The following is a 144,179-nucleotide window of genomic DNA, read 5'->3' on the forward strand; positions in this document are numbered from 1 at the left end:
TATGTCTTTCCTTGGACTTGTAGTACTGTATTTTTTTTCTTTATGCCATGGTGTTGTTTGTATGTCTTTCCTTGGACTTGTAGTACTGTATTTTTTTTCTTTATGCCATGGTGTTGTTTGTATGTCTTTCCTTGGACTTGTAGTACTGTATTTTTTTTCTTTATGTCATGGTGTTGTTTGTATGTCTTTCCTTGGACTTGTAGTACTGTATTTTTTTTCTTTATGCCATGGTGTTGTTTGTATGTCTTTCCTTGGACTTGTAGTATTGTATTTTTTTTCTTTATGCCATGGTGTTGTTTGTATGTCTTTCCTTGGACTTGTAGTATTGTATTTTTTTTCTTTATGCCATGGTGTTGTCTGTATGTCTTTCCTTGGACTTGTAGTACTGTATTTTTTTCTTTATGTCATGGTGTTGTTTGTATGTCTTTCCTTGGACTTGTAGTACATGTACTGTATTTTTTTTCTTTATGCCATAGTGTTGTTTGTATGTCTTTCCTTGGACTTGTAGTACATGTACTGTATTTTTTTTCTTTATGCCATGGTGTTGTTTGTATGTCTTTCCTTGGACTTGTAGTACTGTATTTTTTTTCTTTATGCCATGGTGTTGTCTGTATGTCTTTCCTTGGACTTGTAGTACTGTATTTTTTTTTCTTTATGCCATGGTGTTGTTTGTATGTCTTTCCTTGGACTTGTAGTACTGTATTTTTTTTTCTTTATGCCATGGTGTCTGTATGTCTTTCCTTGGACTTGTAGTACTGTATTTTTTTTTCTTTATGCCATGGTGTTGTTTGTATGTCTTTCCTTGGACTTGTAGTACTGTATTTTTTTTCTTTATGCCATGGTGTCTGTATGTCTTTCCTTGGACTTGTAGTACTGTATTTTTTTTCTTTATGTCATGGTGTTGTTTGTATGTCTTTCCTTGGACTTGTAGTACTGTATTTTTTTTCTTTATGCCATGGTGTCTGTATGTCTTTCCTTGGACTTGTAGTACTGTATTTTTTTTCTTTATGTCATGGTGTTGTTTGTATGTCTTTCCTTGGACTTGTAGTACTGTATTTTTTTTCTTTATGCCATGGTGTTGTCTGTATGTCTTTCCTTGGACTTGTAGTACTGTATTTTTTTTTCTTTATGTCATGGTGTTGTTTGTTTGTCTTTCCTTGGACTTGTAGTACTGTATTTGCACCCTTAAAATATCTCCTCCACATTTTTTTTAACAAAATGAAGTGCATTTTACTGCCTATTTATTTTTTAGTGTACAACTGCACATATAAGTAACCTTTTACCCGCATATTTACAAGTGTACTGTTTAGTAACCTTGGTGATTGTTCAACTCCCTCTGTGACTCCAATTCATTCTAACTCTAAAAGTAACCTTGGTGAATATTTAACCTCCTCTGATTCTACTGTTACTTTAGGTACTAAGGTGTAAATTAAACTAACCCAACGCTGATGGCAGATACAAACAAGTTTTTGCTTCATAAATATATTTTCATGAACAATATAATAAAAACAAACATTAAATAAAAAAAGCTCAAGCACTCTGCTACACATACAAAATTAATTATGCTTATTAAAAAAGTTCAAACAATATACAGCTTTTAAGTCTTCTCTTCACCATATAAATTAAATAGTACAACAGAAATGTAAACAACATAAATCTTCACTTGAATGATTTAAATATTACAAAACATAATAAAAAGCACTAAAACCAATAATAAAAATACATAAAATTATTCATATATTTGTGATAATTACATCTGCTGAACATATGCTTAAAATGATAAGGCCATTAAAATAAAAAATGATTTTATCTTGTTTGTGAATTTGTTTAAAAGAAATGTTTCCCATTAGAAAGCATTCCAGTAGTTTTTGGAGTGTACTCTTCAAAAAAATCTTATTCAAGGCATCAAGGAGTATAAATAAAAATAAAGCAATACTATTTATAGATGTGCATGTACAAATGAAAAAAATTACCCTGCCTAACCTAACTACATGTAATTAGTGGGATTATTTCTAATGCAGTTAACTGGAAAAGTTTAACTGTTGTCCTTTGTCTTGGAAACCAATCTTCTGCACAACAGGAATTGTCTCTGAAAAAAATTACCTACATACTGAAATATGACACAATGCTAGTTGTTTTTATAAGAGACAAGTACACGTACCTGTGTTCTGCACCTTTAATTTTTCAATAACTTGCATATTTTATGAAAACTGTCTGTTGTGTACAGATTAGTGAATATTCCTAATTGAGATGAGTTTTTAACAAATTAAAAGTTGCAGAAACACTATTTGTTCTCTAGACAAAGGATTGATATTTACACTTAACATTGCCTTATGAATATGTAAACTAGGAATAATAGCATTTTTTTTCTTCAAGAAATTATAGTTTTTTAAATACAAGTACATGTACCTGTATGTTGAAGCAAAAGATCATAAGTATTCCAAATTTTACAATTATAAACCAAATATTCTGTGCAGAGGCTAAAGAGGTTCATGCTTCATTCTTCATTGCAAAATACATTTTGTAACTTGTAACTTACTTAAAGTCATTGTTTTATAGTTGAAGCAGTAAGGCTGGTATGATAATAGAGCAATGGTTTTAAGGTTTCAACATTTGATACAAATACATGAGAATTAAGCTTAAAGTCAGAAGAATGTAATTAAAACTATATCATATTCTTAACAGTTAGTACAAAAGCAAACAAAAACTACAATAAATAAATAAAAACTCTAACAACTATTGTTTTCTTGTAAAATGTTGTCATACTCCATGCAAAAATATAAAACATTAAAAACCATCATGACTAGAATAACAGCTGTCATTAGACTGTTAGACATCTGACTTATAGTAAAGAACATGTTACATCTGAAAAGGTTTAAAATCTATATAGAGTATTTCAATATCAAAACATTCTCAGTCACAGTGTGCTACTTTAACTGAACCAAAGTTTTAACAAATATTTATAATGTAATATTTATAGAGAATACCAATTGCTTTACAGTTGCATTTGACAAATGAGTATTAGAAATTTATACAAAAAAGTAGTATACAATGTACATGTACATGTATATTGAAACTTATTAAATTCACTTTTTAATTAACTACGACCTGATGCATTTCTATATTTTGGACATAAAGGTTGTGCATATAATTATAATAAATTTTAGTATGCTATACAGTTCAGCTGATAATAATTTTTCTAATAATTTTTTTAAGTTGGTTCTACTTCAATTCAATTTTTGTCTTGCAATTTAAATACATTTTGTAAGTTAACTTTTTGTTAACATGGTTAATTCACATTTTATCGTTTAAGAAGAAATGAGTCCTTAATGTTACCAGTTTTACATGTACATGTTGCAATAGAACCAACATGCTACATTGTAACACCACAAAAGGAAATAAATAAAACGGAAAATTGTGTGTATAAAACTTATGAAATGTGGTATGGTTGCTTATTAGACAACTATGCATTTGCATACATTGTACATGTTGTACCTTTGAACTTTGAAATATAATGACATTAATGTGTTGTTATAATGTACATATATTTAATACATGTCATACCCGTAGCCAGGGGGGGTTCGGGGGGTTCGGACGAACCCCCCCTTGAAAACAAATAAGCACTGTTAAAGTCAATGTTCTGTTCGAATTGTGACTGTTAAAGTCGAGTTTTTGAGTCAAACGAACCCCCCTTTTGAAATTCCTGGCTACGGGCCTGCATGTGTTATTTAATTTATTCTAAATTACTTGTTAATTTGATAAATGATATGTACAATGAGTCTACATTTGTAGTATCCATAGCAAGGCATCTATTTGATGCATTATCTATTTTAACCTGAATTTTCTTGAATCTTTTGTCATGCTTAAGAAAAAATATCTACTTGTACATGTATATTAAGCATGATATACATGTACATGTAGATGTAGATAACCACAATCATATTAAAAATTTATTTCAAACCAAAAAAAATATTTATTTTTAAATGTATGTATACATGTACATACATTGAACTAATTAATTGAAGCATTGTTTTATAGAATTTCATACTAAATTTTAGATATACTGTTCCCAGTTTTAAGACATTTTGGAATAATATCTTTATGCAATATCGCACATTCTCTCGAGCGTTCACTATACTATTGTCATTTACTAGGATCTACAAACATGACTGTCTAATATAAGTGACCATCTGTGAATGATAGTCTTTTTTAAAACATTAACACAGTTACAATACTTAATGTCAAAACAAAGGTTATAACAATATGAAATCTAACACTTTCAGGATTACATGATCAGTTTAATGTGCATATTTTTTAGTCCATTCTTCTGCATGTTTCCTGTACTTTTCTTTGTTTGTCTTGTACACATTTGCAATTTCTGGCACCAATGGATCATCAGGATTTGGATCTGTGAGTAATGAACAAATTGATAATAGTACTTTAGAAATAGTAAGTGCTGGTGACCACTGTGATCTAAGTATATCCAAACAAATGCTGCCATTACTGTTTATATTAGGGTGGTAAATTTTTGTTGTAAAGCTCAACTTAGGTGGCTTAAACGGATAGTCAGTTGGAAAGTGAATTGTCAGAAAGAATATTCCATCTTGATAAGGACTGTCCGGAGGCCCCATTATTGTAGCTTGCCAATGAAACAAATCATCTCCTACTGGACCTGCTGAACATTGTGCAGGAGGGTCTTTTCTTAGATCCTGAAGTTCTTTATTTATTCTTTTCAATGCCATTCCTAAATGTACACTTTTTGTCAATCCAATTCAGTTATAAAAGATCTAATGTTTTAACAGTGTTTCTATGCCACGTTGTTTGAATGAACAGCAGAAATGTTGACTAAGTTAAGGATTGCTGAAATCGAAAATGAAATTAATCACGAGCGGATGTGACGTCTGTTACTCGGCACTCCTCTAATGTTTATATTTTTCGATAATATTTGACGTTTTCATTGACGCCGATATGTCATCAAGATGACAAAGTTATCAATAGATATGGCACAAAATGTGCACCCGAATATAGGTATCTTGTTTTGTTACCCTCATTGAAGCAATGGTTACATTGGTTACATTGGTTACACACATGGACCTTAAGTAAATGATATATATGCAATAGTGACTTTATGTTGAAAACTGTACATGCATGGCTGTCCATGGAGAATCCAGTAAAAAATTGTAAACTGCCTGGGAAAGTCGGGTTACAATGGTTACATGCATGGGAAATCAGGTAACAATGGTTACATACATGGGAAATCAGGTTACAATGGTTACATACATGGGAAATCAGGTTACAATGTTTACACACATGGAGAAATAGGTTACAATGGTTACACGCATGGAGAATCAGGTTACAATGGTTACATGCATGGAGAATCAGGTTACAATGGTTACATACATGGGAAAGTTGGGTTACAATGGTTACATGCATGGAGAATCAGGTTACAATGGTTACATACATGGGAAATCAGGTTACAATTGGTTACACGCATGGAGAATCAGGTTACAATGGTTACATACATGGGAAAGTCGGGTTACAATGGTTACATACATGGGAAAGTCAGGTTACAATGGTTACATGCATGAAGAATCAGGTTACAATGGTTACACGCATGAAGAATCAGGTTACAATGGTTACACGCATGGAGAATCAGATTACAATGGTTACATGCATAGAGAATCAGGTTACAATGGTTACATACATGGGAAAGTCAAGTTACAATGGTTACATGCATGGAGAATCAGGTTACAATGGTTACATACATGGGAAAGTTGGGTTACAATGGTTACATGCATGGAGAATCAGGTTACAATGGTTACATACATGGGAAAGTTGGGTTACAATGGTTACATGCATGGAGAATCAGGTTACAATGGTTACACGCATGGAGAATCAGGTTACAATGGTTACATGCATGGAGAATCAGGTTACAATGGTTACATACATGGGAAAGTCGGGTAGCAATGGTTACACGCATGGAGAATCAGGTTACAATGGTTACACACATGGGGAATCAGGTTACAATGGTTACATGCATGGGAAAGTTGGGTAACAATGGTTACATGCATGGAGAATCAGGTTACAATGGTTACATACATGGGAAATCAGGTTACAATGGTTACACGCATGGAGAATCAGGTTACAATGGTTACATACATGGGAAAGTCAAGTTACAATGGTTACACGCATGGAGAATCAGGTTACAATGGTTACACGCATGGGAAAGTCAGGTTACAATGGTTACATGCATGGAGAATCAGATTACAATGGTTACATACATGGGAAAGTCGGGTAACAATGGTTACACGCATGGAGAATCAGGTTACAATGGTTACACACATGGAGAATCAGGTTACAATGGTTACATGCATGGAGAATCAGGTTACAATGGTTACATACATGGGAAAGTTGGGTTACAATGGTTACATGCATGGAGAATCAGGTTACAATGGTTACATACATGGGAAATCAGGTTACAATGGTTACACGCATTGAGAATCAGGTTACAATGGTTACACGCATGGAGAATCAGGTTACAATGGTTACATATATGGAGAATCAGGTTACAATGGTTACATACATGGGAAAGTTGGGTTACAATGGTTACATGCATGGAGAATCAGGTTACAATGGTTACATACATGGGAAATCAGGTTACAATGGTTACATACATGGGAAATCAGGTTACAATGGTTACATACATGGGAAATCAGGTTACAATGGTTACATACATGGGAAATCAGGTTACAATGGTTACATACATGGGAAAGTCAGGTTACAATGGTTACATGCATGGAGAATCAGGTAACAATGGTTACACGCATGGAGAATCAGGTTACAATGGTTACATACATGGAAAATCAGGTTACAATGGTTACATACATGGGAAATCAGGTTACAATGGTTACACGCATGGAGAATCAGGTTACAATGGTTACATGCATGGAGAATCAGGTTACAATGGTTACATACATGGGAAAGTCAGGTTACAATGGTTACATGCATGGAGAATCAGGTTACAATGGTAACACGCATGGAGAATCAGGTTACAATGGTTACATACATGGGAAAGTCGGGTTACAATGGTTACATGCATTGAGAATCAGGTTACAAGGGTTACACGCATGGAGAATCAGGTTACAATGGTTACATACATGGAGAATTTGGTGACAATGGTTACATACATGGGGATTCAGGTTACAATGGTTACATACATGGAGAATGAGGGTTACAGTGGTTACATACATGGGGATTCAGGTTACAATGGTTACATACATGGAGAATGAGGGTTACAATGGTTACATACATGGGGAATCAGGTTACAATGGTTACATACATGGAGAATTTGGTTACAATGGTTACATACATGGGGATTCAGGTTACAATGGTTACATACATGGAGAATGAGGGTTACAATGGTTACATACATGGGGATTCAGGTTACAATGGTTACATACATGGAGAATGAGGGTTACAATGGTTACATACATGGAGAATGAGGGTTACAATGGTTAATTACATGGTGATTTGTTTATCTTTTGATGTGAACTTCCTTTCATATGAAATAAATTTTAGATTTTATGTTTCTGAGTTATGGGGTTAAATTATCATTAAAAAAGAGGGATCTTCAAGTTTTCGAACAATAACTCAAGAATGCTATCATTGACTTGCAAGAACTTCTGCTGAATTGTTTATATCAGAGACATATAATATAGAATTATATGTCTCAGTTCATATCTGCATGAACTCCCTTTAGATTTTCATAAATTTTAGATTTTACGTTTATTGAGTTTCTTCTGGGTTAATTAACCGTCATAATAATTGTTCATACGCCTTGTCAAAAGTAAATCTATTAAATTTTAATCATATATTTCTTAAAATACAAACTTTTTTTTAAAACAAGTTTGTATACGACCGCAAAAAAATATTTTGCGTCCTATATCACTGTATATTGGGTGATGTTGTCGTCGTCTGCGTCGTACAAAGACACATTTGGTTTCCGGACAAAAACTTAAGTTTAATGAATGCATCTCATACCCGTAGCCAGGGGGGTTCGGGGGGTTCGGACGAACCCCCCCTTGAAAACAAATAAGCACTGTTAAAGTCAATGTTCTGTTCGAATTGTGACTGTTAAAGTCGAGTTTTTGAGTCAAACGAACCCCCCTTTTGAAATTCCTGGCTACGGGCCTGCATCTCTATGAAATTTTACAAGAAGGTTCAATACCACAAAGAAAAAGTTGGGATTGATTTCGGGGTTTATGGTACCAAAGGTTTAGAAATAAGGGGGGGGGAAGCAATTTTGTAGTGTCTGGACCATAACTTGTGTGTTATTGTATGGATCTCTCTGAAATTGTACCACAAGATTCCATATCACAATGGGAAGACTGGGTATGAGTTTGTCTCAACATACTCTAAATGTGCTTTTCAAGGTCATAACTTAAAAGTCTGTTATTGTCCCGACATATTTTATACTTTATGATAAATCTGTTTGAAAAAGTCTTATGCACGTACAATCTGAACTGACTTGGTGTCTTCTGTGAGTAAAATAAAAAAAAAAATTCTGCGACAGTATAACACAGTAGTCTCAGGACCAACTTAGTCGAGTTGTTAAACTCCCTTAGTAGAAGGACTTTGTTAATGTCCATGTCAAGACCAATTACGGAATCACATTTAGCCTGGGAACATTCTTTTGAATAATTCAGTGTTTTATCTGAATTCATAAATGTTAATTGATTATGATGGTGTTTTTTTTTTGTGTTGACAATGATCATCCAAATAAAATTAACAATATGCTGGTTGTTGATCTTGAACAGTAAAAAAACCTGAAACAACATCTTCTACTCATTATTTTAGTCTAACTTTTTTATATAATGCTATTCAATTTTTAAACTTGCCTTAAAATTAATGAATTAATAAACATCTTCCCCAATGTAACATTATACATGTATCAATATGTTTATTACTTATAATTTAAACTCTGTTTATAACCTACAGTCCAAACTCTGTTTATTACATATTATTTAAACTCTGGGTATAACTTACAATCTTAACCTTGTTTATTACTTATAATTCAAACTCAGATTAATACCTAATCTATAAATGTTTACATCTTACATATTGTCTATTCTAGAGACATATAATATATGCATTATATGTTTCTGTCATTTCATATTTCATATTTGCATGGCATATATATCTATATAATTATTTGTTTCAAATGGAAAGTTGTAAATATCTTCAACATGCATGACATGTTCAAATGTAAATCAAATAGGTTAGAAAAATAAATATAATTAATATCAAAATTATTGAATTAAAATTAGAGTGTGTCCTTGTATTCATGTACGTATTTATTGAAAAAAAAAACTTTGTATTAAAATAAACCCTAAAAAAAGGTTAGTCCTAAAATAAAACCATTCCCTTTATATTGAAAGGTTTAAAGACATTATAATGAAATTTTAAATTTGTTTAACTTATATCAAAACTATAAATATGTTATACACATGTGAAATTCAACAAGAATAAACAGATTGTTGAAGAAGTGGTTGATAAGATAATCAGTCTTTGCCTCTCTGTAATTGTTAATTTTTATAGGGATGCGGCGGCGGCGTTAGCTAAGTGCTTAAAAGCTTAATATTTTAGAAGGTGGAAGACCTGGAAGCGTCATACTTGGTATATAGATGCCTCATGTTAGGAAGTTTCCGTCAGTCACATGTCCAATGTTCTTGACCTCATTTTCCTGGTTCAGTGGTTATAGTTAAGTTGTTGTGTTTTGGTCTGTATTACTTATGCTGTATGTATTAGGTCTACTATTTGGTGTATAGAATGATTGTATGGTGTACATGTCTAGCTGACAGGTGTCATCTGACCTTGACCTCATTTTCATGGCTCAGTGGTCAAAGTTAAAGTTTTTAATTGAGTTTTGGTATTTTTTTCCTAATGCTATATGCATTAGATTAACTAGATTTGGTGTATGAAATATTTTATGATTTATATGCCAGTAGCGCAGGTTTTATTTGACCTTGACCTTATTTTCACAGTTCATTGCTCAGTGTTAAGTTTTTGTGTTTTGGTCAGTTTTTCTTTAAATATAAGCAATAGGTCAACTATATTTGTTGTATGGTAGAATTGTTAGCTGTAAGCTGAAAGTTAAGAAGACCGCATTAAATAATTTTAATTTATAGCATTATGAATGCAATCTCCTTTAAGAATGCAGGAAAGAAAGTCACAGGATTCTATTTTGGAAATTTTAGAAGAAACTGGGACTTCAGAGGCGTATTTAGAGGGGTTTTCAGGGGCCAGGGCCCCACTTTTCTGGGATAAATATGGTTGATGATATAGGGAATCACTGAAGCATGACTGGAGTGGGCCCATCTTAGGCAGTCAGTGGGCCCCACTTATGAAAATCTCTGGATCCGACACTTTTAAACATAGTTGGTTAAACATGATGGGACTTAAAATGTTTTGGTAGTAATTGGTGCTTACAAATACAGCAAAGGACTTGTCTTGTTGCACTAGAAACAAAGTTTTAAAACTAATTACCATAAATCAGTGTTTTAGAAGCACAGAATGCATATATGAAAACATTTGAGAAAGATCTGAGAGTCTTTGTTCAAATTGCTCAATTGGTGAAGTTGAAGATGAGCTTTATTTTTTGTTAGAATGCCTTCTTTTTGATATTCAGAGGGAAGATTTTTTTAAATACATTTCTCACAATTGTTATAATTTTAAAAATTTAAATAAATCTTATAAATTGTTATGGCTCTTACCCAAGAAAATTTAACTCTTATGGAAAAATTATATTTGAGACCGTTTTGAATTAAGGGGATCAGGTATACATATTGAATATAAGTCAAGTACTAGTAAACGATTTGAGAATGAATGCATATAATGTAATTTCATTCTTTTAATTATTCACAATATATATGTGGTTTTGGTTCTGCTTCTGCCCAATGCTTATATACTAAATATATATTTACATTTGACTATTATTGTTGTTGTTACCAATTATGTAAATCAATTGTATCTGATTTTATGCCCTTAATGGCCCTGTAATTTGGGAAATAAAAATATTCTATACTATTCTATTCTATTATATTCTATTCTATGATGTAAGAAAAGAAAAGCATATAAACCCATAAATAAAAAGTTTGATATTTACAGATATTATGACTTTGTAATTAAATTACTTTATAATCAGCACATTACACATGACTGATGACTTTGAGCAAATTGCAAATTATCATGTTCAATCAACCATATCAGAGACATAAATACCCACTGACCATATCCAATAAACAATTGAAAATTTAATGGTCATGATGGTAGTTATTGACTTCACTGAATGGCTTGGGGTTACAAATAAGGTATCCCCCTAAAGTAACATAAAATCCAAATTTGTTAGCATTTAATTGCAAGTTTTTTTCCGTTCTCTTACATTAGTTTGCCTCAACCAAATGTTATGAAACTTATACACAATGCTTATTACCACATAATACAGGCTTGGGCACAGGACATTTTAGCGAGAGAAAAAAAAGACTACTAGGGAATCTTTTAGCGACTACATTAGAGCCCATTTTAGCGTGTGATTACTCTGTTCTCCTGTATTTTGTATAGTCCATTTTAGTGAAAGCTGACCCTGGTTGAATAATACTAGCCTCACTATAACCATGAACAATAATTTATACTGGTTTAATGTTTAAGTTGTTTATATGTTCATCATGGAAATACAATAAGAGATGTATCGAATTCGCAGATTATCTCTTAGAAGAAACTGGGAAGAACTGAAGATTCTATATTCCCACTTAAGCTTTGGGAGTGTAATTCAAAGCAACCAATTAATGGTCCAGAGTCTTTCCATGCCCATTATAATGAGCAATTTTATAGTTGTCACCCAGCTATTTACATTTTCCTTGATACTATTATTAAATTTCAAACAACAACATATTTAAAATTACAAAGTATACAGGAATGTGCACCACATTCTAGACAAGATAAAGAGAAAGAACAGTTCCGTATGCAATTCTATGAATAGTATTGTACAGGGAGTATATTCATGCAGAGCCCATATGTACTTTCTCATAGGATATATAAATATCAGGGTAGAACAGACTTTTAACATTTGATTTAACCTTTTAGACTTTTAGTGCTGTATTTTAATGGACAAGATATGTTTTATAGTGCTGTCTTGAGTCTATTCAAGTTTTTTATTGATCATACATTATTTATTAGAATGGGTTAAAATATTTCTCTAAAATGGTCATTGACATTTTTAAATTTCACTAAAATGGGTTAAATATCTGGTGCTTAAAAGGCTTCTTCTTTGGCGCAAAAACATCAGATTCCCTGTGCTGTGGTTTCATATGTATGTTTTCAACCTGTATACATGGTATACATGTATTGGTCTTAGGACACATCTTAATTAGTCTTAAAAAAGTCTTCTAAGATAAGATATATGTTTGAATTTTGGGGTCTTAGGATAGTTGTAACAGTTACGATGTCCCAAGTCAAAATAAAAACAACAAATGAGGCATAAACTGAATAATAAAAAAACTAAAACAATATTAAACTATTATAACAAATGAATTCAATAAACAAAGTATTTCTCAATTTTTGATAAAGATTTAATTGTGTTAAATTATTTCAGTAAATTTCAGACAAATTTGATGAATAAGATATTTCTAGCTATCAACAAAGATTGTATATAAGTAATTAGTTTGAGTTTTGGGAATAATAAGGAATATTACTAGGACTTTGTCTGGGTGTTCTAGAACCAACCTAATGCACATATCTTAATATATTGATCACATGGTTATTTAAACTTTACAGATTGCACAGACTTTTTGCGATCTGGTCAAAAGATTTAGTATATATTTTGTTTTGTTAAAAAAATATTTTTACTGTTTCATTTTATGTATTCTACTCATTTCGCTATCTATGTTATTTGTAAATTTATGTGTATTTGTCTCAGTAAACGGACAGAAAGTCACAGAACAAAATGTCACAGGACATAAAGTCACAAAGATAGGACAACAAGTCACATGACAAAAGGTCACAAATAATTTGTTGCCAATTGTTTGAATATGTAAGTGATGTATTCACTGTTTAATTCATATATTCATATTAAAGTTAAGGAAATGTGTCATTATACTTGAAAAATGATTATTTATTTAATAAAAATCATGCAAAGGATATATTTATTGGCACAATGAAGCCATTAAAGTGTCAAGCCACTTTCACATTTTTTTTTTTAACAATTATCTAATCATCTTTGATATTTTTTGGATAAATTTTGTTTACAAAGTTGGTTTATATATACAATAGTTAAAAAAAAATACCAAAATATTTTTGTAGAAATAAGCGTTTTTTATTCAAAGAAAATAGCCAGAAAAAAATAATTGTGACTTTTTGTCCTGTCACTTATTGTCCGTGACTTTTTGTCTATTACTTTTTGTCCTGTGACTTTCTGTCCTACATTCTTTGTCGCTCCTGTTATGCAGGAAATCGGTGCCAGGAAATCTGCGTCCGAGTGTATTTTGAATAAACAGTTTAAACAGTACAGTAGATACTGCGGTGGAATATCAAATTTGTATAAATGCTCATTAATTTTTGTTATCGCTCATTATTTTTTTTTATCATATTTTTCTTAGCTCTCAGAATAAAGTGAATCTTAATTGCATTATGAAAAGAAACTAGTTAATGAAAAATTTTCTTGCTTTTTAAAACAATTGAAAATCAAGTATGTTATCGTCAGTTTGGCTAATATCTGTCAGTTAATAACCAAAATTTGTCTTCAGAAAAAATAAATACACTTCTACCATGTCTATAGATTGTGACATTTTTATGGTCTATTAATAAAATCATATTTTTTTTCTCTTGTGTATTATATTGTCGAAACTGCTGGACTGGCATGATACATATATATACACATTGATAATGAAAATGTATTAAATTTTAAACATGCAAAGGATATATTTATTGGCAAAATGAACCAATTTAAAGTACCAAGTCACTTTGGCATTTTTTTTTCATAAACAATTATTTGATAATTATTAATGACATTTATTAAATACATTTTAATTACAAAGTTGCTTCATATATTAAACTTCAAGGCAAATACAAAATTTTTTTTGAAGTGTTTTCTTATTCAAAGAAAAATAATCTCAAAACTGAATTGTGACTTTTTGTCCTGTGATTTTTTTGTCCGTGAAATTTTGAGCTGTGACTCTCTGTCCTACATTCATATAATCTTGTATACATTTGCCAAGAATATTTCACTTAAAACCAGACCTTTTAGATAAAGTTAATACATTGTAATAACTGCAGGGACTTGAATGAATTAGACTATTTAAAGATACTTGTCTAGTAGTCTCAGATATATGACAATACAAAATATTATGAAATTTTGCTGTAATAAATATATGTTGAATATATTTATTCAATAGAGAAATAATGAATTGCCTAAATTATATTTAAAATAAGTCCTAAAGATATTATCTTAAACATTTGTTAAACAATGTTAAATGCAGATCCGTCTCTCTTAGTATAAACAATTTTGAATTTAGAAAATTGATTTTTGAAACACCTTTCAATAGAAAAAGACAGGTATTGTGAAAGTTTGCATTATATATGAAGATGACATTCATTTAATCTTCAGTTGTCAAAAAGTACTTGTAAAAAATAACATAAATTGATAGAAGTTAAAAAAAAAAATTTAACATCAAAACAAAGTCACAAGACATTTAAAAAAAAATGTTATAAGGCTATATGTGTTTTATATGTCTCTGGTTCAACTAGTTGTATTATTTCATTTTATTTTTTCAATTTTCTGGTCATAATCACCACAGAAATTAAATTTGACAAACACATATTTTACCTGAGACACTTTACCTGTAGGTTATGTAATTTTAACACTTCAATGCAGTCATGATTTCCCTTTATCCTTGACTAGTTTTTGATTAATACCTTGTGTATTAATTAGCAACAGGGAGTATTATGATGGACACATAGGGCCATCATGGTGGACATAGTTTTGTAACCTGACTTCCCAATGAATGTAACCATTGTAACCTGATTCCCCAGGCATGTATATATGTAACCATTGTAACCTGATTCTCCATGCATGTAACCATTGTAACCCGACTTTCCCATGTATGTAACCATTGTAACCTGATTCTCCATGCATGTAACCATTGCAACCTGATTTTCCCATACATGTAACCATTGTAACCTATTTCTCCATGTATGTAACCATTGCAACCAAATTCTCCATGTATGTAACCATTGTAACCCGATTCCCCATGTATGTAACCATTGTAACCTGATTCTCCATGCATGTAACCATTGTAACCAAATTCTCCATGTATGTAACCATTGTAACCTGATTCCCCATGTATGTAACCATTGTAACCTGATTCTCCATGCATGTAACCATTGTAACCAAATTCTCCATGTATGTAACCATTGTAACCTGATTCCCCATGTATGTCATGTATGTAACCATTGTAACCTGATTCTCCATGCATGTAACCATTGTAACCTGATTTTCCCATACATGTAACCATTGTAACCTATTTCTCCATGCATGTAACCATTGTAACCTATTTCTCAATGCATGTAACCATTGTAACCAAATTCTCCATGTATGTAACCATTGTAACCCGATTCCCCATGTATGTAACCATTGTAACCTGATTCTCCATGCATGTAACCATTGTAACCTGATTTTCCCATACATGTAACCATTGTAACCTATTTCTCCATGCATGTAACCATTGTAACAATATTCTCCATGTATATAACCATTGTAACCTGACTTTCCCATGTATGTAACCATTGTAACCCGACTTCCCCATGCATGTAACCATTGTAACCTGATTCCCTATACATGTAACCTGATTCTCCATGCATGTAACCATTGTAACTCTAAATCATTGTAACCTAAATAACTTATGTAACCTCACAGCCATGAATAATGGGGTTGCCATGGTAACAAGATGGCTAAAAGGGATTCTTGCATGTCTGTAACCAGTGTAACCAATGTAACCATTAGGTCAATGGAGGTTACAAATGTACCAGGATTTGAGAATTTCTGAATATCATGATTTATGATAGTTTATATGAGTGTAACCAATGTAACCAATGTAACCATTATGTCAATGGGGGTTACAAAACAAGGTAACTGAATTATGGTGCACATTTTGTGCCTTATATGGTTATCAAAGTTCACAAACTGACTTTTACTTCGTTTTAAAATGGATAGAAATCGTCACATGTCCGTAAACAGCCCAGACGACGAAATACGAACTTTACTTTCATCATCAAATTCTGAGAATTTGCAGAACAAAGAAGAAGGACCCTCTGCCTCAAGTCAGACAAGGCAAATATGTTCCTCAAAAATTATTTGTTTACACCCCTACTCAAGATTTTCCTTTGTCAGCTTTCTTCAAAGAACACAAGATTTTTATTAGCCATTTTGAAAATTGATGGAAATAGTAAACAATAAACATAGCATGGGGCGGTTCCAGCCATTTAAAGGGGGGGGGGGGGGGGGGGGGGGGAGGGGGTTCCAACCCAGGATAAAGGGATAAATGGGGTTCCAACTTCATGTTCCCTTTCAAATGCATTGATCCTCAAAAAAAGGGGGGTTCCAGCCTTGGAACTCTCTCCTCTTGATCACCACTGAAAGTTGAAAAAGTCAGGAGATGATAACTTTGAATAGGATTAATACACCTTATCGCTATTCCCGGCTGACCCGTCCGCTTGAACTTTTGACGTCAACAACAATCACTTTTCCATTGTGGCGTCAGACATTTTGTTTTATGACGTCAAAATTTTACGGGAACCTGTGTGATTTCCAGCAATGGCGGACAAATAGCGATAAGGTGTATTCAATATTATGGTCAGATCATATGTTTTTTAAGTCATATAAAATTGAGAGTGGAAATGGGGAATGTGTCAAAGAGACAACAACCCGACCATAGAACAGACAACAGCATAAGGTCACCAACAGGTCTTTAATGCAGCGAGAAATTCCCGCACACGGAGCCCCTAAACAAATATATATACTAGTTCAGTGATAATGAACGCCATACTTAACTCCAAATTGTACACAAGAAACTAAAATTAAAAATAATACAAAACTAACAAAGACTACATGTAGATTTGTATCATGCATGCTTTTTCAATGGAAATTGTGACGCCATAATGCGTTCTAAAAGCACTAAAACCCAGAAGAGGATATATAAAAAAGAAGATGTGGTATGATTGCCAATGTCGTCAATGAGACAACTCTCCACAAGAGACCTAATGGAACAGAATTTGAGAAATTAACAGCTATAGGTTAGCGCAAGGCCTTCAACAATGAACAAAACCCATAAATTACAAATTAAAAAGAGAAAACTAACAACCTAATTGATAAAGGGCTTAATGCATCAGATGGATACAAATAGAATTACATCAAACAAAAACACAGAGTGGATGTGGCCAGGTACTTTTACATTCCAACAACAAAAAGACACTAAGTACAACAGATATAAGATTACTTGCACTTTACCGACAGCTAGTTCAAAGCCCAAAACAACTAATAAAAAATTGTTTATCAAGGACTAAATTATCAATGAGTTCACATCCAACATCGGTCATCCAATGGATTTAAGGTAAAGATTTCTGTTTCAAACTTTATTTTGCCATAACCAAATGTTATGAAACTTATACACAATGCTTACAACATACAGATCAAACTTGAATTTGGGTAGCGTCACTTTTACCTTTCTTAGCTTTACAGGGGGAAATGAGTTGAAAGATGAAAATTATTTTTATCACGTGATTGACAATGCCTGAAAGCATTGTTCGGCATGGCTATGGGGATGCCTCAACGCATTGTTCAGCCTGGCTATGGGGATGCCTCAAGGCATTGTTAGTCTTGAAAGGGTTATATAACTTATTAATTATTTAATTAAGACCCTTTATAAACATAGAAATTGCTGCATTTTGCATTTCAGTTCTCTAACTTAAATTATCCTAAACCAAAGTTACTAGACTTATACACATGTTCAGGGTTTAAGCTAGGATTTTGAGGGCTTTAGTCACTTTTGCGCGCTATTAAAATCAACCTTATTTTGTGTAAAAGCAAGGGGCCAATGATGCATATTACTAGCTTCATCTTTTGACTTTGTCAGATTTTAAGGGATTGAGGCACCAGCATGATTGGCAGTTATTGTATGATTTGACTGTATTGGCCATTATTATGAAAGATTCTGACATGGAATCCAGAAATTTAGTTCACAATTTCTCTTCAGTTTGTTCCAGGGGTCATTCCTGATCAACAAAAGTTGGATTCTATTTTTTTTAAACAAGGAATCACAGCAGAAATTAACTTGCAATGATTATTTCACTGCATAATCATTATCCATATAAAAGGTCTAAATCGATATTTGGAATCATTTCTTTCAAGTTGGAAATGTGTAAAATCCTTTTTGGAACTATAATAATGACTGAAAGTAGGTTGTAAACAAATCAACAATAGATCACGTTTACCACTTTCGGTTTTAAAATGAAACAAAAACGGGAAGTGACACGTGGATAATAAATTCAAAACGAGTCCGGATTCATCAGGAAATTATCATTTTTTTATTTAAATTCCTTTAGTAAGAGATATTTGTCTCTCTCGTTTAATTGATTCTAAATTAAATGATTTCGTATTTTACGTTTTTTTAAAGTCTATAAATAGTCAAAAGAATACTTTCACGCATGCGTAAGAATACAATACAGGAAGCACCTGTTTAACTCGTGAAAGTTTTGAATAAACACATTAAAGTTCTTTATTTCATGTATTTTAAATGGAAATTGTCGAAAGTTTTTTGATGAAAATTTAAATCAATTATGACGAAAATGCCTTCGAATGACGAATCTACGACAAATGAACTTCAGATCGTTGGAAAAATATTGAAATTCAAATGCGAACTGACCGGGTTGTTACATTTTTGATTAATTGACGAAACTAAACTCCTGATTGTTGAAATGACTTGCCGACTGGCTGATTTTCCTGGGGAAATAATTATGATGGTCATTCAATTATGGGGTTTAATAATAATTAACGGATTAGTGACCCATCCGATGGCGATAAGCGGATTAGTTGTAATCACAACTTGTAACACCTGTTAAAAATGTTAATTACCTGGAGGTCATAAACTTGTCAAAAACATGAAGACAGGTAGATTTACAGTTTTTATTGCGAATTTTTTTTTACACTTTCAAAATTAAAGTGACGAAATTGATTTGAAATACTTTCGTCAATGAGAAAACTCTTTCGTAAAATACGAAAGTGACGAGCGCTAGCAAAATCACTGCATGTTTTACCACAAAACTCAGATCAAGTACAAATTTGGATAGTGTCACTTTTATCATTCTTCTTATGTCCCTTTATAACTTCATATGATATGCAAGCTGGGGGCACCATCTGTCCCATGAAGACATTCCCCAAAAAATAAATAACAAATCAGTGTACCTTTTTAAATAGAAAATAAAAATAATTTGCATCGATATTGGGAACTGATTCCATATTCGGGGAATAGAATAAACCTTTGTAATAAATATATAAAAATGAAATGCCTACGCCACACTACAACCATTCATCTTTTTATTAAACTGAATAAACAACCCTAAGAGAAATTAGAAAAAGAGTATAATAATTAATACTGGTTAGTAACATATGTTGAACATAGAAATACTCCAGAAGCAACCATGTACAAGTGAATTTGGTGGACAAAGAATTTAATCTTTAATATCTTAATCTGTTGGTCAAAGGTTGTATTCTGTGTAATTTTATTGATAATATTTCTTAGTTGAATCTTTATTTGAAAATTTATTTTGTTTCAAAAACTCTCAAATTAAAACTTGAAATTGTTATGAAAATTTAGTGACCTCTTTCTTTCAAAAGCGTTTAGCACATTTTATTAACTGGAAAAAAGGATTATCTTTTAAAACTTATAAATATAATGGTGCATATTAAGTTTTTTGTGTCTATCACCAACCTTATTAATAGAAGAGTTAAGGGACGACATCAAAAGTTCATTGAATGATAAAAAACTTAATTCACATAGTTTTATCACTGACCCCCCTCCCCACCCCCCTCTTAACTTAATTTGGGAAAAATTGATATGGATATATATGTAAAAATTAATGTCAGATAACCAAATCTTGCAGCAGTTCAACCCCCACCCCCAAACTATTTGAATTAAGTTTTTTTTTATCTTACGTGGATCTTTTGATGTCCTCCCTAAGGAATATGATTTTAAATTATTCACATGATAATTCTTCCAATTTTTCTATGAGTAATTTCAATCTCTTTGATAGTTGGAAGTACCTCAGACGACCTACACATGTTTTTTTAGAATTTTTATTAAAAATGAAAATATCTCTGTGATAATTATTTTTTAACAGAAGCAAGTTCATACAGTTTATGATCTTAGTTCTTGTGCCATTTTGAATTTGTTGGACTGAGAATCTTTGATTGGTCCATTGGTATCTTCAGAATCTTTGATTGGTCCATTGGTATCTTCAGAATCTTTGATTGGTCCATTGGTATCTTCAGAATCTTTGATTGGTCCATTGGTATTGCAAAAAAAAAGAACTTTGTGGTTGCATGGTTTTCATTAATGAGCTCATAGATATTCTAGGATTCAATTTAAGATTGTTGACTTTTTAGTGAACATTTTTCACTGTTTATCTGTAACTTAAATATTTGATTAATTTTGTTTATATTTCAGATCAAAACCAATACCCAAAAAGAGTGCTGAAAAAGAAGCATCACAACAAAGAACAAGGTATATTTCTGAAATACATAAAGATTTTTGCATGCATTCCCTGCTAAGCTTTATCCTTCACTACTTTCAGGTCTGTAGTAACACACAAATAAGAGGCTTTTAAAATTAGTGGTCAAGATCATGTGTTATCTCCCCTTGGTATCAGTCTCTGAATTAGATAACCCATTAGTTAGTATCAATACACAAGATATAGATCATGTCAGTGTATTATATGTCATCAGATTAGTATTTCTGACATAATGCAAATAATTTGCAAAGATAAAATTATAAACAAAATTTTGAACTTGCATGATAACCAATTTTCTATATATTAGATAGTGAGAAATTGTAAAAAAAATGTTATCATAATCTGATTTATGTTGCAAGGACAATATGTAACTAAATATAAAAAGCTGATTAACAACAAAAATGGTGGATTATTTCATAGAGAGAAAATGAAACTGATATTTTATACAATGTAAATGAATGTGAAACATTACAAATATTTTTAACAAAGCAGAAATATGAGTGACAGGAGTGGTGACGTTTGTCGGTAACTACTTGTAATACTGTTTGATATCACACATAGATAATTTATCTGTTGATTTCTTTACTTTTATAGAAGTGGGTTTTCACAAATTTTGCATTAAGTTTATTAAATTTTCAATGCTGCGATTAAAAGCACTAACAATTAGATTGTGGTAGGAATTATATGTGTTTTGAATTAGAACAAAATGATAAATTGATTTAGATATTGATACTAGTATGTGTAAGCGTAGATATAAACAGTTTAGCATTTATATAATGTGAATTATAAATATGAAAAACTTATTTACTTCCAGACAACCAGTGAATTATGCATCTATCAATAATCCCAATTCAGGAAGCCATGAAGATGAAAGAGCGTCTGCTGTTATCAGTAGATATAAATACTATAACAGACTGGCACCTCATGGCAGTAGCAACTTTGTATGTATACATATATATTTTTGTTATTCTTTATAGAGCTGTAAATATATGAAGCCTTTTAATTTTTCTATTTAGTTGCCATAATTTGTTATTGTATATATTTGGGAGTGTTTATTTTGAGGCAGCCCTTTATTTTCATATTGAATGTTAATTTTGTAAACAGATGATCTGACACCTGTCTATCAATCAGTTATTTAGCCAGCCCATGTTATTTCCAACATTTACAAAACAATTTCTAAATCTTTAAAATTATTTATAGTATATAGAAATGACATATTGTCACACACGGCAACTGTGAACATATAAAAAATCGAGGAGCAAGTCAGGTGAACTTATTTTAATAAGATTGACTTTTAAGTGACTTTACAGATTCGATTTAGCATTGTTTGATTGTATAGGACATACTTCTAAGTTATTGCTTAATGTATACCGGTAATAACCTTCTGTTTATTTGTATGATTTTTTAGCTTATGCCAGACCATGTTGTTCCACAAGTATTTATCAATTATGTTTTCAAACCAATTCCTGGAGAGCAAAGTAGTATTGTTACAATGTAAGTTTTTAATATTCGATTACCTTGGTTTAATCATATTAGCCCTTTATGCCTCTGCCGAAGGCAGCAGGGGCATTAAGTGTTACCCTTATCTGTCCATCAATCTGTCCATCTGTCCAATTTTTGTTTCTGGAAATTTTAAGAAACTCATTCACAATTCTAAGAATCAAAACTTGCAGACAGAGTTCAAATTTGGTTAGTGAAACACTTACCATTCTATTCCCCTTTATTACCACGAAAAATTGCAAACTTATTTGTCTTCAACAATTTAACTTAAGTTTGTCTCATTCAAATTTTATGAAACTCATACACATTGCTGAGAAACACCCAGACAGAGTCTAAACTTGGGTTGTTAGTCATTTACTGTTCTAGAGTTATGCCCCTTTAACCAAAAATTACAAAGCTTGAGCTGAGAGCATTTGTGTCCTCATACACATTCTTCCTTTTTTTTTTATTATTTAGTTCTATGTATAATCAATTCAGAACATTTTTGGACATGTCTAAAGCTGAATTGTTAGTATGAATCATTTACAGGTTTGCAATGCTGTCATTAGTTACATTGATCATTATTAACTTAGAACACTTGAATACAAAAAATAATTTTCACTAAGACGGGTTAGTGTTTTTAAACCACAGTATTGTTGAATGATGGCATAAAGACACATTGAATAAAGACACATTGTAACAAGACATATTGTATAAAGGGACATTGAAGACAAGTAAAACATATTCTGCCTTCTTTTCTTTAATCTTTGCTGAATTATTATAGTTAGTGTTAGTTTAAACGTATTTATTTCCAGTGGATTGGAAAACAAGTTATTACAACTTATATTAATCCCTTTCCACTTTGTTGGTGCAAGTGCTACTTTGTAACGACATTAGCCTGCTCTTTTTCGAAATCTACAAGGGTGTCTGTGATTTTCAGAGGGAGGAGTTTTTGAACAGGCAGCATGAACGGTTGTCGTATCCAGGTCAAATATGTCAATTTCGGAATGCAACACATTACAGTCATAATAAATGAATTAGTAACAACATGTGCATCATTTAAGAGTTTGGAAGTGTTTTAAGTTAATAAAATATATTAAATGCATGCCAATTTGATAAAATTCATTTTTCTGCAGAATTAAATATATGCATGTGCAAAACAAATTTATTGGATTTAGAGCATGGGTTTATTCATGAAGCGAAAAGGCACGTCATATTAGAATTATCTATTTGTCATCATTTCTCAAAACCATACTTGCAAGATTAGTTGACAGTTACTGTTAGATTTTTTGGCCAGGGTGTTATATGCTTAGGAATCGGTTAGGGTTAGGATTAAAAAAAAGAAGATGTGGTATGATGTCTAATGAGACTTCTCATCACCAGACATCAAATGGTGATGCCATTAGCATATAATGAAAACAGGTTGTTAATTGAGTATATTTCTATATGAGTTGGGACCTCCAAAGGAAAATATGGCCACTTATTCTATACATAAGAATAAAAAAAGCTTAATAAAATAGTATTGATTATTAGATGAGTGATATGTTTTGACAGATTTTCTCTATGGAACACAATGATGGGAACCTCACTGCTAAGTATGCCTTGGGCTATAAGACAGGTAAGATATAAGAGGAATTGGATGAAGGCACTTAATTAAGCATGCTAAATTGGGAAATATCCATTGCCCCAAAATTGAATATGTTTTTGCCACAAGTCATTTACTCAAATAATACAATCTTGCCACATTTTTTGCAACTATTTATTATTCACATTGAATGTTTCATGTTTAATTATTGCTTCTTTTATTTTAACTTTTATATTGTACCATCAAAATTGCAAATAGAGAACCATATTTCTGTGACAACAGTTAATGTTTTTACTAGTTTGAGTTTGCTTTAGTTGAACATTGTCAACCTTGAAATTAGCCCTCAGATGATATGGAAAGGTTTCTTTTTGCTTTAGAATGGCAGAAAAGGCAAAATAGGAATAAGTTCTTTAAATTTACCAAAAGAGTCATTCTTTAATGTCTCATGTTTGTATTTAACAATTTTCAAATGATATCTTATGGAAATTAGTGAAAAAATGTCTTTATTTATGTTACATACATTTTTGTGTTTATTGCATTATTTTCTCTAATATTTTGATATGCAATTACTAAAGGAATGTAATATTCTTCATCAATTAAAAAATTAGTTCACACTTTTTTTCTGTTATGTAAGATAACTTCTTGATTTTCAGGCTGGGTTTGCCACAGGTATTCCATTGTTAGTATTCATGGCGGGGATTAACCTTTACACTAGTTACAGAATACTCAAAACTTCACAAGAATATTGTAAGTAAAACTATATAAAAAAAAAAAATCAGTTCTCAGTAAATTTTTTCACACTTTTTTTATCACATTGTTAGTCAATGATTGGAGAGTTCCTCTAAAGTCTAAGCTTTGTTTTGATATTGCTATACAATTAAGTTCTTTAACATACTTTTGAAGACTGTAGATCTGCTATCAAGATCAGCAATAAGATAAGGGTCCAAAAAAGTGGATATTCATGACATGATTATGAGCTTCATATATATCCTCAATTAATACCTTTTTACTCAGTAAAGTGTTCTATCTGCAGAGTTGTAATAGAACAATTCAGAAATGGTGTTAAATTATTGCAATGTCACTGTTAAGAATTGTCTGATTGGTCCAGACATATTTTTATACGACCGCAAAAATTGAAATAAGCATATTCTTGGTTTTCGCACTATAACTTTAGTTTAAGTAAATAGAAATCTATGAAATTTTGACACAGGTTTATGACCACAAAAGGAAGGTTGGGAATGATTTTGGGAGTTTTGTTTCCAACAGTTTAGGAATTAGGGGCCAAAAAAGATCCCAAATAAGCATTATTCTTGGTTTTCGCACCATAACTTTAGTATAAGTATATAGAAATCAATGAAATTTGAACACAAGGTTTGTGACCACAAAAGGAAGGTTGGGATTGATTTTGGGAGTTGAGGTCCCAACAGTTTAGGAATTAGGGGCCAAAATGGGGCCGAAATAAGCATTATTCTTGGTTTTTCGCACCATAACTTTAGTATAAGTAAATAGAAATCTATGAAATTTAAACACAAGGTTTATGACTATAAAAGGAAGGTTGGGTTTGATTTTGGGAGGTTTGGTCCCAACAGTTTAGGAATAAGGGGCCCAAAGGGTCCAAAATTGAACTTTGTTTGATTTCATCAAAAATTGAATAATTGGGGTTCTTTGATATGCTGAATCTAAAAATGTACTTAGATTTTGTGATTATTGGCCCAGTTTTCAAGTTGGTCCAAATCGGGGTCAAAATTAAACTTTGTTTGATTTCATCAAAAATTGAATAATTGGGGTTCTTTGATATGCCAAATCTAACTGTGTATGTAAGTTCTTAATTTTTGTCCCGTTTTCAAATTGGTCTACATTAAAGTCCAAAGGGTCCAAAATTAAACTAAGTTTGATTTTAACAAAAATTGAATTCTTGGGCTTTTTTGATAAGCTGAATCTAAACATGTACTTGAGATTTTTGATTATGGACCCAGTTTTCAAGTTGGTTCAAATCAGGATCCAAAATTATTATATTAAGTATTGTGCAATAGCAAGAAATTTTCAATTGCACAGTATTCAGCAATAGCAAGAAATCTTCAATTGCACAGTATTGTGCAATAGCAAGAAATTTTCAATTGCACAGTATTGCGCAATAGCAAGAAATCTTCAATTGCACAGTATTGTGCAATAGCAAATATTTTCAATTGCACAGTATTGCACAATAGCAAGAAATATCTATTTGCACAATATTGTGCAATAGCAAGAAATTTTCAATTGGAGTTATCTTTCTTTGTCCAGAATAGTAGTTGAATCAACTTAAATCATTGTTTTATACAATATACAATGTATATTCACTTTTACTACCAACTAAAACAATATTTACCATTCAGTGATAACAAATTTTTCTCATTTCAGATTTCATAAATAAAAAGAAAATTTCTTCAAACATTTTTTTGAAAGGATTAATATTCAACAGCATAGTGAATTGCTCAAAGGCAAAAAAAATATTTTAAGGTTCATTAGACCACATTCATTCTGTGTCAGAAACCTATGCTGTGTCAACTATTTAATCACAATTCAAATTTAGAGCTGAATCCAGCTTGAATGTTGTGTCCATACTTGCCCCAACCGTTCAGCGTTCAACCTCTGCGGTCGTATAAAGCTGCGCCCTGCGGAGCATCTGGTTTAATGATGCCAATACTGTATACATTCATTTATTAGGATGGAAGACATCAGAATTTGAATACATTAATTTGTCCATTATTTAATATGAAGGAGATGAAATGTTAAAAGATTACTGGGTTTATGCATAACAAAAATGCTGCAGCAAACAAGCAAGAAAAAAACCATAAAAAACCCAAACAAACAAATAATAATAAAATTGTGTAGTTTGGTAAATAGAAATAGTGCTTTAAGGTGCATTTTATGTAGTACATGTACTGAATTAAAAACATAATGAAAATGTTCTTTGGTAGACTTACAAAGCAAGAACAAAATATGTTCCTATTCCTACTCTAGGAAGGGTAGCAAAGGTGTAGTAAGTCAGTCATTGGCTGCTTGATCTCAGCAAAAAATTAATTTAAGATGTTTTTTTATGTATATATATTTTTTTCAGTAAACAAAATTGGTAATACATGTACAAAATATAAACTAACACAAAACATGGCAGCACAGTTTTATCCTTTGCATTCCCACCACTCATCCCTGTTCCTTGTTAAATGCTTCTGAAATCAATTTCTGCAATAGGGGTGCATTTAAGGCATTGTTTGCCCCAAAACTATAAGAAGTCATGAACTTTATGAATAAAAATCATTTGTAGGTATATGAGAAATTTAAACTGCTAGGTTTTCAAATTTTAAGACTGCTCACAGACATTTAATGGAAAAAGATTGGCATAAATTTATACATTTGTATTCTCTTTTCCATGAAGAAAAGCATATATTTATGCCTCAGTTATGGGCATTATGTTTTCTGGTCTGTGCGTCCATCCATTCGTTAGGTCGTCCATCCGTCTGTCCTGCTTCAATTTAAAGTTTTTGGTAAAGTTGAAGTTGAATCAACTTGAAACTTAGTACACATACATGCATGTTCCCTATGATGCGATCTTTCTAATTTTAATTTCAAAATAGAGTTTTGACCCCAATTTCACGGTCTACTGAACATAGAAAATGATAATGCGATTGGGGCAACCGTGTACTATGGACACATTCTTGTTACTCATATTTTTAATTAGGAGATATTGAGCTCATTCTAGAACCTTAAGCCCTTTTATACCCATCTTATTTCAACATACCCGCAGATAAATATAATTGATTCTTGCCATTGAATTAAAAGATTTAAAATGATATGCAATATATTAGACTCTTTATGTCAATTTTGATGCATGAATTCAAGTTATTTCTTTTTCATACAATTTCAAAGATTTTAAAAGTGTCTTTCATTCTAAAGTCATGAATCTTCTAATATGTAGAAATCTTAATTTCAGTACTATTTAATATTGTAAGGAATTTTTAACTGTAATTAGCATTCATCTTTTTTTCTATTTTTCAGCTGTAGATGGACAGTTGGTAGAATTTTCTGATGTATGTAAACATTATTTAGGGAAGTGGGCACAGTACCTAGCTGTGGGTTCCTCACTTCTAACTCTACTTGGAGGTTCTATTGTTTATTGGATACTCATGTCAAACTTTCTCTACAATGTTGTGTTATTTATTTGGCGTAAGTATAACTAGCAAGATTTGATATAAAATTTGCAAAAGTGTTTATTGTAGAATAGACATTCATGAGACTGCAACTTGTTTAAAAAATGTATTAGGCCTAATACAGCAAGTTATCAAAATTAAAAGTTCATTAATAATTCTGGAGGGGTGTTAATATGGTGATGAGACAGCAAGCCAACAACACAAAAATAGAGAAGATGTCTAGAAATCATCTTTATAGTTTTAAACAACAGACAAGTGTCTTTATCAAAATCCAGTAAGATATACAGAAAACAATTACTCCACTGGGGTATAGGAAAATCATAGCAAAGGGCAAAATGAAGTAAAAGAAAAAACTAAAACAGCAGATAGATTTTGTTGAGTGATCAGAAACAAATTCCTGTTTGCTTTCTTAAATTTCCTTTCAATTTTGAAACCATAAGCATTATGACTTGATAATTCAATTCTTTGAGTAATTGCATAAGATAACTGAGTCTTTTTTAGCTCACCTGGCCCAAAAGCTTTTCTCATCACTTGGCGTCTGTCGTCGTCGCCCGGCGTCGTCTGTTAACTTTTACAAAAATTTTCTCCTCTGAAACTACTGGGCCAAATTTAACCAAACTTTGCCACAATCATCATTGGGGTATCTAGTTCAAAAAATGTATCCGATGACTTGGCCAGCCAACCAAGATGGCTGCCATGGCTAAAAATAGAACATAGGGGTAAAATGTAGATTTTGGCTTATAACTCTGAAACTGAAGCATTAAGAGCAAATCTGACATGGGTCAAATTGTTTATCAAGTCAATCCATATCTGCCCTGAAATTTTCAGATGAATAGGACAACCGGTTGTTGGGTTGCCGCCCCTGAATTGGTAATTTTAAGGAAATTTTGCTGTTTTTGCTTATTATCTAGAATATTCTTATAGATAGAGATAAACTTAACACAGCAATAGTGTTCAGCTAAGTAAGATCTACAAATAAGTGAACATGAGCAAAATGGTCAATTGACCCCTTAAGGAGTTATTGCCCTTTATAGTCAATTTTAACAATTTTCATAAATTTGTTAAATTTTGGTAGATTTTTACAAAATGTTTTTCTCTCTAACTACTGGACAAAGTGCATTATAGATAGATATATTGTTAACAGCAAGAGTGTTCTGTAAAGTAATATCTACAAACACATCACCATCACCAAAACACAATTTTGTCATGAATCCATCTGTGTCCTTTGTTTAATATGCACATAGACTAAGGTGAGCGACACTGGCTCTTTAGAGCCTCTAGTTTAGTTTAATTTTGGATGGGTGCATTTTGTTGGATTCACAATTTATATAGCTCTAAATATTCAAACAAATTTTAAAATTAATATATTTTTTCCATGTCTATTTTAAGTAGTGTTTAAAATTAGAATTCTCTGAATTTATAATGTTGCCCATATATCTTGTCCTTTATCATGAAAAGAAATATATAAGTATATCAAAATGATTAATTTCAGATAAAGCTGAACATGATTCTTCAAATGTTGGCAGCATGAATAATACAAATACAGATATAGGTGAGGTATTCAATAAAACATATTAACTGTGTTTGAGGACATAAGTTGTTTAGTTTTACCAAAAGAACATGTTGTGAGTGTGAAGGCTAAGTAAAACTGTTCTTTAAATCTCATTGCTTAGCTCAGCTGTCCCAAAGGGTCAAGTGAGCTTTTCTCTTGTTTTTTTTATACGACCTCAAAAATATTTTGCGGTCATATATTGGTATGACTTTGGTGTCGTCGTCCAAAGACACAATGGTTTTCGCACTATAACTTTAGTTTAAGTGAATTGAAATCTGTGAAATTTAAACACAAGGTTTATGACCACAATTAAGCTTTGTTTGATTTCATCAAAAATTGAATAATTGGGGTTCTTTGATATGCAGAATCTCACGATGTATGTAGATTCTTAATATTTGGTCCCGTTTTCAAATTGGTCTACATTAAGGTCCAAAGGGTCCAAAATTAAACTTAGTTTGATTTTAACAAAAATTGAATTCTTGGAGTTCTTTGATATGCTGAATCTAAGCATGTACTTAGATTTTTGATTATGGGCCCAGTTTTCAAGTTGGTCCAAATTGGGTCCAAAATTAAACTTTTTTTTATTTCAACAAAAATTGAATTCTTGGGGTTCTTTGATATGCTGAATCTAAACATGTACTTAGATTTTTAATTATGGGCCCAGTTTTCAAGTTTGTCCAGATCGGGGTCCAAAATTAAACTTTGATTTCAACAAAAATTGAATTCTTGGGGTTCTATGATATGCTGAATCTAAACATGTATAAAGATTTTTGCTTATGGGGCCAGTTTTCAAGTTGGTCCAAAATTAAACTTTGTTTAATATCAACAAAAATTGAATCCTTGGGGTTCTTTGATATGCTGAATCTAAATATGTATTTAGATTTTTTATTATAGGCCCAGTTTTCAAGTTGGTCCAAATTGTGGTCCAAAATTAAACTTTGTTCGATTTCAACACGAATTGAATATATGGGTCGTTTTCAAAAAATGTCGAATTTTCAGTACACCCATGCTAACTTTTTTATTTCTAATGGAAATTTCAGTTGTAATGGTTTAAATGAAAGCTTGTCGGATTTGTGATTCAGAACATTAATAATAAACACACCTTACATCTATTTTGATAAGATTAAATTGCATTTAAGACCCATTTTGGGGGTATTTGTCTGCGTACAGTGTCAGAAAAACACATTTCAAATGATTTTTTTGCGATTTTCTGATCGCCTTGATATCTGCAAAAGGGACTTTTTAAGAACGTTTAATATTACTCTAACGAAAAATCGTAGCTTCTATATCATTGTATGTAACATATTATCTACAAACTAAATTGAATCTGCGTACAGGAGGTTCATGTCTTTCCTGTTACCGCTACTTAAATCAGCCGTGAAATTATTCTCCCTATGAATATTGAATCAGTCAGTGTTGATCTCAAAAGTGCAAAGTAATCTTTACATTTAAAACGCCTCGTTTCTTGAACGAAAGTGTAGAGAAAAGAAATTTCAAGACATTTAGTGAAAAAAATATAGCGTACTTTTTTTCATGTCTATGCTGTTACCACCAATTTTGATTAAATACACCAACAGTATACTTGTAAAAAGTGCAATAACGTGTTGGAAACCAAATTCACAATAGAAAAACATAATCACTTCACCAAAGGGAGTAGTTATTTCACAACAGCAATCAAAAACGAAGAAATTTGTCTATCCTGTTATGTCTATCCTGTTACTATGGTTGCTATGGTTACAGTAACAGGATAGACAATTATAGACAAAAACGTCGTTAATTTTTTTATCTTAACATATAGGTTCAAAACGAATGAAATATTTCGTTGTTTGAAGTCATCTTAAGGTTATAACGTATTAATCTTCCCAATTAAGCATTCGCAGGTGCAATACTGATATCGATAACAGGATAGACAAAAAGGTAACAGGATAGACTTTTATATAGTAATATATCAGAAACGTACGTTCCTGTTACCAATGAAATATAGAGAAAAGTAAACTAACTTATGAGGGATTTACTTGATGTTGGGTTTATTTGAAAGGGTGAAAAAATGCCGAACAATATTAATTGCTATCTTAGACTTGCATTACTGGTGGTAATTTTTACAACCTTTGAAAACCAATTTTTAGAGGCATTTTCAGTACAACCTGTTAAATTGGCAAATAATCTATTATATTACAGAATGCATATATATGGAAGTTTATTCTCTTGAAAACCATCTAATTGTCTACGTAAAACAAGCTTAACATTTTATCTAAACCTTTTCTTAATAACCCAAAATTTCTTTTGAAAATGGTAACAGGATAGACAAAATAATGTACCACCGATCAAAAAATGTTTCAACATATTTTTGTATGACATCATTAAGATTGCATCTTTTGATATGTTGTTCTTAAAGTACTGTTTGTTTTGATTTGCTTATGTAGAGGGTTGTTTGAATAAGTAACTTTTAATATTTTTTTCAATTTCAAAATTCGACATTTTTTGAAAATGACCCATATGGGGTTCTTTGATATATGCTGAATCTAACCATGTATTTAGATTTTTGATATTTGGCCCAGGTTATCAAATTGGTCCACATTGAGGTCTAAAGGGTCCAAAATTGAACTTTATTTGATTTCATCAAAAATTGAATTCTTGGGGTTCTTTGATATGCTGAATCTAACCATGTATTTAGATTTTGGATATTGGACCATAATAGGTAAATGTCCAATTTAAAATTTTGAAGTTTTTAAGTTTAAGTTCTTAGACCACATTCATTCTGTGTCAGAAACCTATGTTGTGTCAACTATTTAATCACAATCCAAATTCAGAGCTGTATCAAGCTTGAATGTTGTGTCCATACTTGCCTCAACTGTTCAGGGTTCGAACTCTGTAGTCATATAAAGCTGCGCCCTGCGGAGCATCTGGTATGTTTTTAAGATAATGAATTAAAAATTTGTTAACAGAAAAAAAAACATCAGCAGTACAAGATCAACAAAAAGAAATTTTTGTTATGAATTCTATTCTAGTCCACAATGTTTGAGAGTGTCCTTTGTTAAAGATGCACATTAATTTAGGTGAGCAACACATGCTCTAAAGAGCCTATTGTTTAATATTAAAGTAGACTCAATGTGACTCAGAATTTGGTTAAATTCTACTTTATCCAGCAGACTTACAAACTACAGCAGGAATTGAATCTTTATCTCTTGGAGACAAAACTGAAATTCTTTAGCACTATGTACTTACTAAACTTTTATGACTTGAAGAAGACATAAACTTTCTAATGATATTTTCTGTATTTAACTTTTACAGTCCTTTATTCTAGACATAACAGCTGACTTTAAAACGGAAATAGAAATTTCTGTATTCTGCAATGTGAAATATATATAAGATGTGGTATGAGTGCCAATGAAATAACTCTCCATCCAAGTCACATTTTGTAAAAAGTCAATCATTATAGGTCAAAGTAAAACCTTCAATAGAGAGCCTTTGCTCGCAGCAAGCTATAAAGTGCCCCAATATGACTTGTGTATTATGGCTTTACACATTGTTGAAGGCTGTACAGTGACCTATAGTTGAAGGCCGTACAGTGACCTATGTTTGAAGGCTGACGATGACCTATAGTTGTTAATTTCTGTGTCATTTGGTCTCTTTTGGAGAGTTGTCTCATTGGCAATTATACCACATCTTCTTTTTTATATAAATCAAATCAAACAGAAAAATCAACTAATGAGAACACTCATGAACCACAAGTGTCTGTCTGTGTCCATCTGTCAGTCAAGCAAATCAGTTTTCCAGACTTTTTTCTTCATGCTTGAGATATTGATTTGACATTTGGTGTAATGTTTAAATATTACAAGTTACAGGTCAAGTTTGATTTGTACGATTTTAGCTTTTCTTCTTGTTCAGTTAAAGTCCTTTCCCTATAATTAAATTTTTGGTGAAATACTTTTTAAATACAATGTACTAGATTTCTGTTCAAAAGGAAATTGCTCATTTTTTAAAAGGTTTGTAAAAGACATTGCATTAAGATAAATGACATTTTGGATTTTTTTTCCTTTTCTTTATTAAACTGCTTGAAAAATTTAGTGGTAGGTTTGTTTATTATTTTATGTAGTTTACACCATGACAAGCTATAGATTAAGTTAGAATCGTTCCATTATAACAAATTTTTAACCCATAGGGTACTATGTATTGCCATACAATACTCACATAATGCTTGTTTACATATATATTTATACAAATCATTTCAGTTTAGGTATCGTCTCTTTATTTCAGTGTGCAATGTCCATCATCCAGATACGAATCATACATCATATCCATCTGGATCTCATACACATGAAGACAGTTTTGATAAAATATGGAATGTTTCTTATACTGTACCTTTTTTCTTAATACTCATCTTAGGACCTCTAGTCAACTTTAAATCTCCTACATTCTTCACAAAGTTCAATGCTTTAGGTAAGTTAACATATTTTTAACAAGTTTTATACCCCCCTCAAATATGTTGATTATTGGGAGGGTGGTATATAGGTATTACCATGTTCGTCTTATATCCATGTGCCTTATTAGGACTAATTCTTCCTAAATGACGAGACAAATATTGATTAAACTGTACACAATAATAAAAAAATTGTGGAATACTACATGATGATGTGCCAAAAACTGTCCAACTTGTTGAAGGGAAGATAATCAAATTTATATACAGTACTTCAGTATTGCAATATGTGGTTATAGTCTCTTTCAAAAACAAATCCTCCTAGATAGCTATGTGTGTATCATGGAAATTTTATACATTTGTAAAATGCTATCCGAGGATGTGCCTAAAGTGATATGATCATCTGGTAAAAATGTAAGGAAAGAATTAAATTTCCTTTTTTTTTCAATATTGTAATATGTGGTAATTGTTTTTCTTGAGCATAACTCCTCCTAAACAGCTTGAATTGATATTGATGAAACTTCACACAGTTGTAGAAAACTACTTGAAGATGTACTTACTGGAATATAATTCCTGTCCATTTTCAAGGGGAGATAATCAAATTTAGTATTGCTATACATATTTTAAGCGGTTGTAAGTTCAAGATGATATTACAATGACTTAGCTGTAATTGATGCTTTCATTCCTTTGCAATTAATACATTTATTTTTAGCTTTGTATTAAAATATTTACATTTTAGCTACCTTATCTGTGACATATTTGATAATCTTTGTCATTATAAATGCTGCAAAATGGGGTATAAATGTAGAGTTTACTGGAGATGAGCAGCAGATGTTTTATGTCTCAGGTAAGAAACTTCTATTTATAGTACTCTTTATTGTTCTTTTCACCTCTCAAAGATCAGATTCATAGAATGTCATTTACATTGAGTATATTTCACCCTAAATCAAAACAAAAAGCAAAGAAATGATGAATTAAACCTCTTTATGTAATTTGATGTTCAGTATGTGAGGAGATGGCCACTTAATATATCTATAACTTGAAAATGAAATGAAGATTTTATCCAAAGCTCCAATCTGACAGAAATTTGTATTTAAGGGATATTTACTTTTACTAAAATCATACATATTAAACGTGAATACCAATGAAATTGATAACCGACTGAAAATGAATTAAAAAATACTTGATGTATGATTAAAATTCAACACTGTTATTGCATTTAAAAGAGTAAAGCAGCCTGTAAATTCAAAAATCATTACATGCATTTAGTATTGCTATCTATAAAGATTTGGGAAATACTGCTTAAAAAAATGTATCGTTCTTGTTTTATATCTGATTAAATTTTGAGTCTGCCATTGGTATCATTCTTGTTTTTTATCTGATTAAATTTTGAGTTTGCCATTGGAAAATAATAATCTTTTTTTCAGATTTTAAGGGAAGTTTTCCTGCATTGACTGGTATAGCAGCTTTAGCTTATTTTGTACAGAACTCTTGTGTGTCAATAGTTAGAAATCAGAAATACCCTGAAAATAACGTAAGTATGGTGTATCGTCCCCATCACAATTGTAAAGAAAGGCAATAAATATAGTGAGAGTTTTTTCATCCATCCATTTGCTTTTCTGTGCCATTGTCCTATTCATTCATCAATCTTCTCCCTTCAATGAGATCACAATTCAGCAAGACTTATAAATGATCATAATATTAAGTCATCTTGGATCAACATTGTTTGTGAGCTATGTTCCTGCAGTTTACATTGGATTTATTTCATCAGAGTGAAATATGGTAGAATCGCTGTTAAATTAGTCAATGATAATAACATGTTATAGTGTTATGTGTCCAAAGAGCTTTTCTGGGTTAAACTATATCAGAAACACAAAGGAAAAAAAATTGAAAGTCAAGGATGTACAAAACATGTAAAGAGCATAATCTTCAAAAGGGACCTAAGATAATAGCAAAATCGGTTTACCAACATTGCATGAGTTGGAATTTTAGTGTCAAAATAATATCAATTTATCAACAGAGAATTTAACAAAGAAATTGTATATGTTAGTATCTGTCATAACTGTTTACATGTATTACATCTTTTACTCTGTATTTTGTAGATAAGAGATTTGATTATAGCCTATATATTAGTGGCCTTTACCTATATATTTGTTGGTGTTATGTTTTATATAAGTTTTCCAATGGAAAAGGACTGTATAGAAGATGTAAGTAAAGAGATTCATACTATAGCAATGGAACATTGTGGGATATATAATTGCTTATGCTAACATTAAATTTTAATGTTAAAAAGTAAAACATGAAATCATATGGCCATATTAGTGACAAGAAATAAACTAGAGTTTGACATATTACTTGACAATTTCTTAATTAGAGTTTGTTTATGTTGCTGTTAAAGTCATTATCTTTATGTATACATGTACACTTCATCTGGAATAATACTAAAATGGATTGATGGTTGGGTGGATGACTGTTAAATTCCTAGTGGCAAATTAAATGCATATTCAGGACGTGAACAGGATCATGTGATATGACCCTGCTTTTCACTCGACTGAAATGCTGAGCTGGAGGTTACATTTTCTAGGTTGCATGGTAACAGTCTTCAGGAAGACATGTCACTCTATCCAGACACATTATTGTGACTCTGAGCTGACCAGTCTTTGCTCTTACTTCTAAATGCAACATGCTTAAATGAGAAGCAATAAATACCAATTTTCAGGTGTTTGTTTTCAACTGGCCTGGGATATAATCCATGACCTGCCGCACTGAAATTAAGTACACTACCATCAGACAACAGTATGACACAAATATAGAATTAAATAAAATATAAGAAATACTGCAATAGTTTCTGTCCTAAATTAACTACAGAGTAAATTCTTGTGACGTTGTGTCCATAACACTACCAATAAAAAATTGAAATAGATATTCAAATGATTTTTTGTAGTTAACATTTAGTTTTTCCTCTTTTATTTACAGAATTTATTGAACAATATGTCTGACACATATGTCCTGGCATTTGTGGCAAGAATTAGCTTATTCTTCCAGATGATGTGTGTTTTCCCATTGCTATTGTATATATTTAGAGTACAACTTTTGTATACCATATACAACACTGTTTGGCCAGGGTAAGCTATCGTATACATTAGAATTAAAAAAAATAATAATTAAAAGTTGATGTTTATTTATAGAACAACATGGTTTTTGTCGAGCCTGCAACTTTTGTTGCAGAAAGCTCGACATAGGGATAGTGATCCTGCGGCGGCTATGGCGCTATTAACTTCTTAAAAGCTTTATATTTTAGAAGGTGGAAGACCTGGATGCTTCATACTTTGTATCTAGATGCCTCATGATACGAAGTTTCCGTCAGTCACATGTCCAATGTCCTTGACCTCATTTTCATGGTTCAGTGACTACTTGAAAAAAAGTTAGGATTTACTGTAATGTTAAATTCTCTCCTATTATAAGTATTAGGATAACTATATTTGGTGTGTGCGTACCTTGCAAGGTTCTCATGCCTGTCAGACAGTTTTCACTTGACCTCGACCTCATTTCATGGATCAGTTAAGTTTTTGAGTTTTGGTCTTTTTTTCTAATACTATATGCAATAGGTCAACTATATTTGGTGTATGGAAATATTTTATGATCTGTATGTCAGTCGTGCAGGTTTTATTTGACCTTGACCTCAATTTCATGGTTCATTGCTCAGTGTTCAGTTTTTGTTTTTTTATCTGTTTTTCTTAAACTATAAGCAATAGGTCAACTATATTTGTTGTATGGAAGAATTGTTAGCTGTACATGTCTGCCTGACATGGTTCATCTGACCTTGACCTCATTTTCATGGTTCATTGGTCAATGCTTAGTTTTCTTGGTTAATGTTAAGTTTATGTGACATTTGTAATAAAGCTTTATATTTAGGACTATCAACATTGTATCAATGATTAGTAAAGAAGGCGAGACATTTCAGGGTGTGCACTCTTGTTTTTATATATAAAAAAAATTCAAGCAGTAGAATAGATGTTTAATTGAATTTTTATGAAGTAGGAACATCTTTAAATTCAAAGCACAATGAAAGTAGTCAACATTAATTTGATTTAATACACACAATTTGTTTACAAATTTAATGCACTTACAGTGAGATCTATACTCATTACTATAAATGACCCGCAGCTATTGAATTGAATCTTCTTTAAAAAAAAGATGTAGTAAAATAGTAATTTTTGTATATACATATTATCAATGTTAAATGTTGACATCACAAAAAAACACATTTAAATCCATTAAAAATATGATTTTTATTTAATATCAATAATTTAAGTGTGACAGAATCTCGAAGTCAAATTTCACAGATTAAAAAGTGATGAGATCTGCTGTCATCTGCAGTATCGCCATATTTGTATATTACAATTGTGTCTATCCATCTAGCTCTTTCAGTTTTTTAATTTTTATTCTAATTTTCTTTTATTTTGTAGTTTGCGCCATGTTTTGGTATTGAATGTGTGTATCATTGCAGTATGTGTGGTATTTGCAGTATTTCTACCTCATATAGGAAAAATTATTGGGTAAATTGATTCATATCTCTAAATTTTGATTTGCAAAGATGTATTGGAGAATAAGCTAGTAAATCACAATTTTCTGGAATCATTCATTATGAATTATGAATCTCTTTGTCTCATTTATGGGATTTTAAAGTTTGGTTACCTTTTTCCACAAATTCAAGAAAGGCATTACAGAGTGGAACATTTGCACAACTCTGAGCAGTCTTGCAGATCACATAAACCAATTCAGATAGTCTCAATGATTAATGAATTTTGTTTTAAATCAACTTGCTTATGACCGAAAAACACAAATCAAGTTTGAATTTGGGTGGGGTCACTTTTACCTTTCTAGAGTTATTCCCTTTACAATTGGAGAAATTGCCGAATTTTTTATTTCCGTTCTCAGTGTTCTCCCCAAGCCGTTTAAGGGTCGCGGTACCGCAACGCTATATTTATCCCCCTGATGCTATAATAATTTCCACGACGCTATAATTATTTTCAAGATGCTATTTTTCTTGTTTCAATATTGTAAATCCATGTCCTAAATTTTGAACTTTCATCTGAGTCCTGATTATGATCATAAAAATATATCACCTTTAATTGTAATCCCTTCAAGTTGGACAATAGAGGCAATTAAGAGTGATAAAATAGGTGTTAATTGCCCTTTGGTTGATAACTGTTTGGATGCGAATACCCCAAGCTGACACTTGTGACATAACTAACACCACATGATCTGCAATCGGCAATTTCGACATGGAAAAAATGCAATCACAAAATCATAAAACAATTCGAAATCTATGTTTTTTATTACGGAATTTCACAGATTGAAACGAATCTTCTCTAAAAAAAAGAGGTTTGGTGGTTTATTTTTGCAACTTTCCAAATTATATACTTTCTTTCTTTCCGGTACTACTTGTCTATCATGAGCGAAAATTTTGATTTTGAGCTAAATAAGTTTGATACTTCTTTAGAAAGTAATCATAATTGGCTTTAGTTTATGTTTAATCCATTTAATGCATTAAAAGCGTCATATTTATTCCCAATCTCTTGTCAAACATTTTCATTTTTGGACTCATTCTCGTGAATTTTTCTTTGGCCGCCATTGCACATTGTTGTCTAAACTACGGATCGGAACAGGACCAGATATGACAAAAATCCGCATTTTCACGATAATTACTACGGATGCACAAATGGCACAGAAAAAAAGTACCAATAAAGAAAACTACGCATTAACAGACTATTTGTTAGATAACTTTGTTAAAAATATATATCATTTGAATGTAAGGATTAGAAACAACTGGGACCAATTCATTGAGTACCATATCATGAAAGGGGTTCCGATCCCAGATCCCGCTTACTGTTTTGTCAGATTCCCGTATCCCGCTTACACTATGTATGTAAGCAATTCTCATTTTTTGTCATTTCCCGGGTCCCGCTAGACCTCATTTCCCGTTTTCACGACACAATAATTTGACTTTCCAGTGTCACGCTTAACAAAAATCGGCAATCCCGCGTCACGCTTAGACCCCAATGAGACCCACATGAAACAATGAATTTCATAGATATGAAAAAAACAAACTGTTTTCATTGTTATAGTTTAATTGTATTCTCAGTTATGAATTGAACAATATAAACATATAAATATATATAACATAAAGAAATAGAGTATTGCGGCGCCGCGACAAATGATATGAAAAAAATACAGTTAATTTTTTTACGCCAAATGTGATGCTATCCAAAATTTCTGGGGAGAAAACTGGTTCTATCATTTAAGTTTGCCTCAACTAAATTTAATGAATCTTATACATAATGCTTATTACCACAAAACACAGATTAAGTTAAAATTTGGATGGTGTCACTCTTCCTTTTCTTAAGTTATTATGCCACTTAAGGGGTCTCGCAGGTGTAAATCTTTTTTTTTTTTAAATATAGGATTTCACTATTTTTTTCTATGAAAGAACTTCATCATATACTTAATAGAAAAATAAAATTAGAAAATGGGGTCCCCCTCATTTAAGCTCACAATCTGCCTTCGAAAGAAGCATGCATTTTTGTGTAGGTATTTTTCTGTTGAACTAATTGGAGAAATAGAGGTAATATTGAAATAAATTACAGAAATCTGTTAAAATTTTAGTATCTTTTAGTTTAAATACAGCTTATTTGAAAACAAATAATAAAAAATATAGGTCACCGATGAGTTAAAAAAAGATATTTCAATTTTAAAGCAAAAACATGGCAATTTTGCACCAAAGGGAGATTATTTGGAGCTTTTTCAAGAATATAAACATTTTAAAATTCATCTGGGGCTTAAACAAATCGATTTTTTTGGTTGATTTTTTTTACCATATCATGAAGTCACAACTAATAGTGTAATAAATAAAATTTGTAATGAAAAAAAATGTTTAAAATTTTGCTGAAATTTTTTTACCCTCTAGCCTCCTCAACAATTGGAAACTAGATATCATTGAGATGGGAGCCATCTCTGTGGGCCCCACTGCGAATAATGTGCATTAAAAAATTGTATCTTTACCATAGGACATGGGTTTGTCAACTGAAACCAAAGTTTTTGACCTTGACCTTTGACCTAGGAAGTTGCACATAAATTATGACACACCCTTTGGTGTTGGTTTATAAACATGTCAAGTATAAACTTTGAAATGATAACGGTTCTCAAGATATAGAGGGGACACGATCTTTACCATAGGACATGGGGTTGTCAACTGAAACCAAAGTTTTTAAGCTTGACCTTTGACCTAGGAAGTTGCACATAAATTATGACACACCCTTTGGTGTTGGTTTATAAACATGTCAAGTATAAACTTTGAAATGATAATGGTTCTCAAGATATAGAGCGGACACGATCTTTACCATAGGACATGGGGTTGTCAACTGAAACCAAAGTTTTTGACCTTGACCTTTGACCTAGGAAGTTGCACATAAATTATGACACACCCTTTGGTGTTGGTTTATATACATGTCAAGTATAAACTTTGAAATGATAACGGTTCTCAAGATATAGAGCGGACACGATCTTTACCATAAAACATGGGGTTGTCAACTGAAACCAAAGTTTTTGAGCTTGACCTTTGACCTAGGAAGTTGTACATAAATTATGACATACCCTCTGATATTGGTTTATATACATTTCAGGTATAAACTTTAAAATGATAACGGTTTTCAAGATATAGAGCGGACACGATCTTTACCATAGGACATGGGGTTGTCAACTGAAACCAAAGTTTTTGAGCTTGACCTTTGACCTAGGAAGTTGTACATAAATTATGACAAACCCTCTGATATTGGTTTATATACATTTCAGGTATAAACTTTGAAATGATAACGGTTCTCAAGATATAGAGCAGACACAATCTTTACCATAGGACATGGGGTTGTCAACTGAAACCAAAGTTTTTGACCTTGAACTTTGCCCTAGGAAGTCGTTCATAAATTATGACACACCCTCTGGTGTTGGTTCATATACATGTCAAGTATAAACTTTGAAATCATAACGGTTCTCAAGATATAGAGCGGACACGATCTTCACCACAGGACACAGGGTTGTCAACTGAAACCAAAGTTTTTTTACCTTGACCTTTGACCTAGGAAGTTGAACATACATCATGACACGCCCTCTGGTGGTGGTTAATAAACATGTAAAGTATAAAGTATGAAATCATAATGGTTCTCTAGATATGGAGCGGACACAAAGTTGAAGTGTTACGGACGGACGGACGGACAGACTGATCACTATAGGGCGACCCGCCTACGGACGGATGGACGGACGGATCACTATAGGGCCATGACACATCCTCTGGTGGTGGTTAATAAACATGTAAAGTATAAAGTATGAAATCATAATGGTTCTCTAGATACAGACGGACGGACGGACTTGAACACTATAGGGCGACCCGCCTAAAGGCGGGGCCCTTAAAAATCTCTAACTCAATTTTGCCTCAACCAAAGTTTATGAATCTTATACAGAATGAACATCTTCAGGTGTATATATAATGTGTGATCATAGGTATGATTAATCCAAACAGCTGTGTTTGTAAACTTGTCATTAAAATTATGTTGATTTATTTTTCAGATTTTTTGGAGCATTCTGTGGTTTTGCCTATGCCATAATGTTGCCATGTCTAGTACATTTGACTATACAACACAGAAATGGAGAACAGTCTATATTAAGTACTGTTTTACATTCCTGTCTCATTGTCTTAGGATTAGCTAATTTTGTTGGACAGTTTTTAGTTCTCAATGTAAAATGAAGTGTGTGTTTCAAAGGACCTCAAGAAATCAAGAGAATGTTTCTTGGTCTTGGAGATCGTAAAGTGGATTGTTATAGTAGTGATGAGTTATAAGAGTGTATATGAATTGGCAATTTGAATTGTTGGATGATCATCACTTTAATGCTTTATGAGCATTCTGCAAAATGTATTGGATTTTTTTAAAGTAGTTAAATATTGAACGGCATTATGGCAGGGCATTAAGTCAAGTAGTTGTCATATTGCTATATATGATTTGTATACTGCCAACAGAAAACAAACTTTCAATTTTTTTTATTTTAGATCTTCTACCATATTTTTTGTTATAATTTAAGATTTTGTTTAATAATATATTAAGTATGTTATGAATGTTATATTGTTGTACTAACTTTTGAGTGTGAGAGAGAAACCATATTTTAAGAAATGCAAATGATTGTGTTAATCTCAAATAAATTCAGGTCAAAATTTTAGATCCACAATTCCTTCCATTTAATTTAACTGTATTTTATTTAGTTTTAAATACTGTGAACTTCAAAATATTCAAAAGATTTGTAATTTAGATTCATAAATATTTGTGTGCATTTTATATTGTTATTGTTGAACTTTAGACATAAAGGAGTGATTAGTTATTACTAGTTAAGAAATTGCTGGATTCAAATAATACTATACAAATCCAAATTGCTATTATTATTTTTGCAAAACTTATCCCACTGCAATTTTTCATTAATCAAATCGTATCACAAAACTTTCTAAAGTAAAGTAATTTTATCATATTTATTTTTTCAATTACAAACGAAAGTGAACCAACGCCTGGTGAATCTGTAGTATGGTAGAGTCCATAAAGTGGATACCTCGGGTATGCAGGGTTATGATAGAAAACATAAAATGTAGAAAGTCTTATAACAACAACACTTTAGGGACTGCTGCAGAAATTTATTGATTGACATGTTTCATTGCCTAGGGCATTTTTTTTTTATATTTTTATATTAGTTTTTGATTCACTATCACATTCTATAAGTCCCTAGTCAGGAGCTTTTAGTTCTGTGGTTGTTGTTTGGTTCATGTCTGTCATATTTATTTTGCGTTTATTGTTTGTTATAAATAAGATTGTTGATTTCTGTTTGAATTGTTATACATTTTTCATGTCAGGGCCTTGTATTGCTTCTTACATATAATGAGTTTTTCACATTGTTGAAGGCAGTATGGTTGCCTATAATTGCATACATCCACTTCATTTGAACCCGGTGGATAGTTATCTCATTGGCAATGATAAAAAAATCTCCATATTTATATGCTTGGCAAATTTTTATACGACTGCAAATATTGAAAAATTTTTGGTTGTATATTGGTATCATGTGTCGTTGTCGTCCGAAAACAATTGGTTTTTGCACTCTAACTTTAGTAAAAGTTAATAGAAATCTATGAAATTTAAACACAAGGTTTATGACCATAAAAGGAAGGTTGGGATTGATTTTGGGTGTTTTGGTCCCAACAGTTTAGGAATAAGGGGCCAAAATGGGCGCGAATAAACATTTTTCTTGGTTTTCGCACAATAACTTTAGTATAAGTAAACAGAAATCTTTGAAATTTTAACATAAGGACTTAGGTTGGGATTAATTTTGGGAGTTGAAGTCCTAACAGTTTAGGAATTAGGGGCCAACAACAGGTCCCAAATAAGCATTTTTCTTGGTTTTTGCACAATAACTTTAGTATAAGTTAATAGAAATCTATGAAATTTTAACACAAGGTTTAGGACCACAAAAGGAGGGTTTTGATTGATTTTGGGAGTTTGGTCCCAACGAATTAGGGGCTAAAAGGGTCCAAAATTAAACTTTGTTTGATTTCATCAAAAAATGAATTATTGGGGTTCTTTGATATGCCAAATCTAACCCTGTATTCAGATTCTTAATTTTTGGTCCTGTTTTTAAATAGGTCTACATTAAGGTCTAAAGGGTCCAAAATTAAACTTAGCGTGATTTAAAAAAAAATTGAATTCTTGGGATTCTTTGATATGCTGAATCTAAACATGTACTTAGATTTATGATAATGGGCCCAGTTTTCAAGTTGGTCCAAATCGGGGTCCAAAATTATTATATTTTAAAAGTATTGTGCAAAAGCAAGAAATTTTCAATTGCACAATATTGTGCAATAGCAAGAAATTTTCAATTGCACAGTATTGCACAATAGCAAGAAATCTTCAATTGCACAGTAACTTGCAATAGCAAGAAATCTTCAATTGCACAGTATTGAGCAATAGCAAGAAAAACTAATTGCACAATATTGCGCAATAGCAAGAAATTTTCAATTGCAGTTTCGCGCAATAGCAAGAAATATTCAATTGCACAGTATTGTCCCGTTTTCAAATTGGTCTACATTAAGGTCCAAAGGGTCAAAAATTAAACTTTGTTTGATTTCAACAAAAATTGAATATATGGGGTTCTTCAATATGCTGAATCTAACCATGTATTAAGATTTTGAATATTTGGGCCCGGTTATCAAATTGGTCCACATTTAGGTCTAAAGGGTCTAAAATTGAACATTATTTGATTTCATCAAAAATTGAATTCTTGGGGTTCTATGATATGCTGAATCTAACTATGTATTTAGATTTTGGATATTGGAACATAATAGGTAAATGTCCGATTTAAAATTTTTAAGTCTTAAGTTTAAGTTCTTAGACCACATTCATTCTGTGTCAGAAACCTATGTTGTGTCAACTATTTAATCACAATCCAAATTCAGAGGTGTATTAAGCTTAAATGTTGTGTCCATACTTGCCCCAACTGTTCAGGGTTAGACCTCTGCGGTCGTATAAAGCTGCGTCCTGCCAAGCATCTGGTTTTATATTTTAGAATGTCCCAGTATATACATTGAATACTGTAAAATTATTAAAACATGAGATTGATTTAAATTAATGGCCAGTAGTATTGGAATTTTGTATTTAATGGGGTTGTATATGTTTAAGTCTGTATCTTAACTCAAGAGATCAAGTCTTTTAGGACACACACCCATCAGCATACCTCATTTAGTTGTCAGAATAAATTTTTGAAATGTATTTTGTAGCTTGTCAGGTTAAACTGACATCATATTGTTTGTTGTTTTAAACTTCTTTAATGGTCTTTCCAATTGAACCTAATATGACTAGAGTCCCCCTTGTGTAGCATAGCTTCAAAATTGCCAAGTACTTTTCTTTTCTGATAAGGTAGGAAAAGCATTATTGCTGTTACTTTCAGGACATTTGTTTGTTTCTTTTTAAATGTTATCTATAGTAACTGCTAATAAAATGAGAATGATTTTAAATAAATTTCCTGATAGATTGTGTACATGTATAGTCCCCTTGTAAAATTATGCGAGACTCCCATCTCATAACTCCCAAGTAAGATACTGTGAATTCAGAAATTATTGCGAGGTTTTTATGCCCCACCTACGATAGTAGAGGGGCATTATGTTTTCTGGTCTGTGGCTCCGTTCGTTCGTTCGTTCGTTCGTTCGTTCGTCCGTCCGATCGTTCGTCCCGCTTCAGGTTAAAGTTTTTGGTCGAGGTAGTTTTTGATGAAGTTGAAGTCCAATCAACTTGAAACTTAGTATATATGTTCCTTATTATATGATCTTTCTAATTTTAATGTCAAATTAGAGTTCTGACCCCAATTTCACGGTCCACTGAACATAGAAAATGATAGTGCGAGTGGGGCATCCGTGTACTGGGGACACATTCTTGTTATTTATGCAAATGATGTGACCAAATGAGTATTTCAATAATAAATCCCCTTTTGAATTTGATACATATATCTGTATAGAGTTTTCTGAAATCACAATTACTTATTTCCCATTGTTGTACATTCTAAACAAATTGCAATAATAAATGCGTGCAATAATTTCTACATTTACAGTATGAACTTGAAAAATGGAATGTTTTCTAGATGAAGACCTCAACTTATTTAAATATCACAAATTTTACAGTAAAAAATAAAGCATAAAGGGATTTTTAAAATACATTATAAGATCTTTATGAAAATGTAGTAATAAAACTTTGACTGCCAAATCTAAACTAGATTAGAAAACACTTTGAAATTAACATGTTAACCTGTTAGTTTCCAAAAGAAAATTAATTTTACATATTTTGTATAATAAAAACAAGTATAATTAAAAATCAAGTAAAATCCTTGTAATTTGTCTTTTGAAACTGATGTAAGACCACCATGTATTTTTGTAGCAGTATCCTCTTTAAACTTGTGACTTTAATTGAACTCTCTCGGTAAACCATTTCATCTTCCAAAGCATGGCTCAGATTGAACTTAAATTTATTTGTTGTGAATTGAAGTACATATGTTTAAATGGTTTTACTAATTTAATGTAGGATTCTGTTTTGAAAATTCTACATTTGTATAAATTGTGATGTAAAAATTGGTACCACGAGTCCAATACAGGATCCTTGGTACAAGCACTTTGTTATTATGCTTTCAACTGATTTTCATAGGTGACAAAATTTTATCCAAACAATTTGTTGACAATGTTTACATTGATATGTCTACATTCCATTAGCTTATCATATATTTTCATGCCAATGTTATTACTATATTACAGTTTACCAGAACAGGAAATGTTCAGTGAACTTACAAATAAACTATAATATCATAAAAGTCTTTTTTAGTTCAGTTTGATTGACCTCTGACAATATGTGCCTTGACATATAAGTACACCAAGAAGTAATAAATATCATAAGGCAGTGGGGAAGGGATTCAAATTGTAATTCATGAATTGATAGACAAGATCTTTGCAAAAAGAAAATTAACAATAGAAACCTCAAAACATTTCAAGTTGTATATACATGTAAATAATTTTTGAATGCCGCTTAATAAAACAATACTTGTTGTACATGGTTTTGGCTGTTATCTGCTCTTTGGTCAATTGTTGTCTCTTTGAAATATTTCCCCTTTTCATTTCTCAATTTTAATATTTTATGTAAGAGTTTGATTTTTCTGTCCACCTGCTAAAATCTTCTATTTGTTTTCCAAAAAGCTCTGGATCAAGCTTGGCAAAATTCATATAAGCATACATATATATATGTTCCGGGCCATATGAGTATTTGGACCATACGCGTATGGTCATGACCATATTGGTATATATGTTGTGTACAAGTTGCAATTTTGTACAGGTTATAACATGTACACAAATTTTGTACATGTTATAATTTGTACAATGCAAAAATACAAGTTATAACATGTACAAAAGTACCTCATACATGTTATAACATGTACAAAATATTGCTTAAAAATGGTTTTAACTTGTACAAAATTTGAAAATAAAAAATATGGTTATATTATTACAACACATGCCATTAACCTCAATAATATTTTCATCATTGTTTTGTTATTGTCCATTCATGTTAGTGTCCAACCTTTTTGATACAGTAAATGGCCAGATAAATAGTTTTTATAATTACTTAATACCTTAAAGACTTTTAAAATACACATGTAGTCAATAAACATTTAGTATTCTTACCTGGTATCCAAACAGAAGAAGACTTAGAAGCAATATTTGAAGCAAGATCTGTATCCAACAATACTGATAGTGAAAACCCTTTTACAGAGACGGAACATAATACCGACACTGATATTGAAACTGACAAAACAATGTCAGAGACGGACGTTATTACTGACACAAACACTGAAACTGATGGTGAATTGAATGGTCATGATTCAGCAAACAACATTACAATGAACAAACAGTTGGGTTAGAAACAGAAACAGAAACAATAGTAATTAAATGAAGTGATGCTAACATGGTTGGTGAGGAAGTATCATCATGACATCTACTGGTTCACTTCCTCGTAAGAGTGTGCTTTCTGGTGGTGATATTTCTGCTGTTAATACTGTCAATACTAGTGAGGGTTTGTTTGAAATTTCAAATATTGACATTAAGCATGCACGAAAGAGGTCCTTTTCTGGCCAACAGGTACAAGCTGATACTTTGACAAAAAACTCAAAAACAAGATTAACTGTTCTCTCCCAAGGTGATAACATTATCATTCCTATTCCGTCCATTGATATGGGCCCTGCCGATTAGAAAAACATAACAGGCGTGGTGATGAATGTGAATGAACATAGCGGCTATGAAATTGGAACTAAAGACTAACATTTTGTGTAGTTGGACAAATAAAGGGATATTTCAGTAAAATCTAGGTTCAATGTCTTGCAAATGAAACTTTTAATGTGTCTGAAGTCCCAACGAGTGATACGAGTATGAGAGAGATGGTGTATGGAACGCCATAGCTGTCTTCCGTTGTTCATATTTAGTATATGCTGTGATCATTTAATTATTTTCAGCGGCAAAGTTTTGTGCATTGTCAGTGTAAGAAAGGCAGTTGTAAGTCTGGTAGGTGTAAATGTAGAAGAATGAAAGTTTTGTGCAACTCAAAGGTGTCACATGTCTCTGTCTTGTAGCAACAAGTAAAAAAAAACTTGTTTCTAAAATATATGAAAATGACGTATTTTATGCATGCTGTAAATAATGACCTTCTTTTGCATTTGATTATTGTTCTTTATTATTTGATAAATTTCAATCGTGAATGTATATTTTGCTTTATTATTATTTTAAAATTTTGTACAGGTTAAAACCATTTTTAAGCAATATTTTGTACATGTTAAACGAGGTACTTTTGTGCATGTTATAACTTGTATTTTGGCATTGTACAAAATGTACAATATTTTTGTACATGTTATAACCTGTACAAAATTGCAACTTGTACATGACATATACTCATATGGTCCGACCATACATGTATTAGTTTAACATAGGACCCAATGGGAAATACATACAAATGTTTTGTTCTAGAGAACTACTGAATGGAAGGAAGTCAAACATAGCATGAATGTTCCTTATGAGATGCTGACCAAGTGTTGTTACTTTGTCGTCGATCTAACATCCAAGATGGCCACCAGCGGGGGACTTGGTTTAACATAGGACCCTATGGGAAATATACAAATGTCCTCTTTTAGAGAACCACTGAATGGAATGAAACCAAACATAGCATAAATGTTCATTTCCTAAGGAGGTGCTGGCCAAGTGTTGTAACTTTGTAGCAAATTTTTTTTTTTTTATATGATTTCAAAATACCCAGTTAGAGTCGGGTGAGAGATACAGGCTCTTGAGAGCCTCTAGTTTTAAAACTTTTTATAAAAGTTGTATTTTATCAAAGTTTAATTGTTTCTACATAAAATCAGAGAAGATAGACATGTTGGCATAATTCTGATCTTTGTTTATAAAAAATCTCCATTATTTATCTGGCAAGTTTTCCCTTAAACTAATTTAACATTTCCTCTCCTATGAAAATCCAATGTTGAATCAGCATTAGATTTGTTTTTATGCAAACAAACAAGGAATTTGAAAAAAATCGTCCTCCTTTACAGGTAACTCATACCTTATATATAAAATAGAAGATGTGGTATGATTGCCAATGAGACAACTGTCCACAAGAGATCAAAAGGACACAGATTATATTAGTTTTCTGTATAAATCAGTTAAACATAATTGCTGGAAATTGGATGCTCCTATATGATCTAATCAGATAAAATTGAGTTAATTCATCAACCTCTTTTTGACGTTTTGAGAAAAATCATGAAAATAGTTAAAAACAGAAAAGCTGTTCAAAAGCAAAATCAGAAAACTTGAATTAATATTTTGGATATTGTATATTGATTTTTCTCTGTGATGAGGACTTTGGCCTCTATAAGACAACAAACTAACCCTTACAAAAGCACCGCAACTTGCAGAGAATTCAGTTCTCATAACACTTTAGTACAGATTTAATGTATGCAATCCAAGTTAAATCAAGTCAATTCTTGTAAAAGTAAACATCTGATTTCCTAAAAATTAATCATGGACATAAAATTTATTAAAGAAAGAAATAGTATAAATACAAAACTCAACTCCTGAATAAATCAAGAACAGTATACAATGCCCAACTTAATAAGAAGTAAAAGACTTAGAAAAAGACAAAGTCCTGACTTGGTAAAGGCTTTTTTTTTAAAGAAACAGTTATAGATAAATATTTAACAGATTTTATTTCAATTTTTTTTCATATTAATGCATCAATAAATACAAAAAATATTATTCAATCTATTTTCTGTCAATAAATATAAAAATAGTGTATACATTTAGTTAAATATAACAGATCACAGTCTTAATAAACACAAAATATTCACAATATCTTAAATATAAAAATGCAACAATATAATGTCTAAACAAATAAGCAGAATTAGATATTTTAAAATGGACGGAATATTATAAAGGTTTTTCTCACAAGCTTTTATAACAAGTTTAGTATAATCTAGTTCAAAACAAAGGTACCCAATTTCAGACCCAGGAAAAATGATGAAACACAAAATATCTTAACTATTGTCAATGATAGTAATATGATATCCTATGTTTCTGGTAAAGGTTCATCTTCCTCCTTTAATAATCCTAATTCTCTAAGGAACGATTGTTCTTCCTCTTTAAACTGGTGGTATTCTTGCTTCATTCTGTATTCTACTTCTTCGTCAGTTAGTGTCACATTTGGTGCAATCTAAAATAATTTACAATATTATATCTTATATGTGCGACATGTTGCTCAACTATGAATATAGAACACAATATCAAAGATAAGTTAAGTTACTTCTAAAGGTGTAAGTTATAATTTGTCTCCTAAGTTGACAATGAAGCATTTGTTATATTGACACTTGTATACAATTATTAACACAAGAATTTAGTGTTATCTAGCAATGAAATCCACTTAAATCATAATTTACCAATCATTTATGAGTAATCATCAGACTAGCTGTCCAACAAAACAGGTTCAACTCAAAGTAGCCAGATTTTTTCTTCCAAGTTTTGTTTTTTTCATTGACTAGCAAAACCTGTTTGAAACTAAGTTAAGACCAATAAGTAGATGCATTTTTTTCAGTCAAATTGCTTATGCATTTGTTGATTCCCTTGCATTGTTTTTAACCTTAAGGCAAATTACACAAATATGAAAAGAAATCATACTGATACAGTCTCTGGTACATGAAGGTGCAGAAAGGGCCTCTTCCCCGTCTTTAAAATAAACAAGAAGTCTCATGCATTGTCTTACTAAGCATACCACTCACAAGTCATTCTGTTCAGTAGTTCCTTAGAAAAGTTATGGAAACAGCATGCATGAATACAGATTGACATAAAGTTATGTTCCCACAGACTTCATGGATAGGGTATAAAAAAAGTCAACTTACTCCTGCTTTCTTCTTTAGTTCATTTTCAATTTCTCTCTTCTCATGTTCTCTGAAATCCCATCTCTGTACCACAAATGATCGTCTCTTCACTTCACGCTCTACATAATTTGATACAGTTGTAAGCTGAAAAAATAAAATTCTCCGGTTTGTTTTTTCCTTGATAAATTGTTTTGCAGAAATAAACTAAATTTATGATATTTAATGTTCTTTCTCACTAAATATAAAATAACATCTTCCCCAAGAAACTTGAAAGGTTTTTGCCAGACTTTGCTCGCATATTCCTTATTCAAGTAATAAAAGAACAGCTTGCCTATGTCCCCGGTGGAAACATATGTTTTGATCTGTCCAAGAGCAACAGCTCCAAAAACATTCTGACTTTTTTTTCTCTCATAAATGTCCTACAAGAAATGTATACATCAGTTTGCTAATAAAGTAATTTTACATAAATCTTTGATGTAAATTTCAAAGATTTCCAACAAGAAATGAATGTGTGAAAGTACTTATAATGCAACTGTACATATAGCTCCTTTAGAAATAGTTGTTTTAACATTTTTTACAATATCAGAGATAGTGCTGAGATAAACTTATGAATGAATTTCATATAAATTTGGTTATAATTGTACCTGTGAGAGTGCTTACAAGACTGGATGCCTGGTATTACTTGGGCAGGGGACAATAAATTTCAGTAATTAATATATATTTCAACAAGGTTGTGTTTTGCGATTTGCTGGTTAATATTAGTACCTTATTAAAAACTCTTTTCAATCTACTGCCTTAAGTATCTTTGGTACACAATTTATTCCCAAGACTTTCGTACTTTTAAGTAGAGTAACACATTCAATGCAGTACAATATTCATCCAGCAAACTTAATAAAGAAATTATCCTACCTCATTTGGTGTAGGTTGTCTTAAACTCCAAGGTATCTCTAATATATGTAGAGTTCCAGCATTATCCCCTACTGCTAAAAGATGCTGCTTCTCTACAATGAAAAATCAGGATGTTTAAAAAAAATAAAGTATGGTATCAAAAGGTGGCTACAATTATAACAAAGGAGATAATTTTTTATGCCCCACCTACGATAGTAGGGGGGCATTATGTTTTCTGGTCTGTGCGTCCGTTCGTCTGTTCGTCCGTTCGTCCCTCCGTCTGTCCCTCTTCAGGTTAAAGTTTTTGGTCAAGGTAGTTTTTGATGAAGTTGAAGTCCAATCGACTTCAAACTTGGTACACATGTTCCCTATGATATGACCTTTTTAATTTTAATGCCAAATTAGAGTTTTTACCCCAATGTCACGGTCCACTGAACATGGAAAATGATAGTGCGAGTGGGGCATTCGTGTACTGGGGACACATTCTTGTTTATACTTTATATAAATAAATCAACATATTTTGCAATTTACAACAGCAGCCAAAATATGAGGTGAGCGTAAGGTGAGGACAGAACATGTCATCTAGTTTTAAATAACAAATCTTTTATACTCCTTGTCTTTTAACGAGATTTTCTGAAGAAAAAAAACGATTTTTGATTTACTTATGTACCTTTGATGGGCAGGTGGGCTTGCCAAACAGTGCATGTGCATTAACTTAAAAACGCTTTGATGAAATCTTTTCAATTTAACTATGTTATTTCCTATAACTAAATGAAGGTAAAATTTTATTTTCACAATTTTAGACTATATGCATGGTTGTTGAATTGTAGACCTTTTGAAAAGTGATTCTTAGATTGATTTCAGTTTCAAAATCTTAAACTGAGAAAGAGGTATAGTTCATTCAAGTGAGGCTACAAACATTCCATGAAAACTTGAATTCTTTATGAAAATTTTTAATTTGAGTTTAAAATATCACATATATGGGTACAAAAAAATTAAAAAAAGTTGTGGCTATAGCAGCCATATGCAGATTATTAATCATCACTTACGTGATACAGGGAATGGAAAAATGGTAGTGATCTGAACAGGAGAAACACTCTGTGTCAATGAAGGCTCATGGGTTTTATCTAAGATATCCCAAACATCCACACTTCCATCCACTTTGGCAATAAAGAACACTGCTGGTCTTGATGGGGACCAGAAGCCTGCTGTATATCTCACAGGACTAGCACAAGATTGTAAGATTGGTCCACTCTACAAAACATCAATATCAAAATAAATCGATGTTCTAAATTCAACTGTTTGTTTTATTTTTGAAGAGCTTACTTTCAGGAAATAAACAGAAATTTGATGGAACCAATTTTTGTTTTCTTGTTATTTCACAAAATTCACAAATATGTAAAATGTAGTTGTAAATCGTGTTTCTAATAAAATGATCTCCCCTTATTGAATATTTTTTTGTAATAGTTATGTCCCCTGGCCAATTCAGCTTCATTGACTCGTGACTTTAATTTTACATTGTGTAACATTTCCAAAGAGAAGACCTCTATAATTTTGTACATGGATGCTCAGATTAATAGAATCTATCTACTTAAATACAGGATGTTTCAGAAAACCTTTTTAGGACATTGTATATGTAAGTGAAAAAGTTCTCCAAAATTGTGTAAATACGTGATAAAAGACGTTTTTCGTAAATAAGTAATCCTTCAACATTTTTTTTTTTTTTTTCAGCTTATGGACAAAAAACTATGGGTCATAGACTTATAGTGTCTTTGTCTTTCATAAAATGGTGACCCACTAAACCACACATCCTAGCTACCTACATTAATTCCTTCCTTCCAGATAGTAAATGTCCATCCTCCAACACATAGTACAACATCATTAAAGAATGGAGATCTTTGTAATGACATTACAGGTCCATCATGTACAGCATGGTAATAATCTGGCTTGGGTGCTGTACAAATAATATAAAATCAAAAGTTTTTAAAATTTTATAAATGTTTACTTGTGCAAAAGTTATCTCCCCTGACCAAAGCACATGTTCTTCAGACAAGCGAATAAGTTTATAATGAGAAGCATTTATAAAATGGTGCGACTGCCACCAGTAATCATGTTGTTGGATGCCCAGTTTTCAGTGGAAAAGATATTACAAATGATCCAATCTTTATCATTGCAATATCTATTATCAGCCTTAAAGACCCAAAGACTGATATCTAATCTAATATAAAAATGAAGAGTAAATGTTTTATCATTTCTGTATGCTTCAACCTGAGTTGAAAATTGGATGGAGTTAAAATTATTATATACTATTTAAACATCTACTTTGGTTGACTAAACGTGTGTCACACAATTATCATATATGTTATCGGTACTTTTCTTTGCAAGTAGTTTTAAACAAATGTCTAACATTTCACTAATTAATAATTCTAATATGAAAATATTGATAAATGTAAATATACATTCATGTTTACTTGTACAAATACCTCTGTTTCTAAATATCATACAAATAAATTTCCATATTCCTACATGTACAAATATTGTCTATGTCATTGATATTGGTCACATATATCTATAATACTAAAATAACGAGGTCCAATTTGTCAGCCGTCATGGGGTAAAAATGACAAATCAAAGATTTTAACTTTATATATAGCTAATATAGGAAAATGGTTTAGATTAAAAAGTACACCACTCCGGACCCTTTGGTTTTCCACATAATTAATATTGCCAATAATTTACAAGTTCGGGGTCGATCCGATACCTCTACCAATACCTGTTACCTATTACCTTATCTGTACGTTCCGCAACTGACAGGCACATCACCAAACGGTGTATTTAGGATTTTGCATAATCACAGGGTCGACACTACTAAATTCAATCATTGTCAAATTGTTTCCTATTGTAGTATTTCAATCAGTTAGACTTTCTAAGATAACAATACGAATACTAAAAATGTGGACTTAAAATAAGGCATAAAGGTACAGTTTTCAATTTATTAGCGGGCATGACGTAAAACAGCGAATAAAAGAATTCAACTTTATTTATAACTAATATAGGACAATGCTGTTGATTAAAAAGTACTCCATTCCAGGACCTTTTGTTTTCCAAATAATTAATATTACCAATAATTGATAAGTTCAAGGTCGACAGGTTTAAACAGAAAGATTTTGAAAGCAGAGAAAACTGTGTATCTTATAATCGGCATGACTTTATCCGATGACAATACCAATACTAAAATAAGGCTTACGCATAGTTATATACTTTAATTCAGTCACGGACCCGCGATATCACTGGTGTGTTCTAGTAACATGTAATAGATGTAACATGTATATTCTTACTTTGTATTTTTCCTGTATCTTGATCTTTTTGTGGCATCCAGTCAACAAATACTACTTCACCATCCTAAACAATATTGCATTATTAATATGAGTAAAAAATGTCAGAACTCCACAATATCTCATATGATATACAAGTCAAATTTTAAAAAATCTCATCATAATTTGTTTTATAAACAGTGAAAACTATGTCTCCATCTTTGGGGAGTAGGTTTGAATTCTAGGAAGAATTTAGTAAAAAAAATAATGACCACAATTCTTCTTGTGAAGTAGTACTAGTTACTTTTTTTAATTGAAGTGTATTTAAGAGGTGTTTCATACTGCGATTTTTTTTAACTTTCACTGTAAAAGTAATTTAAGATAATAAATTTGTTCATGATAAATTGCAAATTGTGAGACAAAGTCCATTTATATTTCCTCTGTTGTTTTTCCTAACAAATGTACAGTTAATGTTCTTTCCATATCTAAGAGTATGTATACTCTAAACATTCTACTTACACTAACCACTTAAATTCAAGCCAAACAGGGTAGGGAAAAGCTGTGCTGGACATTTTTAACAGGATTGAAGTGTTGTGAAATGAGCAAATGTGTGCCAAAAGCAAGCATGTGCAATTACAATTATTGAGTTCATTTGATTGAAAGAAACATAAATGATGAATAACAGTACACATGGTATAATGATACTAAATATATAACCTTCACCTGAATTCACCATCTTGTGAAACACTCACGTAGCTGTTAAATATATTCCACAGAACAAATACTGTTGGAAAACAGAGCAGTCAAGTCATCCTTATTTAACTGGCATTACAATAATGAGAATCTTAATATTTTACTTAAATCTTACATCTCATTCTCAGAAAAACTTTATTGGTTAATACTTGTATCAAAATATCAAATCTCTTTCTTGAAGAAACTTATATGGTTAATACCAAAATCTTACATCTCATTCTTAGGGAACAATGGTTAATACCAAAATCTTACATGTTATTTTTTTGAAAACTGAAATGGTTAATACAAAAATCTTACATATCATTCTTGGGAAACTTAAATGTTTAATACAACAATCTTAAATCTCATTCTCGGGGAAACTTAAATGGTTCATATCAAATCTTACATTTTATTCTTAGGGAAACTTATTTGTTTAATACAACAACCTTACATCTTATTCTTGGGGAAATTTAAATGGTTAATACCAAAATTCTACATATCAATGATATCATTCTCAGGGAACTTGAATGGTTAATACCAAAATCTTTAATATTACTCTTGGGGAAACTTAATGGTTAATACAAAAATCTTACATCTCATTCTTAGAAAACTTAAATGGTTAATACCAAAATATTACATCTCATTCTTTGGGGAACTTAAATGGTTAATACCAAAATATTATATATCATTCTTAGGGGAACTGAAATGGTTCATACCAAAATCTTAAATCTCATTCTTGGAAAACTTAAATGGTTAATACCAAAATCTTACATATCCTTCTTAGGGGAACTTAAATGGTTAATACTAAAGTCTTACATATCATTCTTGGGGAAACCTAAATGGTTAATATCAAAATCTCATTCTTGGACAACTTAAATGTATAATACAACTATCTAATATCTCATTATTGGGGAAACTTGAATGGTTACAACCAAAAAATTACATCTCATGCTTGGGAAAACTTAAATGGTTAATTCTAAATATAATGTCTTTTTCTTAGTGAAAATAAAATGGTTAATAACTAAATCTTACATCTCATTCTTAGAGAAACTATTCTAATTTAGAAATAAATTAGTCAAAATTAGTCAAAATTTACATTACTTGTATTGTTATTAGATATCCTGAACTATTTTATATTTTTGTTGTTGTCAATTTTACATTAAAATTAAAATTTGAATTTTATGGATTTTAGCCTTAATATTAACCCTGGTGATGAAAGAAAAATGAACACAATTTATCCTTGCTAAATACATCCAAGCAGACAAAACATCAAAATTTCTATTTATGTTTTATATCAATTGACAAGCGTAACAAGCTTCCTAATTCTTAACTTTAAAATTTATAATTTAACTATCGAGATTGGATAAATCAGATAATCTACGAGTAACTATGTAAGAATCTGTTTCTCTTATGATTAAAAAATTAATTTTCATTTTTTGTTAAACGAAAATCCCCTTCGAGTGCCTTTCACATTCCACGAAATTGTCAATTTCAGTAACACCTGTTAGCATATTTTGATTCATCAAGTTAGCTAAAAAGGTTATAACCCTTAAGGGGGTTCGCGGGTCTAAATCATTTATATAGGATTTCTCTATATTTTTCTATAAATGAACTTTATCTTATAGTTAATAGAAAAATGAAATAAAAAAGTGGGGTCACCGTTCATTTGCGCTCACAATCTGCCTTCGAAAGAAGCATACATTTTTGTAAAGGTGGTTTTTTTCTGTTGAAGTAATAGGAGAAATAAAGGTAATATCGAAATAAAATAAAGAAATTTATTACAGAAATCACTAAAATTTTACAATAATTTAGTTTAAGTACAGCTTATATGGAAATTATATTAAAAAAGATAGGTCACCGATGATTTGAAAAAGATATTTCAAATTTAGAGCCAAAAAATGGCATTTTTCCACCAAAGGGAGATAATTTGGAACTTTTTCAATGATGTATACATTTTAAAAGTCATCAGGGGACAACACAAATTGATTGTTTTGAATGATTTTTGTACCATATGATAAAGTAACAACTACAAAAGGAAATAAATAAAATTTGTAATGAAAAACAAATGTTTCAATTTTTCCTGAAATTTTTATACCCTCGAGCCTCCTTAAAATCATCCAATAATATTTTGAGATGACAGGCAACCACACATTGATTAAATTTTTTTATACAATGGGTTCGGAAAGGGATTAATTTCCATAGAATTACTAACACAGTAATTGCTTATTGATAAGAAAACAGGGGGAATGTGAAAGGCACTCGAAGGGGATTTTCGTTTAACAAAAAAAGAAAATAAATTTTTTAATCATAAGAGAAACAGATTCTTACATAGTACTCGTAGATTATCTGATTTATCCAATCTCGATAGTTAAATTATAAATTTTAAAGTCCTCGCCAAGGCTTGGACTTTAAAATTGATAATTTAACTATCTTGATTGGATAAATCCGATAATCCACTCGTATCTATGTAAGAATCTATATTTATTATTTAAAAAGTACCATATAAACATTTATTATCTATAATAAATTTCAGAATTTCATTACTATTTTAATCAAATGTAACAATATAGACTAGTATCATGCTACATTGAGATGTTAAAGATCTGTCATGCATATCATGTTCAGGTGCATACTAGTATATCATCAGTATATATACAGTGTCAAGTATCTAACAGTTAGAATAAAAGCATGCATTACACTAATTCATATCTATAAACAAACATATATGAAAAATGTTTAATTTCACTGTTACAAACTTTGTAAAAAAGTAAGAAAATAATATTAAATGTAATTGTGAAGAAAAAGGTTATGTGCAAAAGTAGGTTGGAATGAAGAAGAAAGGTTTATGCTTGCTCTGTTATAACAGTAGGTGAAATAGATAGAACAGCTATGTGCAGGGTGTGACTAAACAGGACATTACAGGGAGTCAGACCCATTCAAATTCACTCCCTTCTATTACTGGTGGCTGCATGACATTCTTCAGTATCCATATTCCTAAAACCCTTAAAATTTTGGGTTAAACAGAATAAAATACTACCAATTTCTTCTGTCATGCAATCACCATTTTTATGAAGAGAGTAAATTTTAAATGTAAAATTTTGAGTCTACCTCTGACCCAACATAGAAATGAGTCTTGACACTCTGCAGTGTCCTCTTTTCCTTGCCAGACCCGGGTTTCATGGATGAATAATATCCTCCACCCATTGCATCTGACTTAGATGTATCTAATCCATCTGTTGCTTTATTTACTGAAATAACAACAACATGTCTACATTTAATATTTATTTGAACACTATGTTGTAACATTTTAAATGAAGAATCAATTTTATTGTGTATTATCTTTTAACTGAAGAATAATGAAATTAACTTATGCACTGTTTAAAATGGTAATGTTTAAATATATTATAAAAGTTGTCACAGTACACATTGAATTGTTGTTTACATTAAAAACAGAGTAATTATTCAATATATAAATATATATTTTATATTAAACAAGGTGACTCCTTAAATACTAGCACTATGAACAAACTTAGGTTCTGTATTACTTTGTCACGGTGAATTATTTCATAAATAAACTTTTGTTCTTTTAAATTATACATACGTGATCCTCTGTCTCCTTGTTTTTCTGATATAGAAAACTTAGTAGGACTATGATCACCACCTGGTTCAGACTTGTGTAGATGAACCTAAAATTCAGGTCATACCAATTACTCAGTGGAAAAAAAACATGGTTTTTTTTATCAAGGTGAGTCCTCATTCAACAAATTATACTTTAAAACACAAATGGTATTGAATCTTTATGAAATCATAATTTATGACAAGCATATTTTGTTGCAGATTTTATACAGATAATATTTCATTATATCAGAACTTTCTGAATTATTAAATACTGATTGGAATTATAAATTTTCTTCCAAAATGACAAAAACTTACCCTTAAAAATGGTTTCCATGACAAATCTAAGTGTTTAAATGTATTAGGCACTCCCATTGGATTCTTTGGGCCTTTGTCATCTGTTTTCTTTGTTAAAAGCTGACTTGGACCTTTTGGTGGTCGAGTATCCCAAAACAGAACACAACTAAAAAATAAATAAATTTCCTTGTATAAAAGATATGCAGTTATAAACTTATCCATGTTCACCTGGTTACATCAACTCTTACAAAGTCTTCTGGATATTACTCAAAAATAAAGTTACATTATATACTCATATGCTGCTAATATTTGGCATCAAGTTCATTTAAATCGAATAGAACCCTTTTACAATAAACGTTATTATTCAATACTACTCATTCTATGGAATTAAAAATGTTCAATGCATCAAAACAATGGAAATATAAGACCTATTGCTTGATAGCTCAAATGTATACTGTAAGTTCTGAAATTATTGCATGCATTTATTATTGAAATTTTGTCATTTGAGAAATCTATGAATGCTAATTAAGTTATCTGCAAAGACCAATTAATTTTGAGTAGGTTGCTTTTTTCGGGGCAAATTCTGTGTAATAAATATAGATTCATGTATGCAGTTTATTACCGACGGAACTTATTTGTTAACCTGTGTTATTTCATCTTTCCTCGAAATGTCTTTTTGTTAATTATATTTACATTACATATATGCTGATCCTTGAAGAGGTAGATCAAATAAATACACTAAATATCTACTTACTAATCTGTAGCACATGTCATTAACTGACAATTCTGTAATGATTTGTTTTCTTGTGGTACACCCATTCTGTTTACCTGAATAAATACAAGAACATTAATTCTACATGCATCTGAAAAACTTACCAATTCTAATATACATTGTTTTATAGCATCTATATCTTCAATCTTTAATTTTCATTATAAATTCTACCTTTTTTTAAATTATATTTATTTTCTTATCATTGTGGTTAGTTTTCTATTTCTCACATGAAGATATATTTATTGTATCAAAATTAGTGTGATATGTGAAGTGATAACACAGTTATGTTTATTCATTTGGCTTATCCTGCAATTAAATTACACGTTACGTTTACGTCACAGGATTTTCAATTCACACACTATAATTTCTGCTTTATCTAATTTATACTCATCAAGAAGGAAAAATGGTTCTTTATTCTTTAAATAAACCATTTTCCACTTTTTCCCCCAATAAATTATGAATGTTTTATGAAAACCTGCATAATTGAAAAATGTAAAGAAAATATTGAAATCATATAAATTCAGTAATCTTTATGAGTACATGTTGAAAGTCTGTATTTTGGCGATTCACCTTTACAATGCTTGATCACAAAACACTTATTAATAAAAACTCAATGTAATATTTCCTGCATTCTTCCCTGCTTACCTCCGTATGATCTGGTACCCATAATAAATCTGTTATTGTAGCTTTGTACTTACCTCCATATGATCTGGTACCCATAATAAATCTGTTATTGTAGCTTTGTGCTTACCTCCATCCTCCATATGATCTGGTACCCATTATAAATCTGTTATTGTAGCTTTGTACTAACCTCCATGTGTTCTGGTACCCATAATAAATCTGTTATTGTAGCTTTGTGCTTACCTCCATATGATCTGGTACCCATAATAAATCTGTTATTGTAGCTTTGTGACTATTTTCTATACTAGATACAGCACAATATCGTACTATTGGTGTTTTTAATGCATTAGGATCTTCAAAACCAGGCTGAAAAAATTCAAGGTGAATAATTTTTAAAGCACTTTTAATACCTAGTAAAGTTTTGCAAATTGAATATTTCTTACATTTTATATATGCCTCTCTTAATTAAGAAAACCTATAATTTAGCAATTGTTTCCTTTCCTTGAGAAGGTTTTTATTGCTAAGCTGACTTCTTCAATTTTAAATAAGACAGTCAGATATTTAATAGAATGACCTGACAATAAAAATCTAGTCAGATATTTAATAGAATGACCTGACAATAAAAATCTAGTCAGATATTTAATAGAATGACCTGACAATAAAAATCTAGTCAGATATTTAATAGAATGACCTGACAATAAAAATCTAGTCAGATATTTAATAGAATGACCTGACAATAAAAATCTAGTCAGATATTTAATAGAATGACCTGACAATAAAAATCTAGTCAGATATTTAATAGAATGACCTGACAATAAAAATCTAGTCAGATATTTAATAGAATGACCTGACAATAAAAATCTAGTCAGATATTTAATAGAATGACCTGACAATAAAAATCTAGTCAGATATTTAATAGAATGACCTGACAATAAAAATCTAGTCAGATATTTAATAGAATGACCTGACAATAAAAATCTAGTCAGATATTTAATAGAATGACCTGACAATAAAAATCTAGTCAGATATTTAATAGAATGACCTGACAATAAAAATCTAGTCAGATATTTAATAGAATGACCTGACAATAAAAATCTAGTCAGATATTTAATAGAATGACCTGACAATAAAAATCTAGTCAGATATTTAATAGAATGACCTGACAATAAAAATCTAGTCAGATATTTAATAGAATGACCTGACAATAAAAATCTAGTCAGATATTTAATAGAATGACCTGACAATAAAAATCTAGTCAGATATTTAATAGAATGACCTGACAATAAAAATCTAGTCAGATATTTAATAGAATGACCTGACAATAAAAATCTTCCAAAGTCCTAGCAATGAAATGTTATTTTTTTCTACATTTCATATCTATAATAAACAAAACAAGTCAAGCATTACTTATATTTATCACTTTCATTATTTCATAAGATATAAAATGTGAGCAGCTCTTACCAAAACATTTGTCTTTTTATTCCGATTTCCTCCTCTTTGTTGTTTAAGTCTATCAGCATGTGCAGATATATCCCATAAAACAACTTGTCCATTGTAACAGCCACCAGCTATAATGTTAGGATCTGATGGATTAAACTGGAAACTGTAAATATCATCTGGTGCTTCTAAAAGTAACTGTAAAATAAACAAAAATCGTAATAAATCCATTCACTTCAAAAATATATAGAAATAAAAGGACAACATCAGAACAATAGACATTTGAGAGAATGATACTGAAGGTAGTTGATGCTTAATTCCATTTTTTTTTAATAAAAAAGAAAGCTAGATTTTCTATTTGAAATGGAAACTAAAACCATCATTCCAATCTAAATAAGAACAGTAAAACTAGGAGAATCTGATTTAGTGGACTAAAACTATTATCACCTCTACATATCTAGGAATCACTTTAGCAGACAAAAGGCTCCACAAACACATTCTAGTAATGAAAAAGTATTGTCAAGAATAAAATGCAGACCTTAAATAGAATAAAACTGCATAATGCATGGATATCATAAATTTTTCATGACAATCAATGTAATGTTATCATACCTGTGGATGTATAGGGTCAGTAAAACTCCATATAAGTATCAAAGATGGTGTCATGATCACCTTTGCGGCGGAATCTATTCGATCATCAAATGTCATTTTTTCTGCCACTGACACAGCAACCACACCTGAAATCAAGTATCATGTTTTAAAATATATAACACATACTATCCAAGTGTAAATCGCTATAAATGCTCAACTAGAATTTAAATTTGCTATTTAGAAATTTTCCATGATCCAAATAATGAAATCAAATATATTAAAGTTTGGTTATAAGAAGAAGATAATTCTGCATACATGTACATCACTTGTGATTCAAATAATATTAGTATGCCATAGGATTAAATTTCAACAAAATTTTGATAATAATATTGCTTCCATCACATCATTAAGAAACTACTATGAATAACAGAACTGCACTACAGAAACTATAGGCTCTAAAGAGCCTGTATTGCTCACCATGGTCTTTGTCCATATTAAACAAAGGACACAGATGGATTCATGACAGAATTGTGTTTTGGTGATGGTGATGTGTCTGTAGATCTTACTTTACTGAAAATTCTTGCTACTTACAATTTTCTCTATCTATATAGACTTGGCCCTTTAGATACAGAGGAAAATATTTTGTAAAAATGTACAAAAATATACCAAATTAATGAAAATTGTTCAAAATTGACTATAAAGGGCAATAACTCCTTAAGAGGTCAACTGACCTTTGTGGTCATGTTGGCTTATTATTAGATCTTACTTTACTGAACATTATCGCTGTTTACAGTTTATCTCTATCTACAATAGTATTCAAGATAATAACCAAAAACGGCAAAATTTCCCTAAAATTTCCAATTGGGGGGCAGCAACCCAACAACCCGTTGTCCAATTGATCTGAAAATTTCAGGGCAGATAGATCTTGACCTGATAAACAATTTCACCCTGTCAGATTTGCTCTTAATGCTTTGGTTTCAGAGTTATAAGCCGAAATCTACATTTTACCCCTATGTTCTATTTTTAGCCATGGCCGCCATCTTGGTTGGTTGGTTGGCTGGGTCGCCGGCCACATTTTTGAAACTAGATACCCCAATAATGATTGTGGCCAAGTTTGGTTAAATTTGGCCCAGTAGTTTCAGATGCGAAGATTTTTGTAAAAGTTAACGACGACGACAGCTTTTGATAACAAAACCTCACTTGGCCCTTTGGGCCAGGTGAGCTAAAAAATAATCTTGAACATAAAAATATGCTTCCTTTTTGGTGGGTTGCCTTATGTTTAGATAAGTGCAGCTCTTTTTATCTGATGAGTTCAAAATTTAGCAATTTCTAATCATGATATGTAAATGAATGAGGTAAATAAAACATATTTCTTTATCATATTTCTTGCAAATGAATCCTGATATGGCAAAAAAAAATCAGATATTATACCCATTCTTCCCCAAGATTTTGATCTTCAACTTCAAATCCTATTTCCATATTTTATAAATCTTGGACTTTATTTACCCATAAAACCAACTATCTTACCTTTTATTGTAGGATGCCACTGTATACATGTAATTCTCTTCTCTTTACTAAACTGTAGATCTGTGAACGACTGGTACTCCTACAAAATTGCTTTTGTTTAGTATTAGAAACTAATTCATAAAAGCATGATTTTAGGAATATTCTTATATTATATGGGGACGAAGTCCCCAATAACAGTAGAAAATTCAATAAAAAAAAAATTCGGGAAAATTTCCCGATTTTTTATTGTACTAATGAACTCAAAATTGTTCAAATTTTTTTTGTTGTGTTTTGAAATCTGGACCGGAGCAGAAATGTACAATGTACTTCCTTTTTTCTGGTCTCGTTTGTATGAAACTTTGAGTAAAATATATATTTATCAGTCTAGTATAAAATAGGAAGGAACGCGCAATACCAATTTCATTTTTGAACAAACGTTACCTGATGATAGCGTTTCTTTGTTTACATTGCATATGACGTCATAATCTAAATAACGTCACAACTAAAATCCCTAACAACAGAACCAAAATCGGAAACGTTACAGTATTTCCGTTTCTTTTTTTTTAACAAATACTTAAGTTACAAAAAAATAATTCATACAAACTTCGTCCCCATTTACAGGTAATGCCTGCCTCATATTACAAAATGATATCAATTATGCTATAAAGACATTTTACATGTGAACTTCATTCTAAAATCAGAGTAGAAGATATTGCACTATTCATGTACTATAATTTTACATTGATAGGGGTATGCCACAAGATTAATTTCAACATTTATACTATAGAAATTTGAACTCATAATTAAACTTGTAAAGTATCTTACTTTGAGATGATTATCTGCCTTACTACCAAAGCTTTGGTCCCCATCACCTAGATGTAACCAATCAATAAAGAATACATCCATGATCTCATTCTGTTGTAATGCAGCTTTAAATCGTGGAGTCACATCACTTATAAAGTTTGGTAAATTTTTGGAACTTAGAATGGCATCTTTTTCTTGATTTGAAAACTCTCTTGGGTAATATTGTGTGTTAGCATTCCTTGGATATTTCCAATCAGTCTGTGTGCCCTCTTCTTGTAATGTTGGAATAGCCTACAAAATATTATAATGCTACATCATTATGTATTATTTTTTATAAATATGGCCTACATTCAACTTTAACATCACCAAAGGATTAGTAAATTTACTGCGATTCCAAAAAAAACAAGATCTATTCTTTTAAGTTTTAGATGAACTAAATGAATAAGCTCATAAATGATAAATCTATTTGATGAGAGAATAAATGAACAACAACAAAAACCTACTTGTGTGCTCTTGTCAAGTTCTAATTTCTTCAGATCAAAGGTTCTGTCATCATATCCTTTACATTCTATATAACCATCTTTGGCATCAGCCACATTTCTGTCAGAGAACTTAGCAGGTGCTCCAAATTCTTTTCTGATTCTTCTAACGGAGACCTTAATCTACAATACAGAAAATTAATCTAATGATTCCTGAGAAAAAGGGAAACTCTGTTCCTGAAGCTGGGCTAATTTTATTATATCTATTGACATATTGTATTAAAGAGCTGTAATTGTGTGGAAAAGGAATCAGGTTAATAATCCCAAACTGGGAATAGGAGTCTGGTCCACACTGGCTATGTGTGTAAATGCAAACAAACCTATAGACACCTTACCTTACATTAACTTTCCTTACCTGCCTGAGAAATTGTAAAATCGTCAAAACAAATTTAAGAATCAATATGTGATACTGGATTAATACTAATTCCACCAAAGGTACAAAATTAGTTGTGACCAAAATACAGTTTAGATGAATATTTTCAAATTGTTATATCAATTCCACCTTTGTATTCATATTCTCCCTTTAGCTTTAATATTTAAACATATATTTCTGTTTTCTTTTGATTTTACACAATTTAAATACAAATTTATTTTCATTTTAACGATCATGATAACCTACAGCTTTATAATCAAATGTACATTTTTCTGTGTCACTTGTGTTTAAATATTAAGCGTGTTTGCAATAAATTAATTCTTCATATTAAACATTTGGTCACAAGGAATTTTATTGAAGTTTGATTCGAAAGTAATTAAGAGTTAAAAAAGGGCAAATTATAGAAAGCTTTTCATTCTTTAAAAAAAAAGAACTTGTTTGGAAATAAAAGACATTTTGGAACACTTGTACACAACCAATGCTTTGTTTCACATTTTATAATGCCATTTTCACAACCCTGTAACATACCCTTCGTCTATTTTCAACCACATTTTCCTCTTTAATTTCCTTCTCACTACCAAGTGAGACCCATTCTTTAGATTCTGGAGGTGTATATGTGTATATAATCTCTTCCTCTGCCTCTGCTCCTTCACCCTCAGCATCTTCTACACCAGCCTACAATCGCAAAATATGTATAGAGGAATTAGGTATTCACATTTAACATGTGTTTTAAAAAAAGCCATCTTGTTTCATATTTCACATGGTCAAGCATTAATTAATGGTATATTTCTTTCAAAAATAAAATATGCATATAAGAGATGTTCTTCTTATGTTAACGCAATAAAATTTGATTTTTTTTAGAATTCAGCTTAGCTAAAAAGCCATTTCTGAGAAAGATAATATGATGAAATACAATTCCAAGGACATAAATGAACATGTGGAACATCAGCAAAAAACTGAAAGAGGAAATAAACATCTCTTTCTAGATTTTCTATACAGAATATACGAGTAAAAAAAACCTGGAGGTTCGATTTTACACATGGTAAGTGAAAAGAATGAATTTATCTCCACAAACTTAAACCAGGGAAGTGGTGAAAATGAAAATTTGAAACTTGTTTTAACTTGCATCAATGATTACCCGAGGCACATTAAACTTGCAGACAAAATAAAAACAATTATATGCCATAATGTTTGTAGCTTTCCATTATGGGACTGATGTGTCCATAAGAATCAGGAATGAAAATTATTTTTAAAAATCCACTCCACATTCATTATCATCTCATTTATTTTATACAATACAACACAATGTATATTAAAGTGTAGATAATGACATTTATTCACACCATGACATGTAAGTCAAATTCATCAACTATTCATGACTTACACTTAATATCTTCTCTTTAGCTTCTTCTGTTAGCGCAACATAGAAATTCTGACCATATTTAAACTCTGAATCATATACTACCAGAATTTCATCTGTTGGGTAATTCTGAAATGTTAAAATTACTCAAGTTACAATGTATCTGAAGCAATTGTCTAACTACTTTTGCAATATTTTTTGTATACATCAATCATTAGGCAAGAACCTGTATTTCAAGGGCTGTCATTTTTAACTTATTCAGTGCCTGTCTTTCATAAATAAGACTGTTGTTTGCTCTTTGGAATTATTTTCACATATTTTGAGATGCTTTTAAAAGTGTGATGTTCTTTTTGTTAAAGCCAAGGCTATTACTTTCAGATGCTAATGTGCTTTCCTTAAAGTCTCTGATATGCACTTTGTTCAATGATATTAATAATGTATGTCCTCAACTTTATATACATACACAGATATATAAATACAACAAAACTTTGGAAAACAAACAAAAACATTACTCTAAAAATGGTATTTAAACATACAATAATATCCTGTTTGAGTGGAGCAAAATCACAGACACCAGCCCTCATCCTCAAGTCTTCCATTATTTCATCTTTTGTAATAATTTTGATGGGATTGTCTACTGTGACATCTTCGTCCATTCTGCAATGGAAGATCTCCTGTGTTTTTGATGACAAAAACAATGGAACAACTCCCTCAGGAAGACCTTTATCAATAGATGAAAAAAAATGTAAGTATTATGCTAGCTTTTATAAAAGAATAAGCAACTTACTTTAAAATTAAGCATATCCTGTGGATCGATTATTTTTTGTTGTTTACAATTGTTTTTGGATTGAGGGAAAAGGGTATTTTCATGGACATTAGATTTCATAGTGTTGCAAAAATGCTATATACTATTTTTCCATTTTTCAGCATTTCCTTGTGTACATCTATCAGATTTCTTTCATTCCTAAACAACAAAATCATGCAACCAAATAATTTTTTACTGTATTCACATCATATGAGTTTAATTATAATTATTCAACATAATTCAAGTACTGTTTCATGTCATATTTTTAATATATCATGGAGAGAGAAAAAACCCAGTATAAACAAGAATGCGTCCCAAGTAAACGGATGACCGATCCGCACTATCATTTTCTATGTTCAGTTGACCATGAAAATGAGGTAAAATCTTTTATATGGCATTAAAATTAGAAAGATCATATCATAGAGAACATGTGTACTAAGTTTCAAGTTGATTGGACTTCAACTTCATCAAAAACTACCTCGACCAAAAACTTTAACCTGAAGCAGGACAGACGGACTAACAGACGAACGCACAGACCAGAAAACATAATTCCCATAAATGGGGCATAAAAACAATGTGTGTATACCTTCCTCCTCGGTAGCCTCAGCATCTGTTGGTGTTTCTGTCTTTGGTTCTTCTTTTTTCTTTTTGTCACCTACAAAAAGTAATGTCAGTTTGTGATAAAGTAGGATTTCAGGTTCACTAAAATATTTTATAATTCATTACTTGTCTAACAGCATTGCTGTCAAGCATTTGTCATAACATATTCATTTATTTAAATGAAAAAGACATTTTTTTAAATTTGTTTTAATATGAAACCCTTGAATTTGAACCAATAAAAAGTGAAGCATATTATAGAAGTTACAATATTTAAACAATTGAAACCAGCATTTCATGTTTTTCAATGACCAATTGCCTTATAATCTTTATTAATGCATTTTATGATACCGTTCTACAGTGTGGTGAAATAGTTTGAGTCACAGTGTATTCGTTAACTCTTCCCTTTTTTGGAAAAACATTGAAAACTATTTATTCTATTCTCATTCGTATGTACGAAAGTGAAGTTTTCATTTTCAAGTTTGTTCTTTTTACTTTATCTTACTATGAATATATAATGCAAATACTTTCCAGTGTTTTTCAAATATTAAATATTAACCTTTTCCTCCAGCTTTTGCAGGTGCTTTGCCAGGAGTAGGACTTTTTGCTGGAGCAGACTTTCCTTTTGCACTATCAGGTTTGCCTTTAGCACTACCAGGTTTGCCCTTGGCACTGTCAGGTTTACCTTTAGCACTGTCCGGTTTACTCTTAGCACTTCCTTTAGGAGACTTTTTGCCAGCAGCTGTATCCTTTTAATAGAAATCAATTTATCTCAAAATCTTAAAATATCGAAAATCAGCTTTCTTTTAGAGAAAACTTCAAGTTAAAACTATGACAGTATTTATCATGACATACTTAATGTAACAGTTTTGAAACAAGTGCTAATTTTGTATGAAATGCCTACTGATGTGTCCCATTCACACATATTTTCTGATTAATACTTTTCCTTGGAACCCTTTTAATTTGCCTATCATCTCCTTCATACCTTATTTTACACATAAGCCCTGCTAATGGCATCATCAGAGTACCTCATTTTCCAAATGGATATAGTTAACATGTTCTCTTATTCATGATTAAAAATGTCCAAATTTGCCCCACTGACAATAATTGTCTGTCCAAATTTGGCCCACTGACATAACGTGTCTGTGTCATTGTAAGTGTTAGGTCAGGGCATTACTTGCATTAAAAAAGAAAAACCAAGAATGTGTCCATACATTGTATTACATGTACTTGCACTACCATCTTCTATGTCCACTGGATTGTGAAATTGGGATAAAAACTCTAAATTGGCATTTAGTTTCAAAAGATTATATCATAGGGAACATTTGTACTAGGTTACAATTTAATTGGACTACAACTTCACCAAAAACTACCGTGACCAATTTATTTAACCTGAAGTGGTACAGACAGACGAACAGAAACAGACTGAAAAACATTATGCCCTTATATAATTAGGAGTGTCATAATAACAGAGATTATAAAGTACAATGTATATTGCACAATAAGTAACCATAGAAACAAACTATTACCTTATCTTTCTCATCCTGCTTGGCATTTTCTTTCTCCTTGTCTGATGAATCTTTAGTCTCTGCTTCAGGCATTTTGTTTCTGTTCTATGCTCTAAAATTGACAACAAAAAAATACATAGTTTGTACGTAACATCAGAATATAAATACATATACACAATTTATATATATCACAAATGTCTAATGATCAATCATGCATTTTATAAATAATTACATATTTTGAGTTTTCAAGTACATTGCATCTCAAGCTCTAAAGCAGGGAGGGTAAAGGATTTTTAAAAGGGGCACAATTATGAGATCCTGCTTGTTAGTTAGTGAAAATCCTGTATCCCGCTTCTCGTTGCCATAATAGCACATGTAATTTCCCGCATCACCCTGGACTTTGTTTTCATGCTTAATTATCTGACATTCACTTGTCATCCTATAAAAAAAATCATCCAATCCCACATCATGCTTAGACCCTTATGAGACCCAAGGTAAAGGGAATTAATTACTACCCTCATACTTTAAAGTTAGTGTGCATTCTTGGTTATGGTAAGGTATCGGGATGTTCTTTGTTAGGGTTAGAGCTAGTCCTGTATTAGGTTTAGAATGGGTTGGGGTGAGGTTTATGGTTAAGGCTTTAAGGATAGTTTAGAATCTAGCACAAATTAATGAAAATAATTATTGTCGTGTCATATGTTTTCGTATGTCATTTGTTTTCGAATCAACCACATTTCGTCGATTAAGACTGTACATGTACATGCATACATTGTCGCATGTTCTTTGGTTTCTATAATCGGAACAACAACAACAACACTACAACGTGAAAAATGTATGACACATTCAATTTCCCTTTTAAAGACGTAAGAACTACATTTATGTAATTAAATTAAACCTACCAGTTCAGCCATTTTTATTTAATGTCAAAAATATGCATAACTAGAATAGTTGTTGAGAAAAATTCTTACAGGTTACATGTTACATGGTTATTCAATATCTAATTGACAATTCTTTTAATAATTTTATACATCCTTGATACATAGAGATGAAAACAAGCTTAATTTTTTACATTAACACATGATTAAATCCCAAATTTTGAAAACTGCATTTTATTTTCAAAAAAATATGTCTTTTGTAAAAAGTTTGAAATAAATCACAATGTTATAATTTCAGGACATGAAAATACACCAACATACAACAGTTTACTAGCCCCACCGGAAGCAATTACGACTAGACACAAGTACGAACGATTTCAAATGTTTGCCCTCTGAAAGCATATTTGTTTATGATTATCAATAAATGTTTCTATAAATAAAAACCCTATTAAAATTCCCTAGTTTTCATGATAATATTATTTAAGTGCACTTTGTGAATGTTGATGATGATGACAAAATCGTTCTAAAATTATTGTAAGAACGACAATCTCCCCATGAAATTATATTAAAAAAAAACACATAAAGGTAAGAGCATATTGCCTTCTTTTGTTAATAGGCCAACTAAAATTAATTAGTAGATTTTCATCCAAATTTTTGAAAAAAATGGGGCGGGTGGGAGGATTTTATTTTTTTAATTTTATTTCATATGAAACCTTCTTGTCACCATGGTCACGTGTTATTCATATATGCAATTGTAATAATAAGCTTGTATCATGTAAATACATGTACATGCATAAGGTATAGTGTATAAGACAATAATAAAAACTCATAAAACCAAAAGACATTTAAATCAACAGTTACAAATAATAAATAAGAAACAACACGAAACTCCACTAAAAACTGGAAATGAAATCAGGTGCTCCGGAATTGTTAGCATTTCCTGCAAAGTATAAGGCACCGGTCGTCGTGTTATTTCTTTGTTCAGTTCAGTAATGATGGAAAGTTATTATGACTTAGAAAGAATATCAGATATCATGATGGCGACAATAAAATTTCTCGAGTGATGACCTTAATTTGATTGATTCATAGCCCTGTCACACCTGTCTTAGCAACTTTTGAGAAAGCAGAATTCCTCGTTCAACAAAACCAACGTATCAATTGAGACACATATACTCCATTATGCTGGTGCCGCTTTTTCAAATTCGTAAATACATATCTCTGATTGGCAACCCAAGGCCGTAACTAGGGTTCGATTTCATGGGAGGCAGGGATTTTGGGTCGTCAATTGAGGCCCCAAGAAAGAAGGGTTAGGGGCACAGCCCCCCGTTGATTTTTTTCTCAGTAAAATGGCTAAAAATGACCCGTTTCCCTTCAATTTCCTTACTTTAAGACTCATCAGTATTGCTTGAACCTGGAGGCATTTTTTATGCAAAAACAAACTGAGATTGCTGTTCGGGTGAGCCAAGGCTCTGTCGCGAAGCCCGTACTTTGAACTATAATTATTAACATTAAATACATTGTGACCGCCGATTTTTTTCCCTCAGTAAAATGGCTAAAATAACACGTTACTTTAAGACTCATCAGTAATGCTTGGACCTGAAGCAAATTGTTTTGCAAACAATTATCATATTTAATTATATTTTTGTTAGAAATCAAAGTGGTAAGTTAAAAAAAAAACATATAAAGCAAGATAATAGAAAGCAAATATTTTTTTCATCGAGGACCTTGAATTTCAATATTGTTGAAAGCTGAACAGACATGTATAGAACTACAACGAATGGGAGTGTTTGACTACTAAGGCATTGACCATAATGTTCTCGTACGATCGCAAGACGTACTGTCTGACTTAACACTTTAAAAAAATTATCGAACAAGTGATTAAACCAGTAACGAATTTCCGATATCATAAAAGATTCACAATACAAAGGGAACTTCCTCTGCTTAATTGAGCTCCTAAATAAATGTGATTAGTTAAGTTTAATTTAAAATTGTCGAAAGCAAAGTTTCATATATGCGTTCTTGCACAACATAGGAAATATTGAATAACAGCAGATGGATGGCCACACGGAAAAAACCCACTAAAATAAATACTGAAATGGTTCACTTTCGATCAAAAAACCGGAAAGTGACAGATATATCACTCATAATTATTTATGAGTTTGAACGTCGGTATACTACTGTTGCCTTTAATTATCATGATAACTACTGTTAAAACTGTAAACGTGTGTTGTTTATAATACAAATTCATGTTCTTCGTGTACATATTGTGAATATTTCTTTTTTCACTTCAAAAAAAATTTGGTGTAGAAAATTCAGGGAGTTGCCTCCCCTGCCTCATAGGTAGTTACGGCCCTGCAACCACTGTTCTACATGTAATTGTCGCTTTAGAAACCTATTTTATAGTAAAAAGCAGAAACGTGGAGAAATGCTCTCTTCAGTTGGATGACTTACACCAAATTTATTTTGCGTTCTGAGCAATTTAATTGTTGTTGTTCTAATAAAATGATGCAAATGTATTGGTATGCAACACAAGTATGATAAGTACAGAATAAAATGAAAACTCAAACAGTGTTGAAATAATAGGGTTGGTCCTTAATATGCAAATATAATTACAATGTGGAACATAAAGTTGTTAGACGACTCTATTGTGGGTATTGGGACAGAGGATGTATGCTGTTTGTCTACAAAAAAAACGAAAGGCATGGATAGATCTAAATCTAAGGGCTTGCTATAAATTATTAAATTAGAAATGCGTATGTTTGTCGACTTTCTGAACTCAATATATACGGTCACCAAGCTAACAAGTTCAATCATGCTTGTGTCAATTTCTTTATTCCAGTCATGATTTTTGTATCAATGTGTTCCGCGATTCTAACGCTTTTGGGTTTTATTCACAGTCCAAATTTTTTGACACAAAGTCATTGTATAAATAAGAAAAATCCAAGGTGTTTTACTCACAAACACTTTGACATACGGCGATTTGCGTTCTTGAACACAGCGTATTACCCGTAACCCGAATATTTCACGACCTTCTCGTAATCAATCTCTATTCTCGGAAAATTATGTTGTCATCATAGATCAGTAGAATATATCGACTTAATCATTTAGTAAGAAACACGAAAACCGAATTTTGAAACAGAAAGTTTTAAATGAAACGAAATTATCAACGGTTATCGGTAACGGAAATGAACAAAATCCGGAAATCGTATATTTTTCTAAAATAAAAAAAATCGGGGAGGGAAGTTTTCAGAGGGGCGGGCGGGGATGAAAATCTATCAATTAATTTTAATTGGCCATATATAGAGAGAAAAATAGCTCCAGATTCTGTTCATATGTGGGATGCCTTTTATCTTGCCAAAATAAACCCACAATTGATGTTTTTTAGACTCTTGTGACCATATTTATGCTTAAAATATGGTGAAAGGAAAATACATGTATGTTAACTTTATCATACCTGTCAACTGACCCGTATTCTGCGGGTGTGACCCGAGATTTTCACAATTCTAAGGGATCACCCTGAACACCCGTCGGGTCATTGAATTAACCCGGGAATTCCAAAAATGACGTGATTTCACCCGTATTTCTTAGCCTTGAGATTGATTTCATAAGTAATATTCCTTTGAAATACCGGCAAATTTGTAATTCTTCAATGAACAGGAAGTTCATCTAGCTATGTAAACTGTCAAATTAAGTGACCCATTAAGTGCATGGCTTCACTTGACAGCTTTGGTGTCAAACACACTGTTAATTAACACCAATTACTTTAAAGTAGCTTTAGGTCGTAAATAAATTGCACCATTGGTTTACAAACTGAACTAGAGTTACTTCCCCTTATTTGTCACCATTCAAAATTGTTCCTTATATTTACGTTTTATGGGTGAAAAAGATTAAATCATAAAAATATAAAATTCAAATACATATTGAAAAATAACTTTTCATTATTTTTATACCTTTATACAATTTTTAAAAAAAAGTTGAAAATTATTTTTTACATTTGTACTTCCTTTAACTGTATTCTGAGACTACTATAACACATATTATAATAGTCTCAGCTGTATTACTATATTTCATGATAGTCTAATTTCCTTGTTAAATGAAAAATATTATGGTTAATTTATTGTTAAAGGCTACATAGTCAATAGACTCAAACATTTAAGAATTACATTAAATTCTAGTGTCTGATGATTGTAGTATTTTTTCTCAAAATGTAAAGCACATATGACTGAGTTACACAAATTTATAAAAATCTTTAAAAGTGCAATGAAATAATATTTAATAATATTTAAAATGACTTAACAAGATAACTTTATTAGCACTAACGCATTGACAATAAATGGTTATGGCAACAAATTAAAACCAAAACTACAATAACATATATACAATGAAGGAGTGACAGTGGATATTTATGAGAGAAATATATGAAAATAAAAAGAGAAGCATATACATTATTATAGAAATCAATTACCTATTAATAATGAGTTTCTCACCAACAAGCATTCATTCAAATAGTTGACAACAATTTTTAATATTGTTGGAGAATTACTATTTAGAATTGATATAAGCAAGTTATACGATAAAAAAGTTAATTTATTGTTCAATAGAACATTATTTAATTTTTTAATGAGGTTATCTCTCACATAGTTATAGGAGGAACATTTCAAAAGAAAGGGTAGTTCATCTTCAATGTCTCCATTGTTGCAGCAAAGACAAAGATTTTGCTAACGTTTTAAATGTATTTGTAAATAGCCAAGAGAAAGCTTTCTGTGTTGCCCGACACTGCGTAAAGTTTTCGTGCGGAACCATGAACATTCAGTATTGAATCCAGTTCCTTACCTGGAAGAAGAAGAAGACATACCCTACTCTACTTTGGTATTTTTAGATATTGCCCTCTTTCAATAGATAAAGTATGAGCACTTAACCTCAATCTACATAATGTTGATCTATCACATTTGGATTTGCATTGATCAACATACAAGGGTCTACTATTTGGTTTATATAGTATATTAAAAAAAGTTAAATTTTTTATTTTGATAGATGTCAGCTGTCTCTTGCTTCTGGAAGGCTATATCGCTGATTCTCTCTTGAATGGGTTATATATATAAATACATTTTAATATTAATAGAATTTTGTGATTAAGCAATCACAAAGACTTTTAAAAGTACTCATTTCCAGATTTTATAGTCATTTCCTGTCCTATACTGAACAAGTTTTTAATTTATACGAAAACATATGACATTTTTTTTTACATATGAAAATCGCAAAGTAATGGGAAACATTAAAAAATTGTTTAATAGTCTAGAAAGCCCTTGACATAAAATCTAGATACCTATAAAAATTCAACAGAAGATGCTTTTAAAATTTTAGTAAACACCTGAATAAAAACTCAACAGTGGGGTCTCACTAATTAGCGACAACAAGCGTCAACAAGCGACAACAAGCGTCAACAAGGGACAACAAGCGACAACAAGAATTATTTTAGCGACAAGAAAACATTTTTTTTTATTAGATATAAAGAAATTTGTATTTAATGTTTTTTTTCAGTTCTTTGTATTTCACAATTTGTGTCAATATTTTCAGGACAATGATGCACAAATAATTCATTTTGCGAGCTTAATATATATTGCACGAAACGAGTTTTAAAAAACAAATTATAAGATAAATAATATGTTCTAAAACACAAGGAAAAGTAATCTCATAATACAATAATTAAACGTAATACTGGCTGTTATTCATAATAGATGATAAAATATTATGTAAATAATGTTTCATTTTTTTCTATCAATTTTAACTTTCTTGTCGCTAAAATTATTTTCTTTTGCATATTCTTTTAATATTTATTGCAATAATTAATTTTAATTAATCAAAGTGCTGGATAGCACCTGTGGAAAGTTTGCAACTGTAGATTGTAATATTTCAAATAGATAGTGTGTAGATTGCATGGTTACCTTTTTTTCCTACTTAAAAAAGAAAAAACTTTATCAAGAAATAATTGTAACAGGATGCTGCTACGAAGTCTCCCAAACAAAGCTCTCAAAATTAGTCATTCCCACGGGTCGCCTGACATTAAGCAAAATCCAATACAAATTGGTCCGGTCTAGTAAAGTGATATTCATGATTTGGGGGTGGGGATCTAGACAGTTTACAAGTTCTCAAACAGGCAGGAGGTAGGGTAAGAGTGGCCCTAGGGGACTAGCCTTTTATTTCATCTGATTTGTTTTATTATTCCGTACAAGAATATATGTTGTTTCAGTGTGGGGATTTCAACAGTTTTCAAGTTTTCGAAAAGGGGGTGGATCTTGACTGTTTACAAGTTCTCAAAACAGGATGGGGTGGGGTTACACCGAGGGACTTAATTATATTTCACTTTATTCGTTTAATTGTCCAATACAAAAATATTTATGATTAAGGGTTGGGGATCTCAACCGTTTACAAGTTCTCAAACATGAGGGGTTGGGGATGACTCAGAGGTACTCCCACTATATTTCATTGGTTTTGTTTTGTTGCCCCATAAAATAGAATATATATGGTTTAGGGGTGATCATCTCGACCGTATAAGTTTTCCAAAAAAAGTTGGTTGGGTCACCCCTGTGGACTTCTTCTATATTTCATTTTGATTTATTTTATTTTCTCATACAAAAATATATATGGTTTGTGGGTGTGGATCTCAGCCGTTTACAAGTTCTCAAACAACAAGGGGATGGGAGTGACCCCTAGGGACTCGCCTTCTTTTGAATTTGATTTGTTTTATTGTCCAGTACAAGAATATATATGGTTAAGGGGAGGGGATCTTGACCATTTCCAAGTTGTCAAACAACAGGGGGTGGGGCTGACCCAAAGGGACTCCCACTTTATTTCATTGAATTTGTTTTGTTGCCCTATACAAAAATAGATATGGTTTAAGGGTGGGGATCTCGACCGTTTACAAGTTCTCAGACATGAGGGGGTGGGGCTGACCCAAAGGGACTCCCACTTTATTTCATTTGATTTGTTTTGTTGCCCTATACAAAAATATATATGGTTTAGGGGTGGGGATCTCAACCGTTTACAAGTTCTCAGACATGAGGGGGTGGGGCTGACCCAAAGGGACTCCCACTTTATTTCATTGAATTTGTTTTGTTGCCCTATACAAAAATAGATATGGTTTAGGGGTGGGGATCTCGACCGTTTACAAGTTCTCAGACATGAGGGGGTGGGGCTGACCCAAAGGGACTCCCAAAATATAAATGGTTTAGGGGTGGGGATCTCGACCGTTTACAAGTTCTCAGACATGAGGGGGTGGGGCTGACCCAAAGGGACACCCACTTTATTTCATTTGATTTGTTTTGTTGCCCTATACAAAAATATATATGGTTTAGGGGTGGGGATCTCGACCGTTTACAAGTTCTCAGACATGAGGGGGTGGGGCTGACCCAAAGGGACTCCCACTTTATTTCATTGAATTTGTTTTGTTGCCCTATACAAAAATATTTATGGTTTAGGGGTGGGGATCTAGACAGTTTCTAAGTTCCCAGACATGAGGGGTTGGGGCTGACCCAAAGGGACACCCACTTTATTTCATTTGATTTGTTTTGTTGCCACATACAAAAATACATATGGTTTATGGGTGGGGTGACTGACCCCTCTGGAGTTCCTCTATATTTCATTTGATTTATTTCATTGTCCCATACAATAATATATATGGTATATTGGTTGAAGTCTCAACTGTTAATAAGTTCTCAAAAAACCAGGGGTGAGAGTGACCCCAGGGGACTCGCCTTTTATTTCATCTGATTTGTTTTATTGTAACATATAAAGAACATATAATGTTTAGGAGTTGGGATCTGACTGTTTTTAAGTATTCAAACATGAGGGGTTAGGTGGGGTGACACCATGGACTCAACCTAAATTTAATTAATTTGATTTGTTTTATGGTCCTGTGATCATTACTGAAAACCATGTGTGTCTGTCACTTACTGTTTTCTTCAAGTTTATAATTTATTATTGTTATTGAAAATTTAAAAAAAAAATCCCTTAGGGTTCTTTAGTAAATTCCTCCCTTCTGTTGGCCCCTCAAAATACAACTAAATAGACCCCAAGGAGAAAAATAATAAGAAATGAGCAAAAACTTTGTTTAGGAGTCTTAATAGCAATTAGTATAATTACGATTTTTGTTATAGTCCGATTTCTTATGCCGAATATGTAAAAGGCCGAGTTTGTTGTGGGCCGAGATCAGATGAGATACCATGATACTTCCGATACTCTCGGGCTTTTACATATTGAATAGAAATTTGTAAAAATCGTAGTATAAAGCGACGAAAAATGTTCATTCATGAAATATTTTAAACACGCTATTAATTTTCTCTTCAACCGGAGGAAGGTAGGAAACCTTTGAACCGGGATTGTAGTACTCCCGTTTGGAGGCACACATATATGGATCTGACGCATGTCTGAAGAATACCGATAAAATCATAACGTAGAAACTGCTGTCTCGTGTGTGTATTGATTTTACTTTCCGCGTAGCGCAGATCCGCGAAGTAGTTTTTGTTCGTCTTTCAAATGAAGTTGAATTATTTGATTTATTGATGAAAATTCAGTGCATTTTTTATTCAAGCTGTATGCTATTAAAATAGAAGAGCTCAAAATTTCAAAAGCATCTTTAGTTTTCAAACACCAGTACTACATTATCTAGAAGTAGGACACACTTCCTAAAGTAAGTTAGGCTGTCTCTTTTCCGGTTAGGCCGATGCCTTAAGAAAGTTTATTGCTATAGCAAGCTATAGCAAACTTTCCAAAAAATAATGCATACCTGTCAACTCACCCGTTTTTTGCGGGTGACACCCGTTATTTTCACCTCTCACCCGGGAGTTTTTCTTTACCCGGCGGGTCCCGGGAATTTCTAACATTACCCGTTTCACCCGGATTTCTGACCGGAATTGTTTCCGGTATTTAGAAGTAATACGACCTTCGGTTTTATCGGTCTTTTTCAATGTAACCAAAAGTCAAAATGTAGGACTGTTTACCTGAGCTACGTAACGATATTTTCAACAAGCTACAAGATGAGTTCAGTGACTATCAGTTGACCCCATTAGATGAACTTCCACTTTGCACTTCCCCTGAAACTGACATTGGTACATTTTGGGGAGAAATGTCCAAGTTGCATGACATTTTTCTTAACAAGCCAAGATTTTTTGTTTTGTCAAAACTTGCTAAAACATTACTGGTTTTGCCAAACAGCAATGCAGACAGTGAGAGGGCATTTTCTTTAGTAAAGAAAATAGCTACAGAGTTTAGGGCTGATCTTAATAAGGATACACTGTGTGCTCTTCTTTCTTGTAAAATGAATACACATTTGCATTGCTATGAACTGAAACCAAGTGCAGTTCTTTTAAAGAATGCCAAGTCTGCTACTATGGAATATAACAATAAACGTATTTACACTTTTGGTATTTAGCTGAATCTTGCCTCCGAATGACCTTAGATCTACTCCGAATCACCTTTTGACGTCAAGCAACAATCATTTTTAAATTGTGACGTCAAATAATTTAAATTATGATGTCAAAGTTTACGGGAACCTGTGTGATTTTACGTAATGGCGGACAAATTTGCATACAAGTGTAAATACGTCTATAGTCTGAAATAAACTTGTATACATGTTCTAACTGTTTCATATACATATTGACTATGTAAATTATATGTAAACATATTTTTGTTCTTCAATTGAGCCCGCAAAATGTCGTACGCGTTATGACCTGAGGTTTTTTTTCTCAATGCAGGTCATGACCTGACTTTTCATTTTCAGAGGTTGACAGGTATGATAATGTTTTCTTGTCGCTAAATAGTTTCTTGTCGCTTGTTGTCGCTAAAATAATTCTTGTTGTCGCTTGTTGAAGCTTGTTGTCGCTAAAATTCTTGTTGTCGCTAATTAGTGAGACCGCAACAGTGAAAAACGTAAGCAGTGAAGTACAAAAACACATCACACGAGGATATATACTGAAATTTCGAGCGCCCCAAGTTCGGATCGAACCTAAGACTTTTTATCAGTGAAGCGATCGATCTTAAGCGCTAGATCACCAACACCAAAATTTGTTTTTGCACAAACATGACTATTGTCAGTATTGAGGAAAGTCCATGTCAACAAAATTATAGTTCATGTGCGTTTTTAGTTGGTATAACGGCATTATTGGTATGTTTGTACTTTTTGTAATATTGTTTCAACCTGTGCTTACAATATTTTATTATAAACGGAATGTCCTGGTCAAATATTAAGCCTTTGGAGCAAAACTTGTGACTATTTGTTGCTTTGGCCTTTTCAAATCGGATTTGTTTGAGTGTTGGCGTCCATTATTAAAGTTCCCGGATGTAAGCAATGTTTGTTTCCAAGAGCAACAGATTAAATTTATATTCATTTTATGCATATATATATATGACCCAAACTGAAATTCAGTGCTGATATAATTAATTTAAGAAGTAGTTATGGTGTTTATTTAAACGAACAAGTATTATTTTGGTCTTCGAGAAATGGAAAGTTTAAATGGCGGGAACCTTTTAAAACAGGTGCTCGTTTTCCCATTCTCGTTCGCCCCTTTTCGTGTTTGCACCCCTTTTAAAGATTTTGTGTTGAATAAATTTTAATTTTGAATAGTGCTTTAGCTAGTGTTTTGCTATGAAATAAAGTTTTTTTTTAAATTAAATTTAAAAAAAAATGTCGAATTTTCCGTATAATATGTATCAAGGATAAGGGGTGTGAGTTGTTATCTAAAAGACAAAGAAAGCACAAAATCCTTAAATTCCTAACTATAACATCCGACGAACGAACGACACAGTTTATTTTAATTCGAACAGAATTTTATCAAACTACATTTCTATCTTCAATATGAAAATACGGAGATGTGGTAGAATTATCAATGAGATAACTATCCACAGAGTTCAAATAAAGAGCATCTAAGCTATTATGTTCCTCATTTTATTAGCTTTCTTATGGTAAATACGAGATACCTGTAATTAGGGGATTCAAGCGTTCAAAACTCGATCGTAACGTGTTTGGGGAAACTTTTTTTTCCCAATTTCGACCATTTTTATATTCGGACGCTCCAGTACCCCTCAAACCGGATCTGTGCCATATATTCGCTATATAGCTTTTATTCCTCATTTTATTAGCTTTCTTATGGTATATACGAGATACCTGTAATTAGGGGATTCAAGGGTTCAAAACTCGATCGTATAAACGTGCTTGGGGAAGCTTTTTTTTTCCCTAGTTTCGACCATTTTTATATTCGGGCGCTCCAGTACCCCTCAAACCGGATCTGTGCCATATATTCGCTATATAGCTTTTGTTCCTCATTTTATTAGCTTTCTTAATATATATACGAGATACCTGTAATTAGGGGATTCAAGGGATCAAAACTCGATCGTAACGTGCTTGGGGAAGCTTTTTTTCCCCCTAATTTCGACCATTTTTATATTCGGGCGCTCCAGTACCCCTCAAACCGGACCTGTGCCATATATTCATTATATAACTTTTGTTCCTCATTTTATTAGCTTTCTTATGGTATATACGAGATACCTGTAATTAGGAGATTCAAAGGTTCAAAACTCGATTGTAACGTGCTTCGGGAAGCTTTTTTTCCTAATTTCGACCATTTTTATATTTGCGCGCTATAGTACTCCTCAAACCGGATCTGTGCCATATATTCGCTATATAGCTTTTCTTCCTTATTTTATTAGCTTTCTTATGGTATATACGAGATACCTCTAATTAGGGGATTCAAGGGTTCAAAACTCGATCGTAACGTGCTTGGGGAAGCTTTTTTTTTCTAATTTCGACCATTTTTATATTCGGACGCTCCAGTACCCCTCAAACCGGACCTGTGCCATATATTCGCTATATAACTTTTGTTCCTCATTTTATAAGCTTTCGTATGGTATATACGAGATACCTGTAATTAGGAGATTCAAAGGTTCAAAACTCGATTGTAACGTGCTTCGGGAAGCTTTTTTTCCTAATTTCGACCATTTTTATATTCGCGCGCTCCAGTACCCCTCAAAACGGATCTGTGCCATATATTCGCTATATAGCTTTTGTTCCTCATTTTATTAGCTTTCTTATGGTATATACGAGATACCTGTAATTAGGGGATTCAAGGGTTCAAAACTCGATCGTATAAACGTGCTTGGGGAAGCTTTTTTTTTCCTAGTTTCGACCATTTTTATATTCGGGCGCTCCAGTACCCCTCAAACCGGATCTGTGCCATATATTCGCTATATAGCTTTTGTTCCTCATTTTATTAGCTTTCTTAATATATATACGAGATACCTGTAATTAGGGGATTCAAGGGATCAAAACTCGATCGTAACGTGCTTGGGGAAGCTTTTTTTTTTCCTAATTTCGACCATTTTTATATTCGGGCGCTCCAGTACCCCTCAAACCGGACCTGTGCCATATATTCATTATATAACTTTTGTTCCTCATTTTATTAGCTTTCTTATGGTATATACGAGATACCTGTAATTAGGAGATTCAAAGATTCAAAACTCGATTGTAACGTGCTTCGGGAAGCTTTTTTTCCTAATTTCGACCATTTTTATATTTGCGCGCTATAGTACTCCTCAAACCGGATCTGTGCCATATATTCGCTATATAGCTTTTCTTCCTTATTTTATTAGCTTTCTTATGGTATATACGAGATACCTCTAATTAGGGGATTCAAAGGTTCAAAACTCGATCGTAACGTGCTTGGGGAAGCTTTTTTTTTCTAATTTCGACCATTTTTATATTCGGACGCTCCAGTACCCCTCAAACCGGACCTGTGCCATATATTCGCTATATAACTTTTGTTCCTCATTTTATAAGCTTTCGTATGGTATATACGAGATACCTGTAATTAGGAGATTCAAAGGTTCAAAACTCGATTGTAACGTGCTTCGGGAAGCTTTTTTTCCTAATTTCGACCATTTTTATATTCGCGCGCTCCAGTACCCCTCAAAACGGATCTGTGCCATATATTCGCTATATAGCTTTTGTTCCTCATTTTATTAGCTTTCTTATGGTATATACGAGATACCTGTAATTAGGGGATTCAAGGGTTCAAAACTCGATCGTAACGTGCTTGGGGAAGCTTTTTTTTCCTAATTTCGAACAATTTTATATTCGGGCGCTCCAGTACCCCTCAAACCGGATTTGTGCCATATATTCGCTATATAGCTTTTGTTCCTCATTTTATTAGCTTTCTTATGGTATATACGAGATACCTGTTATTAGGGGATTCAAGGGTTCACAACTCGATCGTAACGTGCTTGGGGAAGCTTTTCTTACTTAATTTCGACCATTTTTATATGTGTGTGCTCCAATACCCCTCAAAGCGGATCTGTGCCATATATTCGCTATATAGCTTTTGTTCCTCATTTTATTAGCTTTCTTATGGTATATACGAGATACCTGTAAGTAGGGGATTCAAGGGTTCAAAACTCGATCGTAACGTGCTTGGGGAAGCTTTTTTTCCCTAATTTCGACCATTTTTATATTCGGGCGCTCCAGTACCCCTCAAACCGGATCTGTGCCATATATTCGCTATATAGCTTTTGTTCCTCATTTTATTAGCTTTCTTATGGTATATACAAGATACCTGTAAGTAGGGAATTCAAGGGTTCAAAACTCGATCGTAACGTGCTTGGGGAAGCTTTTTATTCCCCCCTAATTTCGACCATTTTTATATTCGGGCGCTCCAGTACCCCTCAAACCGGATATGTGCCATATATTCGCTATAAAGCTTTTGTTCCTCATTTTATTAGCTTTCTTATGGTATATTCAAGATACCTGTAATTAGGGGATTCAAGGGTTTAAAACTCGATCGTAACGTGCTTTGGGAAGCTTTTTTTTCCTAATTTCGACCATTTTTATATTCGGGCGCTCCAGTACCCCTCAAACCGGATTTGTGCCATATATTCGCTATAAAGCTTTTCTTCCCCATTTTGTTAGTTTTCTTATGGTATATACGAGATACCTGTAATTGGGGGATTCAAGGGTTCACAACTCGATCGTAACGTGCTTGGGGAAGCTTTTCTTACCAAATTTCAACCATTTTTATATTTGCACGCTCCAGTACCCCTCAAACCGGATCTGTGCCATATATTCGCTATATAGCTTTTGTTCCTCATTTTATTAGCTTTCTTAATGTATATACGAGATACCTGTAATTAGGGGATTCAAGGGTTCAAAACTCGATCGTAACGTGCTTGGGGAAGCTTTTTTTCTCCTAATTTCGACCATTTTTATATTCGGGCGCTCCAGTACCCCTCAAACCGGATCTGTGCCATATATTCGCTATATAGCTTTTGTTCCTCATTTTATTAGCTTTCTTATGGTATATACGAGATACCTGTAATTAGGGGATTCAAAGGTTCAAAACTCGATTGTAACGTGCTTGGGGAAGCTTTTCTTACCTAATTTCGACTATTTTTTTATGTGTGTGCTCCAATACCCCTCAAAGCGGATCTATGCCATATATTCGCTATATAGCTTTTGTTCCTCATTTTATTAGCTTTCTTATGGTATATACGAGATACCTGTAAGTAGGGGATTCAAGGGTTCAAAACTCGATCGTAACGTGCTTGGGGAAGCTTTTTTCCCCCTAATTTCGACCATTTTTATATTCGGGCGCTCCAGTACCCCTCAAACCGGATCTGTGCCATATATTCGCTATATAGCTTTTGTTCCTCATTTTATTAGCTTTCTTATGGTATATACAAAATACCTGTAATTAGGGGATTCAAGGGTTCAAAACTCGATCGTAACGTGCTTTATATTCGGGCGCTCCAGTGCCTAACAAATTGGATCTGTGCCATATATTCGCTATATAGCTTTTGTTCCTCATTTAATTAGCTTTCTTATGGTATATACGAGATACCTGTAAGTAGGGAATTCAAGGGTTCAAAACTCGATCGTAACGTGCTTGGGGAAGCTTTTTATTCCCCCCTAATTTCGACCATTTTTATATTCGGGCGCTCCAGTACCCCTCAAACCGGATATGTGCCATATATTCGCTATATAGCTTTTGTTCCTCATTTTATTAGCTTTCTTATGGTATATTCAAGATACCTGTAATTAGGGGATTCAAGGGTTTAAAACTCGATCGTAACGTGCTTTGGGAAGCTTTTTTTTCCTAATTTCGACCATTTTTATATTCGGGCGCTCCAGTACCCCTCAAACCGGATCTGTGCCATATATTCGCTATAAAGCTTTTCTTCCCCATTTTGTTAGTTTTCTTATGGTATATACGAGATACCTGTAATTGGGGGATTCAAGGGTTCACAACTCGATCGTAACGTGCTTGGGGAAGCTTTTCTTACCAAATTTCAACCATTTTTATATTTGCACGCTCCAGTACCCCTCAAACCGGATCTGTGCCATATATTCGCTATATAGCTTTTGTTCCTCATTTTATTAGCTTTCTTAATGTATATACGAGATACCTGTAATTAGGGGATTCAAGGGTTCAAAACTCGATCGTAACGTGCTTGGGGAAGCTTTTTTTTTCTCCTAATTTCGACCATTTTTATATTCGGGCGCTCCAGTACCCCTCAAACCGGACCTGTGCCATATATTCGCTATATAGCTTTTGTTCCTCATTTTATTAGCTTTCTTATGGTATATACGACATACCTGTAATTAGGGGATTCAAAGGTTCAAAACTCGATTGTAACGTGCTTGGGGAAGCTTTTTTTCCTAATTTCGAACATTTTTATATTCGGGCGCTCCAGTACCCCTCAAACCGGATCTGTGCCATATATTCGCTATATAGCTTTTGTTCCTCATTTTATTAGCTTTCTTATGGTATATACGAGATACCTGTTATTAGGGGATTCAAGGGTTCACAACTCGATCGTAACGTGCTTGGGGAAGCTTTTCTTACCTAATTTCGACTATTTTTATATGTGTGTGCTCCAATACCCCTCAAAGCGGATCTATGCCATATATTCGCTATATAGCTTTTGTTCCTCATTTTATAAGCTTTCTTATGGTATATACGAGATACCTGTAATTAGGGGATTCAAGGGTTCAAAACTCGATCGTAACGTGCTTTATATTCGGGCGCTCCAGTGCCTAACAAATTGGATCTGTGCCATATATTCGCTATATAGCTTTTGTTCCTCATTTAATTAGCTTTCTTATGGTATATACGAGATACCTGTTAGTAGGGAATTCAAGGGTTCAAAACTCGATCGTAACGTGCTTTGGGAAGCTTTTTTTTCCCTAATTTCGACCATTTTTATATTCGGGCGCTCAAATACCCCTCAAACGTGATCTGTGCCATATATTCGCTATATAGCTTTTGTTCCTCATTTTATTAGCTTTCTTATGGTATATACGAGATACCTGTAAGTAGGGAATTCAAGGGTTCAAAATTCGATCGTAACGTGCTTGGGGAAGCTTTTTTTTCCTAATTTCGACCATTTTTATATTAGGGCGCTCCAGTACCCCTCAAACCGGATATGTGCCATATATTCGCTATATAGCTTTTGTTCCTCATTTTATAAGCTTTCTTATGGTATATACGAGATACCTGTAATTAGGGGATTCAAGGGTTCAAAACTCGATCGTAACGTGGCTGGGGAAGCTTTTTTCCCCCCTAATTTCGACCATTTTTATACTCGGGCGCTCCAGTGCCCCTCAAACCGGACCCGTGCCAAATATTCGCTATATAGCTTTTGTTTCTCATTTATTAGCTTTCTTATGGTATATACGAGATACCTGTAATTAGGAGATTCAAGGGTTCAAAACTCGATCGTAAAATGCTAAGGGAAGATTTTTTTTCCTAATTTCGACCATTTTTATATTCGGGCGCTCCAGGTCCCCTCAAATCGGATCTGTGGCATATATTCGCTATATAGATTTTGTTTCTCATTTTATAAGGTTTCTGATGGTATATACGAGATACCTGTAATTAGGGAATTCAAGGGTTCAAAATTCGATCGTAACGTGCTTGCGGAAGCTTTTTTTTTCCTAATTTCGACCATTTTTATATTAGGGCGCTCCAGTACCCCTCAAACCGGATATGTGCCATATATTCGCTATATAGCTTTTGTTCCTCATTTTATAAGCTTTCTTATGGTATATACGAGATACCTGTAATTAGGGGATTCAAGGGTTCAAAACCGGATCGTAACGTGGCTGGGGAAGCTTTTTTTCCCCCTAATTTCGACCATTTTTATACTCGGGCGCTCCAGTGCCCCTCAAACCGGACCCGTGCCAAATATTCGCTATATAGCTTTTGTTTCTCATTTTATTAGCTTTCTTATGGTATATACGAGATACCTGTAATTAGGAGATTCAAGGGTTCAAAACTCGATCGTAAAATGCTAAGGGAAGCTTTTTTTTCCTAATTTCGACCATTTTTATATTCGGGCGCTCCAATACCCCTCAAACGTGATCTGTGCCATATATTCGCTATATAGCTTTTGTTCCTCATTTTATTAGCTTTCTTATGGTATATACGAGATACCTGTAATTAGGAGATTCAAGGGTTCAAAACTCGATCGTAACGCTTTTGGGAAGCTTTTTTTTCCTAATTTCGACCATTTTTATATTCGGGCGCTCCAGGTCCCTTCAAATCGGATCTGTGGCATATATTCGCTATATAGATTTTGTTTTTCATTTTATTAGGTTTCTGATGGTATATACGAGATACCTGTAATTAGGGAATTCAAGGGTTCAAAATTCGATCGTAACGTGCTTGCGGAAGCTTTTTTTTCCTAATTTCGACCATTTTTATATTAGGGCGCTCCAGTACCCCTCAAACCGGATATGTGCCATATATTCGCTATATAGCTTTTGTTCCTCATTTTATAAGCTTTCTTATGGTATATACGAGATACCTGTAATTAGGGGATTCAAGGGTTCAAAACTCGATCGTAACGTGGCTGGGGAAGCTTTTTTTCCCCCTAATTTCGACCATTTTTATACTCGGGCGCTCCAGTGCCCCTCAAACCGGACCCGTGCCAAATATTCGCTATATAGCTTTTGTTTCTCATTTTATTAGCTTTCTTATGGTATATACGAGATACCTGTAATTAGGAGATTCAAGGGTTCAAAACTCGATCGTAAAATGCTAAGGGAAGCTTTTTTTTCCGAATTTCGACCATTTTTATATTCGGGCGCTCCAGGTCCCCTCAAATCGGATCTGTGGCATATATTCGCTATATAGATTTTGTTTCTCATTTTATTAGGTTTCTGATGGTATATACGAGATACCTGTAATTAGGGGATTCAAGGGTTCAAAACTTTATCGTAACGTGCTTGGGGAAGCTTTTTTTCCCCTAATTTCGAACATTTTTATATTCGGGCGCTCCAGTACCCCTCAAACCGGATCTGTGCCATATATTCGCTATATAGCTTTTGTTCCTCATTTTATTAGCTTTCTTATGGTATATACAAAATACCTGTAATTAGGGGATTCAAGGGTTCAAAACTCGATCGTAACGTGCTTTATATTCGGGCGCTCCAGTGCCTAACAAATTGGATCTGTGCCATATATTCGCTATATAGCTTTTGTTCCTCATTTTATTAGCTTTCTTATGGTATATACGAGATACCTGTAAGTAGGGAATTCAAGGGTTCAAAACTCGATCGTAACGTGCTTTGGGAAGCTTTTTTTTCCCTAATTTCGACCATTTTTATATTCGGGCGCTCCAGTACCCCTCAAACCGGATCTGTGCCATATATTCGCTATAAAGTTTTTGTTCCCCATTTTGTTAGCTTTCTTATGGTATATACGAGATACCTGTAATTGGGGGATTCAAGGGTTCACAACTCGATCGTAACGTGCTTGGGGAAGCTTTTCTTACCAAATTTCAACCATTTTTATATTTGCGCGCTCCAGTACCCCTCAAACCGGATCTGTGTCATATATTCGCTATATAGCTTTTGTTCCTCATTTTATTAGCTTTCTTATGGTATATACGAGTTACCTGTAATTAGGGGATTCAAGGGTTCAAAACTCGATCGTAACGTGCTTGGGGAAGCTTTTTTTCTCCTAATTTCGACAATTTTTATATACGGACGGTCCAATACCCCTCAAACCGGATCTGTGCCATATATTTCCTATGTAACTTTTGTTCCTCATTTTATTAGCTTTCTTATGGTATACACGAGATACCTGTAATTAGGGGATTCAAGGGTTCACAACTCGATCGTAACGTGCTTGAAAAGCTTTTTTTTCCTAATTTCGACCATTTTTATATTTGCGCGCTCCAGTTCCCCTCAAACTGGATCTGTGTCATATATTCGCTATATAGCTTTTGTTCCTTATTTTATTAGCTTTCTAATGGTATATACGAGATACCTGTAATTAGGAGATTCAAGGGTTCAAAACTCGATCGTAACGCTTTTGGGGAAGCTTTTTTTTCCTAATTTCGACCATTTTTATATTCGCGCGCTCCAGTACCCCTCAAAACGGATCTGTGCCATATATTCGCTATCAAGCTTTTGTTCCTCATTTTATTAGCTTTCTTATGGTATATACGAGATACCTGTAATTAGGGGATTCAAGGGTTCACAACTCGATCGTAACGTGCTTGGGGAAGCTTTTTTCCCCTAATTTCGACCATTTTTATATTCGGGCGCTCCAATACCCCTCAAACGTGATCTGTGCCATATATTCGCTATATAGCTTTTGTTCCTCATTTTATTAGCTTTCTTATGGTATATACGAGATACCTGTAATTATGGGATTCAAGGGTTCAAAACTCGATCGTAACGTGGCTGGGGAAGCTTTTTTCCCCCTAATTTCGACCATTTTTATATTTGGGCGCTCCAGTGCCCAACAAACTGGATCTGTGCCATATATTCGCTATATAGCTTTTGTTCCTCATTTTATTAGCTTTCTTATGGTATATACGAGATACCTGTAAGTAGGGAATTCAAGGGTTCAAAATTCGATCGTAACGTGCTTGGGGAAGCTTTTTTTTCCTAATTTCGACCATTTTTATATTCGCGCGCTCCAGTACCCCTCAAACCGGATATGTGCCATATATTCGCTATATAGCTTTTGTTCCTCATTTTATTAGCTTTCTTATGGTATATTCAAGATACCTGTAATTAGGGGATTCAAGGGTTTAAAACTCGATCGTAACGTGCTTTGGGAAGCTTTTTTTTTCCTAATTTCGACCATTTTTATATTCGGGCGCTCCAGTACCCCTCAAACCGGATCTGTGCCATATATTCGCTATAAAGCTTTTCTTCCCCATTTTGTTAGCTTTCTTATGGTATATACGAGATACCTGTAATTGGGGGATTCAAGGGTTCACAACTCGATCGTAACGTGCTTGGGGAAGCTTTTCTAACCAAATTTCAACCATTTTTATATTTGCGCGCTCCAGTACTCCTCAAACCGGATCTGTGCCATATATTCGCTATATAGCTTTTGTTCCTCATTTTATTAGCTTTCTTAATGTATATACGAGATACCTGTAATTATGGGATTCAAGGGTTCAAAACTCGATCGTAACGTGCTTGGGGAAGCTTTTTTTTTTTTTCCTAATTTCGACCATTTTTATATTCGGGCGCTCCAGTACCCCTCAAACCGGACCTGTGCCATATATTCGCTATATAGCTTTTGTTCCTCATTTTATTAGCTTTCTTATGGTATATACGAGATACCTGTGATTAGGGGATTCAAAGGTTCAAAACTCGATTGTAACGTGCTTGGGGAAGATTTTTTTCCTAATTTCGAACATTTTTATATTCGGGCGCTCCAGTACCCCTCAAGACATAAGACATAATAAGACATATAATAAGACATAAAGCTTTATTTAGAGTCGGTATAAGCAAGCAATTACATACATAAGCTCTGAAGAGCTTTTAAAACCGGATCGTAATCACTGGAGCGCCCGAGTATAAAAATGGTCGAAATTAGGGGGAAAAAAAGCTTCCCCAGCCACGTTACGATCGAGTTTTGAACCCTTGAATCCCCTAATTACAGGTATCTCGTATATACCATAAGAAAGCTAATAAGATGAGGAACAAAAGCTTTTTTTCCCTAATTTCGACCATTTTTATATTTGCGCGCTCCAGTTCCCCTCAAACTGGATCTGTGTCATATATTCGCTATATAGCTTTTGTTCCTCATTTTATTAGCTTTCTTATGGTATATACGAGATACCTGTAATTAGGAGATTCAAGGGTTCAAAACTCGATCGTAACGTGCTTGGGGAAGCTTTTTTCCCCTAATTTCGACCATTTTTATATTCGGGCGCTCCAATACCCCTCAAACGTGATCTGTGCCATATATTCGCTATATAGCTTTTGTTCCTCATTTTATTAGCTTTCTTATGGTATATACGAGATACCTGTAATTAGGAGATTCAAGGGTTCAAAACTCGATCGTAACGCTTTTGGGGAAGCTTTTTTTTCCTAATTTCGACCATTTTTATATTCGGGCGCTCCAGGTCCCCTCAAATCGGATCTGTGGCATATATTCGCTATATAGATTTTGTTTCTCATTTTATTAGGTTTCTGATGGTATATACGAGATACCTGTAATTAGGGAATTCAAGGGTTCAAAATTCGATCGTAACGTGCTTGCGGAAGCTTTTTTTTCCTAATTTCGACCATTTTTATATTAGGGCGCTCCAGTACCCCTCAAACCGGATATGTGCCATATATTCGCTATATAGCTTTTGTTCCTCATTTTATAAGCTTTCTTATGGTATATACGAGATACCTGTAATTAGGGGATTCAAGGGTTCAAAACTCGATCGTAACGTGGCTGGGGAAGCTTTTTTTCCCCCTAATTTCGACCATTTTTATACTCGGGCGCTCCAGTGCCCCTCAAACCGGACCCGTGCCAAATATTCGCTATATAGCTTTTGTTTCTCATTTTATTAGCTTTCTTATGGTATATACGAGATACCTGTAATTAGGAGATTCAAGGGTTCAAAACTCGATCGTAAAATGCTAAGGGAAGCTTTTTTTTCCTAATTTCGACCATTTTTATATTCGGGCGCTCCAGGTCCCCTCAAATCGGATCTGTGGCATATATTCGCTATATAGATTTTGTTTCTCATTTTATTAGGTTTCTGATGGTATATACGAGATACCTGTAATTAGGGGATTCAAGGGTTCAAAACTTTATCGTAACGTGCTTGGGGAAGCTTTTTTTCCCCTAATTTCGACCATTTTTATATTCGGGCGCTCCAGTACCCCTCAAACCGGATCTGTGCCATATATTCGCTATATAGCTTTTGTTCCTCATTTTATTAGCTTTCTTATGGTATATACAAAATACCTGTAATTAGGGGATTCAAGGGTTCAAAACTCGATCGTAACGTGCTTTATATTCGGGCGCTCCAGTGCCTAACAAATTGGATCTGTGCCATATATTCGCTATATAGCTTTTGTTCCTCGTTTTATTAGCTTTCTTATGGTATATACGAGATACCTGTAAGTAGGGAATTCAAGGGTTCAAAACTCGATCGTAACGTGCTTTGGGAAGCTTTTTTTCCCCTAATTTCGACCATTTTTATATTCGGGCGCTCCAGTACCCCTCAAACCGGATCTGTGCCATATATTCGCTATAAAGTTTTTGTTCCCCATTTTGTTAGCTTTCTTATGGTATATACGAGATACCTGTAATTGGGGGATTCAAGGGTTCACAACTCGATCGTAACGTGCTTGGGGAAGCTTTTCTTACCAAATTTCAACCATTTTTATATTTGCGCGCTCCAGTTCCCCTCAAACCGGATCTGTGTCATATATTCGCTATATAGCTTTTGTTCCTCATTTTATTAGCTTTCTTATGGTATATACGAGTTACCTGTAATTAGGGGATTCAAGGGTTCAAAACTCGATCGTAACGTGCTTGGGGAAGCTTTTTTTCTCCTAATTTCGACAATTTTTATATACGGACGGTCCAATACCCCTCAAACCGGATCTGTGCCATATATTTCCTATGTAACTTTTGTTCCTCATTTTATTAGCTTTCTTATGGTATACACGAGATACCTGTAATTAGGGGATTCAAGGGTTCACAACTCGATCGTAACGTGCTTGAAAAGCTTTTTTTTCCTAATTTCGACCATTTTTATATTTGCGCGCTCCAGTTCCCCTCAAACTGGATCTGTGTCATATATTCGCTATATAGCTTTTGTTCCTCATTTTATTAGCTTTCTAATGGTATATACGAGATACCTGTAATTAGGAGATTCAAGGGTTCAAAACTCGATCGTAACGCTTTTGGGGAAGCTTTTTTTTCCTAATTTCGACCATTTTTATATTCGCGCGCTCCAGTACCCCTCAAAACGGATCTGTGCCATATATTCGCTATATAGCTTTTGTTCCTCATTTTATTAGCTTTCTTATGGTATATACGAGATACCTGTAATTAGGGGATTCAAGGGTTCACAACTCGATCGTAACGTGCTTGGGGAAGCTTTTTCCCCCTAATTTCGACCATTTTTATATTCGGGCGCTCCAATACCCCTCAAACGTGATCTGTGCCATATATTCGCTATATAGCTTTTGTTCCTCATTTTATTAGCTTTCTTATGGTATATACGAGATACCTGTAATTATGGGATTCAAGGGTTCAAAACTCGATCGTAACGTGGCTGGGGAAGCTTTTTCCCCCCTAATTTCGACCATTTTTATATTTGGGCGCTCCAGTGCCCAACAAACTGGATCTGTGCCATATATTCGCTATATAGCTTTTGTTCCTCATTTTATTAGCTTTCTTATGGTATATACGAGATACCTGTAAGTAGGGAATTCAAGGGTTCAAAATTCGATCGTAACGTGCTTGGGGAAGCTTTTTTTTCCTAATTTCGACCATTTTTATATTCGGGCGCTCCAGTACCCCTCAAACCGGATATGTGCCATATATTCGCTATATAGCTTTTGTTCCTCATTTTATTAGCTTTCTTATGGTATATTCAAGATACGTGTAATTAGGGGATTCAAGGGTTTAAAACTCGATCGTAACGTGCTTTGGGAAGCTTTTTTTTCCCTAATTTCGACCATTTTTATATTCGGGCGCTCCAGTACCCCTCAAACCGGATCTGTGCCATATATTCGCTATAAAGCTTTTCTTCCCCATTTTGTTAGCTTTCTTATGGTATATACGAGATACCTGTAATTGGGGGATTCAAGGGTTCACAACTCGATCGTAACGTGCTTGGGGAAGCTTTTCTTACCAAATTTCAACCATTTTTATATTTGCGCGCTCCAGTACTCCTCAAACCGGATCTGTGCCATATATTCGCTATATAGCTTTTGTTCCTCATTTTATTAGCTTTCTTAATGTATATACGAGATACCTGTAATTATGGGATTCAAGGGTTCAAAACTCGATCGTAACGTGCTTGGGGAAGCTTTTTTTTTTTTTCCTAATTTCGACCATTTTTATATTCGGGCGCTCCAGTACCCCTCAAACCGGACCTGTGCCATATATTCGCTATATAGCTTTTGTTCCTCATTTTATTAGCTTTCTTATGGTATATACGAGATACCTGTAATTAGGGGATTCAAAGGTTCAAAACTCGATTGTAACGTGCTTGGGGAAGCTTTTTTTCCTAATTTCGAACATTTTTATATTCGGGCGCTCCAGTACCCCTCAAGACATAAGACATAATAAGACATATAATAAGACATAAAGCTTTATTTAGAGTCGGTATAAGCAAGCAATTACATACATAAGCTCTGAAGAGCTTTTAAAACCGGATCGTAATCACTGGAGCGCCCGAGTATAAAAATGGTCGAAATTAGGGGGGAAAAAAGCTTCCCCAGCCACGTTACGATCGAGTTTTGAACCCTTGAATCCCCTAATTACAGGTATCTCGTATATACCATAAGAAAGCTTATAAAATGAGGAACAAAAGCTATATAGCGAATATATGGCACATATCCGGTTTGAGGGGTACTGGAGCGCCCTAATATAAAAATGGTCGAAATTAGGAAAAAAAAGCTTCCGCAAGCACGTTACGATCGAATTTTGAACCCTTGAATTCCCTAATTACAGGTATCTCGTATATACCATCAGAAACCTAATAAAATGAGAAACAAAATCTATATAGCGAATATATGCCACAGATCCGATTTGAGGGGACCTGGAGCGCCCGAATATAAAAATGGTCGAAATTAGGAAAAAAAAGCTTCCCCAAAAGCGTTACGATCGAGTTTTGAACCCTTGAATCTCCTAATTACAGGTATCTCGTATATACCATAAGAAAGCTAATAAAATGAGGAACAAAAGCTTTTTTTCCCTAATTTCGACCATTTTTATATTTGCGCGCTCCAGTTCCCCTCAAACTGGATCTGTGTCATATATTCGCTATATAGCTTTTGTTCCTCATTTTATTAGCTTTCTTATGGTATATACGAGATACCTGTAATTAGGAGATTCAAGGGTTCAAACTCGATCGTAACGTGCTTGGGGAAGCTTTTTTCCCCTAATTTCGACCATTTTTATATTCGGGCGCTCCAATACCCCTCAAACGTGATATGTGCCATATATTCGCTATATAGCTTTTGTTCCTCATTTTATTAGCTTTCTTATGGTATATACGAGATACCTGTAATTAGGAGATTCAAGGGTTCAAAACTCGATCGTAACGCTTTTGGGGAAGCTTTTTTTTCCTAATTTCGACCATTTTTATATTCGGGCGCTCCAGGTCCCCTCAAATCGGATCTGTGGCATATATTCGCTATATAGATTTTGTTTCTCATTTTATTAGGTTTCTGATGGTATATACGAGATACCTGTAATTAGGGAATTCAAGGGTTCAAAATTCGATCGTAACGTGCTTGCGGAAGCTTTTTTTTCCTAATTTCGACCATTTTTATATTTGCGCGCTCCAGTTCCCCTCAAACTGGATCTGTGTCATATATTCGCTATATAGCTTTTGTTCCTCATTTTATTAGCTTTCTAATGGTATATACGAGATACCTGTAATTAGGAGATTCAAGGGTTCAAAACTCGATCGTAACGCTTTTGGGGAAGCTTTTTTTTCCTAATTTCGACCATTTTTATATTCGCGCGCTCCAGTACCCCTCAAAACGGATCTGTGCCATATATTCGCTATATAGCTTTTGTTCCTCATTTTATTAGCTTTCTTATGGTATATACGAGATACCTGTAATTAGGGGATTCAAGGGTTCACAACACGATCGTAACGTGCTTGGGGAAGCTTTTTTCCCCTAATTTCGACCATTTTTATATTCGGGCGCTCCAATACCCCTCAAACGTGATCTGTGCCATATATTCGCTATATAGCTTTTGTTCCTCATTTTATTAGCTTTCTTATGGTATATACGAGATACCTGTAATTAGGGGATTCAAGGGTTCAAAACTCGATCGTAACGTGGCTGGGGAAGCTTTTTTCCCCCTAATTTCGACCATTTTTATATTTGGGCGCTCCAGTGCCCAACAAACTGGATCTGTGCCATATATTCGCTATATAGCTTTTGTTCCTCATTTTATTAGCTTTCTTATGGTATATACGAGATACCTGTAAGTAGGGAATTCAAGGGTTCAAAATTCGATCGTAACGTGCTTGGGGAAGCTTTTTTTCCCTAATTTCGACCATTTTTATATTCGGGCGCTCCAGTACCCCTCAAACCGGATATGTGCCATATATTTGCTATATAACTTTTGTTCCTCATTTTATTAGCTTTCTTATGGTATATTCAAGATACCTGTAATTAGGGGATTCAAGGGTTTAAAACTCGATCGTAACGTGCTTTGGGAAGCTTTTTTTTTCCTAATTTCGACCATTTTTATATTTGCGCGCTCCAGTACTCCTCAAACCCGATCTGTGCCATATATTCGCTATATAGCTTTTGTTCCTCATTTTATTAGCTTTCTTATGGTATATACGAGATACCTGTAATTAGGGGATTCAAAGGTTCAAAACTCGATTGTAACGTGCTTGGGGAAGCTTTTTTTCCTAATTTCGAACATTTTTATATTCGGGCGCTCCAGTACCCCTCAAGACATAAGACATAATAAGACATATAATAAGACATAAAGCTTTATTTAGAGTCGGTATAAGCAAGCAATTACATACATAAGCTCTGAAGAGCTTTTAAAACCGGATCGTAATCACTGGAGCGCCCGAGTATAAAAATGGTCGAAATTAGGGGGAAAAAAAGCTTCCCCAGCCACGTTACGATCGAGTTTTGAACCCTTGAATCCCCTAATTACAGGTATCTCGTATATACCATAAGAAAGCTAATAAAATGAGGAACAAAAGCTTTTTTTCCCTAATTTCGACCATTTTTATATTTGCGCGCTCCAGTTCCCCTAAAACTGGATCTGTGTCATATATTTGCTATATAGCTTTTGTTCCTCATTTTATTAGCTTTCTTATGGTATATACGAGATACCTGTAATTAGGAGATTCAAGGGTTCAAAACTCGATCGTAACGTGCTTGGGGAAGCTTTTTTTCCCTAATTTCGACCATTTTTATATTCGCGCGCTCCAGTACCCCTCAAAACGGATCTGTGCCATATATTCGCTATATAGCTTTTGTTCCTCATTTTATTAGCTTTCTTATGGTATATACGAGATACCTGTAATTAGGGGATTCAAGGGTTCACAACTCGATCGTAACGTGCTTGGGGAAGCTTTTTTCCCCTAATTTCGACCATTTTTATATTCGGGCGCTCCAATACCCCTCAAACGTGATCTGTGTCATATATTCGCTATATAGCTTTTGTTCCTCATTTTATTAGCTTTCTTATGGTATATACGAGATACCTGTAAGTAGGGAATTCAAGGGTTCAAAATTCGATCGTAACGTGCTTGGGGAAGCTTTTTTTTCCTAATTTCGACCATTTTTATATTAGGGCGCTCCAGTACCCCTCAAACCGGATATGTGCCATATATTCGCTATATAGCTTTTGTTCCTCATTTTATAAGCTTTCTTATGGTATTGTAACGATTTCGCCCCTTAAACCGAGTGGTAAGTTAAATTGAATAAGGAGGCTCGATCGAACATAATTTGCATGGATCCTTTGAGTTGGTATATGGTTGAAATAATAACTAAGTCAGGTATAAAGTTCAGATGCATTTTATATAACATCTATATAATCAAATATTTACAATTGATCATAAAAACATACATTTATATTTATATACAATTTGCCGTAATCACCTCATAAAGGTTTCTCTCTGCTAAAGTGAAAGTAGATTTCCAGAAAACCTCTCTCGTCGTATTTATAGAAAGTTGACTAAGTGGAACGACAGCTGACGGGACTTTCCCGTAGGTCGAAGGTCGTCTTCTTCTTCTTCAAAACAAACAATTGCCATGTGTTAGAAGGTTTAGTTTTCTTAAAACATTCAAAACCTTCACACTTAATTATAAGGACATCAAGACAGCATAAATTCCGACTGCTCTTGCAGGCGGTGAGATTAAATCTAAAGTTCGTTTCGTCAACCTTCTATTTATAATTTTCCGGTCAATGGATCGACCAATCAAAACGTTTGTTATGTTCACAGGCAATCTCGTGTTGCAGACCGCCAATACACAAATAAATATGGCTTCTCTTGTAAATAAATTATGGCACTGCTGGTATTTAGACGATTACGGCTAAAACACAAGTTATTACATTAAGAACATAAATAAGCAAATAAGGTAAACACATTATCGCATCATGTATCATTGAAATACATGCCAACCAACCGTGAATATTCTGTACGAGGTGACATTCCATCGTAAAAATAGCGTTGCGAAAACGTAAACAAAAACAGCTGACTCATAAAATTACTACTATAGAATATGGAGAACACGAGTACTATTAATTTAATAATACGATCACTAAATCGTAACACAGCCCCCTAACCACTAGGCGTTTGTCCTCAAATGCACAGAAACTATCTATACATTAATTAAATTAATCCACTAATTGGCTCAAAACTTGAAAACAAAATCGAATAACTCATAAGACAACAACTGTCTAACAAGTTACAATATACATTTAACCGAAAACTCATGTATTCACATAGAATTATTTAGGTAACACACATATAAATATATAACACAATGTTCATTTCTTCCAATAAATGTTCTAGGCTGACTGTTCAACATCTTCTTCTGTACCGCAAGCTCCACATATTTAATTAAACCAAACAGGAACATTTTCTCCAAGATAGGGCTTCAATCTGTCTTGGTGCACCACCTTAGGTTTCATCTTTGGTCCCTTCTGTATTCTATATATGACATCATTAAGTTTATTTACAATAATATATGGGCCTTCCCAATTATTTTGTAACTTTGGACACAATCCTTTTACACGACGAGGATTGTGCAACCATACTGGATCTCCTGCATCAAATGTTTGCATCTTAGTTCCAACATCATAATTTCTTTTCATTCTGTCACTTGACAGTTTTAATTTATTTCGTGCAAACTTATGAATTACCTCCAACTTTTGGGATAATTCATATGCATAAACAGTTTTTAATTGCAAAGGTGACTTTTCAGTCTCTGGTCTACCCAGAATTAAGTCTACTGGAAGATTAATTTCTCTTCCAAATAACATGGAACATGGAGATGTACCCAAACTCTCATGTTCTGATGACCGATAGGCCAACATCAATAAATAAATATATTCGTCCCAATCTCTCTGGTGTTTGCTTACAAAAGCAGATAACATCGTCTCAATGGTTGAATTTGATTTTTCAACCATACCATCCGATTTTGGTCGGAATGGTGTTGTACGGGTTTTACGGATACCCAAAATAAAACACATCTCTTTGAATACATTAGATTCAAAATTAGACCCTTGGTCTGAGTGGATTGAAAGAGGAACCCCAAAAATGGTTACTATTCTTTCCACAAATTTCCTAGCTACAGTCACTGCTTCAGTGTCTGGAATTGGTATAGCTTCTGTCCATTTTGAAAAATAATCCTGAACTACCATCAGATAGCGATTATTATTCTCACTTATTGGTAAAGGTCCTAGAATGTCAATAGCCATTCTTTCCCAAGGAGCACCCACAAGATACTGCTTCATCGGGGCCTTAGGTTTTTTACAAGGTGCTTTCTTAGAAGCACAAATATCACATTTGGTACACCAAAATTTTACATCCTGTCTCATCTTATACCAAAAATATCTCTGTTTTATTTTTGATAGAGTCTTCCTAACACCAAGATGACCACCGGTCACTGTGTTATGTACTTGGTTCAACACGAACCTTTTAAAATTAGCTGGAAGAACAATATGTAGATCATAATGTTTTCCATTATAGCTTTCCCACTTTCTATATAAAATTCCATTGACAAGAATTAAAGAATTTAATCTTGACCAATAAAATTTAACTTCAGGACTCATATGGGATACATCTGCCCATATGGGTTTAACTTCATCTATTTTCCATTGGATAATTATACTGATTACATCATCAGATAATTGAGATTCTGAAACATTTTCAAAATTTATCTCTTTAACTGGGTCGTCCTTCTCATTTTGACTGCAACCATAATCCTTAGATCTGGTACAAACTCTTACTATTTTAGACTGAACAGGGAGTACATCAGGGTTTTCATCTGGACCCTTACTTCTAAATTCATTATGAATTACATGACTTTTTACTTTGTGGCAAGTTTCGTCACTTGTCATGTTTGGCCAATCTTCATTTTTACAGCTAATACTAGTTGTTGTAACTGATTGTTTGACACTAACATCTTGAACATTTCTGCAAGATTCACGAATAGTGACATTATCATTACATTTTTCAACCGTTAAAACTTTTTCATGAGTTGGAACCAATTCATAATTTATTTCTGCTCTAGCACAGTGAGGACATTCTTTGTTATAGCAAGGACGTCTACTTAGGGCGTCTGCATTATTGTGGGACCTTCCAGCTCTGTGCTCAATTTTAAAATCATATGATGCCAGGACCTCGAACCAACGAGCTAACTGACCTTCTGGATTCTTAAAATTGAACAACCAACTTAATGCACCATGGTCACTTCTAACCTTGAAGTATTTACCATATAAATAATGGTGAAAATGTTTAATAGAGGCTACTACAGCTAGTAGTTCTCTTCTCGTAACACAATATTTTCTCTCAGATCTACTGAAAGTTTTACTAAAGTAACAAATTACTTTTTCTACTCCATCCTGGAGTTGGGATAGTACTGCTCCCATACCATCATTACTCGCGTCGGTATCCAAAATAAATAAATCCTCCCTGGTAGGGTAGGCTAAAATAGGTGCACTAATTAAAGTAGTCTTTAATTCCTCAAAAGATTGTTGACATTCTTCTGTCCAGACAAACTTTTGGTTTTTCTCAGTAACCTTATACATAGGTTTAGCTTTATCAGCATATTTCAAAATAAATTTTCTATAATAGGATGTTAATCCTAGAAAACTTCTCACATCTTTTATACTCTTGGGCACTGGCCAGTCCTTAACTGACTGAATTTTATTTGGGTCAGTAGCTACTCCACTTTCGCTAACAATGTGACCTAAAAATTTAACTTCTTTCTTAAGAAAGTTACACTTCTTGGGATTCAGCTTTAAATTAGCTGCTTTTAATCTTTGAAAAACTTCTTTCAAGTTTTTCATATGTTCCTCAAATGATTTTGAGAAAACAATTATATCATCTAAATAAACTAAACAAATTTTCCAGGTCAAACCTGATAAAACTGTCTCCATCAATTGTTCAAATACAGGGGCACTATTACATAGACCCATTGGCATTCTCTTGAACTGCCAGAGACCACCCCCTGGAAAGGAAAAGGCTGTTTTTGGTCTATCCTCCTTGGCTACTGAAATCTGATAATATCCTGACTTTAAATCGACGGTTGAGAAGAACTTGGAGCCTGACAAGGAGTCTATAGTGTCATCTATTCGGGGCAAGGGGTAGGATGGGCGTAAAACCAATAAATTTACGGCGCGAAAATCAATACAGAATCGCCAACTACCATCTGACTTCTTCACGAGAACTATATTGGAGTTCCAGGGACTTGTAGAAGGTTCTATAATATCTTGCTTAACCATTTTCTGAATCTCAGCTTCAGCATCCTTCATTCTAGCTAGGGGTATTTGTCTGGGTCGCTGACGTACTGGAGGGTTATTTCCAGTATTTATGGTATGTTCAACTAAATCTGTTAAACCAATGTCCTCAGAGGACTTTGAGAATATGTCACTATATTCTATTAAAAGGTCTCTAAATTTCTCCTTTTGATCTTTATCAAGATTAGCTTGATTAGACTCAAATACTTCATGTAAATAATCAGGTAATTGTCTCCCCTTATTTACTATAGTTTGGCCACCAGCCACACTATTTACAAACTCAGAAGTTTAAATATCTTCTTCGTCTACTTTATTGCAGGTTGCAATAATTGTACCCTTATATAAAGTGCAGGGCTCTTTATTTAAATTTATTATCCTCAAAGGAATGTTATACATCTCTGGATGTACAATTGATCTTGCCACCAATAAACCATTCTTCTCCATAAACTTCTCATTAGGTTCTATTAACCCAGCATTACCTCTAAAAATAGGTTCATCTGACTCCCCAGAAACAATCATTTCTGAGTTAGGAGGTACATCTACTGTCTCTTGCATAGCCACTCTATAACAAGTTTTAGCACTACTTGCATAATGATAACATTGAATTATCTCCCCTTTAATCTTCAACTTATTTTGACTTAACAAAACATCACAGTCATGAGTCACAAGAAAATCCATTCCAATGATACCTTCATTGGAAATATCAGCCACTAACACATTGTGGTGATAAATATAATTTCCAAGACAAATTTCAACATCAATTTGTCCTATAAATGGTGAACTATCACCAGTAGCAGTAATTAAATTAATATTTACAGGATTCATTTTTGGAAGTAATGAGGGATTTATTTCATCAATAAATTTCTTACTTAAAATAGTAACATTTGCTCCAGTATCCACAAGAAAAGCTAAACATTTATTATTAATTTTAGCTCTGACAAATAATCCCTCGTTATTTGCCAAAGATTCATTTATCTTTATCGACTTGGGCCATTCTGTCCCGGCCTGGCTCCGACCCCTGAGTCCGACCTCAACTGGTTTCCCTGTTGATAATTATTCTGATTCTGACCAAAATTATTATTTCTCTGGTTAAAATTTCTATTGCCCTGACCAAAATTCTTATTCTGGTTATTATACCCTTTCTGACCATTCTGATAGTTCCTCTGCTGGTTACCTCCCCCTTGGTTCCTATTTTGGTTTTGGGACATACCCTTTATATTTCTGGACAATGAGATCATTTCTCTTTTAAAATCACTCAATTCATTTTTTAAGGATTTTAAATCCTCCCCCTTGTCATCATTCAACTCTGTATTAAATTTAGCATTAGTCTGAACTGAATCTGCCTGTCTAACCATCCTCCCTTTTTGTCTCTCTGCTAACTTTAACGTCTCTAGCCTAACAGCTAGTGTTTCTGCTTCATGTATGGATTTAGGGTTAGATTCCCTAAGTCTTAGTCTTAAATCAGCATCTTGTAAAGCATCTATAAAATGTTCTAGTGCTAATACACTAGTTATTGTGGATTGGGGACTTGGATAAGCTTGCCTAGTCAATTTCTTAATTGACTGAGCTAACTCAGGTAAACTTTCTTCTTTACCTCTCATACGGGTCTGAAGTTTTGCCCTAAAAAGTTCTGATTTCTCAGCTGAACCATATCTATTGTCCAAAACTTTTACTAAGCTATTATAATCTTTCCTAGATTCCTTATCTAGTTCATTTAAAAGAGCTCTTGCTCCCCCTTTTAAACTACCAGCCAAATATAATGATTTGGTTGCATAATTCCAACCGTTTATTTCAGCTAAAATTTCAAATTGAGCTAAATATTCATCTAAATCTTCATCTCCCTCATACAACTGTGGCTTCATGGTTACATTACTAGACTTGGGTAAATGGGTATGGGAATTGGTCAATCTTGGAACCTTGGGTCTATCCAGTACAGCATAGTTTTGATTTATATTATACATTTTATCTTTATTAAATGAATAAATATCATCTGTGTTTTGTTGTTGTTTTTCTGTATTTTGACTTGTCTGATTAGCTTCATCAGGAACTGCTTGCCCATCACCTTTAGATTTGTTTTCAGTGTTTACAATGTCACTCATGTGATTATTGTGATTTACTAAATCTTTATTTTGTTCAATACTTTTATAATTGGTAGAAATATTTCTCTTGTTTTCATATACAGCATCTTCAATTTTGCTTATGCGGTCTTTAATACAAGAAATTTCCTCTTGAAAATCTCTTTTTATCTGATTTACAGCAATGATAACTTCTTTCTGACAATTAGAAAACTCATGGGTTATCTCCCCAAATTGGTTATGAAATAGATTTTTAAGGTTTCTTAATTCATTCATAAATAAGTTTTGTTCTTTGTCATGGCTAATTGTCTGCTCTGCATAGTCAACACTATCAACCTTCTGTTCATTTAAAGGAATGGTAATTTCCCCAACATTTTCCTCTTGGAAAGAATGATTTACATCTATAATTACTTCTCTAGAATCATCCATATTGTACTAAAATTTTCTCAGAAAATTTTAATAATTCTTACTATAAAAATTTAGTGAAATCAGGTAAATATACTAAAGCTTCTTTAGTATAATTTATAAATTATTTATTTCAACCACCAAATTCAAAGTTAATAGAATCCCACTTCTGACACCAATGTAACGATTTCGCCCCTTAAACCGAGTGGTAAGTTAAATTGAATAAGGAGGCTCGATCGAACATAATTTGCATGGATCCTTTGAGTTGGTATATGGTTGAAATAATAACTAAGTCAGGTATAAAGTTCAGATGCATTTTATATAACATCTATATAATCAAATATTTACAATTGATCATAAAAACATACATTTATATTTATATACAATTTGCCGTAATCACCTCATAAAGGTTTCTCTCTGCTAAAGTGAAAGTAGATTTCCAGAAAACCTCTCTCGTCGTATTTATAGAAAGTTGACTAAGTGGAACGACAGCTGACGGGACTTTCCCGTAGGTCGAAGGTCGTCTTCTTCTTCTTCAAAACAAACAATTGCCATGTGTTAGAAGGTTTAGTTTTCTTAAAACATTCAAAACCTTCACACTTAATTATAAGGACATCAAGACAGCATAAATTCCGACTGCTCTTGCAGGCGGTGAGATTAAATCTAAAGTTCGTTTCGTCAACCTTCTATTTATAATTTTCCGGTCAATGGATCGACCAATCAAAACGTTTGTTATGTTCACAGGCAATCTCGTGTTGCAGACCGCCAATACACAAATAAATATGGCTTCTCTTGTAAATAAATTATGGCACTGCTGGTATTTAGACGATTACGGCTAAAACACAAGTTATTACATTAAGAACATAAATAAGCAAATAAGGTAAACACATTATCGCATCATGTATCATTGAAATACATGCCAACCAACCGTGAATATTCTGTACGAGGTGACATTCCATCGTAAAAATAGCGTTGCGAAAACGTAAACAAAAACGGCTGACTCATAAAATTACTACTATAGAATATGGAGAACACGAGTACTATTAATTTAATAATACGATCACTAAATCGTAACAGTATATACGAGATACCTGTAATTAGGGGATTCAAGGGTTCAAAACTCGATCGTAACATGGCTGGGGAAGCTTTTTTTCCCCTAATTTCGACCATTTTTATACTCGGGCGCTCCAGTGCCCCTCAAACCGGACCCGTGCCAAATATTCGCTATATAGCTTTTGTTTCTCATTTTATTAGCTTTCTTATGGTATATACGAGATACCTGTAATTAGGAGATTCAAGGGTTCAAAACTCGATCGTAAAATGCTAAGGGAAGCTTTTTTTTCCTAATTTCGACCATTTTTATATTCGGGCGCTCCAGGTCCCCTCAAATCGGATCTGTGGCATATATTCGCTATATAGATTTTGTTTCTCATTTTATTAGCTTTCTGATGGTATATACGAGATACCTGTAATTAGGGGATTCAAGGGTTCAAAACTCGATCGTAACGTGCTTGGGGAAGCCTTTTTTTCCTAATTTCGACCATTTTTTTATTCGGGCGCCCCAGTACCCCTCAAACCGGATCTGTGCCATTTATTCGTTATAAAGCTTTTGTTCCTCATTTTATAAGCTTTCTTCTGGCAATACGAGATACCTGTAATTAGGGGATTCAAGGGTTCAAAACTCGATCGTAACGTGCTTGGGGAAGCTTTTTTTCCCTAATTTCGACCATTTTTATATTCGGGCGCTCCAGTACCCCTCAAACCGGGTCTGTGCCATATATTCGCTATACAGCTTTTTTCCGAATTTGTTAGCTTTCTTATGGTATATACGAGATACCTGTAATTAGGGGTTTCAAGGGTTCACAACTCGATCGTAACGTGCTTGGGGAAGCTTTTTTCCCCTAATTTCGACCATTTTTATATTCGGGCGCTCCAATACCCCTCAAACGTGATCTGTGCCATATATTCGCTATATAGCTTTTGTTCCTCATTTTATTAGCTTTCTTATAGTATATACGAGATACCTGTAGTTAGGGGATTCAAGGGTTCAAAATTCGATCGTAACGTGCTTGGGGAAGCTTTTTCCTAATTTCGACCATTTTTATATTTGGGCGCTCCAGTACCCCTCAAACCGGATCTATGCCATATATTCGCTATATAGCTTTTGTTCCTCATTTTATTAGCTTTTTTATGGTATATACGAGATACCTGTAATTAAGGGATTCAAGGGTTGAAAACTCGATTGTAACGTGCTTGGGGAAGCTTTTTTTCCTAATTTCGACCATTTTTATATTCGGGCGCTCCAGTACCCCTCAAACCGGATCTGTGCCATATATTCGCTATAAATGTTTTGTTCCTCATTTTATTAGCTTTCTTATGGTATATACGAGATACCTGTAAGTAGGGGATTCAAGGGTTCAAAACTCGATCGTAACGTGCTTGGGGAAGCTTTTTTTTCTAATTTCGACCATTTTTATATTCGCGCGCTCCAGTACCCCTCAAACCGGATCTGTGCCATATATTCGCGATATAGTTTTTGTTCCTCATTTTATTAGCTTTCTTATGGTATATACGAGATACCTGTAATTAGGGGATTCAAGGGTTCAAAACTCGATCGTAACGTGCTTGGGGAAGCTTTTTCCCCTAATTTCGACCATTTTTATATTCGGGCGCTCCAGTACCCCTCAAACAGGATCTGTGCCATGTATTCGCTATATAGCTTTTGTTCCTCATTTTATTAGCTTTCTTATGGTATATACGAGATACCTGTCATCTATTTTTGGGGGCTATTATTAAATATATTTTTTTAGAACAAGAATGTGTCCATAGAACACGGATGCCCCACTCGCACTATCATTTTCTATGTTCAGTGGACCTTGAAATTGGGGGTCAAAACTATAATTTGGCATTAAAATTAGAAAGATGATATCATGGGGAACATGTGTACTAAGTTTCAAGTTGATTGGACTTCAACTTCTTCAAAAACTACCTTGACCAAAAACTTTAACCTGAAGCGAACGGACGGACGGACGCACGCACGTGTAATGCAGGAAAAGGGGGAAGAATCGCTGTTCTGTCAGGTTGTCTCCCCTTTCCCTCCACAACGTTAATAATATTAAAATCGAGGGACTGCCATCTTTCACTTGGGGACTATTCTCGATCGCTTTATCTATACTGGAATTCTAACTTCTTTCGGAGAAATCTGGGGAATACTAGCTCGCTCATATTCAGGTCTATGTTATGCCTTCTTCTGGCAGGTCCCTCATCTCGGACACTTGTACTTTCGAGGCCTGGCGCTGGTGAATAAAATACAATGATGTTTCAATTATTTATTCCAAACAGTTATCTACATTTAAGTGTGATATTGTCATCATTTGATTTAAATAGTAAACTTATTTTTACTTATTTATGTTAATGAAAACCTTTTATAAATTGAAGTTAAGTTTTAAATATCAAAGTTTTTAAATCAGAAGATAAATTCTTACTTTAAAATTCATTTGAAAATGATTTATACTTTAACAATTTACATACCTGGTGAATAAAATACAATGATGTTTCAATTATTTATTCCAAACAGTTATCTACATTTAAGTGTGATATTGTGATGTTGGGAGGTTGCGGTCTTCCCTTTTTAACCCCAACATCACGTGCTGATTGGAATTATTTTATTCACCTATGAAATTTTAGCGTCAATTTTGAATTTTCTAAAGGTACTTTTTATTGGTCAACTGTTCTTCTTTTATGTTATAGATTTATATGATTGACATAATTTTTATGTTGTATTTAGTTACGTAAAAGCAATTAAAGGATTATCAAAATTATCAAAATCTTTGCTTACTTTACAGAATTATTAAGTGGACAATAGAAACACTTTAAGGGTTATTTTCCTACGGCAAATTACAAACATTTTTATTCTTTTAAAAGATGACAGTTTATTTAATTTATTTCTCAACGTCAGATTAATAGCTATGATCAAAAGAACTCTAGAAATGAGATTAACTATATTATTTACAAAAAGACGAAACTATTTATAACTTAATCTTACGTCACCTACTTTGTCTTAGAGCTTAAGCAATGCAATATAATTCCATTTTATTTTATTTATTAGTTTATTTATGAAAGTTTACTTTATTTTATTTTCCTTTTCCAACATACAATTTTCCATCATTATACACGGACGAACGGAGGCACAGACCAGAAAACATAATGCCCCTCTACTATCGTAGGTGGGGCATAAAAACACCCCTAGTATTTTATACGAAACTTTTGTTACTTGTTTATATTACTGTTTATAACTTTTTTCATATTTTTCTATGTTTTTAATGCATAAAAGTGTAAAAATGTGAGTATAATATTGGAAAATGAAATTTAGAGAAGAATTAATGAGACATACTAGTAATAATTAGTTTGCCCTCCCCTGCTACAATTGTACCGTTCAGCCGATGGATTTAATTTGGTGTGGACATCCCGATATAGTTATGCTGGCGTAGACGAATATTCACTTTTATGTTTTATGAATAAAAGTTTAACCCACCCCCTCGAAATAGATGTAACAAATTAAGTGCGACAATTGTACCGTTAGCTTGTAGATATGCATAAAATGTTTTATAGACCGAAATGAATTTTAGATGCAATTGATTATGATCAAGTGCAATATTCTACGTCAAAAAATAAATAATTCTAGATAAAAGGAGCAGGTACAAAATTAACCTATCTCTGCATACCTATTAAAATACTATATTATATTAGCCTCGACGTTTAAAGCTGATAAAAATTTTAATCGAATACTAAAAATTATTTATTTGTATGTTTGCCGCACGTTCACGTTTTCCTGTTTGCAGTATTCTTATGGGCTGATTAAGTTTTTTTATTCCTCAGTCTTGTCAATATGGGGATGCAACATTTTAAACTGATTTAAGTGTGGCCAAGGATTTAAAGAACTGTTTCACGAAGCCAAAAAAAAAATCAAAAATCTTTTTTAGATTCAAAATTTCGCTTTAAGAAATTCGTGCGGCTTTAAAAATTCGGTATGTTCAATAAACACAGGTAAGTCAGATGTTGTTTTTTTTCTAAAGAGAAAGAAGTATGATAAGCATGAAAAGTAGTTGTATGAGAATGAAACGTGATTTAGTCAAATAAATCAACAAAATGAGTGTTGCGTTTTTAATTCAGTCAGTATATATCTCTGATTCAAATAAAAAAAATATGAGAGTCTTGACGTGTAGAAAGCTCGAGTCTCACTCTGACGAACATAATTAAAATTCTAGTATCATCTATCATGTCTATGTATCATGAGATTATTGATTTTCAAAACAAACTTATATTTTTTTTTTAAATGACTATTTTGAAGGCATGTGCAAATATTCATAAAATATCTGAAAACAAGATATTATTCAAAACTAAATTTCCCAGACCCTGTAGAACAATTTGATTGATGTAAACAGAGACATATAATGCATGTACCAAGTCAGGAATATGAAAGTTGTTGTCCATTCGTTTGATGTGTTTGAGCTTCTGATTTTGCCATTTCATAAGGGTGTTTACGTTTTGAATTTTCCTAAGAGTTTAGTATTTTTGTGATTTTACTTTTTAAGAGACCGTTTTTATGTACTCATCAATGCAAATATGGTATTCAGATGAATTTTTATCTGATACTCTATGAGAAAATTCACTCAACGAAACATCAATAATAGCAATAAGAACATTTTCGAACTTTAAAATGCAACACGTAACAACGTCCATAATTGAAACTAATTATCAATTAAAGACAATTAATAAGAACAAATGCACAGAATACGTAAATTTAAGATAATATATGACGAAGACATCAGGACACAAAAATCTGTTGATATAGTTTATATTTAGGCGTAGAAAAGTGGTCCTGTTAATGTTACGTTTTAGTCCTTACTTGCTTTAAATATTTTTTTGGATAAATAGACATATTAAAATGATTCTTTCAATTTACTTTCTGCCTAGACACCATTATTCTGCAGAATACACCGATATACCGAAAAGATTACAAACAGAAAGAACCAAAATCACAGAAAACGATATTTCATCGTTATAATAATAATTATAAATTCTTTATTTAAAAAGGGTAACTCAATGAGAACTTATCTAATTTTCATCGAGGCCCTCAAACAAAATACATGCATACAGTTAAAGGGGCACTAGCTGTCAAATTCATGGTCACAGATTTGACTCAAATTCTCATATAAAAAAAAATTGATTTATAACAATGTAAAACATTTATCAAAACTATCTAAAGTCTAAAATAAACAGTTTACAGAACATGGGGTAGATAATATAGAGGTTCGTTTCGTGTGTATTTTAGTCCAGACGCCATCTAATTTACTATCGATTTGACCTCAGATGACCATGCATATTATAAGCGATGTCAACATCAATAAAGATATGAATAGATTAAACCAACACGTGCAATTGGATTTTTATAGGTCTGTTTGATTTTATTTTATAGATTAAAAATAGATGTATTTTCTCATTGTTTTTAACCGTATAAGAATGATTTTATGTACATCGAATTAGTAATCAAATGATTTACTGTAGTTTCACTTTCATTGTTGACATTCTTTTTCTTTAAATAACCAGTACACGTACAATGCATGCGCTGTCAATCTCTAGCTAGGGGTTAAATTGAGGTTCACATGAATACGGGTTTAAATAGGTCGACTCATTCACTTGCAAGTGAATAACTAATTATCAATGTTTCTTAGCGTAATTTGACAAAATTGAACCTTTTTGGCTGCAAAAAGCGAATTGTTATTTCACTATTTCACTTTCATTATTGATTGAACAGAAAAAAATCAAACATTTTATTTTTTATATATCTCGTAGCTATAGTGCCCCTTTAACACTCATACATTGAAATACAATGTGTATTACAATATGTATTACCCCTCATTACTCATGTTACTAGTATATACACAATTAAAAAAAAAAAATCATTCAAATATACAAATGGCAATAAATGACAATATTTAAGGTTTGTTTAATTTTCTTTTTCTTACAACAAAAGAAAGAAAACAAATTTTTGACTTGCATTTAATTTTCAAGAAAATGATTATAACAATGATTTTTGAATAAGGCCACATTAGGGGACGACCATTTGATATTCTGGGGGGGGGGGGGGGGGGGGTTGATCGGTTATTTATTTTTGTAAACTAAGAGGACAGGTTATTCATTTTCTGCACTATTGAAGCAAGATTCTTCATTTTCATTAAACAGGTCGAGAACTATAGATTTTCTGACGTCAGAATATATTTGCATAGTAATTTCCAAAACACAATGTGGCCTTGAAAAACTGACCAATCGACTCAATAAACTACAATGCATTGTGGGCTACTACGAGTAAACTACTACTTAAAACACGTGGAATTAGTTGGAAAACAGTCAACTAATATATTGTCTGGGACTCTCATTACCAATCTTTGTATTCTGCAAATATATTTAATGTAAAATATATAACGTAATCTTCAATGTGCATGCTCAGATTAAAAAAATATTGTTAACTGGCTTCACGATTCGACTTTCTTTGTCGCCTTGCAAAAGTAGTTGAACCAGTTTAGTGCATTGTTATGAATTGAACCTGTATTAATTTCACGACATGAAACAGTGAAATATCCAATGAAGTGACCACTGTCCAGTAAGAAAATCATTTGAGCTCTTTTAAACCGGTATAATGTCATTCCAAAATCATTTCTGCCTAGAAAAACACGAAAACTTTCCTTGAAACACTTCTTTCTGTACTGAATGTGTATTGTTTTTCACCAGGACCTGAACAAAAAGTAATGACTTCATAATATTCAGTATGCTACAAATAAGTGTTATGAAAGCGGCAGGGGCGGATCCAGCCTTTTAAAAAGGGGGTCCAATCCTGGACCAAAGAGGAGGGGGTTCCAACTACATGTCCCCATCCAAATGCACTGATCGTCGAAAGAATGGCGGTTCATCCCCCGGAACCCCCGCCCCCCTTGATCCGCCACTGAGCGGGTACGGTATATAGCTCAATACATTTTTTATAGTTTCGTCCATGCATCGATAAAATATCCGTTTGTTGCTAATTTATCACAAAATATACCTGAGAGGTTTTTATCGTTCGGCTGCTGTCCTGTTGACATAATCTCCAAAATTAAAAGTCTCTGGATCATACTTGGTGTCATATTACCTATTTTATTTTCTAAAACGTGCTTTGTATATAGAAATAAGAAGATGATGTATGAGTGCAAAATGATACATCTTTCCAACAAAGACAAAATTTAGTAAAGTAAACAGTCATTGGTTCAATGCTGAAAAGTAAGCTATAAATTACCCAAAAATTACTTGTGTAAAACAATCAACAACAAAAAAACACACAAAAAAAACCCGGCCCAATTAAATATATAAAAGGAGAAGAAATCTATCCCATCAAAATAATATATATTGTATAGGACCCTGTATTTTAGTGGTTGTCGTTTGTTTATGAGTTACATATTTGTTTTTCGTTCATTTTTTTTTTATATAATTCAGGCCATGAGTTTTTTCGTTTGAATTGTTTTACATTGTCATATCGGGCCTTTTAAAGCTGACTTTGCGGTATAGGTTTTGCCCATTGTTGAAGACCGTACGGTGATCTATACATGTTAATTTCTGTGTCATTTTGGTCTCTTGTGGGCAGCTGTCTCATTGGCAATCATACCATATCTTCTTTCTTTTTTTTATAGATCCAACGCTGCAATTTTCACAAAACATATCAAATTTTCCACCTTGTCGCACATACATATGGATAAAATCATTACAGCTTATTTCCTAATGCATGCAGAGCAAAACTTTGGTTAGCTTGCTTGCTTTGTTTGTATATTGTACAAAATATAAAATATACAAGTTAAACTATGCCTATATATATATTGTTTAAAAATGTCAATCTTATTTTCAAAGCTTGTACAAACAAATATACAAACAAAGCAAGCAAGCCAACCAAAGTTTTACTTTGCAGGTATAAGAAATCAGCTGTAATGATTTCATTCAGTTTGGCAAATGTCCGAGCCCGTTAAAAAACGAACAAACCGAAACTACAGTTGCTGACTTCACTACCTTCAAAACAAAGGGAACAGTTTGGAAGTCCCATATACTGAAATGTGACAAAAATAAACTTTACACTAGTAAGTTCGTCTCATGGGTAATTGTGTTTTTTCGCTGCTGTTTCGTTGCTGTCTGGTGGACAAATACATGAAACATCTGTGCCATCAAACATGTTAATGGCTTTATATCGGGTAATTCAAACACTTTTTTTTCGCATAGAAACAACTCTTCGTTAATCTGAGCATGGAAATAATACTTTATATCACGAACTATAAATGAGGATACACAAAATGAAAAACTAAGCGAAATTGTGAATCCCGCATTGCACGAAAAAATGTGTTGTATTTCAGTAAATAACACGTGTTCTTGGTTGATTGTAAACACGTAGTAGTCCATCATGCATTGTGACTCATTTAGTGGATTGGTCAAAAACCTAGGTAAAAATAAATTGCGTCACATGTAAATAAACAATTACATGTGCGAGAACATAAGTATGCTAATTTATGCATTTCCATATAAGGTAGTGGCCCCGACCTGTTAAAGCAGGGGACTGATTATTTATTTTCACAACTATATTTATGATATTCGAAAACATCAATAATGCATTGCAAACATACATAGCATTAAAGTTTGGTTGTAAGTAGCCTCTTTTTGCCGGATATGCAGACAAGCGTTTGATTTTGAAATTTCCTACATGAGGCCTCGCCTTCAGTTTGCGCTTAAAGACCTTAAATTTTCTATAATTATGTCACTCAAATTTACACTCAAGGTTAAACCAAGGTTTCACCCTTGTTTTTGTATGCTCGTTTTTTCGGTTTGTCTGGTCTTGTTCCTAAAGTTTCCCTTGCGGATTCTATAAGGATTAATCGGATTATCCGATCTCATCCACAATTGAGTTTATCATGTCATCATCAATACTTTCCATACTGTTGTCAGGTCACTAAAGATTGCTTATTTTGGCGTTAATATTGATTCACTTATAGGGTCTTTGCATCGGAACTAAACACATTTATTAAAAAACCAGTTGTTGGCATGACACGGGTTATGTTCTTCTCATATATGTTATGATGGTATGATACTAAACCCCTAACGGGAAGGATTGTGCCTGATATTCATATGATGAAATCATAATCTTTCAATCAGTTTAATTGAAGTCTGGAGCTGGCATGTCAGTTAACTGCTAGTAGTCTGTTGTTATTTATGTATTATTGTCTCTTTGGTTACATCTTCTGACACCAGACTCGGACTTCTCTTGAATTGAATTTTAAATGTGAGTATTGTTATGCATTTACTTTTCTACATTGGCTGTATAGGGGGAGGGTTGAGATCTCATAAACATGTTTAACCCCGCCGCATTTTTGCGCCTGTCCCAAGTCAGGAGCCTCTGGCCTTTGTTAGTCTTGATTTTTTTAAATTTTAGTTTCTTGATTACAATTCGGAAATTAGTATGGCGTTCATTATCACTGAACTAGTATATATTTGTTTAGGGGCCAGCTGAAGGACGCCTCCGGGTGCGGGAATGTCTCGCTACATTGAAGACCTGTTAGTGACCTTCTGCTGTTGTTTTTTCTATGGTCGGGTTGTTGTCTCTTTGACACATTCCCCATTTCCATTCTCAATTTTATTTCCAAATTTACATTTAATAAATCATGTAATAAACTGTCTAGTTTTTCAAAATTTAAATTCTCTCTAAATTCAGGTTTCTGTTCGTGATCCCATTCGATATGTTGTAAGACAAAAAAGCATCTCAGACGGCAGAAGAAAAAAAAATAATAAAAAAATAATCAGAAGAAAAACAAAAGGTCTTTCCACGAAAAGTGGAAAGACCTAATTATATCATTTATATTTAGAACAGATATAAGATTCCTGCACCTTGAACAAGTTGTGTAATTTTCTTGACAAGTTTTGTGACTTGAAAAACTTGATCTGTGTTTTGTGGTAATAAACAATGTGTACAATTTTCATAACATTTGGTTGAGGCTAACTTATGTTAGAGATCAGAAAAAAAAATCATCTATTTTTCCATTTGCAAAGGAGCTTTACTCTAGGACTGTTAAAGTGACACCACCGAAATTCAAACTTGGTCCATAATTTGTTATAATAATCATTGTGTGTAAGTTTCATAAAATTTGGTGGAGAATTAGAGAATGGAAATGGAAAATTCAGCATTTTTTCCATTTTAAAGGGGCATAACTCTGGAACCCTTAAAGTGACCAAAATTCAATCTTGATCTGTGCTTTGTGGTAATTAACATTATATATAAGTTTCAGTTAATTTTGAGTAGTTGAGGATAACTTTAGAAAGAAAACAGGAACGAAAAATTCTTTAATTTTTTTTTCCATTTGTTAAGGGGCATAACTCTAGAACAGTTTAAATGACGCCACCAAAATTCAAACTTGATCTGTATTTTGTGGTAATAAGCATTGTGTATAACTTCATATCACATGGTTGAGGCAAACTAAAGTTAGAGATTAGAAACCAATTTTGGGAAGTACAGACAGACAAGGGTAAAACCTAATGCCCCCTCTGCTATGGTGGGGACATAAAAAGACCAAAACTAAAAAACTTAACTTTGACCTCTGAACAATGAAAATAGGTCAAGGTTAGATGGCACCTGCCAGTAGGACATGTTCACCTCACAATCATTCCATACACCAAATATAATTGAGGAAATTGACCTATTGCTTATCTATACTATTAAACGAGAAGATCTCATTTTGGGTGTCGCTTCTCTTCTTTCCACAACAAATTAATCAACACGCCTCTGTGTCCTATAGGTACAGTACATAGTCGCATTTGTCATCCATTCATATGATTATTCAGATTGAGTTATTTTGGGAGAAAAACGAGAAAAAAGGCATCCGGATATTATCCCGTCATTGGACGAAATTTTAAGTCAGATTAGACTTCCGGTTTGCGTTTTTCTTCATACTTTGAACATACATATACTACGAATAAAGTGTATTTTCAGAATTTTATCTGCTATCATTTTCAAGTTAACTATCCACGGCGGTCACAGAGTTTATTAAATAGAGAGGGTCTGTATACTATATCAATGACCACCATAAATCGATTAGTAAACTTAGAATTGAAAGTAAATACACTTTATTTATATATATAGTAATGACTGTTCATAATATACAGATAAGCGCTAAAATTATTCATGTGAACTTTTGATACCTTTTCTGAAATTCTCCAGTCATTAAATCTTTTACAAAATTCATTGATTACAAAAACAAAGAAGATGTGGTATGATTGCCATGTTGAGACAACTCTCCACAAGAGACCAAAATGACACAGAAATTAACAACTATAGGTCATCGTAGCGGCCTTATTTATGTACAAAAAATGAACGAAAAACAAATATGTAACACATAAACAAACGACAACCACTGTCCTTACAGGCTCCTTACTTGAATGTTCATAACATACTAAATGTATGTTCATATTGAAATTGATAGAAAACCAAAAACTAGGAACTTTGGAAATAAGGTGGAGGGATGAAAAAAAAAACATTTTCCTGTCCCCAATAACCTATGACTTATGATACTTTTGCTGAAATTCTGCAGTCATTCAGTATTTTACAAAATTCTTCCAACAACACTTTAGTTCATAACATACTAAATGTATGTTCATATTGAAATTGATAGAAAACCAAAAATTAGGAACTTTGGAAATAAGGTGGACGGATAAAAAAAAATAACATTTTCCTGTCTCCAATAACCTATGACTTAGGCCACACCAAATTAATTTCTTGTTCTACGGATTTTTGGACTCCAAAATTTGGGGCGAGCGAGCGATTTGAAAATTTTAATAAAAAAATATTTAATTTGAAATTTTTTGAGGCGAAGCTTGAAAAGTAAAGGCGAGCGATTATATTTTTTTTTTGTAAACATAAAATAGTAGGTTTTGACAATATCAAAACTTGATTTATAACTTGTACTTTGACATTTTTTAATTTCTGAAGTATTTTTTCCCTGTTCACTAAGAAATAATTAAATCTGGTCTATGTATGTGTGACTGACAATGATACAATTCTCCATCCAAGTCATAATCAGTTTGGGGTTGCCCCTTAATTTTATAAATATCCCTTTTACATGTTTTATGATGGATCATATAAGTTATAATATATTTGTTTGTACAAAAGGGCTCATATTTTCTCAAAGAACTATATATCTATCTATAGCTAGTATTAAATGGTCAAAACATGTCCAAAAATTTTGTAATATTCCTGGACTTTAACCATGTTAAATTAACACATTTACTTTAACAGTAAATTCATGATTCAAAATAAGTGGACCCCTCTTTTAGAAAAAGTTGTTTAAAACTTATGATGTAACTCTCCCCTTTTTGAGTACAAAATTCTAAGTTTTCAAAGTTTTTGTATAGAAGAACTATACAAATCCTTGGTATTTCTATTCAGTTTCTTTTCTACATCAGTAAAAAATGACCCCTTGTCTGAGGGAGGGTTGTTCTCAACCTGACAATAACAAACACAGGTCAAAGTACGGCCTTTTACACAGGGCTTTGATACAGACCAAACAGCAAGCTATAAAGGATCCCAAAATTATTAGCGTACACAATTCGAACAGGAAAACCAACTATCTAATTTATATATTCAAACGGGAAAATACCAATGAACAACATCAACAAACGATAACTGCTGAACGACAGGCCCCTGAATCAATCAGGACAGGTGCATAAACATGCAGCGGCTATATATAGTTTTGTTTTGCCAGCATACAATATAATTGCAGTTGAAGGCAAATCCTTCAGAAGTTCTTTGTACTTTATTCTAACAACGGAACATTTTGGATAGGGAATATAAGTAAGGGGGAAAGAAACCGGTAAACGGACAGAAAGTCACAGGACAAAAAGTCACAGGACATAAAGTCACAAATTTGATAGGACAAAAAGTCACAAATATTTTTTCAACAACTGTTGGAATATATAGAGAAATATCTTGAAATATTTACTTTTTAATACATATACTCATATTAAAGTTAATGGAATTTATCATTTTACTTGAAAAATGAAGATTTATTTTATTTTAATCATGCAAAGGACATATTTCTTGGTACCATGAAGCCGTTTGAGTGTCAATCTTCTTTGCCATTTTGTTTTCTTAACAATTATTTGATCATCTTTGATATTTTTTTGATAAATTTTGCTTACAAAGTTGGTTAATATACAATACATCAAGAAAAATACAAAAATATTTTTGTAAAAATAAGCATTTTTTATTCAAAGAAAATAATCAGAAAAAATGAATTGTGACTTTTTGTCCTGTGACTTTTTGTCCGTGACTTTTTGTCTGTGACTTTTTGTCCTGTGACTTTTTGTCCGTGACTTTTTGTCTGTGACTTTTTGTCCTGTGACTTTCTGTCCTACATTCAAAGAAACCAATGTTGATATCTTTATATATTTTCAAAAATACGGTGCGGGAAATAGACATGTTTACATTTCCGGATGCGGGAAGCGGGAATATAAAAAAAATAAAAAAAAATCTGTTTTGAAAAAAATAGGTGCGGGCGGGTCCGTCGAACAAGGAATCAAATTGGTGTGGCCTTATGATACTTTTGCTGAAATTCTCCAGTCATTCAGTATTTTACAAAATTCTTCCAACAACACTTTACATACTTTAAACTACGCTCTGAATGCCCGCGATTTCGCGGGTGTGTTCTAGTAGTATCTGAAATATGGACTTGACCACCAAAACTTAACCTTGTTCACTGATCCATGAAATGAGGTCAAGGTTAAATGAAAACTGTCTGACGGGACCTTGCAATGTACGCAGATACTAAATATAGTTATCCTATTACTCATAAAGAAATAAACATTACATAAAAGTCTTTACTTTTTTTTCAAGTAGTCACTGAACCATGAAATGAGTTCAAGGACAATGGACTGTACATATGACAGACAGAAACCTTGTAGCATAAGGCATCTTTATATAAAGTATGAAGCATCCAGGTATTTCATCTTCTAAAATATCAAGCTTTTAAGAAGATTACTAACACCACCTAATCAATATCCCTATGTGGAGCTTTCTGTGACAAAATTCCCAGGCTCGACAAAAAAATGATTTTTTCCCCTTAAAATGACCAACTCAGGGATAGTAAGCCAACAACAGGATGTCTAATTTGTCTGAAAATTTCAGGGCAAATAGTTCTTGACCTGATGAACAATTTCACCTATGTCCGATTTGCTCTAAATGGTTTGGTTTCATTGGACACATTTTTTCAACTACCGGTAGATACATGTACCACAATGAGGATTGTGGCCAAGTGGCCAAGTTTGGTTAACCTTGGCCCAGTAGTTTCAGAGAAGAAGAATTTTGTCAGACAATGAAGATGAATAACCCTGGATCATATGCCAAGTGATTAGAAAAGCTCACTTGGCCCTGTGGGCCAGGTGAGCTAAAAAACAGAATACCTGAATATGCTAATATTTTAATAAATAATTATCAAAAGGTAAGTGTATAATAACCAATACAAGATGACATTTAGATGTAAATTGCTGTATATCATATTATTAATAAATTCACCTACAATTTGTCTGGTAAAAAATGGTATATCAATACCCAATGAAATAAATATGTAACAACCCATTTTATAATGTGTAAACAACCTTTCTTCTGTATAAAAATGTTAATGTTAACAATTAACAAGAATAAATTCAATAAACTTTAAATAAATTCAAAATCTCTAATTTCTCAAAAGCATAAAATATAAATGCATAATAAACAAGATTAAACAGTATATAATAAAAAAAAAAAAAAGAAGGATGAAGTATCCATCCAACACAAAATCAGTACATGCACAGAAAAAAAACACCCACAAAAAGCAATCATTGATGTTCAACATCTCAATCACATCACCTCATCTCAGTGCAAGTTGAAGACAGCCCTTAGCACCTGTTTGAGTGGACTTCATAGTATGAAAGGAGTGTATGAATATAACAGTACTGAAAACTCAGAAATTATTGTGTGCATTTATTATTACAATTCATAGACTAAAATGCAATTCTAATTTTTGCAATATTGAGAAAAATCTTGTTAAATTCATATTAAAAATTTCAAAAAGCAAGTTTAAGTTATTGTGATTATTACCCTGGCACATTTTTCACAATAATAAAAACATTGCACTAATTTCTGAATTTACAACAGTATTTGTAATGATTCGATGTAGTTCAATAAGCTATTCAATTTTGTTGAAATTCTATAAAAAAAAAAAGGTAAATAATTCTTCTGATAGTTTATGAACCATCCAGATTTATTAATCACTTATGAGTTAAAATTACAAAAAATCAGATTGAAATACAGACTGTGTTCATGCTTTGCAAGCACAGGCACTTGTCTCAGAATTTTTTCCACCTATATACCTTAATAGACATGTATAACATTATATTAAGGTATATACAAATGTAGGGGAAAAAATTCTGAGACAAGTGCCTGTGTTTGCATACAAGGATCTGACAATGCTCTTATTGGATGCACTAATTACTATGTCAATCATTGAACCAGATGCATCGCAGGGCACAGCTTTATACGATTGCAAAAATCAAAAATCTAAATACATTGTTAGAAAAATTTAGCATATCAAAGAACCCCATACATTCAAATTTTGTTACAAAGATAAATTTTGGAACCCAGTTTGGACCAACTTGAAAACTGGGCCCATAATCAAAAATCTTCATACATGTTAAGATTCAGCATATCAAACCCAAGAATTAAATTTTTGTCAAAATCAAACAAAAGTAAATTTTGGATTCTTTGGACCTTTAATAATTAATGTAGACCAATTAGAAAACAGGACCAAAAACTTAAAATCTAACACAGTTAGATTCAGCATATTATAGAACCCCAATACGTAATTCGATTATTGATGAAATCAAACAAATTTTTATTTTGGACCCGTTGGACCACAATTTAAAAATGTGGACCAAATTCCAAAAACTTTTAATACACGGTTAGATTCAACATATTTAAGAACCCCAAGAATTCAAGAATAAAACCCCATTGAAAATGGTCAAGAAATAAGCAATTTATACAAATTTATTATTCTTTTTGGCCCCTCATTCCTAAACAGTTTGGGCCATAACCCCCAAAATCAATCCCAAGATTCAATTTTTGTTAAAATCAAAAAAAGTTTTTTTTGGACCCTTTGGACCTCATGTGGACCAATTTAAAAATGTGGACCAAATTCCAAAAACTAAATACACGGTAATATTCAGCATATTTAAACGAACCCCAAGAATTCAAGAATAAACCCCCATTGAAAATGGTCAAGAAATAAGCAATTTATACAAACTATTAGAAAAGTACAATGTATTGTTTTTGGCCCCTCATTCCTAAACAGTTTGGGCCATAACCGCCAAAATCAATCCCAACCTTCCTTGTTTTGTATGGAACCTTGTGGTACAATTTCAGAAAGATCCATACACTTAAACACAAGTAATAGACCACTTTCGAGTTCATCTGTCACCGGAAAAAACTCGTCAATTATACGCGCCTTTATGACGTCATTTACCAGATAGAGGGGGTCGCCTGTATCCCTGCACTATTTACGTTCATCAAGCGTCTTGGTGATCGTCATTGTGCAGGATAAACTAGAAATAATGGTTGTTCTGTAGGTACTTAATGACAATTCCCTAATGACATCAATGCTGATTGTCAATTTTGATAATTCAATTTGTCGTATAATTCGTACAATATAGAATTATAGTTTTCCAACCACTCGCTCAACATTGGAATGGAAGTGACGACGCCCCTAAACGCACAAATGATGTTCACTAAAACCAGAGTTTTTGACGGAAATGCATCGAACTCGAAAGTTGTCTATTGTCTGGAAACTAGAAAAATACTCATTTTTACCCCTTTGGGGCCCTTTTGTTCCTAAACTGTTGGAAATATAACCCCCAAAATCAATCCCAACCTTCCTATGGTGGTTTCAAACCTTGTGTTTAAATTTCATAGAGATCTATTCACTTTAACCAAAGTTATTGTCTGGAAACTAAATGCGTCTTCGGATGACGACGCAGACGATGACAACATGATAAATACGTATAAAAACTCTTTAAATTTGTTAAGGTATATAATTACTATAAAGGTCAAACTATAAGCACAAATAGTCCTTTCACCTACATACTGAATATAGATAAATTAATGTTTCTTAAGTTTAAGTCTCAAAAAAGTAAACATTATTAAAGATATTACTTTTATTAAATTCAAATGTTGAACTACAATGTATATCTAATCAAATTCATTAATTGATATTTGTGCTCAAGCAATGGAACCTTTTAGAAAGAGAAACCATTTTTATGTTATGTTTTACTGATTTCACTTGTGGCATCATTGTAAGGGATTTACATTGTAATTGTATTTCTATTTAACATAATACAAACCTATAAATATTCATTTTTTTAAGGTTTACATTTTTAAATAATTTCATGCAATACTTTCTAATACTTTCATTACTATTTTCAATATGCTGTATAAATCTTACATGTTATTGTATGAACACTCATTTAAACTTTGGAAAAAAATGAAATACACATGTACACTGATTATTATGCAAAATAGGCAAACATCAGAAAAAATATCAAAGTATACCTTATGAGATTATAGTTTTAACAAAATATATGATAATAATGAATTCCAGTTTAACCAATAAACAAAAGCGAGGCAAATTAAATCAAGAATGTGTCATATGAGTTATAATATAAATTCATGGACATGTATAATTGTATAAATGAACATGCAGCAAAACATGAGTGGACAATTTTATAAATAGACTTCAGAAGTTTTAAAATCATTTAACTTGTTTTCTTTGGCAGATTTCACAGTCATGTCTGGATTTGCATTTGTCTCTGTGTTTATTTCTGTAATTTCTTCATCATCAGAATCTTCTGATATTGACAAGTTCCTCAATTTGCCATTTGGAATGTTATGTTTAGCTATTGATGGTACCTGCTTATTCATTGCTTTTATTGAAATGTCATTTGGAATAAATTCATTATCAGCACCATCCTCTTTAACTAGCTGTCTAGCATTTTCAATTACACCAAGAAAACTCCTCAAACCTGGCAAAAACTGAAAGATTTGTTTAACTACTGATAAACGTCCTTTTAAAAGTTTAACTTCATTTTCTTTTTCTTTAAATTTTTCTTCAAGTTTATGTTTTTCTAGTTCTGTGTTTTTCATTTTAATTGTCAGTTCACTGATTTTTTCATCCTTTTCTTTACGAAGCTTTTGTATTTGGGAACAGTATCTCTCTTCATTATTTTGCATAATTTCCTTGCATTCTTGAAGACTGTTTTCTAAATAGGTAGAATGTAGGTGCATAGCATGCAAGTGTTTGTTAGCCTCTTGGATAGTTAGTTTACTGACCATTTTACAGGTTAAGTGTAGACTGATTAAACGAAAAGTAGAGATAATCCCATATTGAGTTGTGTTTGTTGAGCTCGTTTGTTGTACAGTTGGCAGATAGTAAAGTGAAACTAGACCTAGTAAAGGGTTGAATTAACGAAAATGTTGACCTCTAAAGCCTTGATAACAATTGCATTTACTATGAAAATGTTTTTCTAATCTTTCTGTCAACAAAATTAACATATTTTCTGTGTTCAATTACGTTAATTCATAAGGATAATATATTTCTACAATTGGATTGTTTTGTTTAAATTGTTGTTATGTGAACGAGGTTTTGTTTCATTGACGCTGATGAACACTCTACAACAGATAAAAACGAAACTAGAAACGGAAACAGGTGCTCTAATTTAAACCAATGAAATGTCGTATTGCACAACCAGTAAAAAATGGTGATCCAATCATTTTGTTCTTTACATTTGTGGTTAGGTTATGCCTTTGGCGCCATCAGGGAAAAGAAACTAAAGGGATCAGTTGAGTGGAGATTGTCCTGCAATTTATAGAACAATGGCCAAAGTTAACATTTGCAATGTTAGGGTACTTGACAATCCATCACCATTTTTCAACCCTTTTCAGTTTGAAATTACATTTGAATGTCTTGAAGATCTCCCAGAGGGTAAGAAATATTTATTAAATTTAAATAAAGGTATAAATAATAATAAGGAATTACATATAAGTTTATTATTATATATTGAATATATTTCAGCAAAATTTATGCACAAGGTCATTGAGGGGAAGAAAACGCATTTCAAAACAGTCGAACCAAAAATCATGTTGCCTTTGTCAACGTTCGAGACTTCGTGTTCCATGAATCGCTATAAAAAGAAACCCAGTGGTATCCAATTTGACCGCCAATACTGTGCATTACATAATTTTGTCACACCCGCAATTTAACATTAGTAATACTGGTCTTGTTGTGTAGTCTTCAGGGGCGGATGCAGGAATTTTCGAAAGGGGGGGGGGGGGGGTGCAAAACATATGTCCCGATACAAATGCATTGATCGGCAAAAATAAAGGGGGGTGCGCACCCCCGGAACCCCCCTCCTGGATCCGCCACTGGTCTTAACAAATCACAGTACAATTTGGCAAGTGTTGAAACAAAGAGTATTAAATTGCAGGCAGTACACGTGAGCATGTGTGAAAACATATGAGATACAGATAGAAACGGTCTCCAAATTTGTTTATTTTCTAAAAAATTAGCGTTTTCTGTGGTAAAAGATTGTAAAAAAAAAAATTTAGGAAGTATACTGTTACAACACTATACGTCATATCACAAATTTTTCTGACTTAGTACAACGTATGGTTTCAGAGTAGATGCGTCTCAATGAAATCCGTCTCTTCCTTCAGTAGTATTGATATTTATGTGTCAAATCCTGCTTTTGTCCAAGAGTCCAAAATACAGTTGTATAAGAGCTTATTTCCAAATGCTTGTAGATAAGACTAATTAGTGTAAAACACATTTATTTTGTTTGGTTGGCTTGCTTGGTTTGATGGAATAAACATTTGCTTCAGCATAATTGAAATTAATCTGCAAAGAATATAGACTGGGCATTCAGAGTTAAACTGTACTAACATTGTCTTATAATGATTACATATATATACAATTGGGTGTTCCTTCCTTACAGGATAACATCCAATCAAATTTAATTTTGAATATTATAATGTATACAGATTTTACTGTGCTTGAGCAAACATTAATTGAAACAAAGCAAGCAAGCCAACCAAAGCATTTGGAAATTAGCTGTGAATAAACATTACAAGTACACTAAGTCCAACATGGTGAAATGAATTAAAGCTTTAATTTTAGAGAATGTTTGTTGCATATAAAGACGTAAACCAAATCATGGCTTTTTGACCAGATATTTTAAAAACCAGTTCAAGACCAGGGAAAAAACAATGTTCATTTAACTATAAATTTTCAGGCAAATTAGTTATTTTGAAGTGACTTTAGTTTATGTATTCCTTTACATTATTTTTCAGACTTGGAATGGAAAATAATTTATGTTGGCTCAGCAGAAAGTGTAGATCATGATCAAACATTAGATTCAGTATTGGTTGGACCTGTGCCTGGTGGAAAACATATGTTTGTTTTTCAGGTAAGGATATAAATGAAATGTTACCCTGAAATACCACAACATTGAAAATCATATAAATGTCATGAAATTTTGTAATAGTTATCATTGGTTAATATGTCACTTCCAGATGTTGTGATCTTTTAGTTGTTTGTCAGTTTTCATTTTTGCAGCAGCCATGCATAAAATGACCCAATTTTAGTAAGAAACACAATGATTGTCAGTATATGTTATGCATTATGAAATGATATGGATTGGAAACTTATCTTCCTTAGTGTCATATAAAAAAATTGTGTACCATAACATCTATATACATGTATGTACATAACTTAGTGTCATATAAAAAAATTGTGTACCATAACATCTATATACATGTATGTACATAACTTGAACACAAACTATAATTACATTATCAAGGCTAATCAAGAGGTTGGCCTGGAGTCTGATAGATCTTCAAAATTTACATTGAGCTGTTTAAATCCCAGTGTCACTGTGGCGATAGGAATGTAAAGAAAGTAAAAAAAAAATCCTCAGCCCTTGTCTGTGAAACACAATGAGATTTTGATGAACACAATAATCTTTCACCTATTGGTGGCCATTGGCTGTTGTCTGCTCTTTGGTCGGGTTGTTGTTGCCTTGACACATTCCCTATTTCCATTCTCAATTTGACCTACATACGTACATGTATGTTCATTGGGGTTAAATTAAAATATTGTTTGTTTGCCCTTTACCAACCGACCCTATAAATTGGTTCCGCCTGAAAATCTTTTATTTGTATTTACCAGCAAGATTTTAATTTATTTTTCCGTTCCTACAAAAATTCATATATTTGTATTTCCTGCTCAAAACATTTTTACCTGAATCCTCGGGTTTTATCTTTCCCGTTATAAGGTCTATTCCGTTTGGTATCATGTGAGCGTTAAACATGAACACTTGCATTTAGATTTCAAAGCATTTGTTTGAAATCGATGTTGAATGCTTTGAAATCATGATATGACGAATGTTACTCTGTCTTTTTATACTTGAAGAGTAGGGTTCATTCAAAAAAAAAGTTCGTCTAATACAAAATTATCAACAAAATTATCAACGTGTGTACAAAATATTTTGTAAACGGACGTTGTATCCTATGAAGGAATGGCCTTTGGTGATCTGTAGATTATGTTTACGATGCCTTCGAACAGCATTGATATATTATTTATATCTGACATGAACCAAAGGTCTGTAAAGTGGAGAATATTTGGCAGTAAAATCGCCAAGTTTTTCCATAGAGATCATTTATGAATGCAATGTAAAGTATGTGACAATTGAGTTTCAAGAAATTCAAGTCTTGTATTATTTTTATTGAAAACCCAGGCACACACGAAAATTTAAACACTCTATGGACTTTTTCTACTAGTAATGTATGTCTGCCAAGACATATTTTATCAGGAAAAAGTTATCTCTTAGTTACAGAAAACCTTACGGTCGAGGTAAGCTTACAAGGTACAAATGTGCATAGTACAGAATATTAGTGTAAGTTAAAACTCTCAAAAGTTCCAGGCATATAAACGTTGAAAATATGACGCACAGCAATATTTGAAAACAAAACAGTAATGTATATGAATTAATTTCACATTCTACATGATAATTTTTTTCAAAACTTCCTGGGACTTTATACTTATAGTCACAGAAACTTATCAGCAAAAGCATACTTAACAAAAGCAATACAGACAAAAATGACGTCATGCAGATTTGTATCTTTAAAATAAAATAGTATACATGTACCTTCCTGCCTACCGATGACAAAAAATGTACCGAGCTAAGTTATTTTTTGGGAAAGAAAAACACAAAATATTTTACATACCTACATATCCTGTTTCAAAACAGGGTCGGAAAAGGGCAAACAAACAATATTTTAATTAAGGCCTTGTATTATATGATTTTATTATTAATTCTTTTCTACATTGAAGGCAGGACCACCAGATATATCAAAAATACCATATAAAGATGCTGTAGGTGTAACGGTAGTATTGTTGACATGCTCCTATAGAAACAAAGAATTTATTAGAGTAGGATATTATGTAAACAATGAATATACAGATCCAGAACTGAGAGAAAATCCACCAGAAAATATACAGTTTGAAAAAGTATGTGCAAGTATTAACAAAACTAAATTAAACTTGAAAGCTTTTAAAAGAAATAGACATTTTGAACTAAAGATAAAAACCAATGCATGCTTTGTAGATAAAAACAGCTATGATTAACATTTAACTGGTCATAATCTACTAGACCTAATTACCCTTTTGTGTAATAACTTAAAGGGAAACTTCGCAAAAAAATCAAAAATTGATATTATGTCCATTCTGTATAAAAATGCTCAAATTTATAGATATTAAAGTTTTATTCCGCTAAATAAGAGATCACCATCGATTTTAAATTTTGAGTATCAGTTCTCTACTCTCCGCCATCTTGTCACCTTCTTCGATGAAAAATCACGATATGTCAATAAACCACAAAGGAACAAAACTACAGTAAACGATGTAGTCGTTATTGCGTGTCGATATCTTGTCAATCGTACGGTTGTTTTATCTGACTGACTAACTTGATACGGAAAATGGTCTTATATTTTAAATAACCATATAGTCTGTTATTTTTAAACTGATCATATTGTAATTAGTTAAAAAGTCAAAGTTCAAATCATAAAATGATAAATAAGTGTTCCGTGGAAATTGTTTTCGAAAATCTAATTCGTTCATAATTCTTTCAAGTAATAAACTTTATTTAAATAAATTCGGATCTTCCCTCATCTGATCACCAGCATGGCTAAAGGTATTACTCCCAAAGGTATTGGAAGGGGTGTAAGGTGACACGTCCAGGTATTCAATCGATTTCCTGTCCGGCGGGCTTGCAAGTTCATGCATCGTTTCACTTCTGTAGGTATTGATCAGTGTACACGACCGTTACTTATAACTTTCCATTTTGAACTATCAGGTGCATGTATAATATACATTTTTGTCTTGCGTGTCCGAAAGTGATATAATATACTAGTCATTACTGAACTCATACGCTTGTTTATAAATAACATTTCTGGTGTAAAGAATATTATTTATAAAAAAAAAATAATACAAAAAAAAATAATTGAAGAAATACAAATCTATTTACATATTTTTCCAAGGGTTAATTTGGGAAAATGTAATATATACTCGTTGTCAATAGTTTAGGACAGATTGGAACATACCAGAATTATTGATCTAAAAAAATGTGCGCACTTGTCGACGATTCGTGTATACATACGCCTGGTAGAAAGCTACGGAACTATAGTCAGTAGCGCTATTTAAAATATGTATACATGTATACATTGAACATAAGAAAGAAACATACATTTTGTGTAAATTGTGGTAAAAGTTTTGTAAATAGACTAGTCCACGTATGCCAACAGTATGTAATCAACGAATTCGATCAGGCCTCTACAATAACTTTTTTTTCAACTTGTCCTGTAGGACAAGTACATACCAAAATTTACTTGTCCGAATGAAATTGTTACTTGTCCAAAAAAATTCTATTAAAAATAACCTTTTTACACTTTTAGTTGATTCAAGGAGCAAAACGAATTTAAACAATATAACAGGATTTGATGTATCACATTTCTTTTGAAATACTTTTCAAAAATATGAGTCAAGTACAAATGCGAAACTAGTCATGTCACAGGAATTAGGTTCTAGTTTTCATCAATTCCAGTCACACCAGACTCTAAACATGAGGTACCATCTGATAGGCCTGTACACTCATTGGATTTGTATTCTGTTGGTTTTTTTTAAGTTGACTTGAAAAAGTGTATTCAAATGCAATCAATAAAAAGAAGAAAATATGCCATCATAAGCATGATAAGGTGTGATTGCCAATGAGACAACTCTCTGCAAGAGACCAAATGACACAGAAATTAACAACTATAGGTCACCATATTGCAAGTATTGTTTTTTTCTTCTTATGATCAAATATGATTTTTGTGAAATATTTGGGAAATAAAAAAAATATTTTTGTGAAAAAATTACTGGTATGGTATTTATTATAAGGAACAGAATAAGGTATCAAAATGAGGTACTGATTTGTCTTGGTCCCGAAATGTCTCCTGCCTTGTCAAATTGTCTATCAATCATGTCTACTAAATATGCCTTCTACGGTGCCAAACTGTCTATTAAACTTGGAGCTGAATCTTTCAAGGTGACGAACTGTCCTGTAAAGTTACCTTATCTACATAGCCCATCATTGATTCGAATCAGTAAGACTGGTTTCCGAGAAAAGTATACCTTTTACCTGTTAAAAAGTACCTGATAAAGAACCAGTTAAAAATTATCGATTTAAGTAAACATGTTGATGAAAAAGGTTTTCATTTGAATAAACAGAATTCAGAAACATGTCAAAATAATATTTGTTTTCTTGTTTTTTGTTTATAATTACTTTGTTCATCAAAGCTGGATTAAATTTATTTTCTACGGAATAAGTGTACTTGTCCCGACGGACAAGCTTGATGCAGCTTTTACTTGTCCGACCTTTTTTCCCTCTGGTACCGGACAATCGGACAAGCGTTAATGTCGAGGCCTGTCGATAGACTATCGTATACCAAAAGAAGAAGAAGAAAAAAAGAAACAATTTGATTTAAATACAGGTCAATTTATAACTTGCTTTGGTTCATCGAAGTTAAGAACATAGTAAACTCACAGATTTATATATCAATTAAATTGTTCTCGAATAAAGGACGAAATTCGTCATCATCACAATTGTTCCAACATTCATGTAAAATATATGCAACTGGACGTACACTAATAATCCCCAAGGAATGTGAATATTTTCTAGGAAAACTATTGAGTATCAATTTCGGGATTTATTTTCTTTCTTGATATTCAATGACAGCAATTTAAAGAATAAACTGCTTGTCGGATATTTGTCCGCTTTAGGGGTATTCTTGCAAGTTGAACAGACTTATAATAACATTCAAAAATAGGGAAAGATAACATTAAATTCGTTGTCTTTTAATTTTAAACATCGTTGATCAAATAGTTATTTAAGTATATATATACGTTGGGAGACGACGATTATTATAGTTGTCTCAGATTTTAATAAGGACGTTCCCGATTATGAATAAATTTGGTTGACGTTTATCACACTTGAAAAGAATATCTATTCGTAATTTTTCGATTCCATTACAAAAATATTTTTTTCTTTATTCGTACATATTATATTCCGCTTCGGTAGAGTTATCTTCAGATAGTTTCATATATTAATTAATACATGGCTTTCAAAAGTCTAAATGTAAGTGTTCTCGTACATTTTTTCGCCTAATAAAGACAAATAAAAATGATTTAGTAAAGCTATTTCTAATTTCTAAGTCCCCCTTTTTTATGAGACATAAATCAAGGACAAGACTTGTATATCATTTCATTCTGACATATGAATTAAGTTTCCCGTCTTTAACCGAAAATTGTGTATTTCTTAGTAAATTAACTTATTTGAATTCAAATAAATAATAGCACCAAATATAATTAAATAATTCCACGGCGACCAATTTTTATTTGTCACCAACTTGAATATGTATTTTTAATGTGTGTTTTTAATGCTACCACTGATCCGAATAGACAGTCACACCTGGCAAGGTGTGCCCTAGAGGCGTGGTTAAATACCGAAGTGCAAATAACAATTTACCTTTCAACAAGCCATCTACGAGTATTGCCACAGAACCGTGAATACACACATCGTATAAACCTAGCCATAGCAGAGATAGTAAAAGGTCAATAATAGTACACCAACATATTGTCTTTACAGATTATTGTACTTTAATTTGTTCACCTTATCAGTCCGAAAATGCATTTATTAAAAATAAATTTATAACTTTTTGTGTTGTCTACAAAAATAATTCGAAAATATACGTTTAGCATAGATAATTTATCTCACGAATGAGTACAATTGAACGTCTGTGCGTTTTATCTTCTTATTATCGGATGGTTATTAGATAAAGCATACGTCATCGGCGCGCTTACGATTACGTTAAAATATGATTAAAAACCAAGACTTTTAATGATTGTATTTTAAATCCCGGCATGCAAAAATCAGGAGAAAACGTCACGACCTACAGGAAGTAGTTGATATTTTTTCATTAATTATTGAATTTCTCCTTTATTACTGCACATATAGCGATAAAACTTTGTGAATATATATATTATGTCATAATGAACATATTTAAACCATAAGTAAAAAATCGTGAATTTTCCCTTTAAGTTGTCTCTGGTGATGATTTAAGTAATGACAGACACATTTGCATGTTTAAATACGCCTATTGCTTTGATTTGGATGAATGATAAAATGGGATTCCCCTCTGACATTGATGGCGTTTTGATTATAATGATTATAATAATGTTTATTCAAAAGGCAATATATACAAACATATTGAGAATCCAAAGTACCTGAAATGTTACAAATGCTTTCACACCGTGTATCATCAGAGAGTATAGCGGATATAGGTACTAACCAAGCGGGCGTGATCAATTTTGACCTCACACAGTACAGGCCATTCATTAGGATGCGGTACCCGGTACTTTTACCCTCCTATGCTATTGACAAGTACCGCCTAAATGTAGGAATTTTTATATAAGATATTCATAGAATATTTTGAAAAGTACCACCTAGAAACATGGAAAGTACCAGTCAACATGAAAGATAATGAAACCCCTGACAGTAACGAAAATCTTTGTTTTGTTCACATAATATCAATGTGTACCTCAATCTAAACATAATTGTTGTTTTAAGAAATGATTTGGTCGTAGGTTGATGATTAGAGATGTCTCATTATTTTCCAAATGATACCTGTACGATGATACACAGTGTTTCATATATTTCTTTACATTTAGACTTGTGTATTTTTGTTGTTTTCAGTTAGAAAGAAGTATTTTAGCAACATCACCTAGGGTAACAAGATTTAAAATTGACTGGGATGACAATGCAGCAGAAAATGGAGAAAATGTTCCTCCAGTACAGAATATAGACAGTGAATCAAATCAATTTCAGTCTCCGGCAGGGTTAATGAAGGATGTTCTGTCAAGTAAACCATCCCCTTCAGCATTTAATACTGACAGTATAAGTAACACTATGGGTACTGATATACCAATGGAATGAAGAATGTATTATATCAACTTGTACTACTTCAAATATCAAGTTTTGCAGGGAACGTGGAATTTTGATTTGAAAACACGAAAGATGAGATGGACTTGCAAATGTGCAGCTATTTATTTAGATTGTCTTGTGAGACACTGGATTATAATGTTATTGTATAGTGCATGTATGTATCAATGGTAGGAAATAATCTGTTTCATAGAAACAAGGAAGGTCACATGTTACCTGGCTTACATGTACATGTAGTTAATTAACATTCTATTTATTCAAATATTGTGGTAAGGCTTATATCAATTTTCTCTTTGAGTCTTTATCATCATCTTTTTTTTCTTTTTTTCACATTCTCTTATAAAACCACTTATCCTATGAAGTTGTCAAATTTTAAAATGTAATCTCTTCTGAAACTACAAGGTGGCCTTTTTTGTTGTTGAAAATAATGGTTGTTTGATGCTTGGAAGATCAAAAGAAGCTTAAGGATTCTCATTTGTGGCACCATAAAATGTTATACAGAAAATTCCCATTGTAATATTTGTCTGAAACTACTCAGCCAAATTATAGAAAAGGGATTCATGGTCCTAGGAGCCTCGTGTTCATCTTCTATTCTTTAATTTTTGTTTTAAAAGTATACGTTTTTTTGCAACCAAACTGAATTTTTGTTATATATCATGATGTTATTCACTAATTGTTGGAGCATGCTAGGCAGCAATCATGCATAATTATGAGAATATAGATAACTTTCCATTATAAAGATTTACATTTAAGATATGTATATCAATAAGAAGCATGTCTTCTAGTGCTTTTTGTATATATGTCAATCTTACAGAATTAGTGCTTTCTTCATTATTATGTTGTATTGAAATATAATACCCAAACTCATTCAAGTATACTAAACTTTCTTGCAATTTGTTGTTCCATTAGAATTAAAACATTTGTTGTAAACTTATAAATGTTCATGTATTAATACTACAGGTATTCTGTTAAAACAGCTTGTACTTCACATGACTTTTTGAGGGAAGCATAAGTGTCCCCTGAACAATTTTTGTTTTAACATATGACAGTTGTTAAAACAAATTCAAAATGAAGTAGAATAGTCTATTTGCTAATAAAAAGATGCTTCATGTGGTTTGAAAGCCATTACATCAGATAACACTGCAATAACTGTACATCTCCTTGCAGAACACTATTTTTACTATCAGAACCTGTACAGTACAACATTTGTAGGGGCACTGATAAATGATTTATATGAGAGAGAGAAATGTGATTATTGTGAAATGAACATTTCATTTTTTTCATGACAGGGCCTTTTATAGCCAACTAAACAATATGGATTTTTCTGATTGTCAAATGCCATTCTATTGCCTATAATATAACTTCATGATGTTATCTTACTTTAATGTTTTACTGATATTCCAATTTAAAGGAACATATCCCATTGAATAAAATTTAATCATGCGAGTAGAAAATTAATTAAAAAAAATACTTTATAGGGCAAGGTTAACAGATATTTTAGGTACATTATTACATAATAATAGAAGTGATTATATTCAATTGTATCATATTTGTTTAATTTCCATGTAAATGTTAGTTTTCATCCATGTTTACTCTTATAATAGTTCATCCATGTTTACTCTTATAATAGGTACTGTTCCTAAGATAGTATTCATAACTTATTTTTGACACTTATTCATCTTTGACAGTTCTGAAACCTATATGAATGTATTTGTATCCCACCTTCACTTCATTGTTATGAGTTACTCTGTTTTATGTTTACATTTAGACAAAGATGGTTAACTAGCAAACATCTATATTATAATTTATATGTTTTGACATCCTGAAAAATAAATAAAAAATTACAATTAAGTCTGTTGTAGGTTTATTTATTGTTAATTATTTACATACAGTATACAATTCACACTAGTCTAATCATTTATTTAAGGGCATACGATACAGTTACAGGGGAGATAATGACGTTGCTAACTTAAAATGTTATTTCCGCGACGTCAAACTGACTTATCGGGAAAAGATGCAGTTTTCGACTGATTTGTATCATTCAAACTGATTTAACTTGAAAACGAGTTCATGGACCCCTCTTTTTTAAAATGACATTTGGTTTGATTACCTAAGAAGATTATGTGTACCAATTTTCATGAAAACGTAAATAGTTCAATTTTTAAAAATTTGATAAATATACAGCAAAAAATGACGTTTTTTTCTACATTCATAAACAATTGATAAATTTAAGTTATTTCTGAACAAATAAAATCATAAATTTATAGGATACTTATATAAAAGAGAAATTACAAATAATTTAACAAAAAACAGACCGTGTTTTCTTTTAAAACAAAAAAGTTATGCACTTCTTTCGGAAGGAAAAATACATCCACAAATCTGAATTTTGAGCAAATATCTGAAATTTCAACCTCATTTTCCTCAAAAAGTAGCACATGAATGAATATTTTTTATTACATATTTGATTTAATCAGGCAAAAAATTGCCTATATGCAAATTTTCATCAACATGTAAATACGGAATCAAAACTGTATCGTATGCCCTTAATGCATGTCAAACGAATCACTGATTCTGATATTTATCTCCAATCAAATTGACATCAGAGGTATTTAAAAACAAAATTCATGGCCATTTATTCTCTGAAATAATGTTTAGTGTTTGTCAATATTTTGCTACAGTAAGGCATGTGCTTCTTTAACAGGTATCTTCAATGGTTTGCAAAGGTTGTTCTTGTGACCCCTTGAAGCATTGAATATTCAACATTGTCTACACAAGGTATTCATTTCACCACATTAAAATAGCCTTTAAAGGGATGACAATGTTGAATATTTACTTGAAGAAAAAAAAAGAAAACCTATTTTTTATTTCAACCAAATTAGACTTGAATTATCCTTATGGTATGAAATATTGATTTTGTTTTTATTCCGGTCAGTCAACAAACATAGGTGCTATATAACTCAGTTTTGGCTTATATCTCAAAAAATAAAGCAGAGACTAACTTCAGTAACTTCAATTTTTCTTTGCTAGAAGATAATACCTACCTAACTTGATATCTCTTCCTTTGAGTAGAATTTGGGCAAACCAGATGTTTTTAAGTGTGGCCATAAATAGCAAAAATGATCAGCAGCTGTTCTATAAAAGCATGCAAAACAAAACATTGATCAACTTGCTTGCTATGTTTGCAAACAATAGGTAGGCGGAGTTTCTGTCTGTTTCGGTATATACTGGGATTTGATTGGAAAATAAGAATTGACATGAAATGAATTTAATGTTTATTGTCCAATCATATTCCAGTAAATAGTAAACACTGAAATAGACTACATACATGTCGTTTACAAATATCAAAACAAATATAGCAAGCAAGTTAATCAATTGTTTGTTTTGCATGCTTTAATAGAAGAGCTGTACGGTAGGTCAAAAGACAAAATTTGTTAATGGATCCCTTATAGGGAGTTTTGTTTTTGGAAAGATTAGAACTTGTTCTAAATCTTTACTACTTAGGCACTGGCCTCCCTTACAACATGACAGGTTAGCTACTATTACTAAATGTATTCACACTGAAATATAGTTCCCTATAGTTCTCATTTATGTGCACATAATACACATATAAACTGAAAAAATGGGTATATTTTGGAGCAGTTTATTTAAGAATGTATGTCATTAAGGTGTGTAGATGTGCAGGCTTTTTTTTTTTTAAACATTTTGATTAGGTAATTGAGTACTGATACAATACTAGTATGATTGACAACTGTCTTTATCAACAAAGGTAGACCTTTAATAACAATGCCCCACCTCCTAAACTGTCAATCAAATTGACCACATTACCTTTCAACCTCTGAGTTACATAATTATACAAATCCTTCAATACAAATATTTGACCTCATAATTGAATACACAAATGTTTATATTTTTTAGATGTTTGATATAAGTGATTCTGTAAATTATGTCTGAAAGATAATTGATAAATGGATTAACAAGATCTTTAAAAAAAAAATGAAATATGAATATAAATATGAATATAAATATAAACATATAAAAGGTATTCAAGTAAGGCCTATAATTTACTTAATAAATTTCCAATAATCATCTGTAAGAATAGTACACTTGTATTTTTTTATCAGGATTTGGCTTGAAGCAGTTTTAAAATTTTTAAACTTTTAATTATAACAAACCATTGTTTATTAGTTTATTCCCCATCAATCATAATGTCTATTTCAGTCATTTGAATTTTTATTAGAAGTGAATATATATTTTTGCAATCAAGAAAGAATCCACATTTCATTAAAATTAGTTTTTTTAATTTGTTAAAGATGAAAAAGTAACATTTTCAATGCCGTGTTGAAAAATACTTTAAAAATTGATCAAAAAGCACTGTACAACTTTTAATCTTCAATGTCATATAACCTATGTTTCAACTTACAAAATGCCCCAAAACAACATTTTTAGATTATTTTTGTTGACACTTAAACGTTCTTAGCTGTTGGTCTAGATTTTATGTTTTACAAGGATAGTAACATTTACTTAGAAGAATTCTTGATTTGCAATTTTTTTTTTTTTTTGCAACATGTTCAGAACTGGCAACATTATTTGGATAAGATATAAACTGCAGTTTAGATAAAATTGTGCAAATTAAGAGACCCATATTACTTAATTTGAGCTTATTTTATCCTCATACTGGAAAAGCACTTTCCTTCTAAAGACCTGCTGTTAATGCAATTTTCAGCAATAGTGCTTTATTAATGTTCATTTTCCCCCGACTCTTCTAATCTTTCCATGATTGATTTCCATCACTTTGATTTTGCTAAAACCAGTGACATCATAAGTAAAATTTTAAATACAATGAAATATATATCTGCTGAATATATGATAGATGGACAGATATTTTACCTGGAAAAAGGATCAATGTTCAACATGACCGTATTAATCATCAATGTATCCCTTATATGAGTTATTGCTCTTGAAGGATGATTTTTATACGACCGCAAAAATTAAAAAAATTTTGGTTATATATTGGTATCATGTTGTGGTCATCAGCGTAGTCCGAAGAAATATAGTTTCCTGATAATAACTTTTAGTATAAGTAAATAGAAATCAATAAAATTTTAACACTGTTTATTACCACAAAAGGAAGGTTGGGATTGATTTTAGGGGTTATGGTCCCAAAGGTTTAGGAATAAGGGGCCCAAAACAAGCATTTATCTAGTTTCAAGACAAAAAGTTGTGTATGAGTATTTCAATTGCTTTGAAATTGTACCACAATGTTTAGTACCATAAGTTGAAGGCTGGGATTTATTTTGAGGGTTATGGGGCAAACAGGATAGAAAAGTTTCTGGATAATAACTTGTGAGTTAACTCTGACATTTTACCACAAGTTTCCAGGGATGGCAAAAACCCGGGTTTTGTGAGTATTGACCAGCCCAGCCCAGAGGGAAATACTGGGAAAACCCGGGTTTTAGTGGGTAAATACTTTGCCAACCCTGCAAGTTTCCATATAACAAAGGGAAGGTTGGGGTTCAGTTTGGGGTTAATTTCCCTGAACATGTAGGAATAAAAGGCCAAAAAGAAACATTTTTGGGATACGATTACTTTTAAGAAATCTAGACTTATAACATTGACTCAGGCCCATGCCCTCACGTCAACAGTTTTATTCTAAACATCAAGGAACATCTCAGATTCTTGAGATTGTCTTGCTTTTATTTATGTTATAAAAAACAAAAGGATTGAATTTAAACAACTGTCCTATAATTTTCTTCTCATAATCTTCATGTTTCGATTTTTCCCTTGACTTGTATGTGTGTTTTTTACAACACGGAAAATTAAGCAGTATTTATATTTAGTGTTTTTATAAATTTAGAAACACGTCAGAGGGAATTCCCCAGTTTTGTTGATAACATGCAAGAGTTCTCTGAATTCCGATCGATAAATCTATTTCTGTCATATAAGAACTGAAGTGGAGTTTTCTTATATGTCACCTTTATGAAACTGATATTTGATATTGTACTTCCATAAAGAAATGGAGGTTGTTTAATTAACATTTAATATACGTCCTTGCTGTTCTGTTCTGTTCAGGTAGATTCCTCCGTTATATATCGGAGCACTCTCACTTGGGGATATATGGTTTTAAAATATTTACAGATATTTACAGTGTGATGTGGTGCTCAAGTTTAAAAAAAAACCCTTATATACAGGTAAAACTGTGAATTTTAAGAACAATTGTTTAAAATTATGTGCTATTTACATCATTTATGAATTGATTCTACCTAGGTTGGAGTTCATGATTTTAAAAACAGTTTTGATCCCTTTTTATGACACGTTACTATCATATGTTTAATAGATTAAAGGATTTAAATGTGAAAGAAAAATGAAAAAATCAAAGGGTAAAAGGTAAAAATAAGTACGGTAGATCAAACAAAAACAATAAGAATGGGATTAAATATATGGCAGTATGGTAATAGCTTTTAAGAGATAATGTAACCAATTTTAATGTAACCTTGCTACAAATCACAAGTCTATGGTTTGTTTAGGTAATTATGCGTATAGTTTTCTTGGCTTGAAGGGGTATCAGATTGAATGGTTGCTCTGGATTCCCCACTCCATTGATAAATTTGAAACTCACAAGATCCTTTCTATGTCTGTCTGCTATAATAATTGAGGGTTATTGTTGTTGCATAATTTTAAATCATACAATGCATCATTTAAATTAAAATAAATGTAGTCCACAAACGTAAAGGTGTTACTAGAACACCCCTTCAGCCAAAATGGAGTCTTCCATATTATCGCTTCGAGTTGTCTCCCTTCCGAAAGTAACTTTCGTCAAACGACGATACGTCGAGAAAAAATAACTCGTTCTGTCGATATATATTATATTAAAACCGATCGCAATTTAAACAGGAATGTGTACGGAAAGGAGTCATGCCCACTGACCCAAAGGAAATTAAATATTTAAAGACTTAGGAATGGGTTCCACCAGAGACATATATTATATGTCTCTGGTTCCACCTAGAGTTCACGTATGAAAATATGTGATAAGGTACGAAGTGAATTACATTCTCTCACTCTCAGTGACTGCTGTCGAAAGTCAACTTGGAATTGATAGTACAAAAATAAAACACAATAAGTACATTGTTCATACACTTGTATCGAGGATTGGCTATTTTTAAAGTTGAATAACTATTCAGATTACGTTAATTACATTTTAGGCCACACCAATTTAATTTCTTGTTCTACTGATTTTTGGACTCCAAAATTTGGGGCGAGCGAGCGATTTGAAAATTTTGATAAAAAATATTTAATTTGCAAATTTTTGAGGCGAAGCTTGAAAAGTAAAGGCGAGCGATTATAATTTTTTTTTGTAAACATAAAATAGTAGGTTTTGACAATATTAAAACTTGATTTATCACTTGTACTTTGACATTTCTTTAATTTCTGAAGTATTTTTTCCCTGTTCACCATTGTTCACCAAGAAATAATTAAACTGGTCTATGTATATGTGACTGACAATGAGACAGTTTTCCATCCAAGTCATAATCAGTTTGGGGGCAACCCCTTAATGTTATAAATATCCCTTTTACGTGTTTTATGAGGGATCAATATAAGTTATAATATACTTGTTTGTACCAAAGGGCTCATATTTTCTCAAAGAACTATATATCTATCTGCAAGGACGTATAACTAACATATAACTAACATATAACTAACAAGGATTTCTAATATACGTCCTTGCTATCTGGTATTAAATGGTCAAAACATGTCCAAGAATTTTGTAATATTCCTGAAATATATATATATGAAACTATAAACAAGAGGTCAACTATAGTTGGTGTATGGAATTATTGTAAGGTGTCGCCGTGTCAACTGACCTTGATTTCAATTTCATGGTTTAGTGGAAAATGTGTAGTTTTTGTGGTTTGGTTTATTTCTCAGATATTATAAGTAAAAGGTCAATAATATTTAGTGAATAGACCAATTGAAAGGTGTACATATGTCTGTATGACAGGTTTCGTATGAACTTGGTCTCAATTTCATGGTTCATTTGTCAATGGTATTAAAGTTTATAATTTGTCATTTCTAATATCACATACTATAAGCAATAGTTAAATTATATTTGGTGTATGGAACGATTGTAAGGTGTAACTATCTGTCTAGTAGGGTTCATATGACGTCCTCATGTTCTTGGTTCATTTTTTGTCGAGCCTGCAACTTTTGTTGCAGAAAGCTCGACATAGGGATAGTGATCCGGCGGCGGCGGCGGTGTTAGCTCACTTCTTAAA

At 32.6% G+C, this 144,179-nt stretch overlaps 6 protein-coding genes across 6 annotated transcripts; 2 read left to right on the forward strand and 4 right to left on the reverse strand.

Annotated features, from left to right (window-relative positions):
* Positions 1-4,298: 4,298 nt before the first annotated feature.
* Positions 4,299-4,742, reverse strand: LOC139486105 (ubiquitin-conjugating enzyme E2-17 kDa-like). The gene has a single exon (XM_071270852.1). It carries the CDS (start codon positions 4,740-4,742, stop codon positions 4,299-4,301), a length of 444 nt encoding a protein of 147 aa, XP_071126953.1.
* Positions 4,743-16,216: 11,474 nt separating this feature from the next.
* LOC139491723 (neutral amino acid transporter 9-like) lies at positions 16,217-43,527 on the forward strand. The gene is made up of 15 exons (XM_071279557.1): positions 16,217-16,381; positions 20,772-20,828; positions 21,650-21,776; positions 22,244-22,329; positions 23,869-23,932; positions 24,553-24,646; positions 27,932-28,099; positions 29,576-29,635; positions 33,893-34,075; positions 34,792-34,899; positions 35,480-35,586; positions 36,155-36,259; positions 37,029-37,177; positions 38,522-38,611; positions 42,675-43,527. The coding sequence occupies exons 1-15, from the start codon at positions 16,257-16,259 to the stop codon at positions 42,850-42,852; spliced, it is 1,701 nt and encodes a 566-aa protein (XP_071135658.1). The 5' UTR covers positions 16,217-16,256; the 3' UTR covers positions 42,853-43,527.
* A 7,366-nt stretch (positions 43,528-50,893) lies between these two features.
* LOC139491810 (dynein axonemal intermediate chain 3-like) lies at positions 50,894-83,059 on the reverse strand. The gene is made up of 23 exons (XM_071279684.1): positions 82,916-83,059; positions 71,857-71,947; positions 70,887-71,076; positions 70,317-70,385; positions 69,462-69,646; positions 68,950-69,054; positions 68,094-68,240; positions 67,157-67,315; positions 66,675-66,944; positions 65,871-65,949; positions 64,365-64,489; positions 63,777-63,950; positions 62,559-62,681; positions 61,677-61,750; positions 60,944-61,088; positions 60,612-60,696; positions 60,119-60,258; positions 56,303-56,366; positions 54,788-54,918; positions 54,014-54,218; positions 52,986-53,077; positions 52,098-52,220; positions 50,894-51,415 (listed from the first exon to the last, which is right to left on the reverse strand). The coding sequence occupies exons 2-23, from the start codon at positions 71,926-71,928 to the stop codon at positions 51,272-51,274; spliced, it is 2,901 nt and encodes a 966-aa protein (XP_071135785.1). The 5' UTR covers positions 71,929-71,947; positions 82,916-83,059; the 3' UTR covers positions 50,894-51,271.
* Positions 83,060-105,678: 22,619 nt separating this feature from the next.
* Positions 105,679-107,205, reverse strand: LOC139486318 (putative leucine-rich repeat-containing protein DDB_G0290503). The gene has a single exon (XM_071271210.1). The coding sequence runs from the start codon at positions 107,203-107,205 to the stop codon at positions 105,679-105,681; it is 1,527 nt and encodes a 508-aa protein (XP_071127311.1).
* An 18,716-nt stretch (positions 107,206-125,921) lies between these two features.
* LOC139491827 (vimentin-type intermediate filament-associated coiled-coil protein-like) lies at positions 125,922-126,754 on the reverse strand. Its single transcript, XM_071279710.1, has one exon. The coding sequence runs from the start codon at positions 126,650-126,652 to the stop codon at positions 126,044-126,046; it is 609 nt and encodes a 202-aa protein (XP_071135811.1). The 5' UTR covers positions 126,653-126,754; the 3' UTR covers positions 125,922-126,043.
* Positions 126,755-127,065: 311 nt separating this feature from the next.
* Positions 127,066-137,760, forward strand: LOC139491820 (histone chaperone asf1b-B-like). Its single transcript, XM_071279695.1, has 4 exons — positions 127,066-127,301; positions 128,666-128,781; positions 130,707-130,883; positions 135,664-137,760. Exons 1-4 carry the CDS (start codon positions 127,193-127,195, stop codon positions 135,901-135,903), a joined length of 642 nt encoding a protein of 213 aa, XP_071135796.1. The 5' UTR covers positions 127,066-127,192; the 3' UTR covers positions 135,904-137,760.
* The last annotated feature ends 6,419 nt before the right edge of the window (positions 137,761-144,179 follow it).

This window comes from Mytilus edulis, chromosome 1, assembly GCF_963676685.1.
Source record: "Mytilus edulis chromosome 1, xbMytEdul2.2, whole genome shotgun sequence".
In the NCBI taxonomy this organism is placed as follows: domain Eukaryota; kingdom Metazoa; phylum Mollusca; class Bivalvia; order Mytilida; family Mytilidae; genus Mytilus; species Mytilus edulis.

Coding starts and splice junctions, on each gene's coding strand:
- LOC139486105 (XM_071270852.1), bottom strand. CDS start 4,742: ATGGCATTGAAAAGAATAAATAAAGAACTTCAGGATCTAAGAAAAGAC.
- LOC139486318 (XM_071271210.1), bottom strand. CDS start 107,205: ATGGATGATTCTAGAGAAGTAATTATAGATGTAAATCATTCTTTCCAA.
- LOC139491827 (XM_071279710.1), bottom strand. CDS start 126,652: ATGGTCAGTAAACTAACTATCCAAGAGGCTAACAAACACTTGCATGCT.
- LOC139491723 (XM_071279557.1), top strand. CDS start 16,257: ATGGATAGAAATCGTCACATGTCCGTAAACAGCCCAGACGACGAAATA. Junction 28,100..29,575: donor TGTTGTGTTATTTATTTGGC/GTAAGTATAACT, acceptor GATTAATTTCAG/ATAAAGCTGAACATGATTCT. Junction 29,636..33,892: donor TAATACAAATACAGATATAG/GTGAGGTATTCA, acceptor TCTTTATTTCAG/TGTGCAATGTCCATCATCCA.
- LOC139491820 (XM_071279695.1), top strand. CDS start 127,193: ATGGCCAAAGTTAACATTTGCAATGTTAGGGTACTTGACAATCCATCA. Junction 127,302..128,665: donor TCTTGAAGATCTCCCAGAGG/GTAAGAAATATT, acceptor ATTATTTTTCAG/ACTTGGAATGGAAAATAATT. Junction 130,884..135,663: donor AAAATATACAGTTTGAAAAA/GTATGTGCAAGT, acceptor TGTTGTTTTCAG/TTAGAAAGAAGTATTTTAGC.
- LOC139491810 (XM_071279684.1), bottom strand. CDS start 71,928: ATGCCTGAAGCAGAGACTAAAGATTCATCAGACAAGGAGAAAGAAAAT. Junction 67,316..68,093: donor TGGTTGAAAATAGACGAAGG/GTATGTTACAGG, acceptor TCTGTATTGTAG/ATTAAGGTCTCCGTTAGAAG. Junction 62,682..63,776: donor ATAAAAAGACAAATGTTTTG/GTAAGAGCTGCT, acceptor GAATTTTTTCAG/CCTGGTTTTGAAGATCCTAA.